Below are 127,614 nucleotides of genomic sequence, written 5' to 3'. Positions count from 1 at the left end.
GCCCAGCCAATAATTTTTTTTTTTTTTTAATGGTGTTGTGGGCCAGGTGCAGTGGCTCACACCTGTAATCCTAGCACTTTGGGAAGCTGAGGCAAGAGGATTACTTTAGCCTAGGAGTTTGAAACCAGCCCGGGCAATGTAGGGAGACCTGGTCTCTACAAAAAAAGTTTTAAAATTAGCTAGGCATGGTGGCATGTGCCTGTGGTCCCAGCTACTCAAAAGGCTGAGGTGGGAGGATCGCTTGAGCCTGGAAGGTTGAGGCTGCAGTGAGCTGTGATTATGCCACTGCACTCCAGCCTGGGCGACAAAGGAGACCCTGTCTCAAAAACAAAAAAAAAAAACAAAAAATGGTGTGGTAGATTAAACATGTACACTGATTCTTTCCTCCTCCTTCTATCAAGAGGTTGAGTCCATTTCCCTTCCCACATGGACTCTGGGCTGGTCTGTGACTTGCTTTGACCCATGCGATGCATCAAAAGTGACACTGCGCCAGCTCCTGGTCTGGGCTGCAAGAGGCCTCTGGGATCCGTGCACCATGTAGTGAAGCTCAAGGAGGATTATTGAATGATGAGCGACCATGTGGAGAAAGACCCCGCTGGCCCCCAGCCATGCTGGACATGTGAGTGGAACCATTCTTGGATATTCCAGTGCCAGCCTATCTCCCAGGTGAATGTAGTTGCATGAAGGACTCCAGCTGACACTACATGGACCCCTGCCCAAATTGCAAAATCATCTGCAAATATGTGGTTCTTGGTGTTTTAAGCTACTATGGTTTACAGTAGTATATTCTGCAGCAGTAGATAATACCCACATACCACAAATATCAGAAACAAACAGGCCGGGCGCAGCGACTCACGCCTATAATCCCAGCACTTTGGGAGGCCGAGGCGGGCGGATCACGAGGTCAGGAGATCCAGACCACAGTGAAACCCCGTCTTTACTAAAAATACAAAAAATTAGCCGGGTGTGGTGGCGGGCGCCTGTAGTCTCAGCTACTCCGAGAGGCTGAGGCAGGAGAATGGCGTGAACCTGGGAGGTGGAGCTTGCAGTGAGCTGAGACTGCGCCACTGCACTCCAGCCTGGGCGACAGAGCAAGACTCCGTCTCTAAAAAAAAAAAAAAAAAGAAAAAAAAAAAAGAAAAAGAAAAAACAGGCCCCCATGTGCCTCTCCTGGGACAACCAGACTCTGTGTAACTCACCGCCACCACCATACACACACAGAAAAACAGAAACAAAATCAAAACAGAGAAAGCAACAAACCCACCAAGAACAGAGTCTCAGGACAGAACCACTGAGCCTTTTGGAGGCTCCAAGCCTCAAAGTGCCTGCAGAGCCCACCTTGAGGGTTTTGCTAGTTGGTTTTGTTTTGCATTTTACAGCCATTGGGGGAAGCACATAATCCTGCCCCAGGGCCCACTAGCCTCCACTGATTGGACCTTATGGTCACCCAACTCAAGGACAGCCACCAAGAAGTGGTTGCCAAAGAGACTGGGCACAGTGGCTCATGCCCGTAATCCCAGCACTTTGGGAGATGGAGGAGGGAGAATCATTTGAGGCCAGAAGTTCAAGACCAGCCTGGACAACATAGCGAGATGCCACCTCTACCAAAAAATAAAAATTAAAAAACAAATTGGGCCTGGTGGTGTGTGGCTGTGGTCCTAACTACTCGAGAGGCTGAGGTGGGAGGACTGCTTGAGCCCAGGAGTTTGAGGCTGCAGTGAGCTATGATTGTGCCATGGCACTCCAGCCCAGGTAACAGAGCAAGACCCCGTTTCTATTAAAAGAAGGAAAAAAAACAAAAAACAAAAAAAAACAAGGCCAGGTGCTCCCACCTATAATCCCAGCACCTTGGGAGGCCAAGGTGGGCGGATCACCTGAGGTCAGGAGTTCAAGACTAGCCTGGCCAACGTGGTGAAACCCCGTCTCTACCCAAAATACAAAAATTAGCTAGGCGTGGTGGCACACAGCTGTAATCCCAGCACCTTGGAAGACTGAGATAGGAGAACCACTTGAACCTGGGAGGCAGAGGTTGCAGTGAGCCCAGATCATGCCACCGCACTCCAGCCTGGGTGATAGAGTGAGACTCCATCTCAGAAAAACAAAAATGAAAACAAAAAATGCCCAAGAGGTTGATTGTGACCTACTGTCTCAGCTTTAAAATGAACAAAACACTGAAAAAGGGTCACTGGGAGCCAGGCAGAATGAGGACACACTGCCCAGTTGGCACAGGCAGTGCCTACGTATACTTTCTTAAAAACGTCCCCTAAAGTTAAAGACTTGTACGTTATAAGGCAGGTTCCGTTTCCAGAGAATCAGAAAACATTATCATATCTCTAATCATACTTCGTTGCTAGATTTCATCTTCACTGATGGAATTACAACATTTCACACACATTCTTTCATTCTGTTTTTCTTTTTTTTCTGGCTCATATTCAGTGAGCATCCATTAAGGTAAAAAAGTGTCCTTTAAAAAAAAAAAAAAAAAACTCCAGTGGAGACACCTGGTAGACATCACCTTAATCAAATAATCCAGGTGAGTTCGGGCATGGTGGCTCACACCTGTAATCCCAGCACTTTGGGAGCCTGAGGCGGGTGAATCACTTGAGGCCAGGAGTTAAAGACCAGCCTGGCCAACATGGCAAAACCCCATCTCCACTAAAAGTACAAAAACTAGCCGGGCTTGGTAGCAGGCGCCTGTAATCCCAGCTATTTAGGAGGCTGCGGCAGGAGAATCGCTTGAACCCAGGAGGCAGAGGTTGCGGCGAGCCGAGATCGTGCTGCTGTATTCCAGCCTGAGTGACAGGGAGAGACTCTGTCTCAAAAAAAAAAAAAGAAAAAAGAAAAAAATATCCAGGTGAACTTGCTGATACCGTGTTGCTTTGCTCTAATGCTGTAAGAAGAGCACCTCTTCTCTGTGGCTTCTTCTAGAAACTCGTAACTACAGTCTAGTGATGAGAAAAATACAGACAAACCCAAACTGAGGGACATTCTACAAAATACCTGACCAGCACTCTCCAAATTTTAAAATTGCCTTTGCTTTTTTGGTGTAAAAACAAAATGCGTCCTTTACAATTCGCCTAATGATTTCCATCACTACTTCACATTGCAGGCATGAGTGCTTTTGTTTTTCAGTTTCACTGATTTTTATAAAACAATGTGGAGAAAAATGCAGTTTATATACTATAACTACATAAACACTACCATTGGAAGAAAACAGAACAGTTCCTCAGAAACGGCAGGGCTGACTGGCAAGTGGCATTTGACCCGCTCATTCCTCATTGAGAGTGAGTATACCAAAAGTGATTTAGAGATATATGTATCTGTCAAACTTCTTTCCATCAATTCCTGCTAACTTAAGCAATAAAGGCGTTAATGGAAAAGAAATGGAGTTCCTTGAGAAGTTAAAGAGCTGACTATGCTGGCCAGGTGCAGGGACTCACACCTGTGATCCCAGCACTTTGGAAGTCCAAGGCAGGAGGATTGTCTGAGCCCAGGAGTTCAAGACAGCTTGGGCAGTATAGTGAGACCCCATCTCTGCAAAAAAAATTAAAAAGTAGCAGAGCGTGGTGGCTCACGTCTACAGTCCCGGCTATTTGGGAGGCTGAGGTGGGAGGACTGCTTGATCCAGGGAGGCAGAGGTTGCATTGATCACACCACTGCATTCCAGTATTCCAGACTGGGAAACAAAGCGAGATCTTGCCTCAAAAAAAAAAAAAAAAAAAAGCCAGGCACAGTGGCCCACACCCATAATCCCAGCATTTTGGGAGGCTGAGGCCGGTGCATTACTTGAAGTCAGGAGTTCAAGACCAGCCTGACCAACATGGTGAAAGCCTGTCTCTACTAAACTACAAAAATTAGCCGGGCATAGTGGCAGGCGCCTGTAATCCCAGCTACTTGGGAGGCTGAGGCAGGAGAATCACTTGAACCCGGGAGGCAGAGGTTGCAGTGAGCCGAGATTGCACCACTGCACTCCAGCCTGGGCAACAAGAGCGAAACTCCATCTCAAAAAAAAAAAAAAGTTAATCATGCAGTTTCAGGAAAGAAACTGAAACCCAGGAAGCTCCAGGCATCTGGGGAATAAGGGACAAGAACTGATGGATGCTGTCCCCAGGCACTGCCATGGGAATAATGAAGCGCCTACCATTTTTCATCCTTGAGTTATTTGCCTCCATATTCAGTTCCATGAGAGAGGCTGTTTGACTTAACACGGAGCAGCAGAGACCACTGGTTCCTGGAGCGAGAGAGTTTACACTCCCCAATATCTCATGTACTTCCCAACATTTCCCAGCCTGCCTTTCAGTTAGGTTGAGGCCATGTGACTAATTCTGGCCAAAACACTAATTCTCAGAGGAGTGATGTGTGTCCTTTCCAAGATGGGACAGTTACAAGCTGGTGTGCCTCCTTCATCCTTCTATTGTCCCATTGCCTATCCCTCGGAGGCATTTCCAGCTGACCTAGCCATCCTGACCTCTATTGCTGGACTTCCAGTTCAGGAGGACAAGGTTTGCAACTGCCCATCACAGCGCTGGCACACTGCAGGTGCTTGGTAAGTACATGCTGAATGGAGGAATTAACGCACAAATAATTCCTAAAACCCTGTGGTGCCCATCACTTACCTGTGTGTCCCCAACCAGACCGTGAGCTTATTGAATGCAGGAGCTGGGTCTCACTCAACTTGCTAGGCCTCGTGCCCAGGGCTGCACTGACACAGAGTGATACTCAACAAATGTTTGTTTAATGTTGGATGAAGGGAAAGTGATTGGGTGGTTGCATGCGTGGATATACTGGTGAGTTGGAGGGCAGTTGCACCTCAGTCAATAAACTGGTGTTTGTTTCAGTATATATCTTTTGGGATCAACTATCATTTCCCAGAGAAACTGCAGCATCCAAGGCAGCTCAGCCGTGAAAATCCAAGCAGTCAGTCCCTAACCACCCTTGGAGAAGCCACCACTACCTCCTCTGCCCAGGGCCTGTGAGCTTGTGAGCCTGTGAGGTCCCCCCGCCACACACACCACACAACCCTAGCCCCAGGGCTCCTGCCCAGGGCCTGTGAGCTGGTGGGGCCTATGAGGTCCCCCCGCTACACACACCACACAACCCTAGCCCTAGAGCTCTCAGCTGCTGCCCCGCCTTGAGAAGAGAAGGTTGTTACAGAGAACATTCACCTCTAGGGATATCCAGTTAATGCTCCAGAATGGTGGTCTCCTTGGGCTATGATGGATAGTAATAGATAGAAGATAGATAGATGATAGATAGATAGATAGATAGATAGATAGATAGATAGATAGATAGTAGAAGATAGATAGTAGATAGAAGATAGATAGATGATAGTAGATAGATAGTAGACAGATAGTAGATAGTAGATAGAAGATAGATAGACAGTAGATAGAAGATAGATAGATAGATGATAGTAGATAGATAGTAGACAGTAGACAGTAGATAGAAGATAGATAGTAGATAGAAGATAGATAGATGATAGTAGATAGTAGACAGTAGATAGTAGATAGAAGATAGTAGATAGATAGAAGATAGATAGCTAGATGATAGTAGATAGACAGTAGACAGTAGATAGTTGATAGAAGATAGATGATAGTAGATAGATGGATAGATGACAGAAGATAGATAGAAGATAGTAGACAGAAGATAGTAGATAGTAGAAGATAGATGATAGTAGATAGATGGATAGACAGATGATAGTAGATAGAAGATAGATAGATAGATAGATAGATAGATAGATAGATAGATAGATAGAAGACAGTAGATAGAAGATAGTAGAAGATAGATGATAGTAGATAGATGATAGTAGATAGAAGATAGATAAATAGAAGATAGAAGATAGTAGATAGAAGATAGAAAGATAGATAGATAGATAGATAGATAGATAGATAGATAGATAGAAGATAGTAAATCAATAATAGACATATAGCCATGCATTACTTAACGATGGGGATATGTTCTGAGAAATGTGTTAGGTGATTTCATCATTGTGTGAACACCATGGAGTCTGCTAACACAATTTTAAATAGTAGCGCCTACCACACACCTAGGCTATACGGTCTAGCCTGTTGCTCCCAGGCTGCAAACCTGTGCAAATGTTACCATGCTGAATACTATAAGCAGTTGTAACACAATGATAAGTATCTGTGTGTATAAACATATCTACACATTGAAAAGGTACAATTAAAATATGGTGTTAAAGGTAAAAAGTGGTACACCTAAGTAAGGCATTTACTGAAGGCCTTGAAACCAGGGATGCCGATGGTGTAATGAATGGAGCCGCAGGACCGGAAGTTGCTGTGGGTGCATCAGTGAGTGCATGGTGAGTGAATGTGAGGGCCTAGGACATTACTGTACACTTTCATGTGACTGGCAGCACAAAATTTTACTTAGACCAGCATCACCACAAACAAAAAATGTGAGTAATGCATTGTGCTATGACATTATGACAGCTATGATGTCACTAGGCATTAGGAATTTTTCAGCTTCATTATAATTTTATGGGACCACTGTTGTACATGTGGTCCATCATTGATCAAAATGTCATTATGTGGTGCATGACTACAGACAGATATATAAGGAGAAATTAGGGGAATTGGCTCATGTGATTATGGAGGCTGAGAAGTCCCACTACAGGCCGTTCCCACTACAGGCCGTCTGCAAGCTGGAGACCCTGTGATGCCAGTAGCAGCATGGCTCAGTCCAAGTCTGAAGGCTTTGGAACCACGGATGCCAATGGTGTAATTCTCAGTCCAAGACCAAAGGCCTGAGAATACTTCCACTGGTCGGGGGGCCACTGGTATGGGTCCTGGAGTCCCAAAGCCAGAGAGCCAGGGTTCTGGTCACCAAGGGCAGGAGGAGGAGAGTGTCCCAGCTCCAGGAAAGAGAGAAAGGGAGGAAATCCTTTTCTCCCCTTTTTCATTCCACCAGGACCCACAATGATTGGATGATGCCTGCCCACATTGAGGGTGGATGTTTCCCACTCGGCCCACTGACTCACACCAATCTCCCCTGGAAACACCCTTACAGACACACCCAGAAATAATGCTTTACCAGTTCTCTTGGTATTCCTCAATGCAGTCAAGTTGGCACTTGACTGCATTAATGATGAAGTGTTATATAATATAGGTAGAAAACAAGTCACACCGTGAGAAGCACATGATCCCTTTTGTTTTTTGTTTTTTGAGACAGAGTCTCGCTCTGTCACCCAGGCTGGAGTGCAGTGGCAGGATCTCGGCTCACTGCAAGCTCCACCTCCCGGGTTCATGCCATTCTCCTGCCTCAGCCTCCTGAGTAGCTAGGACTACAGGCACCCGCCACCACGCCCGGCTAATTTTTTTGTATTTTTAGTAGAGACCGGGTTTCACCATGTTAGCCAGGATGGTCTCGATCTCCTGACCTCATGATCCACCCACCTCGGCCTCCCAAAGTGCTGGGATTACAGGCGTGAGCCACTGTGCCCAGCCCCCTTGTGTTTGTTTTTTTTTTTTTAAGTGAAGTATGTAAATCAATAGAAATGGAAAGGAAAGGTCTGGAAAGAAGGATGCACACCTAGCTGTTGCTTGAGAAGGGGAGAAGGAGAGTGGGATTGTACAGCAGGGCCACAGTGAGGAGCAAAGAAGTGGGAGCCTTTAAGTAAGAGAGAAAGAGAGAGAGAGAGAGAGAGAGAGGTGAAACCCTGAAAAGGAGATCTATTTGATTGCTTGATGTACTCACAGGGAACAGCCTTGTTAAGAAAAATCCAAAACTGATGAATAGAATCAAAAGGACAACTGCCTGTCCTTTTAAAGATGTTTTCTTTTCTTTAATTTTTGGTTTTCTGGTTTTTGAGACAAAGTCTCATTGTGTCACCCAGACTGGAGTGCAATGGTGCCATCTCAGCTCACTGCAACCTCCACCTCCCAGGTTCAAGCGATTCTCCTGCCCCAGCCTTCCAAATAGCTGGGATTACAGGCACCCGCCACCACACCCGGCTAATTTTTGTATTTTTAGTGGAGACGGGGTTTTGCCATGTTGACCAGGCTGGTCTCGAACTCCTGACCTCAAGTGATCCTCCCACCTCGGCCTCCCAAAGTGCTGGGAAGGATGTTTTATTTTCTAGCACAGCATACCATTGTTTGACTTTGCTGTCTATTATTAATAAAGGCCTCGGTTTCTGTGAAGTTCATGTAAATGATTTGTTCTTTTTTTTAAAAAAAAAGAAAAAGCAAATAAACCGGAGATTATAGTTCATTGTTCTGTAGGATGTTGGCTAGTTTCATATCTAACCCAACAATCATATCCTAACATTCCTTTATTAAATTGCCTATAAGTGCCCGGCTCCTCAATTGTTCTTGGAACCAGCATGACCATCTGGCTGATTCGAATAAAATATTCGACTTGTGAACATTCTAATTTGTATGAACCATGTTTTTAATTTGCTTGAAATCCCTCCCAGGCTGGAGGGAGAGCTGCGTGTGCCACCCCAGAACAGTGCCTAGAGCCCCAGTCCCTTCTTCTGTCTGCCAGGTCCTCTTCCAGCCTCCTCCTTATCTTCATGCCCGCCTTCCCCTCACGGCACCCCCCATCCATGTTGGACATCCCAGGGGTGCCTTTGCCCACTACCCCAGGGAATGAGAAACAGACTCTCCTGTCCCGACCCACATCCCCCACTGACCTAAGAAGGTGCTGAAGCCTGGGACGGAGACAAAAGTGGCAGAAATGGAGAGGGACGTGTGGGTCGAAATAGGTGGCTTGGGTGTGGGCCCAGGTGGTCGAGGACCAGCCTACACTGTGCCCATTTAAAGATTAATAGTATATGCTTTAGAATAGTGCTTTACTAATATAATTATGAATCAGAAGTGTAGCTTGTGCTTAGTCCAACAATAAGAGAATCAGGCAGTGAGCTTGCTCGACCGACCACAGGGTGGAACAAACAACCACAGGAAATCTGAGGAGCCTCTGAGCAAGAAAGCTGGCTTATTGCTCAACCTTCCACTTGAGTGCCTGAACAAAGGTCTCGTGGGAAGGGAAGCAACCCCTGCCCCATTACCCGGGAGGGTACTGCAGGAGGCTGCTGGTAAAAGAGGAGAAGTCCTCTGCAGTAGAGATAAGGAGGAAGTCTCCTGTCTCCCACGTGTTCCCAGAGGCAGAGCAGCTGCTCTGCTGACTGTGCTCAGGAGTTGACCACTCCTTTGATGTACAGGCCTGTGGGTTTGAAGGGCTGTCTGCTTTCACGTCCTGTTCTGTTCTGTTAACCGCTTAGTTGGACTCTGATGATTATCTCTAAGTTAAACATAGAGTATTAGCTTACGTAGTGGAACAGTAAATAGTATTAACTGGCTAATGACGGACGCAGCCCCCTCCGCCACCTCTCCCTATGCTCATTCACCATCAGCCCACCCTCAGCCTATAGGATCAAAGGAACTGTACTCAATAAATATCAGTGGAACCCAGAGCTCAGGGCCTTTGCAGTCTCCGCATTGCGATGGACCCTTGGACCCACTTCTGTTAACTCTTAAACTTCGTGTCTTTGTCTTTATTTCTGTTCTCATTCCCTCGTCTCCACCGGGAAGGGGAGAGCCTGCGGGTGGTGTAGCAGGCTGGTTCCCCTACATCTTTGGCACTCAACGTGGTCTCCTTGAACCCAGGTGAAGTTATGCCTGAGCATGGTCATTGCGAAGAACGGTCTGTCGAGGGACTCCTGAGAACGTGTGGTCGGCCTTGTGGTAAGCTTGTGCGCTCGGAGCATTCCAGGGACACCATGGGACAATCAAAAAGTAAACATTCTGCTTATTTACACTTTATTAAGCTCCTTTTAAAGAGGGCGGGAATTAAGGCTAGCACAGAAAATTTGATTACTCTGTTTCAAATAGTAGAGCAATATTGTCCTTGGTTTCCTGAGCCTGGTACCATGGACTTAAAAGATGGGAACAGGTGGGAATTGCCTTAAAACGAGTTTGTAAGGAAGGAAAACTTATCCCTTTAACAGCCTGGTCAAACTGGGCTATGGTTAAAGCAGCCTTGGAACCATTTCAATCGGAAAATGAAGCTTATCCTCCAGTAGAAAGAATTTCTGTGGAGGAAGGAGGTGATGCTGCTGAAGGAGGAGAGGATAGTGAAGAAGCTTTTGAGGAAAATACAGACAAACCTGGAGATGACTTAATTTCTTTTGAGGGGCACGTGGGACCTTCAGCTGCTCCTAAAATAGAGAAGCCATATATGCCAATATGTTTAAAACAAAGAAGGGCTTTGAGGAGCAGTCGGCTCCTTATTGGGATCATCTGGAGTGGCCGCCTCCAATAAAGCAATGTAGCTTGGAGCCTTGGAGGTTTGAATCTCAAATTTGCCCTGTTTCAGGAATTAATGAATTGTGGCCTCAGGAACCACGAGTGCGTATGTTGTAGCACCAGTACAACATAAGGCTGCACTGCCATCTAATGTGAATGAATCGCCATTACAGGTGACTATTCGGCAGGCTAGATTAGCCGGAGATCTTGATGCCTGGCAGTTTGCAGTTTTGCAACCCCTACGACAGCAAGGTGGAGCCCATCAGGCAGTACGGGAACCATTTTCTTTTAAGCTGCTCAAAGATCTTAAAGCAGCTGTTGGTCAGTATGGTCCCAATTCACCTTTCATCCGATCGCTATTGCAATCTGTTGCTCAGAATAAGCGATTGACTCCATGTGATTGGGAGATTTTAATGAAAGTTACACTTTCGCCCTCCCAATTTCTTCAGTTTAAGACTTGGTGGACCTATGAGGCTCAAAATCAAGATAGAAAAAACCATGCTGTTAATCCTGCTATTGCCATTACATTTGAACAACTTCTAGGAATAGGGGGTCAATGGGGAACCGTACAACAATTAGGACTTCGAGATGATGCCATTGAACAAATTCGCAATTGCTGTTTGAGGGCATGGGAAAAAATTCAGGATCTGGGAACTACTTATCCGTCTTTTAATTCTATTAGACAAGGCTGAAAGGAACCATATCCTGATTTCACTGCTCGCCTTCAAGACGCAGCTCAGAAGGCTCTCACTGATGAAAGTACCAGGAAGGTGATTGTAGAATCATTGGCCTATGAGAATGCTAACCCTGAATGCCAGTCAGCTATTCGCCCAGTGAAAGGAAAGATTCCGGTGGGAGTTGATGTGATTAATGAATATATCAGGACATGTAATGGAATTGGTGGAATCATGCATAAGGCTATGATAATGGCTCAAGCCATGACAGAGTTAAAAGTGGGAGGTCCAATTAAAAACTTTTCAGGCTATTGTTACAATTGTGGGCAATTTGGACACACAAAAAAGGAATGTAAGAACAAATCAAACAAACAAGCAAGATGTAATCAAACAAAAGAACCACCTGGCTTATGTCCCAGGTGCCAGAAGGGGTAAACATTGGGCTAATCAGTGTCACTCCAAATTTGATAAAAATGGCCAACCGTTACAACCGCAGTCGGGAAACAGGAAGAGGGGCCAGCCTCAGGCCAAGCTCCAAACGGGGGCATTCCCACTCCAGCAGTTTGTCCCTCAGTCAGTCATTGCCTCTAGTCCAACCACCAATATTGTCTCTTGCCCAATCACCACAGTAACACAATTGGCGCCAGCTACAGCAGGGAGTACAGCCTTAGATTTATGTTGCACAAAAGCTGTCTCTCTGCTTCCAGGGAAATCCCCTCAAAAAGTGCCCACTGGAGTATTTGGCCCTTTACCTGATGGGACAGTTGGACTTGTTTTAGGAACATCTAGTCTAAACTTAAAAGTAGTTCAGATTCATACTGGGCTGATCGATTCAGATTTTGTGGGAGAAATTCAACTGGTTATTCCAGTATTCCTTGGAGTGCAAACCCAGGAGATAGAGTTGCTCAGCTGTTGTTATTACCTTATGTAAAAGTAGAAAAAAGTACAGTAAAAAGATAAGGTGGTTTTGGCAGTACTGACAGTGAAGGAAAAGCAGCCTATTGAGTAAATCAAGTTTCTAAAAACAGACCTGTGTGCGCAATAATGATTCAGGGAAAACAGTTTGAAGGACTGGTAGACAGGTGCTAATATTTCAATTATAGCTCTAAATCAGTGGCCAAAAGCGTGGCCCCGACAAAAGGCTTCTACGGGCTTGATTGGAGTAGGCACAGCATCTGAAGTCTATCAAAGTGGTACAATTTTACATCGTTTAAGACCAGATGGGCAGGAAGGCACCATTCAACCTATAATTACTTTCATTCCCATTAATTTGTAGGGGAGAGATTTGTTACAGCAATGGGGTACAGAAATCACCATTCCCTCTGCAATTTACAGTCCTGAGAGCCAAAGAATAATGGCCAAAATGGGGTATATTCCTGGGAAAGGATTAGGAAAAAATGAGAACAGAATAACTCAGCCGATTGAGGTCTCAGTTAAATTTGACCGAAAAGGAATTGGATATCCTTCTTAGGTGCGGCCACTGTTGAGCCTCCAAAGCCCACTCCATTAAAATGGAAAATTCAAAAACCTGTTTAGGTTGATCAGTGGCCGCTTCCTCAACAAAAACTGGAGGCATTACATTCATTGGCAAAAGAACGATTAGACAAAGGACATATTGAACCATCTTTTTCACCATGGAACTCGCCAGTTTTTGTAATTCAGAAAAAATCCGGTAGATGGCGCATGTTGACCGACTTACGAGCGGTTAACGCAGCCATTCAACCGATGGGAGCTCTCCAACCAGGGTTGCCATCTCCGGCCATGATCCCAAAAGAATGGCTGGTGGTAATAATTGATCTAAAAGACTTTTTTTTTTTCACTATTCCTTTGGATCCTCAGGATTTTGAGAAATTTGCATTTACAATACCTGCCATAAATAACAAGGAACCAGCTACGAGATATCGATGGAAAGTTTTACCCCAAGGAATGTTAAATAGTCAAACTTTTGTTGGAAAGGTTATTCAGCTTGTCAGGGATCAGTTTCCTGACTGTATATTATTCATTATGTTGATGACATTTTATGTGCTGCTGCAAGAAGGGACAGATGGATCGAGTGTTTTGCTATGTTACAAGAAGTGGTGGGACTTACGGGTCTCGCTATAGCACCAGATAAAAATCCTATCATTACCTGGGAATGAGGGTAGAGGAGAAAACAGTAAAGCGTAAAATGGTGGAAATTTGTAAAGAGTCCTTAAAAACCTTAAATGATTTCCAAAAATTATTAGGGGACATTAATTGGATAAGACCTACTTTAGGAATTCCCACCTATGCAATGTCTAACCTGTTTGCTTTGCTGAGAGGGGATCCAAATTTACGTAGCAAAAGAACTCTGATGCCTGCTGCAGCTGAAGAGTTACAAATGACTGAGGAAGAAATTCAAAGTGCTCAAGTCAGTAGAAGAGATCCTAGTGTTTCATTACAGCTCTTGGTGTTCCCTACTCTCCATTCTCCTATAGGAGTGATTGTTCAAAATGTTGACTTAGTTAAATGGTCCTTTTTACCTCACAGTACAAGTAGAACTTTCTCAATTTATTTAGATCAAATAGCTATTCTTATAGGCCAAGTACAATTGAGAATAGTCAGACTCACTGGCACCGATCTAGATAAAAATGTATTTCCTTTAAACAAAGCACAGGTGTGACAAACCTTTATTAATTTGTCAGAATGGCAGTCAAATCTGGCTGATTTTGTTGGCAATATAGATAATCATTACCCTAAAACTAAAATGTTTCAGTTCCTAAAAATTGACTACCTGAATTTTACCCCAAATAACTAGTTCCATTCCTTTGGAGGCAGCTATAACTATCTTTACTGATGGCTTTCAGAATGGAAAAGCAGCTTACACAGGACCAGAAGAAAAGATTATTCAAACTCAGTTTCATTCTGCACAAACAGCTGAGCTACAAGCAGTTATATCTGTATTGGAAGATTTTAATCAACCTGTTAATATAATCTCTGACTCTGCTTACGTAGTCCAAGCTGCCAAAATGGTAAAAACAGCTTTAGTAAAACATATTTCTGATGATCAGTTAAATTCCTTGTTTAGTTCACTTCAACAAGCAGTTAGGGCTGAAAATGTTCCCTTTTATATTACACATATTCAGGCTCACACAAACTTACCAGGACCTTTAACCCAATTAAATCATCAAGCAAATTTATTAGTGACGTCTGTTCTAACAGTGTCCGGCCTCTGAGCCCAAGCTAAGCCATCATATCCCCTGTGACCTGCACGTATACACCCAGATGCCCTGAAGCAACTGAAGAATCACAAAAGAAGTGAAAATGGCTGGTTCCTGCCTTAACTGATGACACTACCTTGTGAAATTCCTTCTCCTGGTTCAGAAGCTCCCCCACTGAGCACCTTGTGACCCCACCCTCCCCCCCGCCCCTGCCCGCCAGAGAACAACCCCCTTTGACTGTAATTTTCCACTACCTACCCAAATCCTATAAAATGGCCCCACACCTGTCTCCCTTCACTGACTCTCTTTTGGGACTCAACCCGCCTGCACCCAGGTGAATTAAACAGCCTTGTTACTCACACAAAGCCTGTTTGGTGGTCTCTTCACACAGACGCGAACAGAAGCTCAAAACTTCCATTCCCTAACTCATGTAAATGCTGCTGGATTAAAAAATAAATATTAATTGACCTGGAAACAAGCTAAAAATATAGTGCAACATCCTCAGTGCCAGGTGCTACAGCTACCCACCCAAAAACCTGAAGTTAACCCTAGGGGGCTTCAACCAAATGCAGTGTGGCAAGTGGACATGATTCATGTCCCATCATTCAGAAAACTTTCTTTCGTACGTGTTACTGTTAATACTTTTTCTCGGTTTATCTGGGCTACATGCCAAACTGGAGAAAGCACAGCTCATGTAAAACGACATTTATTATCTTGTTTTGCAGTCATGGGTGTGACACAGAAAGGAAAAATGGTCTGGTGGAAGGATACCAGAACCAAAACTTGGGAATTAAGAAAAATTATTACTTGGGGGAGGGGTTTTGCTTGTGGAGACAATCAAACACTCATTTGGATACCCAATAGACATTTAAAATTCTACAATGAACCCTACACAGACCGGACAGAAGAAAGGAAAGAATCAAAAGAGAAAGAAGAACGGTCCCTTCGACCTGTCTTTTCGGGAGCTGAGGAAAATGGCGAAGCTGAGCGCCTTGGAGAAAAAACAGAAGACGGTGAAGACTCGCCAGGCTACACCACTGCCATGGGGACAGATAAAGAAGCTGACTCAATTGGCAGAGGACAGCCTAAAGGAGAAACAACTAGCGATTACACCGGGTAATATGATCTTGGCTGCCTTGATGGTAATCACCACGCGGTAAGTCTCTCTGCTGTTTCAGCCAAGCAAAATTTTACCTACTGAGCTTATGTTCCATTTCCTCCTTTGATTAGACCTGTCACTTGGATGGACTCCCCTATTGAAGTTTATACAAATGATAGTATCTGGATGCCTGACCGATGATCGCTGTCCTGCATATCCTGAGGAGGAGGGCATGTTAATGAATGTGACAATTAGGTATAAATACCCTCCAATTTGTTTAGGAATTGCTCTTGGATGTTTGCCATTCCAAATACAAAGTTGGATGGTCTAGTACCTCCTCATAATCGTTCTCAACCTAGTTATCATGTAGTGAGCGGAATGTCTTTTCAACCCATCAGGACTGTAAAAACTTATGGGGATAGTTATTATCAGTCAAATATAAAAGTCCAAAATTACAAGCCTAAGGGATTGGCTTGCCCTGAAAGGAATCCAGAATGGTCAGAAAAATGAGAAATTCTTACTTGGGAGGTTTGTGTGGCAGATAATGTGGTAGTTTTGCAAAATGATTCTCATGGGGTCATTATAGACTGGGCTCCTAAGGAATCTTTTGCTAGAAATTGCACCGGACAAAACGCTGGGTGCGCTGAGGACTCCTTTATGATTGAATATAGAAATGATCCATATAATCCCCCCACTTTAGTTAGAAGAATTGAATCAATGTACCCATTAAAGTGGGAAGATAAGGGTACTGCTCCCCCTCGACCAAAAATAATTAGTCCGGTCATGGGTCTGGAACATCCAGAATTGTGGAAGTTGCTTATGGCGACCTCCGGAATGAGAGTGTGGAAAGGCGAAGCGTCCTGGGGAACAAAAGGTAATAAGCCACTGTTTACTATGCCTTCTCCCTCTGCCCACTCCCCCGCACCCCCCCCCCCCCCCCCGCCCCGAGGAAGACCTCCAGGTGACGCTCCCTGAGGACTCGGGCCAGGTGCTGCTGCTGCGCTTGCACAAGGCGTCCCCTGCCCCCACCACGCCTCCCCTCCCCCAGCCTCCCCTCCCCTCCCCCTGCCTCCCCTCTCCGCCTCCCCTCCCCTCCCCTTCCCCTCCCCCCACCTCCCCTCCCCCTCCCGAGTGTGCCCCCCCTCCCCCTCCCGCCCCGCGGCGCTGCCTCACCCAGTAGGTCCAGCGCAGACTCCCAGGTGTGCCGCTGGGTCCAGCTGAGGCCGCTGGGGACCCCCTCCGCTCCCCCTGCTACCAGTGGCTGGAGGGGGCAGGGGAGGGTCAGGGCTGGGCCAGGGCTGCAGGAGGGGCATGGAGGGAGCCAGGGAGGCCAGGTGGTCATGGGTCAGGGGAGGGGGGCTGGTGTGGACACAGTGGGGAGGAGGAAGGCAGAAAAGGTGATATGAGGGGCACGGGAAGGAGGAGGTGGGATGGTTGGGAGGAACCATACTCAGGGAGGGGCGGGTGGAAGATAAGTGGGGGAGAGGGGATCACCGGCTCCGACAAGAGGATTACGTGGGGAAGTTGAGTGGTGGATCAGTGAGTGGAAGAGGGAGAAGCTGGTGGAAAGAGAACAGGCCTGTGAAGCAGAGAGGTTGGGGGCAGAACACCGTAGCCCAGTATTGGGGGGGTGCGTGTGGCTATGGCTTCTTTCCTCTTCCCACCGACTTTACTCTTTGGCCCCCTCTGGCCTGAGCTGTTGAGTTGGGGCTCAGTGAACGGATGGGGACGACCTCAGGTGATGAAGCAGGTACTGAAGCAGGGTCTGCCTTGGGGGTAAGGTGGAGTGGGCAGAGCTTCTCCATCCCTGGGGGAAGAGGCAAAGCAGACGCAGAGGCCAGGGGCTGGCCAACACTCTGGTTCAGAGATGCTCCCACCCCAGGTCTGGGGAGAGGAGGAGAGAGGCTGGGGGCTAAGATCTCCCTCTCTGCACCTGTATCCCCTCCGCAACCCGTGCCATTCTGTCTTTGTTTCTGCAGGAATATTGCCCTGAAGCTGCAGGACTGCTGGACAGCCAGGGCTCTGGAAAAGGGATCAGCATACCTTCATCTTCCCCACACCAAGGTGTCAGGTCTGCAGGGTGAGGGAGGAAGAGCAAGGTGGCTGTGGCAGGGCCAGAGGGTCCTCGGTGGCCACCTTGTGGGACTGAGAACAAGAAAGCCAAAATTAGAACATTCTGGAAATCACAGCACTTGTTCTGTGCTGCCACCAGTTCCCACCTGTCCTTTGAAGAAGCTCATTTCTGCCCTGAGAATGTACACGTCCCGCCATTGTGCTCGGCTCCCTGCAACCTCCGCCTCCTGGGTTCAAGTGATTCTCCTACCTCAGCCTCCTGAGTAGCTGGGACTACAGGCACCCACCACCACGCCTGGCTAATTTTTGTATTTTCAGGAGAGACAGGGTTTCACCTTGTTGGTCAGGCTGGTCTCGAACTGCTGACCTCCTGATCCGCCCACCTCAGCCTCCCAAAGTGTTGGGATTACAGGCGTGAGACACCGCGTCCGGCCCAGCGGTGACTTCTGTGTGGGAAGAAGGTCAGGGCTGAAGGACCCTGGGAGGATGCCCCACCCAACACGTCCTCTCTTATCATGGGGTGATTGCCCATGTTCACCCAGCCATTCTTACCTATCAGGGCTTTCAAAAGAATGGCCAAGTAAGTTCTAACAACTTTGCTTCTTTGCCAAGGCAAACACCAATGCTCCTTTTCTGCCCTCTCTGGATGCCCATGACTTCGGTCCCACAGGAAGCCAAGCTGCTGAGGCAGCTGAAATTCAGTCAGGGGACTGGGGTCTGTGTACTGATCTACACGCCCCTTCATACCTACTTCTTCAAACTGTCCCCAACACTGGGAACACCAGTCCCTTGAATATCCTCAGCAATTTAAGGGAAAAAAAGGCTGAAGCAGAAAGACTTTTTCCTTCTGAAATTGTGCCTACTTGCTTGGGGACCTAGGCATGCAGACTTGAAAATAAATCAAGCTTGGGTGGGGCGTAGTGGCTCCCGCCTGTAATCCAGCACTTTGGAAGGCCCAGACGGGCCAGGCAGGGCAAGGAGGATCACGAGGTCAGGAGATGGAGACCATCCTGGCTAACACAGCGAAACCCCATCTCTACTAAAAATACAAAAACAAAATTAGCCAGGGTTGTGGCGGGCACCTGTAGTCCCAGCTACTTGGGAGGCTGAGGCAGGAGAATGGTGTGAACCTGGGAGGCAGAGCTTGCAGTGAGCAGAGATCGCGCAACTGCATTCCAGCCTGGGCAACAGAGAGAAACTGTGTCTCAAAGAAAGAGAGACAGAAAGAGAAAGAGAGAAAAACCAAGCTTGGGAGGTCGAGGCAGGTGGATCACCTGAGGTCAGGAGTTCGAGACCAGCCTGACCAACATGGTGAAACCCCCATCTCTACTAAAAATACAAAAATTAGCCAGGCATGGTGGCAGGCACCTGTAATCTCAGCTATTTAGGAGGCTGAGGCAGGATAATCGCTTGAACCCTGGAGGCGGAGGTTGTAGTGAGCCAAAATTGTGCCACTGTACTCCAGCCTGGGTGAAAGAGCAAAACTCCATCTCAAATAAATAAATAAATAAATAAATAAATAAATAAATAATAAAAAACAAATAAACCAAGCCGGGAGATTCAGTTGTACTCACTCTCCAATTCCTTGTCCCCCCTGGGTGCATGATGCCTTTAAACTATACAGGTCAAACTCTTGGTTCAGAAACCCTAGCACCAGTGCCATGCCCCAAAGCAGTGCAACCTCTTATTAAATGATCACTCTGGTTTAACAAATCATCCACACTGCCTTGTGGCAAAGTAGCAGGAGAATGGGACTTGGGACTGGTGAGTTTTGGCAGGGAATCGAAAGGGCCTCTGTGGAGCGGAAGCCCGGAAGGGTGGGCCGTGCTGGGGCCCAGCATTCTTTAGTATTCCAGTTTTCTCAAATTCAACTCATCCTAGGTGAGGTCTTAGTGCACATCACAGAGCGTGTTAGGCTTCCCCCAAAACGGGTGGGGCCGAGGGAGTTCAGATGACTCCTCAGGCAGAAACCAAACCTGCAATCCTTTGTTTTCTAAGAAAACCACTTGGAAAAGTAAAGTCATCCAACCCGTTGTGGTAGGGAGGACGGAAGCCCAGCCCAGCCATCAGCATCAGGAAGTGGCTATGCTGGGAAGATGGAGATGGGTCTGACAGTGGTGGCCATGCTGCAGGCAGAGGACCAGGGTGACCCTCCCCACACCCACCCTCTGCAGAGTATGCATTTGAGACTAGAAGGAGGATGAGGACACCTTTTTCGCCTCCTTCACCTCCCAGTTTCTGAATGACCTCAACTCCATCCTGATCCACCACTGTCACTGCCTCCCAAAGAATTTCCTGGTCACCGATGCCATGATGGTCCCCGCGCTGGACCCTGGGACCAGTCTGCAGACTGAGCAGGCGCCAGTGGAGGGAGGGACATTGTTCTGAGATGGTGAGGGCTGAGGGGCAGGGCTGAGTGAGGAATGTGCTCTCTCCTGCTACTTTGCCAGGTGCCATGCATTGGCAGGCCCTCCCAGCACAGAAACCATAGTGATGCGTTGGTTGCCATGGTTTCCGAGGATGCTCTGCAGCTGATCTGAGTGCCCCCCAGAGCTGCTGCTCTCCCCTCTCTGGGCTACTGGGGTGGGGTGTGCTGCGACCCCAGGAGGGTGGATTTCTTGCTGACCTCTAGCGGGGCGCACTTCTCTCACTGTCTCTCGTTGATGCTTGGGCCTGGCCACAGCAGAGTCACCTTCAATACTTGGGTGGGGGAAGAGGGGAGGTGCTTCTTTCTTTGGAACCAGAAAGTGGCTCTGAGTTGGAACACCCCACTGGCTCCAGAGAATGAAGTTCCTTTAAGTGAAATACTTCCAGGTTCATAATAACTCCCCTTTCCTCACCCAAGCCTGCTCAGCCCTCCTCCTCCTCCTCCACTACTCCCCTAAAGGGGCTCTCTGTACCTGGTGGACCATGCCATCCTCTCAGGCCTCTACCTCAGCATCATTCATGGGATGCCCTAGTTCATGACTGCACCCCTGATCCTGCTGCACCAGCGTCCAAGCAATGGGCTCTTGCTACCGCTTGCCATTCTGGTCAGCCAGGCAGGGCCTTGGGGGACTGGTGGGTGGGGTGGGGGAAGTCTATTACATCCTCGGGATGACTGAAAGGTTGCCTCCTCCCAATGCCACTGTGCCTGGTGACATCACCTCTCCAATCCTCCTCAGCCCCTCTCAAGTTTGTCTTTCTGTTTTGTCCTCTTTGATTTCCATCTTGATAGAAAGGTTATGATACTCAAGAGAACAAATTGCCTCTTGACAGGGTGTCAGAATCGATTCTACTGAGTCACGCACCTTTGGCAGTTCAACCGTGTTCCTAATAGTTAAAAACATAACCCCTTCGGGAGGTGTCCACACCCTCCCTTCCCATCCTTCCAGTCTGCCCCACACAACTGGGGCTCTGGATGACTGGACTGGTACAGAGAAGTCAGCCAACATGGTGCCTTGGGTCACTTCACCTCTCAAGGAGATTATTCTCATCAACCTTGTCTTACTAATGAGGAACCTGAACCACAGAGAGGTTAATAAACTTTCCCAAGATCACACAGCTGGTCAAAAGTCATGTGATTTTGTAGCAGGACGAGCTGCAGACAAAACCCCTCAGACATCAAGTTAAAGAAGGAAGGGCTTTATTCAGCCAGGACCATCGGCAAGACTCACGTCTCAAAAACTGAGCTCCTCGAGTGAGCAATTCCTGTCCCTCTTAAGGGCTCACAACTCTAAGGGGGTCCGCTTGAGAGGGTCGTGATCAATTGAGCAAGCAGCAGGTACGTGACTGGGGGCTGCATGCACCAGCAAGTAGAACAGAACAGAACAGGACAGGGATTTTCACAGTGCTTTTCTATACAATGTCTAGAATCTATAGATAACATAACCGATTAGGTCAGGGGTTGATCTTTAACTACCAGGCCCAGGGTGTGGTGCCAGGCTGTCTGCCTGTGGATTTCATTTCTGCCTTAGTTTTTACTTCTTCTTTCTTTGGAGGCAGAAACTGGGCATAAGACAATATGAGGGGTGGTCTCCTCCCTTATTCTGGCCCCATGGACGTGGTGATGGGCTGCCCTTCCCCAGTTTCTGCCCAATGCTTGCCCTCTCCTGTGTCCCCACTCCAGCTCACTCAGACACCCAGCCTAGACAGCCCCATCTTCCTGCCCAGTAACCCAGCTGAAGACTGGTTCCTGGCCAAGACCTGGGTGTGACACTCAAAGTTCCTGGTGCACAAGACGGTCATTCATCTACTTCGAATCCATTTTGTGGTGGAGCTTTTGCTTTGTCCATGCTGCGGCAGCTGCCCACGAGCCACCCATTTTCAAGGCAGGGAGGAACCCTCCTCTCAGTGCCCACAGCTGTGGGAGACCCGGGGCTGCCTGATCTGACCTCTGACTCCGGCTTCCCCTTTCTTCTGTACCTTCCACATCAACATCCAGCCCGCACTGGGCTCTTTGTACCAGGAAAGCTCATCTAGCAGGTCAAGGCCCTGGAGGCCTGGGATCTTGGGGTGAGCACAGAGGGCCAGGGGAGGCCTGAGATGTGGTCCGGAGCCCCTGCTAGCGGCAGGAGTGAGCTCTCTGCTCATTGCAACCAACGTTGTTGGGACAGGTGGGCAGCCTGGAGCTGATCACCAAAGGGCTGGCAGCTGCCACCTACCACGCCCTCTACCTGTCCCTCCAGCTGGCTGACTTCAAGGTCCAGGACCTCGCCCACTACTACACTCCAGATCTGGGCAGCCATAGAGAGGTGACACTCCCCTGGGGCCTGAGGGCTGCAACCCTCTCACCCTCGGCTATACCCCTGTTGGTTTATTCAACCTTCCCCCAACCTCCTGCTCAAACACACTGCTGTCTCCAAGCCCTTCCTGCTTACCCTTGATCCTTCCCAGCTGTGTTGGGAAGTTATTTAACCTCTCTGTGCCTGTTTCCTCATCTGACAACGAGGGTAATAAGAGCACCTATGGTATAGCTTATTATTCTTATTCAATCCAAAACCCTAAGAACAAACCCCAGTGCACAGAAAGTGCTCTCTGAGATTAGCTATTAAGATTATTATGCTGGGTGCGGCGGCTCACGCCTGTAATCCTAGCACTTTGGGAGGCCGAGGTGGACGGATCACTTGAAGTCAGGAGTTTGAGACCAGCCTGGCCTACGTGGCAAAACCCCGCCTCTACTAAAAATACAAAAGTTAGCTGGGTGTAGTGGCAGGCGCCTATAAATCCCAGCTACTGGGGAGGCTGAAGCAGGAGAATCACTTGAACCCAGGAGGCGGAGGTTGCAGTGAGCAAGATCGTGCCGTTGCACTCCAGCCCGGCAACAAGAGCAAAACTCCGTCTCAAAAAAAAAAAAAAAAAGATTATTATTCACCCCATAGATAAAGTCACTGTGTCTCCAGGTTTTTCCATCGAAATCTTCCTCATAGGAGACTGCCTTGGGGTATAGCTGTGGCCTCCACCCCAATGGCCAGATCCTCTTAACATCTGTCTTCCTGCAAGTTCCCAGCTCCCGCCACCAGCCTGCATAATGGCCTCCCTCCAGCACTGAGATCGATGGCGGTGCCGCTGCCCATTAGCCTCGAGTGGTGCCCAGTGGCTTGCCACATGCAATGCTGCATTCCCTGCAGCTCAGCCCCTCTGAAATCTGCCCCTACTTCCATTCTTCCACCTCAGCACACACTGGGCCTAGGGAGACAAGACACCCTAATTTCTCCCTCTCTCCCAATTCAAATTCTGCCCCTGCTTCAAGCCCAACTCATGTCCCACCTCCCCCTTGGAGTCCTCAGGGACTCCCCCTATATGAACATCTGCAGCAGGAGCTCCTTCCTTAGCAGGGGGTCTGCACATCCTACTATGGCTGGGGATGGAGGGCCCTTTGGAAACCAGTGGATGAAATGAACCCAATCAGCCAGTCCTAACGCAGATGGACCTGGTGTCTCATCCTTCCCCGTGGTCTGGAATCCAAATGCCTGCAGGACCAGTGAGCAGAGAAAAGCTAAGGAAGAAGAGTGGGCAGGGACCATGGCTAGTGGGAAACTCATGTTTGTCTGATGGGGACAGTGGCGACCCAGCTATCACTGTGACCAGATCTTCTGATTTTTCAGCAGAAACCAGACATCTTCTAATATTTAAATGTTGGCAAGTGATTCAACTTGAAAAACAAACAGAAAAACCTTGCCAGCTGATCAAAACACATCTGCAGATCAGTCATGGCCCTCGGGCCTCTGTTTGCATGCCACGGTGAAGACCACAGCCTCCCGGTTTGATCTCGGCTCTGCAGTTCACTCTGTGGTTGGCCGTTTTCCTTCCCTGGCTTCAGTTTCCTCCTTTGTGGGCAGCAGGTCTCAGTGGCCCCTTCCAACCCACACCCCTGTGCAGTGTTGGCTCCCGAGTATTAGTCACCATGTATTCCCGACCCCCCAGCTTTGGGACCAATATTGTTAACATCTACTACCCAGACAACACGGCAGTGAGCAGGGACTTGGAGCTCCAGGCCTGGGTCAGGGAGATCTTCCAGGAGGGTTTTCCAAGCCAAGTGCTCTCAGAGGTGGTGTCCAGTGCCCCAGGGCAGCAGCCTCTTGGGTCTCAGCTCTGTTCTCTCTACCCTACTCCCATCTAGGGGTCCCTGCCACCCTGGGCCACTGTGCTGGGCTCATCTGGTGTTTCACAATGATCATCTTCACCTGCTCAGCCCAACATGCTGCCATCAACAGCGGCCAGGTGAGCCAATGCCAGACCTGGGGGACAAGCAGGGTCGCGGGAGGAGCAGCCCTAGCAGCACTGGAAGCTCTGTACTGAGTTTGCGGGGGTCGGTCTGAATTCAGTCCCTGGATCCCCAATATTCCTATCATCCTGTGGCTTGCCCTGCCCACCGCCAAGGGCCAGACAGAACTAGCAGCCTCACTCCCTGAGGTCAATGCCACACGCCACACCCTGGTTCTCCTGTGGGGGGTCAGCAATGAAACCAAGGACACCATAAGCAAGGCGGCTGGGGTTTCAGCTTCTAGAGAGTAGGAACATTGAGGAAGGGATCCTGGGGACAATAGCTACTAGGAGGGTGCACTTAGCAGGCTGGGCTCGTAGGTGGCAGGGCTTGCAGCCACTAGGTTGCTGGTGGGTGTGGTTTATGGTGTTGTGGATTCCTAGTAGGTGGAGCTTAGAGTGGTCTGGGCTTCAGAGTGAGCCGGGCTTGGGGTGGTCTGGGTTTCTTGTGGCCCGCAGTCTTTTGTCTAGGTGCGCGGGTGTTTTATGTTTCAAGTTGGATGGGTCTGGAGTGGTCCAGGACCCCTACGTGGGCTGGGCTTGGGTGGACTAAGTCCCCTGGTAGGGAGACTTTAGATGGAACAGAATCGTTGTGGGCTGAAAATGCAGCCGGCCAAGGTCCCAGCCTTTCCTTCTCCCCTCCTGGACACCTACCCAGAGGAGCACTTCACCGAGAAGGCCCCGCGGCGGAACATCGCCGCCTTCCAGAGCCACCTGGCCCAGATCTCGGCGGACGTCCTGGAATGGAGCCGGGGCCTGGCGCTGCCCTACTCCTACCTGGACCCCGCGGCCGCAGAGAACGGAATCGCGGTGAGAGCGCACGGCGCGCACAGCCTGCACCCGCACCCCGCGGCGCCAGCCTTGCCGCCAGCGCCCCAGTAACTTGCCGCGCACACTCACAGCCAGACCCAGGGAAAGGAAGGTTTTCTGTTTTTTTTGTTTGTTTGGTGTTTTGGTCTTTGAGGTTTTTGTGGTTTTTGTTTTGTTTTGTTTTTTTGAAAATAGGAGGGCACAGGATGGGGAGAGGAGAGACGGGAAGCGCGCTCCTAAATAGAAATGCTGTTCTCAATCAGCGCCGGGTCCAGGTAGTAGTAGGGGATGGGAAGGCACTTGTTGCGCTGGCGGATGTCGTGTGAGATCTGGTTCAGGCGCTGGCGGAACGCCTCTATGCTCCTCCGCGGGGCCTCCTCCACGAAGTGAATGTCCGGGAAGTGTCCCAAGGGCCGCTGCAGGCAGAGAGCTCGACAGCTGGGACCAGGGCCGGCCAGCACCCCCTCCTCCTGCCAGTGGCCCTGGCCCCTCCACCCTTTGGTTTCAGTGGCCTCTCACTCCCTGCTCCCCTCTTGACGCCGCCAGTTGTCCTCCCCCTCCCCGCCTCCTGGCCCCCTCCCTGTACTCAGAGTCCCCCACCCCATCTCGCACCCTGTCGTCAGGCTCGCGGCTGAGGGTCCAGAGCACCAGCAGCGTGATGCACGTGGTCTTCACATCTGGCAACGTGTCCATGAAGGTCTCCAGAGTGGTCAGCCCCTTAGCCTGAATGGGTGGATTCCGCATGGACGCTGGGAAGTTGGGCATCCAGGCGGTGAACTCCATCTGGAGGTGGGATAGAGGCGCGGGTCTGGGTGGAAGAGTACCCCAGGAGTTTCCTTCCGCCAGGCGCTGACCACCCGCCCTCCAGTCGCTGACTTCTACTCCCCGCCCTTGGCGCTGAGGCTGGGCTGGGTTGGTTAGACTAGGGGTGGGGGTGGGTGTGGGGCTGGGGCTGAGAATTGGGGCTGAGGCTCGGTTTCCGTTGGTACTGGAGTTGAAGCTGGAACAAGCTGAGGCTGGACCAGGGATTATGGCTGAGGCTGGATTTGAGGTTGGGGCACGGACGAAATTTAGAAGGTCTGAGCCTGGGGCTGGGCCTAGGCTGGTGAGAGCACCGGTACCTGGCCTGTGTTGACAGCAGCGTGCTTGGCAGAGCAGGTGTAGATGACTATGGTGACATATCGGATCAGCTCAGGCACGGTTCGCAAGCACCTGGGGAAGCCTGACCGGCAGGGGAAAAGCCCAGGCGGCGTCAGTCGTGCCCTAGTACTGGCTGCCCGGCAGAGGGCGCCCCCATGCCCCGCTCTCACCGTTTTGCAAAAGCTTCAAGCTGCCGCATCCGTACCCTCATCCTGCCTGCGTGACCCTCCTGTGGCAGCAACCCCATCTCCCCTAATCTAGATCATAAGGCTGGGGACGGAGGGCTGCAGGCCTTGGCCAGAAGTCCTCCAGGGCTGCTCCTGGCCCCTGCCTAACCTGTGGCCCTCAGATCTCTCTTCCAGTTTCCCTGGGGATGCCGCTCTGGTCCCAGGCCTGGGGATGTTGGGAGAGGCAGGAGGCTTTCCTGGGTTCCTTCGTTCCTTCGGAAGAGTCCTGCCCCGACTCAACCCAGCCCCCGCCCTCCACTCCCTCCATCACCTCCTTCCGGACTCTGTGCCCACTCCGGATGGATTTCTCAGTCCCACACCTCTTCCCTACCAAGCTGCTGGCTTCTCTTTCCTGTTGTCCCGTGTGAACCTCAGGTTGCTTCTCTTTCCTGTTGTCCCGTGTGTCCTGGTTACCATGGTGATCTCAGGTTCCAAAAGTCCCACATATTCAAACCAGACCCATCATCCTCCTCCCTAACCGCTCCTCCTTTTAGCCCCCAGCTCAATGGATGACATACATCATTTATCCAGTTGCAAAAGTCTGAAACGTGGAGTCGCCCTTGGCTCCTCCCTCCCCTCCCCCTCCCCTCACCACCAAACTCAAACTATCACCCAGTCCTGTCATTTCTAGCTCTGGAATTCTCTGTGGCATCGCCACAGCCCCCACCCTAGTCAGGTCCCCAGTCTTCCCTCCTGGACACACAACAGCTTCCCTAACTGTCTCCTGACTGCCAGTGCAGCCTGATATTCTAGCATACAAGTCTGATCTCCTTGCAAAACCCTCGATGGCTCCCTCTGGCCCTTAACCAGGCTGTGCAGCCTGGCCGCTGCTCACAGCCTCAGCCTCAGCCCGTTGGGAACCTCCCCACGTCCCACCCTAAGCTCCAGTTGCAGAGAACGTGATTACAGTAAGCAGCTCCTGGAACTCCCTATGCTCTCTCTGGCTTTCTCGACTTTCCACACGCTGCTCCCGTGCGGAACTCTCCATCCCCGTCCTGCGTCATCTCGAGGCTAACCTCTCCATCCTGCAGATCTTAGCTAGGTGTTAGCCAAGAAGTTCGATTTCAGCTAGATCTTAGCTTGCTGCTCCTGCCCTATCTTCCCTCCACTACCCCTTCCCAGGGTGGGTTAGGCGCCTTCCCTGGGCTTCCCCACAACTTACTTTAGGGAAATACCTGCCACCCCAGACTGTGAACTCCTTGAAGGCAGGCACCTTCACCACCTGTTTTTTTCCCTTTTGCCTCTTCAATAACCAGCACAGTGTTGCATTGTGGATGCTCACTGGATATTTGTTGAGTGTGTACCCAGGTGGCAGGACCTCAGGGCGCTTTCACCCCTCTCCTGGAGCTGCCAGCTCCCCCCTGCCAGCTCCCTGGCCTCCTGCCCTTTCCTGTTGGAGCTCATACCCCATTTCACAGTCCACAAAGATTTGTTTCTAGGGTGGGGCTGGGACCCCTCCAGGTCTCTGCAGAGATGACCCACAGCCCCTGATCTCAGACAGGGACCCATTGCCAGCCATGTTTTCTTCCCCAACCTCTCTGAGATGCCACTGCTCCAGGGGCCAGAGAAGAGCTTGTCAAAATCCTAGGGCAGCAATTTGTCTCCTTCAGTCTACAATAAAATATGTTCTGATCCAGCCCAGGAGGGCCCTAGCAGGCCTGCCTGGGGGCTGCCCTTCAGCTCCAGCTCCCCCGATTGCCCAGGTGTCCAGGCCCATACCTGAGCTCTCCCGCCCAAGGAGGCACTCTTTAAATATTTCCTGCACCCAGGACTGCAATTCCGGGTCACCCTCCACGGCGGCGTCACTCGGGTAATAGTAGGTGATGATCTCTGTCACATACCTGACCAGGGGACAGGGCCTCAGTTTGGATCCTCCTCCCCTCCCACTCCTCAGCCAGGCTTCTCCCACCTCCCCCAGGGTGCCCTGACCTCAGTTGGCCCCAGAGCTGCCCCAGGCCTGTGGGAGGGCAAGTCCTGTGGGGCAGAAGTGGAGAGGGTGGCTTGGCAAGGCCAGAATACACCCAGAGCACTCCCTTTTAAGGGATGGGCAAGGCCTACAGGCGTCTCAGATCCCAGAAGGGATCTGGCCAGCAGAGGTGGGCTGGGGACCCAAGCAAGGAAGGGGCCTGCTGGGCTGAGGGTGTAGGTGTGATGGACACACAGACCCCAGGCCCCTTCCCCAAGGCCAAGCCCCTGGATGACATCAGACCCACACTCAGTTATCTAGAAGCTCCCCACACCCTCTCCAACATCCCAGGGTGTCCACCCTGAGAGCCACCCACTGCTGTCCTGAGCTCACCTCTCCAGTGCATTCCACACCGCCAAGCTGTCGTCGCGGTAGTAATATCCAGGCAGGTCCTGGACCCCACGCTCCACAAAGTCATTGGGGATGTAGAGGCTTTCATAGGTGAGCTCCGACAGAGCCCGTACCATCACCTCAGCAAAGCCTTCCACGCCCAGGGACATGCCCTGTGAGAGAGGAGGCAGATCCTGGAGCCAGATGGGCATCCCTGGCACCCCTTCAGTTCCTCTAGGATCCCAGTAAGTGCCCCTGTAACCCCTGACCCAGCCCACCCCACCTCCAGGAACTCTCCTGCTCCGGACCAGCACACCAGCCCTGCCTCTGCTCCTTTCTAGACAGGAGAACCCACTTCATCGAGTTCCCTCCCTTCATGCCCCCTCATGATGACCCAAAGGCAAGTGGGAAGTCCTGCTCTTTGTCTAACTGCAAAGGCCAGAGGAAAGCAAATGTTTCATTGGGGTTGGGGGCAGAAGTCTTACCTTGGCAGAGAGCCCCCCCTCGTTGAGGAGAACAGCCCGGCCAATGCTGTTGATCTGGACGGTGTATCGGGTATGGGGGATGAGGAGCTGTGGGGAGAGCAAGGAGGATGAAGAGAGAGGGCTGAAGTGGCCCCCAAAGGAGCTCAGCTCCCCATTTCTGTAACATCAGATCTGCTCACTCTGGGAAGTCCCTATGCCAAGTCCTCTCTCGTGGTTCCCAGATGCCCCCCAGGCTGAATGGAGTCTCTCTGACTGCTCAGTTGGCCTGGGGACTTTCCGAGGCCAGGTGAGGGCCATGATGCCTGGGGGAGGCCCCTTCCCCCAAGCCCATACCTTGTAGAGGGGGTGGCACATGGGCAGATTCCTCAGCAAGGCCAGGCAGAAGGCCTCGGCAATGAGGTGGGTCTCCAGCAGGTGGGCGATGGCTTCGTGGCTGTAGAACTCCGCATAGCGTACCCACGTCTTGGCTAGCAGCCAGTCCCACTCAGAATCACTGGGCAGGAAGATGGGGCAATCCGGCCCAGGGGTCTGGCTGAGCTAGGGGTGGTGAAAGAGAAAGGGTTAGGTGAGGGCAGAGACCCACACACATAAAGTCCCCACCGCAGGAAGGAGGCAAAAGGGAGTATGAGAAGGTAAAAACACTCCCAAGCTCCGGTCCCACTGGTCCCCTGAGCACCCCTGGGCCTTTCCTCCCTCCCCACATTTGATCTTGCCGTTCCCTCTGCTCAACTGCAGTACCTTCCTCTCGCCCCTGTCTCTACCTGGCAGCTCCCACTTATTCTTCAAGAACCATCTCACAAACTGCCTCCTCTGGCAAGACTTCCTTACTTCAGCCACACCTCCACCACATTCAGATGCGCAGGTTGTGCACTGCACAAGGATTCCTAGCCCCTCAGGGGACAGGCAGATCACTGAAATCAGCCTACACTGTTCCACTAAGGAGCCAGGAGCATCAGGCTCTGGGGCTCTGGCCCATCCACCCAGAGGGAGCCTCTTTCTAACTTGCACATGACCCTTGGGGGGACCTCTGGGAAGGAAACACCTAGTTCCTTCCTCTGCCAGACCAGTCTAATTATCTCAGTATTTCCAGTAGGGACCTGACCCCCTTTGGGGATTGGTTTTCCAGGTGGATGGATGGATGAAGTCAAAGAAGCAAGCACACTCCACAGACACATATACATGCACACACTCACAGATGCACAGACATGGGGGCATACAGCCAGCCCTCCGTATCCATGAGTTCAACACTGGTGGATTCCACTAACAACAGAGGGAAAATATTCTGGGAAAAAAAGTGTCTCTACTGAACATGTACAGACTTTTTTTCCTTGTCATTCCCTAAACAATACAGTGTAACAACTATCTACATAGCATTTACACTGTATTGTATTGGGTACTATAATCCAGAAAGGATTTATTTTATTTATTTCTTTTTTTTTTTTTTTTTTTTTGAGATGGAGTCTTGCTCTGTCACCAGGCTGGAGTGCAGTGGCACGATCTCCGCTCACTGCAACCTCTGCCTCCTGGGTTCAAGAGATTCTCCTGCCTCAGCCTCCTGAATATCTGGGACTACAGGTGCCGCCCCCCACCATGACCAGCTGATTTTTGTAGTTTTAGTAAAGATGGGCTTTCCCCATGTTGGCCAGGCTGGTCTTGAACTCCTGACCTCAGGTAATCTGCCCACCTCGGCCTCCCAAAGTGCTGGGAGTACAGGCGTGAGTCACCACACCGGGCCTAGAGAGGATTTAAAATACACAAGAGGGCCGGGCGAGGTGGCTCACTACTCCCACTACTTTGGGAGGCTGAGGCGGGAGAATCGCTTGAGCCCAGGAGTGCAACATGGAAGAAAGCGTAGTGCTCCTTGTGTACACACAGCAGCAAGAGCTCACCCAGCTCCGCTGAGCAGCGCACCTTGTACTTCTGTACCTGAGGGGACCAAGACAGCAAGCAGGTGAGAGGCGGGGAACTACCAAGGTGGTCTTTGAGCCTTGCAAGGTGCATCTACACCTAAGCCTATTAGGGCATACAAACCTGAGCTGCTCCCAGCCCATACCGGGCTTTTGTATGAACTAGAAAAATGTGCCCAGGCCGGACGCGGTGGCTCACGCCTGTGATCCGAACACACAAGAAGATGTGTGTAAGTTATATGTAAATACTGGGACTTTTTTTTTTTTTTAGATGGACTCTCGCCCTGTCGCCCAGGCTGGAGTGCAGTGACATGATCTAGGCTCACTGCAAGCTCCGCCTCCTGGGTTCATGCCATTCTCCTGCCTCAGCCTCCCGAGTAGCTGGGACTACAGGCGCCCGCCACCACGCCCGGCTAATTTTTTGTATTTTTAGTAGAGACAGGGTTTCACCGTGTTAGCCAGGATGGTCTCGGTCTCCTGACCTCGTGATCCGCCCGCCTCGGCCTCCCAAAGTGCTGGGATTACAGGCGTGAGCCACCGCGTCCGGCAATACTGGGACATTTTATATAAGAAACTTGAGCATCTGCAGATTTTGGCATCCCGGGGAGGTCCTGGAACCAATCTCTCGAGGATACTGAGAAACGGCTGAATACACACAGGTCCACACGCTCACATAAGCGCGCGCACACTCGGAGGAACATTCGCGCACACAGAGTCTCAGCGGCAGCGCCGCCTGCAGCCCAGGCACCTGGATGGCGATAGGCAACATCTTGCCCTCGGGTCCGAAGTGCAGCAGGCAGAGGGGGGCGCAGTGGTGCTGCTTCCGGCCGCTGAGCTCCACGGTGGGGATGCCCTCCATGATGCGGTAGTCAGCCAGGTAAATGTTCCCCTTCTGGAGGGGAGCCGCGATGGGTGGCAAGTAGGCACCCACACGGGGCGCCCGTGACCCGCGCCGCAGGTGCACAGGGCGCTGGCGACCAGGGGCAGGGGTGGGACTGGGACAGGGACGGGGACGGGGGTTGCGGGCGTGGCTGGGACTGGCGCGGGCGCCGGAGCGGGGGAGAGACGGGGACGCCCGACAGGGAGGCCAGGAGGAGGGCCGGGGTCTCCGCCGGAGCGGGCCTCACCTCCAGCTCCGCTTGCAAGCACGTTCCCTCGCCCAGGAATGGAGACACCATGTCATCTGTGACGGGGAACTTGTCTGGGATCCGCGTGCAGCGACGGATCAGGCCGGGGTTGACGCCATTGAGGTACTGGTACCCAAAGAAGGTGTCCTCTGCCCAGTGCTCGGCCACGTACTCTGCGAGGACGGCGCAAGGGCGTCACAAGGCGGCCCGGCCCCCCTCGGGGACGGAGAGGCATGGGACAGAGGAAGACCATGGGCACCCAGAGGACTTGGGGAGGAAAACGAAGCCCCCAGCCTCGGGCGGCCGGAGGAGCCCGGGGCGACGTTTTCCAAGAAGCCGCCAGAGGGCGCGCGCGCGCCCCGCGGCCTCTCCTGCCCCACTGCCCCGATGTGGGGGGCCTGCCTAGCATGCGGGAGACCACCTGGCTCCCCCTGCTCGATCCGGGACGCCCCATTCCATACCGGAGACGACAGATTTCTTGCCAGGGAAAATTTTCCTAATGTCCTTCAGCCTCTTCCACGAATGTTTGCAGTCCAACAGGCCGCGGACTTTGAAAGCCAGTGCCCTAGGAGATGGGATTCCAGGGAGAGGCCGTCAGAGGGGCTGCCAGGCGCCGGCTGAGGCGGGTGGCGGGGCCGCCCCACCCACTTAGGTCTCTGGGTTTCAGGGTCTGTGCGTCGCAAAGTCTCTGGGTCCCATGTCTCAAGATCTTTGCATCTCTAGGTCTCTGGGATCATGTGTCAGGTTTTCTGGGTCTGCGTTTCAGCTCCCTCTGCCTTCCTGGCCATTCTAACCTCTGGGGCTGTCTTGGAGGCTGCCAAGGTTGGGGGAGAGGGACAGTCCTTGCAGGAGCCCTCGTTCTCCCGTCACTCACACGCACTCACATGGGCCCCAGGCGGACGAAGAAGGAGGCCGTCTTGAGGAAGGAGTAGCGGAGATTTAAGTTCAGGAACTTGGTGGCCTTAAAGTTGATGAGAATTGGGAATCCCGGAATATAGCCATTCCACCTGTGGGGAGAAGCGCAGGGCAACTGGGATCCAGGGGGAGGAGAGGAGGCAGGCGCCCAGAGGAAAACCATGGGAGGGGCCCAGCACAGCTTCGGGTCCTTACTCAGGCCGGTTGGGGTTGCGATGCCTCCGGACCGGAGGGCGGTAACTGGGAATGTGCACATAGCTGGGCAGGCCAGGAAGAAAGACTCGCCAACTGCAAGGGAAACCGAGATGTGACCCTCACGCCCGTGCACCACCCCAGGGCAAAGGGCCAGAGCCATCACTGTCCCCCACCTCCCTGGACGCCTGCTGGGCGCCCAGACTCTGCCACCCGCCCCCTCACTGGTAGAAGTCCTGCTTGGCTCTGATCTCCTCTCTTCGGTGCTCCAGGAGGACGGGGAGTGAGTCATCTGCTGTTGTCTTTCCTGTAGGGAGACCAAGGAGGGGACTCAAGGGCTGACCCTTGCCCCTGCCCACCCCTGCCCACTTCAGGAAGCAGGAGTTCAGCTTCTGTGCCCCAGGTCGGCTCTGGGGGGGCCCATGACCAAGGAGTGGGAAGGCTCACCTTGGGAGAGTGAAGGTGCGTCCTGTCCAGAAATATCAGATAAAAGAATCATGGACCCACCCTCTTTCCTCTTGCTCTACCCTCAAGCTGAGCTCTGCTCCTGCAAAAAGTCCCTCCTCTAGACCCACTGAAATATTTTTTATCTCTATAAATTCATGGAGTAGAAGAGCAATGTTGTTACATGCATAGATTGCATAGTGGCCAAGTTACGGCTTTAGGATACCCATCACCCAAATAACGTATATCGTACCCATTAAGTAATTTCTCATCATCCACCCCCTCCCATCCTCTCACCCTTGAGAGTCTCTATTGTCTATTGTTTTGCTATGTCCATGTGTACACATTTTTTTTTTTTTGAAATGGAGTCTTGCTCTTGTCACCCAGCCCGGAATGCAGTGGCACGGTCTCAGCTCACTGCAACCTCTGCCTCCTGGGTTCAAGCGATTCTGCTGCCTCAGTGTCCCGAGTAGCTGGGATTACAGGCGCCTGCCACCATGCCCGGCTACTTTTTGTATTTTTAGTAGACACACGGTTTCGCCATGTTGTCCAGGCTGGTCTCGAACTCCTGACTTCAGGTCATCGGCCCGCCTCTGCCTCCCAAAGTGCTGGGATTATAGGCGTGAGCCACCGCGCCTGGCCCATGTGTATGCATTTTTTAACACCCATTTATGGGTGAGAACATTCGGTATTTGACTTTCTGGTCTGGCTTGTTTCACTTAATGACTTCCAGTTCCATCCATGTTGCTGCAAATGACATGATTTCATTTTTTTCGTGACTGAATAGTATTCCACTGTGTATATATGCCACATTTTCTTTATCCAGTCATCCATTAGGGCACTTAGGGTGATTCCATATCTTTGCTAGTGTGAATAGTGCCACGATAAATAAGGCATCTTTTTGATATGTTGATTTCTTTTCCTTTGGGTATATACCACTGAAATATTAATAACTGCCAGTCGTTTAGCACTTACTAGGTCCTAGGTGTTGGGAAAAGGGCTTGTGGGGTGCCTGTATAAACTGGCCATAAAAATATGGGACAATACGTTGTGGAAAGTCACAAAAGGCCTCTGAGGAGGAAAGCGTTCTTATCGCCATTATGTTCCCATGCTCTGAGCGTAACCTGCTGTCTTATCTATAAACACTGTGTTCAAGGAGAAAGACACTCCTTTGAAATCTGGAATGTGGACAGACGTGCAGGCTCCTAGTTAAGCCCACTCCCACTAGCTGCTCTCCGATAAGTTAAAGATATGCTGTTTGAGCACAAAGGAGATTCATTTAAACCACTATTGCTATAGATTACGTCTATGATGTACTGCCTCCCTTTCACTGTTTCGCCCTGAACATCTGCTTCTTAGATCTAAGTGATTGTACTCAATAAGTAGTGTGGAGACCAGAACTCTGGGCCTTTTGCAGCCTCCATTTTGCAGCTGCCCCCCTGGCCCCCACTCTTTATGCACTTTTAACCTGTCTCTTCTCATTCCTTCGTCACCACTGGACTTTGGGTACCCTACAGGTGGTGTTGAGGCTGGTCCCCAACACCAGGCACTTTGTAGACACTTTACTTTTATTAATCCAAGCCTAAGAAGCACCCTATGAGGCAGGTGACTATTACTATAGGCTGGTGACCCCTTCTCCACAACCACAAAGTACAGAAAGCTATGGAAATCAAGTTTGTTTGTCTGTTTGTTCCACAACAAATTCATTGGTTGACAAAGCCTGCTGTGAATCTCCCTGAGGCTATATACAATCTTTATTTAACTCACTGGGTGTAACTGTCATAGTTTTTACTGGGAAGTGTTAGTATATTTGATTGGTGTGCCCTGTGGTAGATATAGCACATAATATATGGGGTATGTGTGTGATATAGATTTATAGATGAAGATACGTATGTACATATATACATATTTTATATAAACATACACACGTGTGTACAGATACATGTGTATGTAGCTTCTCAATAAAATCCAAATTTCAAAACACCGCTGGAGTCAGCAGTTTCAGCTAAAGGACTGTATCCCCATGCCCATTTCACAAGGAGAAACAGTCGCTATTACGTATTACGTGGGGACAAGGCTGGATTTGCCCCATAGCAGGCTGCTTCTGACCACCAACAGTTGTTAAGCCTTTTAAAATTCCGTTCAGGCCAGGTGCGGTGTTTCACGCCTGTAATCCCAGCACTTTGGGAGGCCAAGGCAGGCGGATCATGAGGTCAAGAATTCAAGACCAGCCTGACCAACATGGTGAAACCCCATCTCTACTAAAAATACAAAAATTAGCTGGGTGTGGTGTCGCGCACCTGTAATCCCAGCTACTCAGGAGGCTGAAGCAGGAAAATCGCTTGAACCCAGGAAGCAGAGGTTGCAATGAGCTGAGATCATGCCACTGCACTCCAGCCTGGGTGACAGAGCGAGACTCTGTCTCAAAAACAAACAAACAAACTCTGTTTAGATGTCATCTTATTGGATTCTCACATCCAAACTTTGAAGTAGGTTCTGTTGTTATCTCCATTTTACAGATGAGGGCACCAAGGTTTAGAAGAATTTGGAAATGTGGCCAGGTGCGGTGGCTCACACCTATAATCCCAGCACTTTGGGAGGCCGAGGCAGGCAGATCACAAGGTCAGGAGATCCAAACCATCCTGGCTACCACGGTGAAACCCCGTCTCTACTAAAAATACAAAAATTAGCCGGGCGTGGTGGCACACGCCTGTAGTCCCAGCTACTCAGGAGGCTGAGGCAGGAGAATCACTTGAACCTGGAAGGTGGAGGTTGCAGTGAGCCGAGATTGCACCACTGCACTCCAGGGCGACAGAGCGAGACTCCATCTCAAAAAAAAAAAAAAAAAAAAAGAATTTGGAAATGTGCCCAAACGTCCAGCTAGTCAGCGGAAGAACTGAGACCCAAGTCCAAGTCCATCTTCCTCCAGCACCCTGGCTGGTGGTCCCCAGGCTGGCCTACAGCCCATCATTTCCCCTCAAGGCCCTTACCTCGCCACGCTCTCCCTTCTCCACCTGCCTCAGCTCATGTTGTATTCAGGATGAACAGTGCTCCCTGGAGTTGTGCAACCCAGAGACCCAGCTCATTTTCATCCCCAGGGCGGGAGCCTCACTCCTTTGAGGGCCCTATGGGTGACTCAAGTCTCCCTGTCCTGTGGCGTGGCAGCGGCCCCACCCAACCCCATTCCTGCCTGGCCACCAGCGTCACCCTGCCTGTCCCCTGCTTCCATGTCACCCAGACCTGTCACTGCAGGAAGATGCTCTGTGTCCCCAGTGAGACCCTCCCCTTGGCATGCTCACCATCTCCCAGGCTTTCCTGGCCTCTCCTTTCCCCAGCTCAGGCCCTGTTCCCCACTCCTGGGGGAAGATTCCAGCACAGGGCGGTGAGAAACAGAAGAGAGGTCGTCAGCTGCAGGGAGGATGGGGCTTCGGGCCCTGGGTGTCCTCAGCTCAGCCTTTCCCTCCCATTCACCTCAAGGGAAGCCAACAGACACTCAGGTGGTGGAACTGGGGGATAAGAGAGGACAGGCCTCCAGTCCCCATGCAGCGCCACAAATTAGGAAGCTGAGCCCAGCTCACCACACAAGGGGCTCTGGCAGGGGTGGGTGCGAGGAGCTCAGCCACTCAGGTCCTGTGTCTCTCCCATGGGAGTAACCAAGCAACTGGAAAAACCACTGGGCAGCCTTAGCCAGCCTTAACCTTGGAGAAACCCTGACAGTCGATCTGAATAACAGAGCCTCTACCGGACAGATCCTTACTGGATTAAGGGGGGCCTTTTGGAGTAACAGTGCATCCTGTTAGAGAAATACGGTGTCCTGTTGGGAAAATAGGGAGTCCTTTGGAGCAATAGAACATCCCATCAGTCTAAAAATGCTCAGTTAGAAAACTGGGGCTCATGCCTGTAATGCCAGCACTTCGGGAGGCTGAGGCGGGCAGATCACCTGAGGTCAGGAGTTCGAGACCAGCCTGGCCAACATGGTGAAACCTCATCTCTACTAAAAATACAAAAATTAGCCTTGGCGTGGTGGCACGCGCCCGTAGTACCAGCCACTCAGGAGGCTGAGGCAGGAGAATCGCTTGAACCCGGGAGGTGGAGGTTGCAGTGAGCCGAGATCGTGCCATTGCACTCCAGCCTGGGCAACAAGAGTGAAACTCTGTCTGAAAAAAAGAAAGCCAGGGCGTCATAATTATAAGATCACAGTACCATGAAGACCTGTTGAACTCAAAGGGCTTCTAAATGGGATAGCAAGGTGCTGGTTGGAATAATGGGGCATCCTGTTATAGTAACAGAATCCTGCTGGAGTAACAGGGAGACTTGTTGGAGCGCATATGATTGGCATTATAAATAGGCCTCTTGTGAGAGTCCTGAGCCTGTACTTAGCATCACAAGGGGTCTTTTTAGAGTGGCTGGGCATCTTTTGGAGTCAGAGAGGGCTGGAGACGTAGCGGGGAGCGCACTCTGGGAATGCTGTCTGCTGCCAGATGGGAATGCTGAGGGTAGCCACCGGGCCTCAGGCACCTCTCTTCCTCCAGTGTGCAGCCCCAAGCTGAGCCCAGGGCAGCAGCACTGACTGAGGGAAATGTGTGACAGTGGCAGGAGAGCCCAGGAGTCCCTGGTGGGGCTGGGCCTCCCTCTGGCTTGATGGGAGCCTGGGTGCCATGCCAGGGTGGCAGGCAGGAGCGAGAGGCCTCACGGTCACAGGATGGAGCAGGGTGATGAGGGCTTACCTGTGGCCTCCCGGAGTGCCAGGGTCTCGTAGCCATCCATCCACTGGTAGGCGGGGAAGTGGTAGATATGGCCGTTGGGGGCACAGATCTGCACGTAGTTGCAGTACCAAGGGTCCTTGGGGAAGAAGGAGTACCGCTCTTTGTGCAGGCGGATGATGATGAGCTCACCCAGGTCCTGCGGGCACTGCACGGTGTACTGGTCCACCTAAGCAGGATGCAAGGCTGGCTGAGTGGGCAAGACTTCACCCTGGCTCCCAGGCCGCACACCCCTCTGGCCCCTCACCCTGGCCCTGCTCGTGCTGTGCAATGCTCACCTCCCTGGACTGACGGAGACACAGGATATTGACCTGATCGTTGAGCTTCCCTCTGACTTCTCCAGCTTGGGGGTCTCCTACTAGATCCCTCTACCCAGGGCTGCGTAGGACTCCAGCCCCTCCTTCTCTCCATCCCCAGCTCCTGTCTTCTCCCACTCCCCTCTCCAGGCACCTGAGGTTGCAGGAACCCTTCAGACCCCTGGGGACTTGGGTACCACTCTACAGTTTTCGAGTGGGGAGAGGTCCAGCCAGCTCCTTCTCCCATTCATCAATGAAGATGCAGATATTCAGAATGGCCACATAGATTGAGTGACCTATTAAGGTCGCATAGCAGCAGGTGGCTGGGTCTGACTCAAAATCAGGTCTGAGGGCCCGCAAAGCGTGCCTTCCACTAGACAGGCTGGTCTGATGCCATTTTAAGTCACAGAGAATCCAGTGCAAATGTGAGACAGTTAGGAGGCAGCTGAATTAGGAAGAGTGACTGAGAATGGAAGAGAACGGGATGCGGGAGAGGGGATAAGACAGAAAGGGGAGGAGAGCGAAGGGGAAGGAAAGCAGGTGGAAAGGATTGAGAAAAGAGAGATGCAGGATAGGCAGAGACAGGGAGAGAGGGCTGAGGAAGAAGGAGAGAGAAGAAAAGGATGGGGAGGGAGATGAGGAATGCCTGAAAGGGTTAGAGATGAAGGAGCAGGATGGAGAAGGATGGCCCAGAGATCTGGGACATGGGCGAGGGCTGGAAGCCAGCTCTGGACAAGGCGTCTAGAGCCACTGGGGAAGCCACTGCCTTCAGAGCTGTGCCTCGGCTCTCCAGCCTCTCCTGGCCAAGCTCGGCTCACCTGGCTCCCCCTGCGCACCTTCACCCCTCCTGGGGCCACAAAGACACACAGACACACACACACACACACACACACACTTACCGCCCCAGTTGCAAAGTCTCTCCCAAAGTGGTTCAGCAGCTGCTTATGGCTCTCTCCTTGCGTCCCCACAATAGTCAGTGAGACGGAGTCCCGTGTTCCCGACAAGAGGTCGGTGCCTGTGGCCACCCTGACTTTGTAGGTGGCCATGGCTGCTCTTCAGGAGGCAAGAGGGGCACTCAGTCCCAGACACCGTGGAGGGGCCACACGAAGGCCCAAGGCAGGCAAGAGAAGCCAGGCACAGAGTGGAGTGGACAGGGCTCGCCTCTGAGGTGGAGTGGTGAGGTAGCGAGGTGGGGTGACTGGGCCTGCCGGCCAAATCCTGGAAAAGCTGCTGCCCTTGGCAGCCGGGGTGCGTGCCGGGCAGGCCCGGGCGGGGCCCAGCTGGTGGTGGGTGAGCAGGTGTCTGGGCTCCAAGCCTTCTGGGAGCTGGCAGGGAGGAAGAGCAGGCAGGGCACTCGGCCTGCCTCTGAAAGGGCGGATGGAAGATGCCGTGGATGAAGGCGCCTTCAGGGTGGGGGAGCCAGTCCAGCCTGAGCCAGGGCCCTAGGGAAGTTGCGGGAGGGGGCAGGGTGGGGCCCCCAGATCTTTATCAGACTAATAAGCTCCTTCCTCCTGCCAGTCCCCATTGGCTGCAGTGCCGGGCACCCCTGCTAAGCAGGGCCATGGGCAGTGAGTGACCTGCATTGGTTCTGAGGCCACTGGTGGGCGGGGGAGGGGAGGGGGAGGGGCACTAAGTTGCTGCGCGCAGCTGGCCAGCCTCCAGGCCATTCCTCTCTGGGAAATGGGGCAGGTAGTGGCCACAGTGAGAAAGCTGTCCCATCCTTCTGCCCCAGGGCCCAGAGTCTGTGACAGGAAGGGTGGGAGGTGTTGAAGCTAGGGCTCGGGGACCACATGGGTGCAGAAAGGCCTGAAGATGCTTCGGGGAGGAACGATCAGGGTAGGAGAGGGGGATCTGTTGCTTCCTGTGGGGCCAGGATCCACTGGGGAGGGATTGGAGTTGGATATAAAATCAGAAGACCAAAAAAAAAAAAAAAAAAAAAACTAAATTAGAAGACAGAACGAAATCTGGGGTATAAGAATTAAGTTAAATAGCTGGGCGTGGTGGCTCACGCCTGTAATCCCAGCACTTTAGAAGGCCAAGGCAGGTGAGTCGCCTGAGCTCAGGAGTTCAAGACCAGCCTGGCCAACATGGTGAAACCTTGTCTCTACTAAAAATACAAAAATTAGCCAGGCGTGGTGGCGTGTGCCTGTAGTCCCAGCTACTTGGGAGGCTGAGGCAGGAGAATCACTTGAACTCAGGAGGCAGAAGTTGCAGTGAGTTGAGATCGTGCCACCGCACTCCAGCCTGGGCAACAAAGCAAGCCTCCATCTCCAAAAAAAAAAAAAAAAGAAAAAAGAATTAAGTTAAATAATGGATTAATATGATCAATATTTTGTGGTATAATCATAAAATAGAATTCTACCCAGGAATAGAAAGAATGAACTGCAATGCGGATGAGTCTCATAAAGATGATATTGAGCAAAAAGAGCCAGACATTAAAGGGGATACGTTCTGTTATCCATTGATAGGAACTTCCAGAACCAGCAAAACTGAGCAATTCTCAGACAACCCCTACTGGTGAGTATCTCTGGCAGAGGGAGGCCATATAGGCTGCTGGAGGTGTTCTTATCTTGATCTGAGGGGCGTCTAGGGTACTTCATTCATTTCATGATGTGTTATCCTTTAATTTCATAAAGTACATACCCTCACTTCCCTCCCAAAAAAGAATGAAGCTAGGAAGAGGGCTGGAGGCAGGGCTGGGCTCCAGTGGAACTGGGTTTGTTGGGAACCAGGTCATTCCTCCCTCCCTCCCTCCCTCAGATATGTAGTGAGCACAGTGCATGGCGTTCTAGGCACTGCAGACGCAGAGAAGAAATGAAACGTACGTGGAGCTTACGGAATAGCTGGGAAAGAAGTGAAAGAAACAGTAAACAAGGATTTGTTCACTATAATTTTGGATACTAAGTGCTCTGAAGAAAATAAGCCTGGGAGGTTGGGAATGGGAACTAGTTGCTGATAGAATCACAGAAGTCAGAGCCGCAGGATAGGGAGAAGGTGTTAGGAGTAAGGTGAGGAGCAATTATGAGAGAGTCAGAGATAGACTCTCCAAAGATAGGATTTGGGACCCAGGGAGAGTGAGGAGGCAGGCACGGCCCTATTTCCTTTTTCTGGACCTGTCCCCTTTCCTTTCGCCTCCCAGGCGCAGCTCCTGTCAACCAGGAAGCACAGCCCTGCTTTCCTCCCTGATGGCACACTTCTATCACCATCGAAGGAAGGTCATTCAGTGCCCAGGCCAAGTTAGGGTCAGAGGGGGCTGGGATTGTGAGATGAAGAGAAGGTTCCAGTAGGTTCCAGATTGGATGTGGAATGGGGTCGAAACTGCAATTCAGGTTTAGGTTAGGGACACAGATGTGGCTGGAGTTGAGGATTGAAATGATCTTTGATTGGCTTCACACCTCACATTCCCCTTTGCTCTCTTCTGTCTGGGACCACAGGCCTTTCATTCATCGCACCCATGGAGCTTGCCTTCGAGTGAGGGAAGCAGACAATATTACCTAGTAACCAAATACATTAAATAGTGTGTTAAATAGTGATAAGTGCTGAAGAGAAAGGAGAGAACAGGGAAGGATAATATAAAAGATAAAGGAGTGCCGGGCGCGGTGGCTCATGCCTATAATCCCAGCACTTTGGGAGGCTGAGGCAGGCGGATCACCTGAGGTCAGGAGTTCGGGACCAGCCTGACCAACATGGAGAAACCCCATCTCTACTAAAAATACAAAATTAGCCTGGTATGGCGGCGCATGCCTGTAATCCCAGCTACTCGGGAGGCTGAGGCAGGAGAATAGCTTGAACCCAGGAAGCGGAGGTTGCAGTGAGCCAAGGTTGTGCCATTGCAATCAAGTCTGGGCAACAAGAGCGAAAATCTGTCTCAGAAAAAAAGAAAAGGAGCAAATTTTAGATACAGAGTGGCCAGGGAGGGCTCCTTGGGAAGAAGACTTTCGAGTAAAGACCTGAAGGAAGTGAAGTCAGCTCGTCGCCACCCCAGAGCCTTGGCACATGCTGTTTCCTCTCTACCTCTCAAACTGAGGTCACCTTTCCTCTTCCTCCTGATCTTAGCTCAATAATTGCTTTTTCCAGGAAGGCCAAATTTCACTATACATGGCTCTCACAGCACTATAGCTAACATCTTTGATTGATGTCTGTTTTCTCTAATAAATTAGTCCATAATTTTTTTTGGTTTTGTCCCCATCTCCTGGTGTCATACTTGATACCTGGGAGACACTGAAAACATTGTTGAATGGGTTAATGACAAGGACAAGGTCAGGGCTGGGGATTGAATCGATGATGGCTTTGGAGTTATGGTGAAGATCCGAAGAGAGCTGACTTGGGCTCAGGGTGAGAGAAGGGGCAAGGCGTGGTGTAGGGGAGGGAAAGGGGTTGGGTGAGGAGGGAGGGAGGAGAGGGGAGAAGGCTGAGGATGAGGGTTGTGCCCCGCTCTGGGTGGCAGGGCTGGCTGTCCTGGGCTGCAGACAGAAGCTGTCCAGCTGGATCTCCCTCCTGGGATCTCCCTCCTCAACCACCTTGATGACTCTTGGAGGATGCTGGGAGCCTGAAGATGCAAATCTTAAGATGCAAATTCCATGCAAATTCTCTCAGCCTCCTCTTTCTAATCTCTCCCCTTTGCCCTGTGTCCCCAGGCGGCTGCTGAGGCTTGGTGAGAAGCAGGGCAGTGGACTGGGCAAACTGAGTCATAGCCTGCTACCAATAGGTCTCCTCCAACCCAAATCCCAGGATGGCCCTGGGTTTGCTCAGGGTTCCAGTCTGGAGTGGGAATTAGGTTCCTGAGGGAGACAGAGATGGTGGCAGGGATGCTGAGGATGTGAATGTGGCTGGGGCAGGGACAGGGACGGGATCAGGCATGAGGATGTAGATGGGGCACTCCCCAGCTATGACCAAAACGTAGACGCATGACTCTTGATAGGTGCTCATTGGGCTGAAGAACTGGTTCTCCTGGACCAGGGGCGGGACCCGGCAAGGAGGAGCGGTTCCTGGGAAGGATTCACACTCACTGGGGTTGCTAACTAGGGGCCACCCACACAGGAAGCTGAGTTCTCACTGCTGGGGTATCCCCCGTGCCTGACCCCAGCCCAAGCCCTGCAACGCAAGGAGCAACTAACTCCTGGGGACCCACTCTCCTAAGACACAGAGAAAGAAAAATCAGGCCACTCCCCTGCTTAAAGTTCACCAGAGCTTAAAATGGGGTTGTCCGTAGAAATGAATCCAAGGGCCAGGCGAGGTGGCACACGCCCGTAATCCCAGCACTTTGGGAGGCCAACGCAGGCAGATCATGAGGTCGGGAGTTCGAGACCAGCCTGACCACCATGGTAAAACCCCGTCTTTACTAAAAATACAAAAATTAGCCGGGCGCTGTGGCATGCGCCTGTAATCCCAGCTACTCAGGAGGCTGAGACGGGAGAATCGTTTGAACAGGGGAGGTGGAGATTGCAGTAAGCCGAGATAGCGCCACTGCACTCCAGCCTGGGCAATAGAGAGAGACTCCATCTCAAAAAAAAAAAAAAAAAAAGAAAGAAAGAAAGAAAAGAAACAAATTCAAGGACTTATCATGGCTATAAGACCATGCCTTCCTGACACCTTTTTCCAGCCACTCTGGCCTTCTTGCTGTACCCAGAACATGTGTCCTTCAGGACCCTTGCATTTGCCATTCCTGGGTTTCTAGTACCCTTCCCCTAAGCTGTTCAAGCTGTTTCAACCAAGCTGTTTCAAGAGTGGTTTTGTTTGTTTGTTTGTTCGTTTGTTTGTTTTGAGACAGTGTCTCACTCTGTCACCTAGGCTGGAGTGCAGTGGTGCAGTCTCAGCTCACTGCAACCTCCGCCTCTCAGGCTCGAGCGATCCTCCCACCTTGGTCTCCCGAGTAGCTGGGACCACAGGCGTAGTCTGCCTGGCTAATTTTTTGTATCTTTTGGTAGAGATGGGATTTTGCCACATTGCCGGGGCTGGTCTCAAACTCCTGAGCTCAAGCGATTCGCCTGTCTCAGCCTCCCAAAGTACTGGGATTACAGGCGTGAGCCACTGCACCCGACCCTAAGCATGTGTTCATGTCATCCCCAGGTCTCAACTCCAGTGTCACCTCCTCAGAGTCCCTCCCTGACCACCATCCCTCATGTTTCCCCTCCCTCTGCCCTCCATCATGCTACCCTGCCACCTGGTTGTATCTCCAACTGCACTTGCCACTGCCCAAAAGGATCTTTATCTGTTTATTGATGCGTTTATTGTCTGTCTCTCCAGCACCCATAAACTGTGAAAGAAAGGGTTGTGCCTGGGGAGCTCACAGCTGCTCCCCCAAAATCTAGAACGGCGTCTAGGCAGATAAGAGTCATGAAGCAAAGCGATGCTAGGATGTCAACGCTGGAAAGGGCTTTTCAAGTCTTCTCGTCCCACCCATATATCTGACAGGTTGGGACCACTGAGGCAGAGGGACTTGCTCAAGGTCAGCTGGGGAAGGAGGCTGGTGTGCTTCCCGTTATACCAATTGACCTTTTAGACTGACCAAAAAACAGTGGAGGGCAGACTGCAAGCTGTGGGGATCTCCTGACCTCACAGAGCTCCAGAAGCTTGAAGTGAGCCTCCTCCCCATGTCCTGTCCCCAGAGTCAGGGCAGGACATCCTAAGTATACCAGGTGTGTCTGCCCAATAAATCTCTTTCCAAGCTGCCTTTCTGGAAAACCAGATTCCAATGACGCGCCCTGGTCCCTCCCTGTCCGGCTCAGGGGCATTTTTCAGGATAGGCATGCCTTCTAACACTGCCTTTGTGGAGGCCCAAGGAGTGTTCATCCTCTTGGGGGACAGGGTGCCTGAGCATGCCCATGCCCTTTTCGCTGCTGCTTCCAACCCCAGGGTCAAAGGGGTCTGCACTGCACACCCAACAATAATACTAGCAGCTGTCACTTACTGAGGAGCTATCATGTCTCTGTCATTAAATCAGATCCTTTGTGTACACGATTTTAAAATATGAAACAGGCCAGGCGCGGTGGCTCACGCCTGTAATCCCAGCACTTTGGGAGGCCGAGGTGGGCGGATCACCTGAGGTCGGGAGTTCGAGACCAGCCTGACCAACATGGAGAAACCCCGTCTCTACTAAAAATACAAAATTAGCCGGGGTGGTGTGGTGGCGCATGCCTGTAATCCCAGCTACTCTGGAGGCTGAGGCAGGAGAATCGCTTGAACCCCCCAGGAGGCGGAGGTTGCAGTGAGCCAAGATCGCGCCATTGCACTCCAGTCTGGGCAACAAGAGCGAAACTCCGTCTCAAAGAAAAATAAATAAATAAATAAATAAATAAATAAATAAATAAATAAATAAAACAAATACATAGCTCTATTTAAAATGCTTGGCAGCCAGGCGCAAGGTCAAAGGGGCCTGCACTGCGCACCTAGCCTCAGCCTCACCCTCACCCCTGGTGGCCACAAGGGGATTCCCCTGAGTATTTCTTAGTCCTTTGATTTGTTCTACAGTGAACAAAACTGGTGATTTGGGATAAGTCCTTAGGTTGCAATCTGCATGTGAGATATCCCCAAACACACATCTTTATGCACAGTGGTGTGAGGATCCCCTTCTCCCAGGATCACAGATGCAGAAAGTAAAAATCCAACAGCCAAAGACAGCCTTCCCCACCTCACACACACACACAAACACACACACACACAAACACACACACAAACACACACACACACACACACACACACACGAGCAAAGGGAGAAGGGGTTTGGTTGAACACAGAGAAGATTCTTGGGCTGGGATGTAATGGGACAGTTGGCTGCCCCAGAATTTCAATATGCCAGGGCTTTGGGATGGCAATTTAGTTAGGGAGGAAATGTGGTTACGTGTGGAGCTCTTCGTGGAGCTGCGGTTGTACTGAAAACACATGTTGTATTTTCTTTTCTTTTTTTTTTTTTTTTTTTTTTGAGATGGAGTCTCCCTCTGTCACCAGGTTGGAGTGCAGTGGCACGATCTCGGCTCACTGCAACGTTCGCTTCCCAGGTTCAAGCAATTCTCCTGCTTCAGTGTCCAGAGTAGCTGGAACTACAAGTGCACACCACCAGCGCCCAGCTAATTTTTGTGTCTTTAGTAGAGACGGGGTTTCACCAAGTTGGCCAGGATGGTCTCGCTCTCTTGACCTCGTGATCCACCCGCCTCAGCCTCCCAAAGTGCTGGGATTACAGGCGTGCACCACCGCACCTGGCCGTATATTTCTTAGGTGATTTAAGATATTTCTTGGATTTTTAGATGATTTCTTTGTTTTCTTAGATGATGGCAGCCCCAGCCAAGGCAGCCTGTGGATCCCCACTGACTCCAGGAACGAACACTGACCATGGTCTGCACTGGGGCTGAGACACATCAGGCTGAGACACTGCAGCCTGCAAAGCCCCCAGCCACGTGAAGCTCTGGGTGGGTCGCTGGTTATGCTGACACTAAAACCAACTGATCCCCCTACCACGGGCACCACAGGGATGGGGGAGCAGTTACCCTGTCATTGTCCAAAGACACTGTGATCCCGCCAGAGAGAGGCCATGACCAGGGTTGGGTCAGGCACAGAATTTGACTCAGGTGGCAGAGGAAGGAAGGAAGTTGGGCTGGATCTGAGGTCTGGGGAAGCAGAAAACCAGGGTGTTGGGTGGCTGTGGATTGAGAAGACCGGGGAGACTGACTTAAGGGCTGCACAGATCTCTATGTTTAAGGGCTGTGGGGCTGGAAGGGAGAAAATCAGACTCCCCATATCACCAGCCATGTGGCCAGGATCAACTAGACTATACCACCCCCAAATTCCAGTGGCTTCACCCAACAAGTTTATTTCTCACTCAGTCCATGTCTGGCTCAGTCAGCGGGGGCCTCTTCTACAGTCCCTTGGACACACAAGCAAGTGCCATCTCAACATGTGCTTCCGGAAGGGAGAAGCAGAGAGAAAAATATCAGGGGTCTCCGTGCCGGCCTGGAGACAATCCACATCCCTTCTGCTCCCAACTCAGCCAAAACTCATCCTGTGACTCCATCCGTCCACAAGAGGGCCAGAGGCTGAGCCTTCTGTGTGTCCAGGAGGAGAACTGGATTTCAGTGGCAATGCTAACAATTACCCAGACTCTGAGGCTTTACAAAATACTATTTCACTTCTCAGTCCCCTGAATCCAGACATTCCTTCACCTCCTAATGACGTGATCTGGGAGGTGAGGGCAGGAATATACGGCTTGGCTGGATGGTGGGTTTAGCCAGGACACTTCTGTCTCCAGAACAGATGATCCACTGATCCACTGCTGCCCCCTCACTGCAATCCCCTGGCACCCCCACCCTCACCCACCCCTACAAACACACATCAAAGCAGCTAAACAAAATGAGGGGCAAATGTTTTGGTTTTTATTGAACTCACTGGGCTCAAGGACAAAAAGAAAAAAATGGGATGAAAGGGGAGTAGGATGAAAGCTTGAGAGAAAGACAGATCCCCACAAACACCCCAGGCCTGGGAACCTGTCCCTGAGAACAGCAGTTAGGGGTCCAGGCAAGCTGCGCTCCAATTCTTCCCCTCCCCTTAAAGGTGCTAGGGACAAAGGGGACCACATGTCAGACCCAGGCACACAGTCCTTCTGTGCCCAGTTTCCAGGCTTTTCCAGAGAAGGAAGCTGGGCTGGTGGCTCTAGGCTTGGAGGAAAGAGAAAGTAGAAAGGCATGGTAGGAGAAGGAGTTTGGGGATGGGGGAGGATGAGGGAGAAAAGCTCAGAAACCCAAGCTGGGCATTCCAAGAGGCTGCCCCAAGTAGGGCAAGAAGTGAAGCGGTTCCTTCCTTTCGGAGGGGCTATTGTGCATGGGACTTTGGTCAGTGGCTTTTAACCCTGGATGCTGCTGTACTGGTCTCTCACAGCTCAGGACCCAGTTTGTATGATGTCAGGGCCATCTTGGCTGCAACGGTCCCCACATGCAGAAGAGAAGGTTCAGGCGAACTGAGAACAGGGAGGATGGAAGGGTCTGGAGGACCCTGAGGAACTGGCCCTCCTCATGCTTGGACCTTTCTTTCTTCTTGGGTGGTATTTGGGGGTGGTTAGATGGAGACGCTGTTCTCAATGAGGGGAGGGTCCAGGTAGGTGTAGGGCAGCGCCAGACCCTGGTTCCGCTCCTGGATGTCCCTTGAGATCTGGGCCAGGCGGCTCTGGAAGGTGGCAATGCTCCGCCTCGGGGCCTCCTCTGTGAAGTGCTCATCTGGGTAGGTGCCCAGGGGCCTCTGGGAGGACATCAGGTAAGAGGTCAGGATGACATTCAGGATGGGATGGGGAATAACGAAGGACCACATGTAACAGCAAATCCAGTCAAGGTGGCTTCTAGTAGCACAACCCAGTTGCAGCCATTGTAAACACTTGCCCCAAACTGCGACCCCATGATCCTGACACAAGGCCCCCCAGCACCCAAACCCCAAACAGAGTAGGGGACAGAATGTGACGTAGGAGCCAGCCAACCCAAATTCAGTACTGCCTCTGCTGGCAAGCCTCTGCCTGTTACTTTCACTCTTTGAGACTCAATTCCTGCATCTGAAAATGGATGGGTTGAACTAGAAAAAAAAAATTTTGAGGCAGGGTCTCACTCTGTTGCCCAGGCTGGAGTACAGTGGTGTGATCATAGCCCACTGCAGCCTCAAACTCCTGGGCTCAAGTGATCCTCCCATCTTGGCCTCCCAAAGCACTAGAATTACAGGTGTGAGCCACCGTGCCTGGCCTAGAAAATCTTTAAAGGTCCCTTTCATAACTGATCCAACTGCTCTGTGAACTAAAAGAAAGAACCACATTTTTCATACAACCAAGATCAACATAAACACTGTCCAGGAAATATATCCAAGAATATAACTATTAATTCATAATTTCACAAAATTCAACTCCTGAAAACAACCAGCATCCTGGTTCTAAGGTATCTTCACAATCAACCATCGTGATGGAACTTTTGCCAACACAATCACCATCATCCTCCACTGCCACACTTTACAGCACAGCCAACCACTATCGAGAAATATCACAATGAGCTCCAGTCACTGCCATCCTGTGTACAGGACTGTCCCTCCCTCATGACCATATCACACAACCAGCTCATCACAACAACGCAGAGACCCAGCCTCCTAACCAGCACACACTTCCCGTTTACTAGAACCTTCATATAATTGTTGCCAATACTACTGATTTTTTTTTTTTTTTTTTTTTTTTGAGATGGAGTCTCGCACTGTCGCCCAGGCTGGAGTGCAGTGGCGCGATCTTGGCTCACCGCAAGCTCTGCCTCCTGGGTTCACACTATTCTCTTGCCTCAGCCTCCCGAGTAGCTGCGACTACAGGTGCCTGCCACCACGCCCGGCTAATTTTTTGTACTTTTAGTAGAGATGGGGTTTCACCGTGTTAGCCAGGATGGTCTCGATCTCCTGACCCCGTGATCCGCCCGCCTTGGCCTCCCAAAGTGCTAGGATTACAGATGGGAGCCACCGCGCCCAGCCAATACTACTGATCTTTAACAAATTCTTTTTCTTGTTTTGTTGCATTGGCGAAGCCCTCCAGATCATTGTTAAATAGCAGCAGTAATAGTGGGCATTGGGCATTATTTTCTTGTCTCTGACTTTAATGAATAGATATATATGGTCTCACCATAAATACAGTGTTTTCTGAAATATACTTTTTTTGTTTTTGGTTTTGTTTTGCTTTGTTTTGTTTTGTTTTTGAGATGGAGTCTCGCTCTGTCACACAGGCTGGAGTGCAGTGGTGCAATCTTGGCTTGCTGCAACCTCCGTCTCCCGGGACCAAGTGATTTTCCTGCCTCAGCCTCCCGAGTAGCTGGGATTACAGGTAGCCACCACCATGCCTGGCTAATTTTCTTATTTTTAGGAGAGATGAGGTTTCACCATGTTGGCCAGGCTCGTCTTGAACTCCCAACCTCAGATGATCCACCTGCCTCAGCCTCCCAAAGTGCTGAGATTACAGGCATGAGTCACTACACCCAGCCTGAAATATACTTCTGATCAAAACTCCTTAAGGGGGTTTCATTTTACACTGAGTTTTTATTAGTAATGGCTGTTCACATTTATCAAATGCTTTTTCGGCACATATTGAGATAATTATATGGTATGCATCTTTATTGACGTAATGAATTATATTGCTAGATTTCATAAGGTTGAACCAACCTTTCATTCCTTTCATTCCTAGAATAAATTAGACTTTATCATGGTGTATTATTGTTTTATTATTCACTATTGGCCTTCATTGGTTGATATATTTTTAAGATTGTTGTAGCTAAGTGGAATAAGTATATTTTTTTTTCTTTTTTTTTTGAAACAGGTTCTCTGTCACCCAGGCAGAAGTGCAGTGACAGGATCACAGCTCACCGCAGCCTTGAACTCCCAAATTTAAGCAATCTTCCCACCTCAGCCTCCCGAGTAGCTGGGATTACAGGCATACGCCATCATGCCTGGCTAGTTTTTTTGGTTTTTGTTTGTTTGTTTGTTTGGAGAGACAAGGTCTCACTATATTACTCAGGCTGCTCTTAAATCCTGGGCTTAAGCGGTCCTCTCGCCTCTGCTTCCCAAAGTGCCGGGATTACAGGCGTGAGCCACTGTACCCAGCCTTATAATTTCATTTTCATAATAACAGCTGACATGTAAGCACTTTACATGGACCATCACAACCATACATCAACCCTTAAGACAGGTATTCTTATTATTTTCACTTTAAAGATAAGGAAATAAGGCTTAGAGAGGCCATTACATAACTAAAGTCATATGGGTGGTAGGTGTGGATCTGGGACTAGAGCCTTCCAATGAGACCCACTGCCCTTCTTAAGAGTACTACCAGCCGGGCGCGGTGGCTCACGCCTGTAATCCCAGCACTTTGGGAGCCTGAGATGGGCGGATCACCTGAGGTCAGGAGTTCAAGACCAGCCTGACTAACATGGAGACCTCCCATCTCTACTAAAAATACAAAATAAGCCAGGTGTGATGGTGCATGCCTGTAATCCCAGCTACTCAGGAGGCTGAGGCAGGAGAATTGCTTGAACCCAGGAGGCAGGGGTTGAGGTAAGCTGAGATCGCACCATTGCACTCCAGCCTGGGCAACAAGAGCTAAATTCCATCTCAAAACAAACAAACAAACAAACAAACAAAAAAAAAAAGAGTACTACCTTTGCTAGGTGCTGACTCTATAATTCAACAAAATAATTGAGGAAGCTTCCACCTTTTGCTATGCTTTCAAGTAGTTTGAATGACTTAGGAATCATTTGTCCCTTGGAGGTTTAAAAGGATCAGATCTTTTAAAACCTTTTACAATTTGTATGGTTTTTCATCTCTTCTGGAGTTGTTTTAGGTGTTTTATTTTCCTAGAAAAGCACTCATTTCATCTAGATTTCCAAATCTGTTTGCATAAAACCGTAAGCAGTATTTTATTATAATTTTATTATAATTTTAAAAATCAGCTGGGCACAGTGGCTCACACCTATAATCCCAGCACTTTGGGAGGCCAAAATGGGTGAATCACGAGGTCAGGAGTTCCAAAACCAGCCTGGCCAACATAGTGAAACCCCATCTCTACCAAAAAAGAAAATACAAAAATTAGCTGGGCATGGTGGTGCGCACCTGTAATCCCAGCTACATAGGAAGCTGAGGCAGGAGAATCACTTGAACCCGGAGGGGGAGGTTGCACTGAGCCGAGACCACGCCACTGCACTCTAGCCTGGGTGATGGAGTGAGACTGTGTCTCAAAGAAAAAAAAGGTAAAAAATCTTCTCTGCATTTGTGGTTATATGCCTTTCCCATTCCTAATGCTGTGTATTTATGTTCCCTTTCTTTCTCTTTTTTTTACCTCCTTGATTAGAATTGTCTAGGCCAGATGCAGTGGCTCACACCTATAATCCCAGCACTTTGGGAGGCTAAGGCAGGAGGATCACTTGGGCCCAGGAGTTCAAGACCAGCCTTGGCAACATAACGAGACCCTGTCTCTACCAAAAATCAAAAAATTAGCCAGGCACGGTGGCACCTGTGGCCTCAGCCACATGAGAGGCTGGGGTGGGAGAATTTCTTGAGCCCAGGAGTTTGAGGATGCAGTGAGCCGTGATTACGTCACTGCACTCCAGCCTGGGCGACCCTGTCTGGAGTTGACCAGGCTTTTTTTGAGACAACCTGACCCTGTCGAAAGAGAGAAATAGAGAGAGAGAAAGAGAAGGAGGGAGGGAGGGAGGGGAGCAAAAAAAAATAGTGCTATAAGTGACAGTCTGCCACTTCTGGGCCTAGACTTGAAGAAATCTGAAAGCTTGTTTTCAATCTTGGAAGCCAGCCACCGTGCTATGAGGAAGTCCAGCTGTCTTGCTGGAGAGAGACCCCTTGGAGAGTCCTGAGGGATAAGACAGCATATGGAGAGAGAGAAAAACCACACAGGTGCACTGAGGCCCCAGACATGTGAGCAAAGCCTTCTGGGAGCTTCCAGCACAGCCCAGTCACCAGCTGATTGCATGCAAGTGTTTCACCCTAGCTAGTACCCTGTGGACTGCCCAGCCTAGCCCTGCCCAAATTTCTGATCCAGAGAATCTTAAGAAAAAATAAATATGTCTATAGTTTTTTATTTTATCGTGTTGTATTGTGTTTTTTTTTGAAATAACAAGTTTTACGTTTTTAAAATCAGATTGACATCTAATTTCTTTTTTTCTTTTCTTTCTTACTTAAAGATGGGGTCTTGTTTTGTGGCCCAGGCTGAAGTGCAGTGGCTACTCACAGGCATGGTCATGGCACACTGCAGCCTTGAACTCCTAGCCTCCAGGAATCCTCTCACTGCAGCCTCCTGAGTAGCTGGGACTACAGGCCTGTGCCACTGCACCGGGCTTAATACTTGATTTCTAAAACTGTAATATAGCCATCAAAAAAACAGAACACACACACACCAAAGAAAGAAAGAGAAAACAAAGCAGAAGACAGAAATATGACACTGGATTCAAAGCCTACTTACTAGCTCTGTGCTGTTGAACAAATTGCTGAATCTCCCTGAACCTCAGTTTTCTCCCCTGTGAAGTGGAACTACAATTTATTGAACATTTATATGCCAGCATAGTGCCAAGCTTTTTTTTTTTGAGATGGAACTTCACTCTTGTTTCCCAGGCTGGAGTTCAGTGGCACCATCTCGGCTCACTGCAACCTCCGCCTCCCGGGTTTAAGTGATTCTCTTACCTCAGCCTCCTGAGTAGCTGGGACTACAGGCATGCACCACCACACCCAGCTAAATTTTGTATTTTTAGTAGAGATGGGGGTTTCACCATGTTGGCCAGGCTGATCTCGAACTCCTGACCTCAGGTGATCCACCCACCTTGGCCTCCAAATGTGCTGGGATTACAGGCGTGAGCCACCATGCCTGGCTGCCAAGCATTTTAAATAGAGCTATGTATTTGTTTCATATTTTAAAATCATGTGCACAAAGGATCTGATTTAATAACTGAGACATGATAGCTCCTCAGTGACAGCTGCCATTATTATTGTTGTTACAAGTTTCCAAGTTAAACTTTCTATAGTTTATAGGAGAGAGCCCTCCACCCTCATCCTGTTGTCTACTTATCCGTCATCCCTCTGGGACCAGATAGGGACAGGAACCAGAGTCCTGCCATTCCCAGGGTATAAGGTAGCATGTTAAAACTTGCCAGGAAGATCAAATATGTGGGATCTTTCTTTTTGTTGTTGTTGTTTTTTATTTTTGTGTCACCCAGGCTGGCGTGCACTGATGTGAACATGGCTCACTGCATTTTTTACCTCCTGGGCTCAAGTGATCCTCCCACCTTAGCCCCCCCAAGTAGCTGGGACCACAGGCATATACTAACACGCCCGGCTAATTTTTGTGATTTGGGTAGAGACAGGGTTTCACCATGTTTCCTAGGCTGCTCTTGAATTCCTAGGCTCAAACAATCCACCGGCCTCAGCCTCCCAAAGTGCTGCGATTGCAGGCACGAGCCAACGTGTCCAGCAACATCTGGAATCTTTCTAGCACCAAAGGGAGTCAAGCGTGAGAAATAAGGATATTCACCTGTTAGAGAGCTTGTGTGCAAGACGGCTGGGTGGAAACGAAGATGATGGGAACCAGTGATAAAGGGCTACTTGCCTGGCCTAAACTCAGATATTGGCCCCTCTCTAGCCTCCTGCCTCCAAAGTTGACCTTTGCATCCATTCACACAGCCACAGGAGCATCCTAGCTAAAGCAGATTTAATCACTGGGCCTCAGGCTTAAAAGTCTTGATTGGTGGCCGGGCGCGGTGGCTCACACCTGTAGTCCCAGCACTTTGGGAGGCCAAGATGGGTGGATCACAAGGTCAGGAGTTCAAGACCAGCCTGGCCAATGTGGTGAAACCCCGTCTCTACTAAAAATACAAAAATTAGCTGGGCACAGTGGTGGGTGCCTGTAATCCCAGCTACTCGGGAGGCTGAGGCAGGAGAATCGCTTGAACCTGGGAGGCGGAGGTTGCAGTGAGCAGATACCGCACCATTGCACTCCAGCCTGGGTAACAGAGCAAGACTCCGTGTCGGGGGCGGTGGGGTGGGGAAGCCTTCATTGGCTCCCCTTTGTCTTCTAAATGAATACTGTGCAGACAAAGCCCTACCTTCCTCTCTGCTCTGCTATTTCCGCTTGTGATCCTACAAACACACCAGTGATTTCTCGCCTTTGCTCCTTGGTCCTGTCCTTCCCCTCCCTAAAAAGGAACCCTGCTTCTCCTCTCTGTCCAACTCCTACTTGTCCTGCAGATTTCAGCTTAGATGTCACTTTCTCCAAGAAGCCTTCCTGGGTTCCCCCAGACCCATTTAGGTTCCTCAGGGCCCTGTCCTTACCCTTGTCACCGGACTGTAAGCTCACAAGGACAAGGTTCATAGCTGCCCATAACAGTGTCTGGGTCACCACTGGTACTCAGGAAGTGTGTGTTGAATGGAGAAATTAACATATGAGTAACTCCTACAGCACCGTGGTGCCCTTTTGCATTGACCTGTATGTCTCCTCAACTAGACCACAGGCTTCTTGAAGGCAGGAAGGTCTCATCCAACGTTATAGGCCTGGTGCCCAGTGCTGTGTGAACACATAGGAAGTATCCAACAAATGTTTGTTGAATGTTTGCATTAACACATGAGTAGTTGATGGTTGAACAGTTGGATAAATGGATGGATGGACAGATTGGTAACTAAACTGGTATTTGCTTCAGTCTATGTCTTTTGGGATTATCATTTTCTGAAGAAATTGAAGAACCCAAGGTAGTTCTGCAGTGAACATAAATCCCGTCGGTCAGTCCTCAAGGCCCCAGACAAAGCCACCACCACCCCCACTGGTGGCCCTAAAGAACCTTACTCCCCTCAACACCCCATATACACACCTGGTCCTTGGGTTCTTGGCTAACCAACCAGAAGAGGAGGAGGTTGTTACAGCTGATGTTCACTTCAGGGAGAGTGTCTAGGTAAGTCTTCAGGGTGGTGGTCCCCTTGGTCTGGGGTGGGGGCTGCCTCATGGATGATGGAGCATTGGGCATCCAGGCCCCAAAGTCATGCTGTGGAGACCCCCATCCCAGTTGGGTCAGTTGGCCAGAAGGGGAGTATCACCTCCCTCTTCGTCATCCCTGATTCCACCTCTACCATCCTAGAGGTGACAGTTGGGAAATGAGGGGGTCATGGAAAGGCAAGAGAGGAAGGGGTAGGGAGTGGAAAGTCCCAGAAGTGGGACAGGAGGCCAGCTTACTCCTTGTCACTGCCCGCCCAGTGTTCCAGGACTGGGTGGGGTGAGTCACTAGGGAAGGAGGTGGCCCCAGAGTGGAGGTAATCCTAGAAAAGGGCCTTGGGTTGGCATGCCATACAGAGCAACCTGCTACTCCACCTGGCTGGGTTCTAACCATGAGAGGAGCCCCTAAGTTCTTCTCCCAAATTAACATCAACTTGAGTCACCATTACGACCTTGGACCCAGCTCCACCCAGTCATCACCCAATGCCAGCCCTTCACCCCACTCAGCTGCCACTCCAACCCCAAGTCTAATCATAAACCCACTCCAACCCTGACCCACCCAAGCTCTCAACGAATTCAGGCCTCCAGTCCATTGCTGAGACCTGATTTTCCCAGGCCTGCCCTTTGTAGCCTCACCTGCCCACTGTTGACAGCAGCGTGCTGGGCAGAGCAATTGAAGATGATTGCAGTGAGGAACTTCACCATCTCTCCTCGGGTGCACAGCCGGCTTGGGAAACCTGGGTGTGGGGAGGAAGGGTAGAGGGTGTGGATGGAAGGTACTGGATTCCTAGGGCCAGCTCAGGACTGGGGCTTACCACAGGGGGAAAGTGAGGAAGTAGGGAACACCGAGCCACGACTGTCTTGTTGGGCTGAAGTTAGGGATGGCCATCACCAAGGTATGTGGTCTCTGAAGTGGGTCAGGATAGGAGATGGGGGCTGGGATCTGGCCAGAAAATCCCTGGCAGGCAGGGCCAATGGCAGAGCCAGCTTCAAGCCCAAGTGCCCAGCTCCCTCTCCCTGACTTCCAAGGCACTTCGATCTGCAGCCCCTATTAGGATGTAATGATTTAATCCTACCCAGTTCACCAAGATTTGTTCAAGCACCCAGTATCCAACCATCCTCTGCTGGGCTTAGCAGCAGAGACCAATGCAGAGGGTGTGTTACTCAAAAGCTCACAGTAATGGAAGCAGAAGGAAGCTTCTAAGACCAGAGCTTGGCTCTTTGAGGAGAGGGCAGGCAGGGCAGAAAGGGGCACCAGGAGCAGAGTGGTTAGTGGAGGCCTCCTGGAGGACAAGAGGGGCCTTGCGAGTTGAAAGATGGATGAGCCTTAAATAGAAAAAAGACAACAGAAAAAAGCATTTCAGGGTTGGAGAGGGGAGAGCTCCAAGGCTCAGCCCTTGGTCCATTCATGCTGTGCCTCACTCATCTCATCCAAGTCCATGGCTCTAACCACCTCCCACTCGCCAACAACTCCCAAATTCCCATATCTGGCTGTGCCTGGCTCCTGAGCTCCAGACTCAGCCGTGGGCATTACCCTGCAGGCAGCTTACCTGACGTCCCCACCTAAGCACGTACACCACCTCACACAAATGTGGCAAGCACAAATGCCCATCAGATTACGTCACCCTTCACTAAAACCCTCGGAGGGCTTCCCATCTCACTCACCTTGTCATGGCCCTACTTGATCTGGCCCCAGCCCCTTCTCCCACTTCATTTCCTTCCTGGCTGTTCACTTATTTGACTCCAGCCATGCAGGCCTTCCTGATAGTTCTCAAATGCACCAGCACATTCAGAATTCAGGGCCTGCACACTTATTATACCTCTGCCGGCTACTCTTGCCCCAATTATCCTCAGAACTAGCACCTGTACTTCCTTCAGGCCTCTACTAATGCATCAGCTCCTGAGAGGCCTGCCCTGACCACCTCCCTGAAATGATCTCTTTACCTTGACACACTGTAGCCCCTGATGCTGTTTCAGTTTTCCTCTTAGCATTCATAACCACCTGACATATGTTTGTTGATTCTCTGTTTCTCTCTCCATAAGAATGTTAAGCTCCACTAAGGCCAGAATTTTTGTCTTTTTCACTACTAAACCTCAGCACCTAGAACAATACTTACTAAATACCAAAAGCCTGGTAATTATTGGTTGAATGAAGGAATGCATGAGAGGGTAAGAAGCCAGAGCATGGGAGGCAGAGGTGGGAGGATTGCTCAAGCCCAGGAGTTCGAGACCAGCCTGGGCAACATAGCAAGACCTTGTCTCTACAAAAACATTTTTTAAAAAGGTAACTGGATACAGTGATGTGGTGGTGCATGCCTGTAGTCCCAGCTACCAGGGAGGCTGAGGCATGAGGATCACTTGAGCCTGGGAGGTCAAGGCTGCAGTGAGCTGTGATCACGCCACTGCACTCCAGTCTGAGCAACAAAGTGAGACCCTGTCTCAAAAAAAAAAAAAAAAAAAAAAAAAGCCAGAGTGGGAAGGCACGGGGTATTAGCAGGGTGAAGGAACAGGGAGGGGACCTAATTGGAGGTGAGGCTGCAGCGGCATGCAGGGCCATGTGGTTCCTGGGCAGTATTTCAGAGGATTAGCAGGGTAGTGGCCCTGCAGGCTTGGCGGGCAAGCAGCGAGAGGCTGGGAGAGGTGGGACTGGTTGAGAAGCAGCTGCCACAATTCCAGAGCACTATGAGGAAGACTACAACTAGGGTGGTGACAATAGGGATCAGCCACCTAACTGGATTTAGGAAGACAGAGAGGGGAACATGAGTCAAAGAGAATTAAGGTTTGCAGTCAGGCTGACTGGACGGAGGCTGATGCAACAGAACAGAGAGGTTGGGAGGCAAGACTAGACATTTGCCTGGGAGTGTGTGGGAGTTTTCTGAAGGTTCTGTTCCTGGTTGAGTCTCTAAACTCAGAGGCTGAGAACAAAAAAGTAAACCAGGCAGACACACCTGTAGTGTCAGCTACTTGGAAGGCTGAGACGGGAGAATCGATTGAGCCCAGGAGTTTGAGACCAGCCTAAGCAACAGAGCAAGACCTTGTCTCAAAAAAATGAAAACAAAAGCAAAAACAAAAAATAAAAACAAAGAAGGGGACAGACCATCTATAGGAACTTCTCTGTAGTTCATATTGCCTATTTTCCCCCCGTTGGAATATGGAACCTGACCAAAATGGTGAAAGAAACCCCATCTCTACTAAAAATATAAAAATTATCCAGGCGTGGGAGTGTGCGAATGTAGTCCCAGCTACTCGGGAGGCTGAGACAGGAGAATCGCTTGAACCAGGAGGTGGAGGTTAATGAGTGTGTTTTTCTTTCTTAAATACTGTATGTGAATCTACAATAGGTTTGTACTCATTGAAAGAGCTGTTGTCAATCTGAAGAATGTTCTGATGCATTAAATCAGAGAAAAAATGTAATAAAGTAAGATAGGAGAGTTGAATTAACCTCAGACTGACTGAGGTTAATGAGTGTGTTTTGCCCTTAAATACTGTATATGAATCTACAATAGGTTTATACTCATTGGAAGAGCTGTTGTCAATCTGAAGAGTGTTCTGATGCATTAAATCAGAGACAAATGAAATAAAGTAAGATAGGAGAGTTAACAGTAATTAGATCCCCCTTTGGGTCTTAAGTAGGAAACAGACACCCCCAAATATGAAACAACTGCCCAAGGAGGGAGGAGCTGTCAGGATCGGCACTGATCATGATTAATAGCAGGTTTGCAAAACACAGGGAAGGGTCACCCTTTAAAAACTCCAAGGCTGGATGCGGTGGCTTACGCCTGTAATCCCAGTACTTTGGGAGGCTGATGTGGGCAGATCACCTGAGGTTAAGAGTTCAAGACCAGCCTGTCCAACATGGCAAAACTGCGTCTCTACTAAAAATACAAAAATTAGCCAGGTGTGGTGGTAGGCGTCTGTAATCCCAGCTACTCGGGAGACTGAGGCAGCAGAATCTCTTGAACCCAGGAGGCGGAGGTTGCAGTAAGCCGAGATCATGCCTCCACACTCCAGCCTAGGCAACAAAGTAAGACTCTGTCTCGTGCCAGGCACGGTGGCTCACGCCTGTAATCCCAGCACTTTAGGAGGCCAAGGCGAGTGGATCACAAGGTCAGGAGATCGAGACCATCCTGGCTAACATGGTGAAACCCTGTCTCTACTAAAAATACAAAAAATTAGCTGGGTGTGGTGGCGGGCGCCTGTAGTCCCAGCTACACAGGATGCTGAGGCAGGAGAATGGCATGAACCCGGGAGGCAGAGCTTGCAGTGAGCAGAGATCGTGCCACTGCACTCCAGCCTGGGCGACAGAGCGAGACTCTGTCTCAAAAAAAAAAAGAAAGAAAAGAAAGAAAGAAAGAAATGAAGAGAGGTTGGTGGCTGGAGGGGCCACGTGGCAGGACAGGAAAGGGGGTTTGAGAGAAAGTTCCCAGAATCCTCTGAAGTCAGAGATGGCTCCCACTGCACGTTGCAGAACATTGACAGAGCTCAGGAAGCTGAAATGAATGGGTGGGCTTGTGGAAAGGTTGAGGGACCAGAGGGGCACAGAGCAGTGGATGCAAGCAAGGGCTTTGGAGACAGTCGGAGCTGGCTCGGAACCCTCCTTGCGCAGCCTTCTTTGTGCCTCTTTCCATATCTGCTAATTGGGGATATTAATAGTATCTACTTCAAAGGCTGGTCAATAAATAACTGATGGGAGTAGGGGGTGGCCGAGCAAGTGCTAGCTCATCAGAGCTACACCAGAAGTGGGATAGAGAGGGGATACCTGAGCTTTCCCGGCCCAGGAACGCCTGAGCAAAAATCTCGCCAACCCAGGCCTGCAGCTCCGAATCCTGCTGCACAGATGCATCACTGGGATAATAGTAGCCCACGATTTCCGAGACAAAGCTGCAAGAAAGAGATGCTGATACCACTGGAGTAACCACCGGCTCAGGCCTGGCCAGAAAACCGAGGCCCACTGCTGCTCAGGCGGCAGAGAGACAGATAGCCATGGGGGTTCAGTGGGGACCCCCAGGCGCGGCTGGAATCTGAGTGGCCAGGCTTCCCTTAAGTCCCACTCACTCCTGATCCATGGGTGCTCCACACCTCCTTCCTGCAAAGGGGCCTGGGGGGTAGGCAGGAGAGTGCAGGAAGAGTGTGATTCATGCTGCCACCCCCCTCCCCACTCAGCACCCAGGAGGAAGGAAGACCTGCCTGCCCAAGGCCCCAGCCCATGCTTAGATGATGCACCAGCCCTGATACTCTGACTCCACTGGACACCCCCTCCTTCCTCTGCATCCACACGCCCCCAGCCCCTCTCTGGACCGCAGCTACCTGACATTTCAGAGGGGACCCCAAACTCGATTCATACCCTCAAGAATTCCCTATGCTAGGGTGTGAAAACACCTGAAATCTCCAGGCGCCATGAGCGCAGGGACCACAGTGCTCCAGGCCAGGATACCCTGGTGGGACTGCTGGTCCCGCCCCACACCTCGCACCTCTCAATGGCCGCCCAGATCTTCAGGCCGTCGTCTCGGTAGTGGTAGTTGGGGATAGCCAGGACGCCGCGGGCCCGCAGGCTGTCCGGAAGGCAGAAATTGGTGTAGGTGAAGTGGGCCAGGCCCGTGCGCATGAGGTAGATGAGGCCTTGCCTCCCGATGGACGTGACCTGAGGACACAGCAGAGCTCGGCTCCCAGGCCGGCCCAATCCCCACCCTAGTGTCTGGGCACGAGATGGGGCTGTGGACTCGGCCCAAGGAGGGCCTTCTTCGGTTCATCAAGCAATCCACGGATCAAATACCCACGAGGGTCTGCCCGACGCAGGCTGCGCAGCTTGACGCCCCGTTACGTGCGTGGGAGGAGATCCTTAGGTATTTGGTAACTAAAAGAATGAGCTGAAAGCCGGGGAGCCTGGCTGGGCTCAGAGTCAGCTGAGGGTAGTGCTGGGGCTCGGGATAGGCTGCCCTGCCTGTGGACCCGCGGGCCGGCGGGGCGGGGCGGGGGGCGGTAGTGGGGAGAGGTGGGACCTGTGTGTGGGGCTGCCGGGGCGGGGGGGTGGACAGTGTCTGTGAAGGGGGCGGGTAGGAGACCGGAGACCGGCAGAGTGGGCGGGGCTGGTGGAAGAGGCAGGGATTGTACAGGTGTTCTCACACCCCAGGTGTCCTCACAAGGGGCTTGGGCGCAGAACAGGGCTTGGGGGCGGGTAGCGGAGCAAAGCGTCTTCGGGGGCGGAGATCAGTGACCCGGCAGGGAGGCCGCACCTGGTCCACGAGGCCCTCGGGGTTGAGCAGCGTGGCCCTCGCGATGGTGTTCACCTGCAGCGTGTATCGAGTGTGGGGGAGCAGGAGCTGCGAGCCGAGCGGATCACATGAGCTGAAGGCCGGGCACAAGGCCGCCCGGCCCCTGCCCCGCTGGACCCCCGCCCGGGGTCGCGGACCTTGTAGATGGGGTGGCAGAGCGGCAGCTGGCGCAGCGTGGCCATGGCGAAGGCCTCGCACAGCAAATGCGTGCACAGAAAGTGAGTGTTGTTTTCGTGCACCAGGAACTCAGAGTTGCGCACCCACGTCTTGGCCAGCAGCCAGTCCCATTCGGAGTCAGTGGGCAGGAAGATGGGGCTGTCGGGCCCGGGGGTCTGGCTGAGCTGCGTCCGAAAGGAACGAGGGATGATGGGGCTCCGGGCTGGCAGTTCGCACCTGAGCCCCTACCCCGGGGCGGCGGCACCGGGCTCACCTGGATGGCCAAGGGCACCAGCGCCCCATGGGGGCTGAGCCACAGCAGGCACAGTGGGGCGGCCACGTACTGCGGGCGGCCGTTTAGGCAATGCGTGGGGGCCTCCGCCAGGATCCAGTAGTCCGCTAGGAAGATGTTCCCCCTCTGCAGAAGGCACACAGAGGCTGAGTGTCCCTCCCTACCCGCGCTCTACTTCCCTCCTGTTTCCCTGCCCACTTCCACCCCAGAGAGGAGCTGAGGTCCCCAGCTGAGGTCTCAGAAATTCTTGGTGCCTGAATTAATGGCCAGTGTGGGGTACCCCGCCCTTCCCAGAATGTCCGGAATGAGGTCCAGCTGAGTCCCTCCTTGTGCAACAGCTCGCCTGCTGGGACAAGCCAGCGTCCTCTCCTCCTCACCTCATACCTAGTCCTTCCCACTCTCAACTCAGATGGAGTCCCCTTCTGACATCTGAGCACTATGTATCCAGCAACAGCTAAACGAACACATGAGAACTGACCAACCATGTCTCTAGCTTTCTGGAGGAGAATGCCTGAGGGCTTGACTGCCCCACAAAGACTGGGTCAGCCTCTTCTCCGACAACCTCAGAGCTCCTAGTTCTCGGTGATTTTCCCTGATGCATCTGGCGGCCCTACCATTGGCCTGTCCTAAAACAGCCTTCCTTTAGGTCTCAGCATCTCTTCAGAAGGCCTCGAAACAAGGGCAAGGCTTCCTCCAAGATGTCCCTGCAGCCACCCTGCGCGTTCACACCATTTCACCAGGCCCCATCTTATGCCTCAAAGCCTCCCAACCCCAATCTGACCCTCATCCGTGTCTGCTGCTACTTAAAGTGTGCAGGACCATAGCTGTCCAGAAGATGAGGCCCAGAAGTGAGATGCAGCCGGGGCCATTTCCATACCCTCCTCACACATCCCTTGTCCATAATGGTGACACACCCACCTCCCACCTATCAGGCCCACTGCCCAGGTCCTTACCCACCTCTAGCTCTGTCTGCAGGCATGTGTCCTGTCCCAGCAAGGGGGCCACCATGTCATTGGTGACAGGCAGCTTGCTGGGCAAGCTGGAGATGCAGTGGAGCATGACGGGATTGACGCCATTCAGGTACTGGTACCCGAAGAAGTGATCTTCACACCAGTGCTCTGTGACATACTCTGGGGGGCAAGAGAGGGGACCAGTTGGTCTAGAAACTACTTCCCTAGATCCTGGTCCTGCCAAGTTCTTTGCTTATCATTGTGGTTTAGGTTTTCTTCCCAAAAACTCTATGAGGTAGGAATCATTATATCTTCAATTTAATACTAGACTGTAAGGGTCAGAGAGATGGAGTGACTTGCACAGCTGAGTGGCAGAGCAGGGATTTGAACCTAAGCCTTTCTGGACCCAAAGCCCGGAGCACTTGGTGGTTGGAGTAGGGGAAGAGAGTCGCGTGTCCCTGATCAGGATCAAGATTCCCTAAATGACTGTGACCCTCTGCCAGGCAAGCAGAGTGTCTCTCTCTCCTGACTCCCCTGTTTTTGTCCCCTCCTCAGAGAAGGTGCTTTGTTCTCTAGAGGAATCTGGAAGATGCCACCAGTGAAGCCAGGAGCCCCTCCCACTCAAATCCAGCAGTCTCCCTGGGAGGGCTGGGAGAGGGCCCTTTCCCAGGAAGGACAGGAAGGGGTCTGAGCACGAGATAAAGTGAGGGGTGGACATCTCCTGCCTGGCTCTGCTCACTTGTCGTGAAGGTCTTATGGCACCAGAAGATGTTCTGCATGTCATCCAGCTTCTTCCAGGAGCCCTTACGATCCAACAGCCCTCGAAGCTTCATTCCCAAGGACCTGATGGGAGACGAAAAGATGAGAGTGAGGTCTGGGGGCTAGAGTCTGCTGGGAACCACTGTGTCCCCCTCTGCCTGGAGGAACTGACAGAGTCCGTCCCCAGAGTAGAGATGTCTAACAATCCACGTGGGAGAAAAAGTATAGTGCCCAGTGGAGGCTCTGTGGCCTTGGAAGACCCTGGTTCATATGTAGCCATCCCTAAGACAGGTCACTGCACTTGCACATAAAGTTGGCACGCATGGCCCTATGGTGCAGACAAGCCACCCTCACTGGTGTTTTGGCCTGTATTCTCCAAGCTGCCCTCTTGTCACTGACCTCCACTGGCTCCCCTCTGCCTACAGGACAGAGCCCCAGCTGCCAAGCCTGACTAGCCCATGGAGATCCCCACCAGCCAGCTTCTACCAACCTTTCCAGTATTTTCTCCCACCCTGGGCATTAGACAGGGCCAACCAAGACCCGCTCTCCAAACATGATCAGAGAGACATGCTTTGTAGACTGGACGGTAGAAGAGGGGCTGGCACGTGGAGGGGTGCATACTCTTCACTTTGCGGATGTCTGTACTGTTTGAATTTTTACAGTGAGCACTATTTTTTTCCTTCTTTTTAAGATGGGATCTCCCTGTGTTACCGAGGCTGGAGTGCAGTGGCTGTTTATAGACACAATCATAGCTCACTGCAGCTTCAAACGCCTGGGCTCAAGCAATCCTCCTGCTTCAACTTCCCAAGTAGCAGGCACTACAGGTGTGCCCCACCATGTCCTGCAATGTTATTTTATAATATGGAGAAACATGCTTGAAATTAAATTCCCCCACTTCCAGGTCTTCATTTAAGCTGCACCTCTGGTAGAAAGCCATCTACTCCATCCCTATGATAAAAATCTATCTGTTCTAGGCACGGCTCAGAAGCAAAGTCCTTTATGGAGCATTGCCTGAACTCCTCCCTGGACACGTGAACTGCTCCACGAACACATGCCTTGGATCTTTCACACTCATCATTCCCCACATCGTATTGTAAGCCCAGTGGACATATATCATCCCCATTATACTATGAGCTCCTCAGGGCAAGGACTTGGCTGTGTCTGCCACACCATATCCAGTTCGTAATATGCACTCACTAAATGGGCCGATCAAACGAAAGGGAATGGAGGCCGGACACGGTGGCTCACACCTGTAATCCCAGCACTTTGGGAGGCCAAGGCGGTCAGGAGTTCGAGACCAGCCTGGCCAACATGGTGAAACCCCTATCTGTACTAAAAATGCAAAAATTAGCCAGGCGTAGTGGTGCAGCTCTGTAATCCCAGCTACTCGGGAGGCTGAGGTGGGAGAATTGCTTGAACCCAGGAAGTGGAGACTGCAGTGAGCCAAGATCGCGCCACTGCACTCCAGCCTGAGCGACAGAGTGAGACTCCATCTCAAAACAACAACAGCAACAACAACAACAAAAGGAATGGAACATGGAACAAGTAGGCCTGTGGCAATAGGTCAATAACATAGGATGTATAAAGATGTAACGTGGCCGGGCGTGGTGGCTCATGCCTGTAATCCCAGCACTTTGGGAGGCTGAGGTGGGCGGATCACGAGGTCAGGAGATCGAGACCATCCTGGCTAACACGGTGAAACCCTGTCTCTACTAAAAATACAAAAAATTAGCCGGGCGTGGTTGCAGGCGCCTGTAGTCCCACCTACTCGGGAGGCTGAGGCAGGAGAATGGCGTGAACCCGAGAGGCAGAGCTTGCAGTGAGCCGAGATTGTGCCACTGCACTCCAGCCTGGGCAACAGAGCGAGACTCCGTCTCAAAAAAAAAAAAAAAAAAAAAAAAAGATGTAACATGGACTGGGGGTGGTGGCTCACGCCTGTAATCCCAGCACTTTGGGAGGCGAAGGCAGATGGATCACTTGAGGTCGGGAGTTCGAGACCAGCCTGACCAACATGAAGAAACCCCATCTCTACTAAAAATACAAACTTAGCCCGCGTGGTGGCACATGCCTGTAGTCCCAGCTACTTGGGAGGCTGAGGCAGGAGAATCGCTTGAACCCGGGAGGCAGAGGTTGCGGTGAGCCGAGATCGCGCCACTGCACTCCAGCCTGGGCAACAGGAGTGAAATTCCGTCTCAAAAAAAAAAAAAAAAAAGATGTGATGTGCCCTGAAAAGTGTGGGCACCTGGGGAAGGGAGGGTGGCAAAGGGTAATGAATGATCTGAGAGGCCCAGGAACAGTGTCACCTGGGCTGCTAAGCACTCACTCACTCACTGCACAAACACTTGCTGGGGGCCTGCCCAATTAACACCCAGTGGGTGGGAAAACCACGAGGAGTTCAATCATGAAAGCAGAGGCTGAGAAGTCTGGGGGCAGGGAGAGGGGAACTGGGGAGCAGAAGGGGGAGACAAGGGCAGGAAGGGGGCAGGGGGCATGTAGAGAGGGAAGACTGTGGGGCAGAGAGAGGGGATGAGTCCAGAGAGGAGGGACTGGAGCAGGGGAGGGGATACTGGGGATAGGGAGAAGGGGCAGTCTGGGAGCAGGGGGAGGGGGATGGATGGGCAGAGATGTAAGATGTTCATTAGAGGGGCAATGGCCTCACGCAGGGATGGCATTGAAGAGCAGCGAGATCGTCTTGGTGGCTGAGTATCGAATATTGGGCTCCATGTACATCAGGGATGGGATGTCAATTTTCATGGGGAAGCCAGGCAGGTACCGATTCCCACTGCTGGTGGTTAGGGGAGTAGAAAGACAGAAACCAGTCAGTGGGCCCTGCGGCCCTGCATCCCAGCCTCTTAATTCCTTCCCTCTTTCCTGCCTTCCGAGTCCCCGGGTCTCTCTTACTCCTGGCTCCTCCCCTGCCCTCTCTGCTCCTGAGCTAAAATAACCTCCTCACTCTTGTGCCCTCTGCCAGACCCTTTGGGGCCATCTCCCATCCTGAGGCTTGAATGAAACTGCATTGTCATAGACCCCCTACCCCTCCTTCCTGGCTATCAGAACCCCATCCTTCCGACAGACCTTCCATTTGACTTCCTTTCCCCTCCTTCCCAAGCTTTAATCTTCACCTGTCACCCTGGTCTACACAAGTTGTCGTCTTTGTCAAGGCAAATTTCTTGTCTGACTCCATCTCCTGAAAGCTGTTGACGTCTACCATGCGGGGGAAGCCAGGGGCATAGATCTTCCAGCTTCCAAGGGAAAGAGGTCAGAGGTGGCAGGTCATGCTTGGGATAAACACAAGCCTTAGCTTTAAAGACACAACTTCAGATTAAAACTTCAAAAACCACTTACTTTCTGGATGGGTGACAAGGAATTGGACATTTCTCCATGAAAGCACTGGGCTTCACATAGGGTAGCATTTGAGGATGGCATTAATGCCCACACTGGGTTAGAGATGGGTTTGTGTTGAGATTAAAATCATGGCCAGTTTAGTGGGGGAGGATGAGAAAGAACTGAGATTGGTGGATACTTCAGGTCACTTCCGATATTGGGATCTGGGTTACATCAGGGACAGTTGAGGGCTGAGTATGGATTCATGGTGATATTGCGACAACTGTTACTATTGGTGTTCTCAGTTCAGACTCAGGGTCACGATTAAAGTGGGGTTAGGTCCAATTAAGAGTCCTGATCCAAGCTAGACACCCAAGGTTGAGAATGAGGTTAGAGTTAGGAACAATCTGATTAAGGCTGAGGTCAGAATAAAGATGGGGAAAGAAGTCAAATTAGGCCACCCTCACCGGTAGCATTCTTGTCGGGCCCGGAGCTCCCGTGTCCTGTGATCCAGGAGGAGGGGAAGGGAGTCCTGACAAATAGTTCTTGCTGTGGGGAATGAAAATTACTCTTGGTATAAGTCTCTTTTCAAACAACATCTTCCGCAAACCTTGCCTGAACCCCCGACCCTTGAACCCAATCCGACAGTCACATCCCTGTGAAACACGTGGTGGTGCCCCCATGTTCTTTGTGTATTCATCAGTAGGAGGGATTCAAGACAGCTTCACCCCCAAATTATAGCAACCTTCCTAATTGTTGACATGTTTATCTCCCCTCCAGACTATAAACTCCCTGAGGGCAGAAGTCGTCTTGTATTCTTTTTTTTTTTTCTTCTGTATTCCCGGCTTCTAGCACGGTGCCTGGCACCACGTGTATAAGACGCACTTTAAATGACTGATGAACAAATATATTTTGTGAAGCTATGGATGGATGGATGTGCTGTGGAGATGGATGAGAGTTTATAGTGAGGTCTACGGAAAACTTATTATGGACCATGGGGTAATATTCATTTGCCTCACTTCCACCTAGAATATCCCTCCTTTATCCTGAGCCTCCTCCCAACACCCAGAGCAGCCCTACTGTGGCCTCTCCAGATCAGATAGCTCTGGAAACTGAAGATGCTCAAGCCCAGCATCCGCGGAAGGCCCCAGAAATTCAACAAAGGAATCCTAGCAGCACCTCTCAGGGACTTCATCCACACTAGAAAAGCTAGTAGTAGGGGAGGGAATGGGGCCTCTCCAGCTAAAATCTCTAAGCAGTCAGGGTTTCTCCACCTGTTAAAATCTAATGACTCGGCGTGCTGGTTAGTTCCTCTCTGAGGTCCAGAGGAATTCACTCTGGAGAAGTGCAGAGGAAGGCTTGGAAAGCAAAGTGCTTCCTATGTGTATGAGAGAAGGGCGCGTGCCCGTATGACTGTATGTGTCTATGTGAGTCTCCAGAAGAGTCAATACCGTCTGGAAAACCTTCACATTTCAGGACTTGAGAGGCTCCTTTTTTCAGGAAACATCTACTTGGGAGCCCAGAGTTTCTGACCTCAATCTTATTCCCTACACTCTGGGGCTCTGTGAGACCCCACTCCTAATCCCAAAAGACACCTTCTGCAGTACAGTGTAGTCCTCGTCCCTGGCCCACCTGTTCCCGGCCTCAGCTCCACGGTGCAGTAGCCTTCAATCCACTGATAGCAGGGGAAGTGGGATACAGTACCATCCGGTTCGGTGACACAGATGCGGCTGCAGTACCAAGAGTCCTTGCGGAAGAAAGCGTAGCGCTCCTTGTGTACACGCAGCAGCAAGAGCTCACCCAGCTCCGCTGAGCAGCGCACCTTGTACTTCTGTACCTGAGGGGACCAAGACAGCAAGCAGGTGAGAGGCAGAGAACTGCCAAGGCGGTCCTTGTGCCTTGCAAGATGCATCTACACCTAAGCCTATTAGGGCATACAAACCTGAGCTGCTGCTAACCCATACCGGGCTTTTGTATGAATTAGAAAAATGTTCGCTGGGCCGGGAGCCGTGGCTCACGCCTGTAATCCCAACACTTTGGGAGGCCAAGGCGGGTGGATCACCTGAGGTCAGGAGTTTGAGACCAGCCTGTCCGATGAAACCCCTTCTCTACTAAAAATACAAAAAATTAGTCGGGCGTGGTGGCAGGCGCCTGTAATCCCAGCTACTCGGAGGGCTGAGGCAGGAGAATCGCTTAAACCAGGGAGGTGGAGGTTGCAGTGAGCTGAGATCGCGCCACTGCACTCCAGCCTGGGCAACAAGAGCAAAACTCCATCTCAAAAAGAAAAGAAAAGAAAAAGGTGCCCGAGCACAGTGGGCACTGCATTTCACTAGCTTCCTAGGCCGGCTGGGAACCCTTGTGGAGGCCACCTGGGGCTGGCAGAGGCAGGCAGATCCTCTCCAGATAAGAGGAAATCCAGGCTCAGAGAGGGGAAGCGACTTGCCCAAAGACCACTGCCAATTATGGGAGGAGTTTAGGAGCCAGGGGAAGTCCCTCGACTCCCTGTGCAACGCTCCTTCCTCTCCACAGTCCTGCCTGGATGGAGTTCATCATCTCCAGAAAAGACAGAGACCTCAATAGGGAAGGTGAGGAGGTCAGGGCCGGTGTCCTGAGTTCAGCAGGATCTCAAGAGTCCAGGAGGAATACTCCTCCCGCCTGCGGCCCCTGCCCCTCAGAGGTCGCGCTTCCCTGTCTCCTTTGTACTCACCGATCCAGGGGCGAAGTCCCTGCCCACTCGATCTAGCCGCTGCTTGGGGCTTTCACCACACGTGCCCACCAGTGTGACAGAGATGTTGTCCAGTGTGCCGGCCCTCAGGTAGGGACCAGTGGTCACACACAGGCGGTACACTGCCATGATGGGAAGGAGGAAGTGATGCCCCCGGCAACGCTGGCCGCAGCAGCACCCGGCCTGGAGGAGGAGAGCGGCAGGCCGGACAGGGCTGGGTTTCTGGGTGGAGGGCTAGGGGCTGCGGGGCAGGGCAGGGCTGAGGAATGGCCCAGCTCTCTCCGGGATGTTCCTGGGCTCTCTCTCTCCGAAGCTCCCTGCTGGCGGCTCGGGCTCCCGCTCCCCGCCCACCGTCTTGCACTCTAATACTTGTTTGCTTGCCTCTGACACAGCCGGTCCCTCTGGCTGGCTCACCCAGATGGATATCAGGAGCCTGGGTTCCGCTGCGGAGGGAGGGACCAGATGCTGAGATGGAGAGAAGGAGGAGGTGACGCCTGTATAATTGGGACACTGCCTTCCGCCTGGTCAGCGGACCGGACTGATGCCCTGGAGTGCTTGTCCGCCCACTCCCCAATGTCCCCCAAGATCTGTTCCTCCCCATTCCCAGGCAGAGATGAACACAGGGCACCTGCATTCCTACGTGTGAATCATCCGTGTGAATCACTAAACAGTGGAGAGTTGCACTTGGTCATAAATCACACGTGACTGCAGCCACACGCAGGTGAGTCGCACACGCATTCCAGCACATGTCAAATGGTAAGGAACAGCTCCCCTATCACCCCATACACCGATCCCCCCACGCCTGGCCCTCTTTGTCCCCAGCCTTTGGCACGCCCGACCTCATTCTCTGCTCTGGAGTAGGGCAGGTCAGGAAAGCGAAATACAGCGCCGGCAAACAGCGTCCGAAGGCCCCGCGTGGCATTCTTTCCGCTCCAGGACCGCCCTGGGCCTGCGGGATCCTGGGCGGGAGCCCGGGTGTCCGGGATCTGGGCCACTTGGGGCTGGGGAGGAACCTCTCAGAGAAGCCCATAGCCCGCAGCGGCCCCGCGCGGCCAGTTCCGGCGCCGCACCGTTCCAGCCTCTACTATGCTCCACTCCCTGCGTCCCAGCCTCGGCTGGGGCTCTAAGAACGGGAGGCATAGAAAGCTCAATCAGCAGCAGGCGGGCTTCACCTGCCGCTTCCGAATCTGTGCCAAAATATTCTGCGCAGGTAAAATCCTCTGTCGGTTCTACAAGCCTGGATTTTCCTATAGAGAACTCTCTTATAAGCAAAGAGTGAAAGGCGACAGAGGAGCCCGGATAGCTCAGTCGGTAGAGCATCAGACTTTTAATCTGAGGGTCCAGGGTTCAAGTCCCTGTTCGGGCGGCTTACTTTTGCTTTCGGTACCGCACTTGGCATAAAATGGTGACAAAAATACTCACTAGCCTTTAAAGCTAAGTGGGACAGAAACTTGGTTTCCACAAAATACCGCAAATGACGGTGGAGGATAATAAACATACTTTAAAAACAGTACTTACGCGAGCCGTATTATCGAATTTAAATTTTCTGGTAGCCACATTACAAAGAATAAAAAGAAGCAACCGAAATTAATTTGACGGATCTATTTTACTTACCCTAATATACCAAAATCTTATTTTAACATATAATTAACATTTTAAAAATATTAATGAAATTTTAAGTCTTTTTGTTTGTACAAAGCCTTCAAAAGAAGGTGTGTATTTAGAAGCTGGCAATACATCTGAATTCATATATTTCAAGTGCTCGATAACGGTATCTACCATATCCAACAGCAGATTTTGTTTTGTTTTCGTTTTAAGTGACGGGTGTGGAAGACACGCAAAATAGAATGTCCAGTAATGTATATAATCTTGACATGGAAAAAGAAGAAGGTTCCATGGTGTAATGGTTAGCACTCTGGACTCTGAATCCAGCGATCCGAGTTCAAATCTCGGTGGAACCTTAAATATTTTTCAATATCAGGATGTTAAATACTATTAATTGATTTTCACAGAGGGGATACTCCTATGACCCAAGATAATCCGACAAAAAAAAAAAAAAAACGTAAACTAGGACACTACCAATTATTTGTGCTTTTCCTACCTGGTAATTGAGTCCTATAACACAGTGTTAAGAGAACATACAATAAATTATTTAAATACGTTGGAAGTTGAGCTAACATTTGAAAACATGTTAAAGTAGAGATGTTATGAAGAAACAAAATTTTGCTTCAGCAGTTACCACCAGGTCTTGGCTTGGGGGATGGATGCAGGCCTATGATGTGTCTGGAAGACCAAACACGGAAGGTGATGGTGAAACCATTACTAGGGGAATTCGTAAAATTACTGTCTGCATGTAAATAGGTGTAGCCTAACGGAATTGTATCAGGTGCTTAATCCACGAGAAAAACTCCGGCCTGGCAGCGGTGGGATTCGAACCCACGCCTCCGAAGAGACTGGAGCCTAAATCCAGCGCCTTAGACCGCTCGGCCACGCTACCTGCGCGAAAACTTAGCGTCCCCGTTGTCCTCCTAAGAGACTAGAAGTAAGGAATGGGGCAAAGCTTAGAGTGCCAAATTGATCCATCTCCTTTTCCACACCTTTTAGACTGGAAATGAAGAACCATCGAGACTCTGGACCGCATAGCAGCAGATGGCAGAACAGATAAACGAGAAGAGACAAAAACACACAGAAATTTACAACAAAACTAGTTTATTTGGGTGGGACTATATCTGGGAGTGGGGAGCGCCTGAGGCGGAAACACCCCCCAAGCGGGCAGCCGGAGCTCTGCACTCGCTCGCTCACCCATTTTCGGTTGCTCTCCCTCCCTGTTTTTTCGACCTATGTGCGCCCTCTCTCTCACCTGGCTAACATGCTTTGCGCCCGCTACCTCTACCTGGCTTGGCCTCTGAGATCCAAACCGCGCGCTCCTGGCATGTCCCGCCCAAGTCCCTTAGCCCCACTCCCCAACCCTGCCCCGTTCCCACTCTAGTACCCGTAAGCTACAAGACACCGCTGCTTGCCATGTGGCTCTGTGGCGCAATGGATAGCGCATTGGACTTCTAGCGACGAATAGAGCAATTCAAAGGTTGTGGGTTCGAATCCCACCAGAGTCGATTTTATTTCAATTTTTCCTTTTTATCCGTTTTTTTCTTAAGGCCCCCATCCCTTCTCCCCCTACCCTATCTCTCTCTCTTTCCACCTGGTTTCAATTTCGATCTCAGTTCCCGCTCTGCTCTCTTCTTTACTTACCTGTCTGCCCCGGGGCTTGGGCCATGGAGAGCAGGACTGAGGGTGGGAGACAGAAGTGAAGGGAAAGTGGGCGTGGACGTCGAGATAAAGGCAGGCCCCTGGCTCGGGGACACACGGGGATTTAATAACCACTTTATTCCATGCACTAGGGACTCGGGAAGGGACTGGGACTGGGCTGAGGGGCAGAGAGAGTACAATCCTAGACGCAAGGGAGAAGTTGGGGCAGGGAAAAGGGACAGGAACCAGGGGAATATATATTTATATAGATACTCTAAAATAGACCACATCTCACCCGCGCGCTGAGCCCGCGCGCCCCGCCGCCCTCCCCAACGCCTGCTCGCCCGGACGCCCGGGTCCCTCTGCTGCCCTCGGGCTGGAGTCTGTACCCCACCTCTAGACCCCGCCCCCACCACCCCCCAAGGCTCAGGGCCAAGGTCTCCAGAAAGCGGGCGGCGGGGGCGGCGGGGCCTTGGGCGCCCCGTCCTGTCTGTGAGGCGGCGGTGGCGGCGGCAGCAGTCCGGTGAGGGGCGCCGGCGCGCCAGAATCCCCGGCGCGCGGGGAGCAGAGGGATGGGGACCATGCACAGCACGGGCTAGGGGGGCCCTGGTGCACTGGGGGGCGCTGGTGCAGCGCGGGGCCAAGGGCCGGTGCAGCGGGGTCCAGGGATGGGCGCGGCGCTGGAGGCCTCGGATCTACCGGCTTGGGCCGGGGCGGTTTGGGGCGCAGGTAGCCGTGCAGCGCGGAGAAGAGCTGGGCGCGGGCGGCCGGGCTGGCGTCGTGCGCGAAGGCCGCCAAGCGAAGCAGGCACTCGCGGAAACCGGACAAGTAGCAGCTGGCGAGCGCCTCGGCGTCCTGGACTGGGGACCGGGGAACCCCTGGAGCCGCGGCGGCGGGTGCGGCCGGCGGGAGCACAGGTGGGCAGGGCAGGGGCCCAGCAGGGGTGAGGGAAGGGGCGGGGCGCAGAGATACCAAGGCCCGACAGGCGCACAGAGACAGGAAGCCAGATGGACGGAGAGAGGGAGAAAATGAGGGAGACACAGAGACAGACACGCGCGGGTGTTATTAACCTCGCCTCGGAACAGAACCGGCCACTCCCCAAGCCCACCATCCACCGCAGGGTCCGCCCGCTCTGCCCTGGCCGGAGCCTCCTGGCGTCCCCCCTCCCTCCCTCCGCTGCCCCACCCCCGCGCTGTACCCGGGGGCTCCACCCGGCTTCGCTCCCTCAAGTAGCCCACGGCGAACTCCAGTATCTCCGCTTTCTCCAGCTTCGGGTTCCGGAGGTTCTACAGACGGAAGGGGAGGGCGCAGAGACAGAAAGGGGTGGGGAGAAAGGGGGAAAGTGGCAGGGGGAAAAAGGGAGGGGCGGATGCGGGAGCTGGGAGTGCCCCCGATCGCATTTGCGCACTGCCCACAGAACGCGCGACCAAATGCGGAGTGGAGATGACCAAGGAAAGTCCTGGCCCACCCTGAGACGAAACTGTCCAGTCCGAGGGGTTGGAACCAATGCCCAACGCGTGAGGAGGAGATTTGAAACCGCAACCCAGGGAATGAAAGTAACCACCCGACAGAACAGAAGCTGGCTGATCGGAAGCTGGCTGTGGGGGAGGGGGAAGAGGACACTTAGAGACCTAAAGGGTGAAACTGACCGACCCCGGGAGCGAAATTTACAGAACCAGGCTTGAAACTTACAGACCCGAGGGGTGACGAAGAAGATCGAGTTCTGAGAGCGAGTGGGGGTCTGGGATGGAATTCCAAAGGCGGGACTCGGGTGAGGATGCCTTGGGGCCGGGGTTGCCAACCAAGCTTGTGTCCCCACCCCAGTGGGAAGCCCTGGGACGCGGAAACGGGAAGCTTGGGGACCCGGGGCTGGCGGAGGGACTGACCTGGTCCCGGGTCCGCTCCAGCAGCAGCAGCCTCAGCTCTTCCAGGCTGCGGTTGATGCGGTCCCGGCGCCGCTTCTCCACAAGCGGCTTCAGCATCTGCGACCAGCGGGAAAAGGAGAGCGGGCCGACCGGACCCAGACTCAGTGCGGCCGCGCCGGCATCGGATCCCGCCGCTGGGAGAGCCCGGCTTCCACCCCGGCCCCAAGACCCCAGATTGCCTAGGGCCGGCCCCATTCGATCCCTCTCCGCTCCCCCTCCCAATGCCCCTAGATCAGTTTCTGTAGCTCGCCTCCCCGGATCTTCGCATTCTCCTCTCTCAGTCTCGTCCTCCCTCCTCCCCTCTCTGTGTCTCTCCTCCTCTTTTCTCTCTACGTCTCCGTCTCGTGCAGTTTCTCTTTGTCTCAGTGGAGAACTTTGGGGACTCTCTGCGCGCAGGCACGTGCGCCGCACGGTGCCGGGCTCAGAGCTGGCGGCCCTGAGTATAGAAAGGGAGATACCTAGCGCCACCGCGCCGCCTTCTCTCCCTCAAAACCCTCCAGGCCTTCACCTTCCCCACTGTTCTCCTAAAATCTTCCACCAGTCTGGGACCTCTGGAACCAACGCGCCCCGGGACCTTCTCTACAAGACCGCCTTGGGCCAGCCCCGCCCGGCTCACAGCCAGAGTGGAGCAAGTGCCTATCCTCTTCTCTTTTCGTTCCCACCCTCCTCCCTTGGCTCTGCCCTCTACTTGCTTATTTTACTCCAACACCGGCCCCCTCCCCAGGCCACAAGGTGCCGACACCCATTACCGAGGCCCCTAGTCCTATGTTTCCGCCGCCCACTCAGGTCTGGCTCTGACCCCTGTCTCCTTCTTCATATTTTGCAGCTTCCTCTCCAGCTCCTGGCTCCTGGAGTTCTGGAGCACCGCTCCCCTCCACCCCTGAGTCCCCAGCCTCTCTCCAGACCGACGGCGTCAGGGGCCCGGTCCCCTGGCCAAACCAGGGACCTCTGCTCCCACCCCTCCCGCCTCTCACCTTGGGGCCGTCCCTATTCTCAGCTCGATCCCGGGTGACCATTGCTCCTCCGGACCCTGTGTGGACCGGGTCCCTGCTCGCCTGGAACCTTATATTCCGCGGCCCCAGGGTAGGAGGGATAGGACCCGACCCCGCCCCCTTCGGCACCCGGATTCTGCCCCTCTAGGACCCGGCACGAGGCTCCCGGAAAGAGGAGGAGTGAAGGGGGGAGGGGAGGGGAGGAGAGAAACTGGCCTGGGAGTGTGGGGAGTGAGGGGTGAATGGGGACACTGGCTGGTTTACGGACCATAAGGCTGTATAAGGAGGCGGGACCCAGCTGAAGGGAGGAGGCCATTAGGGGCAGAGCTCGCTTGGGGATGAAATTCAGAGTTCCTCCAGAATTGCAGCTTTCTCGGAGGCTTACTGTACCCTCACTAACCCTCAAATAGAAGTTAGCACCTCTCAGCCCCCAGGCTGAATTTTATACATCATCTCCGAAGTTCGCTTCCTAGTCGAGACAGGGAGCAACCCGACTGTGCTGGGTGAATCTGTCCGACTCAACCGAAGCTCTGCCGGGAGGTTGGAGAGGCGCTCTCTTCTATCTAAGCCAGTTACATTCAAGTCCCCGAACATCTGCGCGCCCACTATGCGGACAGGGCACTGGTCTAGGCTCGGGCGAGTCATAGTGAGATACGCAGGAGAGACCCAGCTTATCCCTGCAGGATCTGATGGAAAAGACCATGTGACACCAAGTAGCTATTACAGAAGCCCAGTGAAGTAGGTGCTCCGGGAAAAGGTCTCCTTGAGGATGGCTGGACTGAGGAGGAACTTCAAGGCAGAGGGAGCAAGTCTTTGAAACATAGGTAGGAGTGTAGAGGTCTTTCCACTTACAGTACAAGTATTTGATTCAAAACTAGTCATAGGAGATTCAGGAGTGTGGCTGATAGGACACCTCACGCAAGTGTGCCCGCATTGCTTGCTTCTGGAGGCCCCTGGTGACTGTAGGGTAGCAGGGAGCAGGCAGTTTTACCAAGGGGAAAGCAAGGGATACAAAAAAGGGATCAACACCCACCTCAAACCAAGAGCATGACCCTCCGCAGAACGATGCCTGACCACTCGGGGGCTTCAGGACAAAGTGCTGGGAAGATAAATCAGAAACTGAACGGGACAGCCAGGTTGCCAGGGATAAAGACACGGAAAGACAGGGTTGCAGACCGAGACGGAAGAAAGCTGTGAAGTCAGAGACCAGTGGGGTTTCCTTCAAGCCCTCCCAACGGCCCTCCGCACCTTGGCTTTGTCACGGAGCCTTTCTTGCCATAGCCCGAGCCGGGAGAGGCACAGACCTTGAGGAGGGGGCTCCCATTTGGGATCAGGGCCCCCAGCACATCCCACCTCTCCGTCCTTCAGCCAAATGGAAACGCAAATTTGTGTCCCCAACAGCCCTCGCCGCCCCCCTCCTTGGGAACCTGGGCTCGGGCTGAATTTTTCTCACCTGCACGCGAGGCTGGGGGCCCCCGGCTGTTCGCACCCGGGTGTGGGGCCGCCCCTGGCCATATGGGGCGGCTTTATGGCCCGGTGGCCGGATCCGGACGAGAGGAAGGATGACTTGGCGCTCCACCCACGTCAACCATTCGGGACCACTTCCCTGGCCTACGCCGTTGCGTGTCCCAGTCCGCCGCAACCTCTTACAATCTCAGATAGGATGCCGGTAAAACTAGTAAGCCGCGCATTGGTGGTTCAGTGGTAGAATTCTCGCCTGCCACGCGGGAGGCCCGGGTTCGATTCCCGGCCAATGCACAAGTATGGTTTTCTTCCCTCCAAAAAGAGGATAATATATTTGGTAGCATTTCTAAGAAACATCTTCACTTAAATATTGCTACCAAATATTAATCTTAGCCTTTTGACTATAGCAGAGTTTGCAGCCCCAGGCCTAAACTCCGATTCCGCACGCCCTCACACTCCCCTCCTCCCAGCCTGGGGGCCCTGCAGCCTCCACACCCCCCTCCCTCCGCCCCCGGCCCGCACCTCCGCAGGCGTGACCCTGAGAAACGACACCGTGCTCGGATCCCTGCCCCGGGGGTCCTCTCGGCACCCCGCGGGGGAGGGGCCAGGTCTCCCCGCCCCCCACTCTAAATCCCTTGTTCTTTCCACCTCTCTTCTTCTGTTATTTTCCGTTCTCTCTGAAGCACGCTTCCTTTTCTTAAGCCTATGGGTCTATGCCTTTTTTTGTCTCGCCTCCTTTCCGGGTCTCTGAGTGCCTCTTAGCTTCTCCATCTCTGTATCTCTCACGTTTTTTCCAGATCTTCAGCGACTTCTGCCCTGGGTCTCTCTGGGTGTCGGTGGTCTCGTCCCTCCGCATCTGATTCCGCCGACTCTCCGCGTCTTGGCATCTGCATCTCCGCCTCTGGCTCTCTCGGGTCTCTGGTATCTCGTCGTCTCTCCGAGTCTCTGTCGGCTCCCGGGACTCTGCGCTCCCACGCTCCTGCCATTCCCTGGGAAGCTCGCTAACACCTCCAGGTTCCTGCCACCTACCCTCCCCGCCCCTTCCCGGCCACTTTGATCCCGCACGCGTCGGGCCCGAGGGCGGGCGGGCGGGCGCACAGCCACCTGCGGCGACCACTTGAGAGCGGGGCGGGGCGGGGAGGCTGGGTGGGGCGGCGGGGCGCCCCGCGGTTCGCTCCCTTCCGGCGCGCTCCTCCTCCCTCCGCTTTCCACCTCCTGGCTCTGTCCGCGATCGCTGCCGGGGCCTGCGGGCTCGGGGCTCAGGTTCGCTGAGTGAATCTCGGTCTCGGCCTTAGTCTATCTGGGTCTCTCTCTCTGGAACTCACCCTGGAGCTGTCTCTCCCGTTTCCTTCAGCCTATTTTATTTGCGCCGGGGTCTGGGTCTCTGTCTCGTCCTCGGATTGTATCTGTGACTGCCAATGCTCTCTTCTTAGCGCTAACCGTGGCCTCCAGAAGGAAACTGTTAAAAAACAAAACAACAACAACAAAAAACGTGCATCTATCTATATGCCTGTGTGCGCAGCTGCTGGATTTATTCGGTCAGCCCATATTTATGGGGTGCCTCCTGTGTGCCGAGTACTGTAAGGAGTACATTGGGTCTGGGACTTCCTGAAGCTTATATTACAGTGGGAAAGACAGACAATAACTACGAAAGCAAAAAATAACATAAGATAGCTTCAGATGGTTATAAGTCTGTGGGAAGAAAACAACAACAACAAAAAGGTCATGGCGATGACTTGAAAGTGAAGGGCTGCTTTACTCTGGGTGGTCAGAGACAGCCTCTATGAAGAGGTGATATTTGATGCCAGCGTAGTCAGCAGCCTTGAGTCCAGGTAAAAGTAACTGCAAGTACGGGCTCTGAGGCAGGGGAGCTATTTGCTGGTGGGAGCTGGAGAAAGGTCCAGCGAACCCGGGTTGGAGAATTTGCAGAGTGGCAGAGATCAGATTGGAGAGTCAGGCGTAGCCCATCCCGCAGGATCTTGGAGAGTATTGAAGGAGTTTGGATTATAACGGCAATTGGAAGCCAGTGGAGGATTTTCATCAGGAAAGTTATATTCTCTGACTGATGTTTTAAAAGATCACTTTGGGGCCAGGCGCGGTGGCTCACGCCTGTAATCCCCGCACTTTGGGAGGCCGAGGCAGGTGGATCACCTGAGGTCAGGAGTTTGAGACCAGCCTGCCAACATGGGAAATTATAGCCCCATTATAATCTTGCCCAGGATGGAGTGCAATGGTGGGATCTCGGCTCACTGCAACCTCTGCCTCCCGGGTTCAAGCGATTCTCCTGCCTCAACCTCTCGAATAGCTGGGATTACAGGCGTTAGCCACCACGTCTGGCTAATTTTTGTATTTTTAGTAGAAACAGGGTTTCACCATGGTGGCCAGGCTGGTATCGAACTCCTGACCTCAAGTGATCTGCCCGCCTCGGCCTCCCAAAGTGCTGGGATTACAGGCGTGAACCATTGCGTCCGTCAATCCCCATTATAATCATATATATATATATATATATATATATATATATATATATATATATGCAGTCCATCATTGACCAAAACATTGTTACGCAGCGCATGACTGTAACTGGGTAGATGGTGCTGGTGGCTTTTAACTGAGATAGGAAAACCTGTGGGGTCGGGGAGAGGTTTAGGAAGAGAAATCAAGAATTATATTTTAGGCATATTAGTTAAGACATCTTGGCCAGGCGTGGTGGCTCACGACTATAATCCCAGCACTTTGGGAGGCCGAGGCGGGTGGATCACGAGGTCAGGGGTTTGAGATCAACCTGGCCAACATGGTGAAACCCCGTCTCTACTAAAAACACAAAAACTAGCCGGGTATGGTGGCATGAGCCTGTGGTCTCAGCTACTCCTGAGGCTGAGGCAGGAGAATCTCTTGAACCCGGGAGGCAGAGGTTGCAGTGAGCCTAGACTGCGCCATTGCACTCCAGCCTGGGCAACAGAGCAAGACTCTGTCTCAAAAAAAAATTGTGCATACCTTCGGCATTTAACTGCAACTGATAAAGGCCAGTCTCTACTCTGGCTGCTCCTGCTGCCCGTCCATCACATCACCACTCATCCCCAGTGTTAGAGTGGCTGGCTGTGAGCATTTTGGGGGATCTAGTTGTGGAGGTGAGTTGGATTTGTGGGATATATTTAGATGATTTGTAGTCACTTCCATATATAGTTTTTTTTTGTTTGGGGGTTTTGGTGTTTTTGTTTGTTTGTTTTGCTTTGTTTTTGAGACAGGGTGTCTTGATCTGTCTGTCCCCCAGGCTGAAGTGCAGTGGTGAGACTGCAGCCTCAACCTCCAGGGCTCAAGGAATCCCCCCACATCAGCCTCTGGAGTAGCTGGAACAACAGGTATGCACCACCACACCCAGATATTTTTGTTTTAATTTTTGTTTTTTGTAGAGACTGGAGTCTCACTATGTTGCCCAGACTGTTCTCAAGTGATCCTCCCATCTTGGCCTCCTAAAGTGCTAGGATTACAGGCATGAGCCATGGTTCTCAGCCAATATAGAGTTAAGTTAGCCTTCTCATCTAGGGTAGGAATGGCTTCCAGGGATACTCCTATTTCCTTTGCCCAGTCACTAGTCTTCATGGTGGAAGTGTGCAGGGCCAGAGGACACATGTGATATGAATGTCTGATGGCTCTTCACATTATCAGTCATGGGTGGTAGAGGAGAAACAAGATTTGAAATGCAGAGTTAGCAGCTAGTCTACGGAAAGTGTTATAGAGGTGTGTGGGCAGTAACTACTACAAATAGCTGGCTTGGCACAGTGGCTCACGTCTGAATCCCATCACTTTGGGAGGTCAAGGCAGGTGGATTGCTTGAGTCCAGGAGTTTGAGACCAGCCTAGGCAACATGGTGAAACCCATCTCTGCTAAAAATACAAAAAAAAAAAAAAAAAATAGCCAGGTATGGTGGCCTGCTCCTGTTTCAGCTACTTGGAAGGCTGATGTGAGAGAATCACCCGAGCTGGGGAAGTCGAGGCTGCAGTGAGCTGTAATTGTGCCACTGCACTCCAGCCTGGGCAACAGGAGTGAGACCTTGGCTCAAAGAAAAAATTTAAAACTGTTAAGTTATTTTTCTGGACAGTGTGGCATTTGTCGCCTTTTATTTTATTTTTACTTATTTATTTATTTTTGAGACGGAGTCTTGCTCTGTCGCCCAGGCTGGAGAGCAATGCGCCATCTTGGTTCACTGCAACCTCCGCCTCCTGGGTTCAAGCAATTCTCCTGCCTCAGCCTCCTGAGTAGCTGGGATTATAGGCGCCCGCCACCACGCCCAGCTAATTTTGTATTTGTAGTAGAGATGGAGTTTCACCATGTTGGTCAGGCTGGTCTCGAACTCCTGACCTCATGGTCCGCCCGCCTCAGCCTCCCAAAGTGCTGGGATTACAGGCATGAGCCACCGTGCCCGGCCATTTGTCACCTTTTAAAATTTGTAAGTTGTTGCAACCTCTCATTTCACTCTAAATATTACTTTTTGTACCTAATTTTGTACATTGTCCCTTTTTTTTTTTCTTTTTTCAGATGAGGGTCTCAATATGTTGCCCAGAGTGGTCTCAAACTCCTGGCCTCAAGCGATCCTCTGGCCTTGGCTTCCCAAAGCGCTGGGATTCTAGGCCTGTGCCACAACACCTGGCCATATTTTTCCTTAAACACTTAAACAGTTGTTTCCCTCCCCACCTCCTCCTTCTAAATTATTTAAGCTTCAGACTCCCGGACCTAGGGCTGGGTAATTTTCTGGAGCTCGTTGGTCCAGTGCAGATGTGGCCTATGAAGATGTTCTCCCACTCCTATCCCCAGCGTGTCTGTGTCACAGAGTGTCAGCGGGGGTCTCCGTGTGGTTGCACTCCTCTGTCAGCGTGGGCCTGACACAGTTTGTGGCTGTGTCCATTTATACCGTGGCCTAATGGCGTGTGTGTGGACGTCTGAGCCTCCAGCCTCTTCCTGGCTGCCCTTTCAACAGTGGGCCACACTGGGGCTTGGGGGAGGGGAGCTTGTGTCACACACGCGCTGGGCTTAAGGAATGCAGGGGGTGGGGAAGGAACGGAATAGCCAGCAGAGCGTCCCAGCCTCCCCTCCCCCATTGTGAAGGCTCCCCAATCCTGGTTTCCAAGACTTAGCTCCTCCCTCTTCAGTTCTTCAAAAGGAAGGCTGGTTTCCTGGGAGCCCCCGGGCCCTGGGTAGAGGGAGTTCCTGGAGGGTTGGGTCCTGGGGGATTGGGGGTTGGGAAGTAAGAGGACCAGGACCCTGGGCCAAGGAAAGACCAGGATAGACGCTCTCCAGGCCCACAAGGCAAACTTAAGGTCTTGCCCCGCTCAGCTTGCCTTGGGTGGCAAAATCAAAGAAAAGAGAAGGGGCAGCACAGACCCAGGCAGAGAAAACAGGCCAGTGAAACCACTTAAGGAACTTAAAGCCCCACAAACACAAAAGGTCTAGATCCCTGAACCTCCTTTATTTTTCGGCACATATTTATAGGGTGCATACTGTGGGCCTCCATCTGTCCTAGGCCCTGGGGATATAGCCCCAAAAGAAACAGACAATGATCACTGCCCTTATGAGTCATACATTCTTTTAGGGGAAACAGTCAATGTACATTATACAAAGCATATCATTTGTTAGATGGTGCTATAGAAATAAATTAAGCTTGGGTGGGGCGCAGTGGCTCACGCCTGTAATCCCAGCACTTTGGGAGGCCGAGGCGGGCGGATCACCCGAGGGCAGGAGTTCGAGACCAGCCTGGCCAACATAGTGAAACCCCATCTCTACTAAAAATACAAAAAGTAGCCGGGCGTGGTGGTGCATGCCTGTAGTCCCAGCTACTTGGGAGGCTGAGGCATGAGAATCGCTTGAACTCAGGAGGCTGCAGTGAGCCCAGATCATGCCACTGCACTCCAGTCTTGGAGGCAGAGCAAGACCCTGTCTCAAAAAAAAAAAAAAAAAAAAAAAAAAAAAAAAAGATAGTCATGGAACTAGCCAGGAAATAACTTAGGGGGTATTGCAATAATCTAGGTGAAAGATGAGGGTGGCTTGGACCATGGCGTAATGGCAAATAGTCAAATGTTACTTTTTTCTTTTTTTGTTTGAGACAGGGTCTCATTCTATCACCCAGGCTAGAGTTCAGTGGTATAATCACTGCTCACTGCAGCCTCAACCTCCTGGGCTCAAGTGATACTCCCTCTTCAGCCTCCCAAGAAGCTAGGCCAACAAGCATGCTCAGCTTTTTTTTTTTTTTTTTTTTTAATTTTCGGAGACTGGGATACTGTTATGTTGCTCAGGCTGGTCCCGGCCTCCTGGACTCAAGGGATCCTCCTGCCGAGGCCATCCAAAATGCTGAGATTACAGGTGTGAGCCACCACACCTGGCCCTAACATATTTTAAATAGAAATTGCTCATTTGATGTAGAGGGGTAGAGAAAGAGAACAATCAGGGACGATGCTAAGGTTTTTAGTCTAAATAACTGAAAGAATGGGATTTTCATTTACTGAGATGAAAGTGTGTCTGGAATTGGTGGGTTCTTGGTCTCACTGACTTCAAGAATGAAGCCGCGGACCCTCGCGGTGAGTGTTACAGCTCTTAAGGTGGCGCGTCGGGAGTTGTTTGTTCCTTCTGATGTTCGGATGTGTTCGGAGTTTCTTCCTTCTGGTGGGTTCATTGTCTCGCTGGCTCAGGAGTGAAACTGCAGACCTTCGTGGTGAGTGTCACAGCTCTTAAGGCAGAGCGTCTGGAGTTGTTTGTTCCTCCAGGTGGGCTCATCATCTAGCTGACTTCAGGAGTGAAGCTGCAGACCTTCACGATGAGTGTTACAGCTCATAAAAGCAGTATGGACCCAAAGCCTGAGCAGTAGCAAGATCTACTGCAAAGAGCAAAAGAACAAAGCTTCCACAGTGTGGAAAGGGACCCGAATCGGTTTGCCACTGCTGGCTCCGGCAGCCTGCGTTTTTCCTCTTATCTGGCCCCATCCACATCCTGCTGATTGGTAGAGCTGAGTGGTCTGTTTTGACAGGGCGCTGATTGGTGCGTTTACAATCCCTGAGCTAGACGCAAAAGTTCTCCACGTCCCCACCAGAGTGGCTAGATACAGAGTGTCGATTGGTGCATTCACAAACCCTGAGCTAGACACAGGGTGCTGATTGGTGATTTACAATCTCTGAGCTAGACATAAAAGTTCTCCACATCCCCACCAAACTCAGGAGCCCAGCTGGCTTCACTCAGTGGATCCTGCACCGGGGCTGCAGGTGGAGCTGCCTGCCAGTCCCGGTGCCGTGCGCCTGTACTCGTCAGCCATTGGGTGGTCGATGGGACTGGGTGGAGCAAGGGGTGGTGGTCGTCAGGGAGGCTTGGGCCACACAGGAGCCCGTGGACGGGGTGGGAGGCTCAGGCATGGTGGGCTGCAGGTCCTGAGCCCTGCCCCGCGGGAAGGCAGCTAAGGCCCGGTGAGAAATCAAGCGCAGCGCCGCTGGGCTGGCATTGCTGGGGGACCCAGTACACCCTCCGCAGCCGCTGGCCCGGGTGCTAAGCCCCTCATTGCCCGGGGCCGACAGGGCCGGCTGGCTGCTCCGAGTGCGGGGCCCGCTAAGCCCACGCCCACCCGGAACTCCAGCTGGCCGGCAAGCGCCGCGCGCAGCCCGGGTTTCCGCTCGCGCCTCTCCCTCCACACTTCCCTGCAAGCTGAGGGAGCCGGCTCTGGCCTTGGCCAGCCCGGAAAGGGGCTCCCACAGGGCAGCGGTGGGCTGAAGGGCTCCTCAAATGCCCCCGAAGTGGGAGCCCAGGCAGAGGAAGCACCGAGAGCAAGCGAGGGCTGTGAGGACTGCCAGCACGCTGTCACCTCTCAAAAGGACCACAGGTGAAGGAGGTTTGGGGAAGAAGCCTAGGAGTTTGGTTTGCACTTGTGTGTGTGTGTGACGGAGTTTCACTCTTTTTGCCTAGGCTGGAGTGCAATGGCCCGATCTCGGCTCACTGCAACCTCCGCCTCCCGGGTTCAAGCGATTTTCCTGCCTCAGCCTCCCGAGTAGCTGGGATTACAGGCATGGGCCACCACGCCCAGCTAAGTTTCTGTTTTTAGTAGAGATGGGGTTTCTCCATGTTGGTCAGGCTAGTCTCGAACTCCCGACCTCAGGTGATCCGCCCGCCTGGGCCTGCCAAAGTGCTGGGATTACAGGCACGAGCCACCGCACCTGGCCTTGCTGTGCACATTTTAAGTTTGTGATCTGTATTAGTGCTGATTGGTGATTTACAATCTCTGAGCTAGACATAAAAGTTCTCCACATCCCCACCAAACTCAGGAGCCCAGCTGGCTTCACTCAGTGGATCCTGCACCGGGGCTGCAGGTGGAGCTGCCTGCCAGTCCCGGTGCCGTGTGCCTGTACTCGTCAGCCATTGGGTGGTCGATGGGACTGGGTGGAGCAGGGGGTGGTGCTCGTCAGGGAGGCTCGGGCCACACAGGAGCCCGTGGACGGGGTGGGAGGCAATATGTGGGCAATAATATATAAGCATCTGTAATTCAGGGAGGAGTTCTGGAGCTGGAGATGAAAATCTGGGATGTATTAATGTATTACCTGATATTTAAAGCCACGAAACTGGAAATGACCAAGGTAGTGGGTACAGATAGAGAATAGGTTGGAAAATTGAGCCTTGGGAACAGCCCAACATTTAGAGATCCAGAAGGTGAGGAACAGCAAAGAAGTCTGAGAATAAGCTGCTGATGAAGTAGAAGGAATATCAGAAGGGCGTAGTGTCCTAGAAGGCAAGCGAAGAGTGTTTCTAATGGAAGAGTGAGTATCGGTATCAACTGCCGCTAAGTAATGGTCAATAGATTTAGCAATGTGATGATCGATCATTCGGCAACCTTAACAAGGGCAGCTTTGATGGGGGCTGTGGACACCTGATTAGAAAGGGTCCAAAGGAGAGTGGGAAGATAGAATTGGATAACTTGCTCTGTTTGCTGTAGAAGGGAGTAGAGAAATTGAGTGGTAGCTGGACGGGCGTGTGGGGTCAAGATAGCTTTTGTTGTCTTGCTTCTAAATTGGGAGAAATTAGTGTCTGTAGGCTGGTGAGAAAAATCAAGTAGAGAGGGATTTTTTTTTTTTTTTTTTTTTTTTTGAGATGGAGTTTTGCTATTGTTGCCCAGGCTGGAGTGCAATGGAGCGACCTTCGCCTCCCGGATTCAAGAGCTTTTCCTGCCTCAGCCTCCCGAGTAGCTGGGATTACAGGCGTGCGTCAGCCACCACGCCCGGCTAATTTGTATTTTTAGTAGAGATGGGGGTTTCACTGGTCTCGGACTTCTGACCTCAAGTGATCCACCCGTCAAGCCTCCCAAAGTGCTGAGATTACAGGCGTGAGCCACTGCGCCCGGCTGAGAGGGAAAATTTGATGGTATAGGAAAAAGAGCAGTGTCCTTGAGTGGGCCGGGGGGATGGGAAATCTAGTAAAAGTAGGGATTGGCTTTAGGTGGAAGCATTCTTCTACAATAATGAGGGAACAGAAGAGTATGTGGTCACTGACTCATTTAGGTAGGTAGGTAGGTAGGTGCGATGTGAATGTTGATGGGAAACTCCGAAATGCTTTATTTTCTCAGTGAATCAGGAAGTAAAAAGCTGAGGGACGATGAAGAAGAGATTCGTAGTTTGAGGTGAGGGTAGGAATGAAACAGTCGCATGGGGCAGTATGAGAGTGAATGAATTGGAGGAAAGTAACGATTGCTGAGTAGCACTAAGGAGCCACCTGAGTGTGGTGGCGTTAGGAATTGAAATTGGCAGTGAAAAGGTTTTTGCAGGTCGATAGGCGTATGAGAGTCGCAAGAGGGCGCTCGCGGGCTGGCCCCTGACGGCCGAGTCTGAGATTCTCAGAATAATGCGGGAGAGTCTCCAAGGAAAGAACTAGAAAACAAACTGCTTTTACCTTCTCCCGAGACCGAGATACCTAATACCAAAACTACTGACGCTGTGAGCAGGATTCGAACCTGCGCGGGGAGACCCCATTGGATTTCGAGTCCAACGCCTTAACCACTCGGCCATCACAGCCGCGTGCGGCCTGGGCCGTGCGCAACTATAGCTGCCTATCAACACTCCCGCCTCCAGCCGGCTCCACCCCCGCTGCCTCGAGACGCCTGCGCTCGTGCGCTCGGCTAGGTGGCGCAGACCACGCCTTCCCTCTAGGAGCCGTCAGCGGCCCCATTGGAGCGGCAGCTTTCCTATTCTCCCTCTCCTCCCCGAGCATAGAATGGAAACAAAACGGGTCCAAATCCGAGCCCTGTCTTCCATACCACCCTTGAGGACAGACCCTGAGATGCCTACTTCATGCTACTTCATGAAAGCGAAGTGAGAATCTGTAGTTTCCAATACCTACTAAAAGTGCAGGGGAACGGAGGCCCAAAGACGGATTGGCATGTAAGAAGAATCTCAGGAAGATTCTAGAAGAAATGTTTCTCAGGCCCTTTGAAAGTGGAGAAGTGTACTTGCAGCAATAATGTATCACTCCCCACTAACTTAGGCACCGCTGGGATTCGAACCCAGGATCTCCTGTTTACTAGACAGGCGCTTTAACCAGCTAAGCCACGGCGCCGGCATGAAGGAGGTGTGCCTCAAGGTAAATCAACTCTTAATGGGTGACAGTAAGTGAAAATCAGCAAACTGCAGTGGTTCCTCGGTGACTCATCCCTTCCTAAGCTACCTCTTCCTTTTCAGGTTCTGAGCCAAAAGGTTAATGCTTTGCTCCTCCATTCTTCCACACCTTTGGGGCCAACTCAACCATAAGTGAGCACATGTCTCCATGTGTCCCTTAGCTACCTAGACTGACCTGCTGAAGGGCCCTCTCTGTGTGGTGACCAAGAAGCCAAGGAAGGCCGGGCACGGTGGCTCACACCTGTAATCCCAGCACTTTGGGAGGCCAAGGCGGGCAGATCGCCTAAGGTCAGGAGTTCGCGATCAGCCTGACCAAAAATGGTGAAACCCTGTCTCTACTAGAAATACAAAATTAGCCAGGCGTGGTGGCGGGCACCTATAATCCCAGCTACTCGGGAGGCTGAGGCAGGAGAATCGCTTGAACCCGGGAGGCAGACGTTGCAGTGAGCTGAGATTGTACCACTGCACTCCAGCTGGGTGACAGAGCGAAATTCCGTCTCAAAAAAAGGAAGACAAACACCCTCGAATACCTCAGGGCACCACGGGGTTAAGCGGGGCTCCTCTGCCTTGGCCACCTGTGACCCGGGCTGGAGCTCACCCAAGCCCTTGGCCACACACACCTCTCATCTCTCCTTCCCAGGGCAAACCCAGCTGAGGCCATGCTAGAGGGGACAGCAGAGTCTGAGCTAGGCGTGGATGTAGCAGGCTCAGCAGGGCCCTCACTTGGACAGGATGAAGGAAAAGAGGAATGGGGATCGTCAGGAGATGGTCCTGTACACCCTCACTACAACCTTCCCGGAAGCAGGGCCACATGTCCCCTCGACACGCTCCCCTCACCCCAACCCCAAACTTCACAAAGTCCTGGGCGATTTTATCTTTTTGTATTAAAAAAGTGGTAACAGACACAAATATCAAAAACACAAATGCCATTGGCAGAGGGTACAGCTGAGAAGGCCTGGGTCCCACCTGAGGGGCAGCACCAGGGACTCCACGGTCCACCAACCTCCCCCACCCGAGAGCAGCTAGGGGCTGGAACCCCCGGGTCCTGCTTGGGCCTCAGGCTCTCCTCCCGTCTGGGGAGGAGGTGGGAGAGCGAGCTGTCTCCCCCAATAAATAAGTGTAGCCCCAACCCTCAGGAGTCGGATTCAGGCTCAGCTGGAATATGGAGAGGCCACTTCAGCAGCTTGTCAGCAACTTTGTCCAGGGGAGGGAAGGATTCCTCTCCAAAGGTGGGAGGTGACGCTCCTCTGGGCTGGGCTGTGGAGTTCTGCTCTCTGCTCCCTAAGAGGCCAGAGGCAGCCCCTGGATCCTAGGCTGGTGATGGGGGTCCGGCCCCCTATGCTGGGAGAAGCTGGGGCAGTTCCCACTGGTTGGTCTAGCCACATCTGAGTTCTGAGAATTGGGACATAGGAGAAGAAAGCCTCGCGTGGACTCCTGGAGATGGCCCAGAACAGAGTCTAGCTGGCGCAGTTTCCTGCTGTAGATAAGGCTGGACAGGATGAGCTCCTGTCTTCCTCCTCCTCCATGGCCAAGTCCGGAGAACCTGAAGCCTTGGCCCCGCCTTGGGCCTCCGCGCAGCCCTCACCCTCACCACTGCCGCCACCGCTGCTGCCCTGCTCGCCTCCACCCTCTTCCATGGGCTCCAGCCCCAGTCCATCCAGCTCTGAGAAGAGTGGGTCATCAGGGTGAGCAGGATCTTGGGTGCTGCTCCCACAGTCCACACAGGCCTTGGTGAGAGAAATGGACATGAGAGAGTAGACAGGGTTCTCACTGCTAACCTGCCAGCCCAGCTTCCCACCCCTAGCCCACTGTGCTGCCCGAAATGTACTCCCAAGAAGCACCAGTGCACACAGATGCATCTGCGGTCCAACAAGGTTGGAAAATGCTTTGTGCCCTCTACCCAGATGCCGTTACAGAACAGTCACAATGCATATTAGCATAGGATAGGCTGAGAAAAGTTCTGCAAAGACTCATGCGGCTTAATATTCTATAATCCACAGCAAATTTAGTGGAATCAACATTCTTCAGAATTAATGATCCAAGGACATCAAGGAGATCAGCTCTTGGCCTCGATCCCTTGAACTTGAGCTCAATTCTTTTTTCTCCCCCTGTCCCAGGCTTCTCCTCTCACCATCACATCAAGAGCCCGAGGCAGTTGGCCCTTCCGGACCCAGGAGTGCACAGCGCCCAGTTCCCGCCGCTGGTCCTCAGAAAACCGAGGCTGCTGCTTCTGCATGGCTCGGAGCCGCTCCCGATCCTGCTTCAGCACAGAGGTCATGTCCCTGCCCGAGAAGGGGTTCAGAAGGCAGAGGCTGGGATCCAGGACCCCGACCAGGACCCATGAAGCTGGCATCCTTCCTTCCTTCCTCTACCACAACTCCCCACCTCATGCTCCTCCCCTAAACTAGGGCTATGGGAGGTCAAGGCTTCCAAGACCAGGAAACCTGCTCTCCTCCTGGGAGGAACTAGTAACAGGGCTCCAAGTGGCAGAAAGAAAGATAGGAACCTTCTATCCTATCCAGGGCAGAGCCAGCCCCAGAAAAGAAAACTGCCCCCCCTACTACCTCTGAAAGGAAGGCCAAGAAGGCCTCTGAAAGGCCTTACCTGGAGGGTACCTGGTAGGTCATCATGACGCGCTGGTCAGCATTGGCCATGAGCAGCCAAATGGGATCCTGGAGCACGTACTTAATCACCTGGTCCCCGGGCTCAGCCCCGCCCCGAGCAGCCCCAGCCTCAGCCTCAGAAGAGTCGATGCTGCCAAAGTATTTGCTTGTGTGGCTGCTCTGGCTGCTGCCTGTGAAGTGGGGTGCAAACCAATGGGAGTCAGGCTGGCTGCATGCCCACTCCCGGGGCCTCGCAAGGCCTCCCTCAAAGGCCACATGTCCATCCCAGTGGCCTTATGAAGCTCCGCCAAGACGGGGCCTGGGCTCCTGGCTCCCGAATCACTGCCCTACCCTGGGAGATGTTGGAGGCGGGGTACTCACGAGTGATGCTGGCTGAGGTGCTGCCCCCCTCCTGGGAGCCTGAACCAGACCCAGAGCCCAAGCCAGAGCCCAAGGAGCCCGAGGCTGCAGAGCCTGTGCCGGAGCGCGAGTCCTCTTGCAGCAGAAGTTCCAGCAGGTCACTGGAGCCGGAAAGTGCGTCCTGATTGGAGGACTCAGTGACCTCCACCTGGAGGAGGGGAGGAGGGCAAGGAGGGATGGAGGGGTCAGCACCTAGGCCTCCCTTCAACTGCTCTCACTGGTTGTGGGGAGAGGCACATCCAACCCCAGTGGTCTCTGCTCCCCACTTCGTGACAGCAGGACCAGGCTGAGAGAAGAAAGCTGGCGCAGAGTGGGGATGTGAGGCCAGACCCTTTCCAAGTGACAGATGCTCTCTCAGAAGTTACTGAGATGTCCTCACCACCTGTCAGACAGACAGGACTGTCCCTTCAGAGAGGAGGTAACCAATTTCTGCCTCATTCAGAAATTCAGCTGGGGTCTCCCTCCACCTCCTGGAGGCCGAGACGCCGGCCTGGCAGAGACAGCAGGCAGCACAGGGTGCCAGAGGGGCGGGGCTGGGGTGGGGGCTGGCAGGCAGACGCAGGGGTCAGTGCTCACCAGTCTGGCCTCTGGCTCAGCAGCTTCCTCACTGGGAGGTGGGGGCCCGGCACTGCTCCCAGGGCCCCCTGCAACTGCAGCCCCCTCAGCACGGGGGAGCTCCTCGAGCTGCAGCAGATTGAGCTGGAGTGGAGAGCTGCATCTCGAGTTGAACAGTGGAGAGTCCGGGCGGTGAGGAGGGCTGGGGGGGAGGGCGGGCAAGGATGGAGAAGGGGAGTGCGAGGCAGGAGTGGGAGGCCCTTCAGCAGGGGTCTGGAGTGCCCCATAAGGATAGCTGGATGGGGTTGGGAACAGATAGTTAGGGAGCACCAAGGCCACCATTGGGGTCACCAAAGGGGCAGGGAAAGCAGCCGGGGGCACAGATGTGGGAGCAGGGGGAAGAGGCTGGGGGCCTCCTCGAGGAGAGAACACTGGGAGAGGGTAGGGCTGGACAACCGCTGGGAAGGGGGTAGTGGCTGGTGGGGTGGGCCAGGGGGTGGAGGGTGGCACGGGTGAGGGGTGTGAGACATAGCAGGGCGCTTCAGCCCGAGGGTTCTGGTGGTGGCGTGAGCGCTTGGCTTTGGATCGGCAGTGGTGTCGGCGGCTTGGGGGTGCGGGGCCGTGGTGGCAGCCTGTGGGGAGAGACTAGGGTTAGCAAGGGCCTGAACCTGGGGTTAGTGCCCCTGCCCCCCATACTGCCCTGACACTCTGACCAGGGAGAGGACAGGCCAAGGTCCCAGAGAGAGCTTCTCAACCCACACAGAACGAGTGACTCAGGAGGCGGGGCACCTTCAGGGAAGAATCACAGGAGCCAGGGACAAGGGGATTTATTGAGAAAGGAACAAGGCCAGGGAGAGGTTACATGAGGGGTCGAGCTGGGGGCGTGCGGAAGATGGAGGCACGCTGGCATATAGAGGAAGCAGGGTGAGTCCATGGACACATGGACAGGTGGCTCTGGTCCATCCGCCAAACTCCTGTGGGCACTGCCAGCTTAGGCGTTCCTCCTGCCCATCGAGGCCATATTCTGCCTAGCTTGCAATGGAGTGAAGAGTGGGGCTGGAAAGCCCAGTCCTGAGTCTGCCTGCAGGGGGCCTCCCTCAGGCACCTGGAGGGGCTGCCTTCTGCCTGCCCTTGAAGCCCAGACCCCACCCAGAGTTGGCCCAGAATCTCTGCATGTCTCTTCATCAGTGACAACTGACTCCTAAGTGGGAATACTTCCTGCCCCTGCCCCCAGGCTAGGCCTGAAGTCACTTACCTGGAGCACAGCACCTCTGCCTGCCCGTCCCAGTGCCATCCCCCCAAGCTGCCCTCCTCTGGCTGCAGCCCGGAACCCCGGCCTAGTGGGGAGAAGCTAGCGAGGGGCCTGTCCCTAGGCAGGGCCTGGTGGTGGAAGCAGCACCAGTCTGGGTCCCTGGAGCAGAAACACCTCCCTTAAGACCCACCCCGCAACAATCCAGTCCTAGACTGGGCAGAGAGCAGGCTCCAGGAGGCCCCAGGTGGCTACCTCGCTCGCCAAGGGCTGAGGGAGCTGTGGAAGAGCTGTCGAGTCCACGCAGCCTGCCCAGGTCTCGGAAGCGGCTGAGGAAGGCTTGCTCTTCCTTCTGTGTGTGCAGGGACAGCACGGCCTTGGTCAGCCCCACTGGACGGTAGGCATCTGGGGCTGGGTCAGGGGCTACTGTGGGGCTAGGGGCTGGGCCTGGGGCTAGGCCAGGCGGGTCCTCCATCATGATGATGTCTGAGGAAAGTGAGATAGGGAAAGGATATCAGAATCACCTCAGGGGTCAACACATCCATACCACACCCTCCCTGTCCGATAGCCTAGCCAACCCCTGGCAGCTCTGCCCCACAGCCAAGCCTGGTCCCCATGTACATTTCTTGGTCACCTCTCTGCCAACGGCTGGCCCTGGGTCCTCCGAAGAAGAGACAACAGATACTCAGGCCCCTCCAGTGGCCACTCTCTGCCAGGAACTCTACTGGGATGACCCCTTCACAACTCTTGTTGGAAGAGAAGCCCACCCCTTGGCCTTCCCTCACACATTTTCTTTTTTTTTTTTTTTTTTTTTTTTTGAGATGGAGTCTCACTCTTTCTCCCAAGCTGGAGTGCAGTGGTGTGATCTCGGCTCACTGCAACCACCACCTCCTGGGTTCAAGCGATTCTCCTGTCTCAGCCTCCCGAGTAGCTGGGACTACAGGCGCGTGCCACCACGCCTGATTAATTTTTGCATTTTTAGTAGATACAGGGTTTCACCATGTTTCCCAGGCTGATCTCGAGCTCCTGATCTCAGGTGATCCTCCTACCTCAGCCTCCCAAAGTGCTAGGATTACAGGTCTGAGCCACCATGCCCAGCCCCTCATAATTTTCAAGGTCAATATCCAAAGACCCTTCAGGGATCTTCAATTTTCCTCACCTTCAGACCCTCTGTGGTTAGCACCTCAGGGCAAACCCCCTACCCCAGACTTTGTGTTTCAACTGACAGTAACAATACAAGAAGCAGAACAGGGGAAGGGCAAAGCCGAGAAGCCTGGCAGGGAGGGGAGAGCAAGAAGCAGTAGCCCCAAGCCCCAGGTCAGGGGAGGCCTCCTCCTCTCCATCAGGGCCTAGAGGGGAGACGAAAGGCAGGAGGGAGCTCTAGCTGGGAGACTGGTGGAGCCCAAGCACTGCCCCCCAACTCCACACCCATACCCGACTCCGGGGGCTTCTTGTCTCCCACATGGACGATGGTGGAGCTGAAGCTACACTGACTGGTGACGGACACCACGCTCTCCGCCTTATTGGCCAGGGCGAGCGGGCTCAGGGTGCCTCCCACCACTGGCTCCTTCCGTGGGGTGGCCCCCTCCCCAGACAGCACTGCTGACGGCGGATCTGTGCAGAGAGATGGTGCCAGTTACCATCCCCACCCCCACCAGGAAGTCAGGAGAGAGGATCCCAGGGAAAAGGGGAAGGGGATGGTGGTAGGGAACAGTCTGGAGACCAGGAGGCTGGGGAGGAGGGCAGGGCAGAGCAAGAGGGCCCAGAAGCAGAAGGGAAAAGACACAGGGCCACCAGGCCATGACGGGGCAGTGGGAGCGGGGTGCATTGGATCTTTACCTTTCTTGGTCCCCACAGAAACTGGACCTGTCCTCTGCTTGTCATCGTCAGAGGCTGAGGAGGTGGTACAGGAGGAGGAGGAGGCACATTTACGCTTAGTGGTGCTGGGGAGGTTGCAGCTCTCCAGGTACCTGGTGATGGACACAGCAGAGGGCATCAGAGTAGGGCTTGGGGCGGGCAGGGTTAGAGCCCGAGGTGGAGAAGATGCCTGGCAGGCCTTACCTGAGGATGCTGTCCAGGCAGTTGATCTGTTGGTAGGAGCAGCTAGAGGCTTCTTTCCTCTCAGCCTCCTCAGGGGCCAAGGCTAGTGGGGCCTGGATGGGAGCAGAACCCGTCTCCAGCTCTGGGTCTGGGGATTGGCAGGGAAGGACCTTGGCCTTGAACGTGCCTGTAGCTGGAGCAAAGAGAGAAAGAAGAAAATAGTCTTCCCAAGCTCACATGGAAAAAAACAGCAAATGGGTTGGGGGTGAAAGTCAGGGGACCCCCCAGGTCTGTCTCTTCACCCACACATCGTCATCAACTCACCAGGGAGGCGGGGCCGGGGCTGAGGCCGGGCCCGAGACTCAATAAAAAGCTGCTGGCCCTGGTGCTTCACCAGATGCACATCCTTACAGATCTGCTGGAAAGTCACCTGTGGGGGACAGCACCACAGTGAGCAGAACCAGGGGGGGTGGCCAGTGTCAGGGGCCAAGGGCACAATAAAACAAGAAGGTACCAGTGGGGAGGCACAGACGCCTTGACGGCAGCAGGACAAGAAGGAAAAGGCAGGAAGAAGAGGGCAAAGGAGGATCGGGCAAGACTCTGGGACTGGCAGTGCTGGTTCCAAGAAGGAGAAGGGAAAGGGCGATTAGAGGGTGAGGTGGGAGCAGGTCACTCACTGGCGCAGGAGGCCCAGGCCCCTCTGCATCACCCCCGTTGCTATCACTGGAGGACCCAGGGCTGTGGAGAGGGCCTGGGGATGTCACGGGGCCGACTCCACAGAGTCCTGTGGGGCTGGGGCTGTGCACGGGCTGCAGCGGGTAGAAGGCAGGTTAGATGGCTTGATCCCGCTTCCCACCCCTTTTCTCACCTCCCACCCTCCCTCTCCGTGACTCTCACCTGCAGCAGCAGCCGGTGGATCTGCTCTGACAGCTCCTGGATATCAGTGTCCAGGGATGGAACTGGGCTGGGGGCCGGGGGAGTGAATACGTCCTCATTCAAGGGGGCCCTGTAGGGTGGGGAAGAGTGAGTCCGGCCCTAGCCCAGTCCTGTCCCCCACCGCACTGCCCTATCCCCAACGCCAGCTCGGGGGCATGGCCCACTTACGTGCGTACTTTGTGGCGGCCCAACACGAAGGCTACCTTGCGGCTCCACGGGTGCACAAAGCCAGCCCAGCTGGTGTCCATGGTGACATACTCCCCGTTGCGGGCACAGAAGCGGATAGGGGAGTGGTCAAAGGGCTGGCCCGCCAACTGCAGGACTGATGGAAGTGGGAAAGGAGGAGGAGTCAAAGGGAGGGAGAGCTGAGTAAGAGGCAGGCGATGCCACTGGACATCCAGGAGACCAAGGCACCGAGAGACACAACCACAAGGGCAGCCATTCCAAAGCCCGGGAGAGTGGGAAGGGCGAGCAGCGAGAGAGGAACTCACTTTTCTTGTGGATAGCCAGCATGAGGGGTCGGTCCTCAGGATGCAGGAACAGGAGCACTGGGGCTCCCAGGAGGTCCTGGGGCAGGTAGCCCAGCAGGGGGGCAGCCCTGAACGGGAAGGAGGCATCAGAGTGGCCGTGGCCTCAGCCCTGGCTGCCCTCATCTCTTCTAGGTCCTATCCTCACCTTTCATCCACATCCTGGAAGAGGCAGCTGGGTGTGTGCCGTGTAGTGAAAATCCTCTTGTCGGGGGGTATCCGGGGAGCTGAGGCACAGAAAGTGTGGTCACTGGGTTTTGTTCAGAATGCCCCACTCCTCAGCCCTCCACTCTGCCTGGGCCCAGGCTGGCTGACGATCTGCCACACAGCTCTGCCCTGGGCACTATGGGCCCAAAGATGGTCTGGGCCAATCCTATGCCCTGTATCAGTAACACGACTGAGAGCAAGCAAGGCATTCTTCTCTGCCCTCCTCTAGCTCGGGCACCTTATTCAACTCTACCTCTAAAAGGAGCTCAAATTCTCATCTTTATAATAGCTTTTCTTGTTCCAAAAGTCAAAGGGTCTGGTTCATGCCTCCCAAATTCATGTCTGGCCATGAGGAAATGTCCTTCCTCCCAGCCCCCACCAGGCCACGGCCCTGACCTGCCCACCTTCGTAACCCGAATGGATGCGCTCTGCAATCAGCAGGCAGCACGGCTGTGCAGGGGCCCCATCTGAGACCCGGATCTTGGTCACATACGGGGTTAGGCGGAATGGCTGGTACCGAGGCCCTGGATCCCGGTCAGGACCTCCTCTAGCAAAGGAGAGAGGAGCATTAGGGACTTTCAACAGAGAGCCACCCACTTCTCCAACCACAAGGTCACAGCAGACAACAGCAAAGACCCTGGGGAGGGGGCAGAAGGAGGCAGAGGTAGGCCGGGCGCGGTGGCTCGCGCCTTTAATCCCAGCACTTTGGGAGGCCAAGGCAGGTGGATCACCTGAGGTCAGGAGTTCGAGACCAGCCCGGCCAACATGGTGAAACCCCGTCTCTACTAAAAATACAAAAATTAGCTGGGTGTGGTGGTGCATGCCTATAATCCCAGCTACTTGGGAGGCTGAGGCAGGAGAATCGCTTGAACCTGGGAGGTGGAGGTTGCAGTGAGCCGAGATCGTGCCACTGCAGTCCAGCCTGGGCGACAGAGTGAGACTCCCTTTCAAAAAACAAAAACAAACAAAAAAAAGGAGGCAGAAGTCTTCTCCAGCTCCCCTCACCTACCTGATACGGCAGAAGACGGACTTCTCCTGGGTAAAGTCCCTGAGGCCTGAACCTGGGACAGACAGGAGAGGAGTGAGCACAGCCTCCTGCCCCTTCCCTAGGCTGCGAAGAACCCACTAAGGGAAAGTCTGGGTCCCCTGGCCCCTCACAGCAAGAATTTCCTGGGACTGCTCATGCCTCCCCACAGTGCTTGGGCACCTCACCTGCTGAGGCCCCTGTGCCCCAGGTGGGCAGACGAGATGGAGCAGTGGAACCATAGAAGACTCCCACATCCTGGGGAGCCAGGAGCTCAGAGAAGCGGGTACCCCGGAACACGTCCCGCTTGCAACGCAGCAGGACAGCTGCCTGCTCCGAAATGTAGACGATTCGGCCCGTCAGGAAGGAGACAGCCACTGAGAAGGTATCCTGGCAGGAGGGAGAGAGCAAGAGCAGATTCAAGAGCTGTGAGAGAAGGGGTAGGGGTGCGTCGGGATGCAGAGGCCAGGCCGCCGCTGACCTGGTTCCGAAGCGTGTACTCAGACGTGATGTGCTCCAGCTCCTCCAGGGTATAGGTGGACATGTCCATGGAGCAAGGCTCGCCCTCCTCCAGGCTCCACTGCTGGTAGTATTCCTGGTTGGCTGCAGGGTGGAGACAGTGAGGCATTCAGTAAGGAGGCTGCCTCAACACAGGAGCCCAGGCCCAGGCCATTCCCTCTTGGGACACGCCACTTACCCTGCACCTGCTTGACACAGGCCAGTGCGTACTGCAGCGTGGCCAGGGTCCCAGAGCGGCCCTTGCCCCGGCGCTCTGGCGGCAGTCGAAGCTTGAGCTCTCGAAGTGCTGTCATGAGTTCCTTCTGGGTCCTCGCCCGGGCTGACTGTTCACTGCTGCGGGGCCCACAGGGAAGAAAGAGATAAAGATATTTTTCCCAGAGTGTGGCCTGGGCCCCTAGACCTCTCCTCCAGCCTCACTCGACGTACCTGCAGCCACTGGTGGATGGGTTGTCCTGCTCTGAGCTGGCACTCAGGAGGCTGTAGGCAATGGAACTGCTGGGTGGGGATGGGCTCTGAGAGTTTGTGCTAGGAGACAGCAACAGGCCCAGTTACAGGTAGGGCCAGCAGTGCAACGCCTGTCACCCAGCTCTGCCTCCTCACAAGACCATTCCTAGACCCAACATACACATCCATACACACCTCTTGCTGCTCTCAGTGGTCTCCAGAAGGGCTGAGTCCTTGCCGTTGCCCGAGGAGGAGCTGTGTGAGCTCCGCTGAGATGCGCCTCTAGACTCATGCCCGTTGGACTCATTGCCGCTTGAACCATTGCTGTTGGCATCGGTGTCATCGGCCAGGCTGGGGCCTGGGCAAGGCCGGTGCTGTGGGGGCCCAGGGGATGGGACGCCCCCAGGACAAAATGATTCCCCAGGCCTGGGGTCCCCTCCCCCATCAGCCCCTTCTAGGGGGCCACTCATGTCTGGGCCATGGGGAGAACAGAACAGAGAAGGCGGAGAGGCCACCACGGATGCACAAGGGGGCCTGGAGGCCTGGCTGAGGGAGTGAGATGGAAGATCTAAGTCTCTGAGGGTTGAGAAGTTCGATCACAGCCAGTACCTGGAGAGGGAGACCAGGAAGCAGGGCTTGCAAAAAGCTGGTTTGTTAACTCCACAGCACCTGCTGGCTTCACTCAGACCTTCCCCTGCCTGGCCTCATGCAGGACTGATGGGAGTGGAACCCAGGCCTGGGGCTTCCAGTGGGGAGTCAGGATGTTTCCTGTACCCTTAGTGGGGCTGCAAGTGGGACAAGGTTCTCCCGAGCCTTCCTTCACATCCCCTGCCACCATGGCCTGAGCAGTCAATGAGAACTACAGCTGTGGGCAAAAGCCTGGACACTTCCCATTCCCAAGTTCCCATTAGGTGTCCACTCTGCATGGGCCTCCAAGGCCTCGGGGCAGGGGGTGAGCTGGTCGCCTCCTATATTTAGGCCTCCAGGCTAATTTTATCCGGGGGCGGTGCCACCCCCGCTGCACATGCGCGCCGACGTGCGCGGCCCCACCACGCGCTTCCGCCGCCGCCACTGTCGCCAGGGAAACCGACGTCAGCTGCTGAGCTCAGCGGTTGCTGGAGGGACCACAGGAGGGCGGGAGGAGCGACCCCTCCCCCATTTCCCGGCGGAAGTGGGGGAACTGCCCACTCTCCCACTGGTGGGCGCGGCCGGGGGTCACGCATCCTTTACATATCCCCAGTCCCAGGATGGCTTGGTGGCCGTACGAAGTGGGATGGCCTGTTAGGATTCCAGGGTTGGTCCTGGCTTCCCCAGGACGAAGCACAACGGCCACCGCCCTCGGCGCAAAAGCCCCTCAACCTGACTCTCGCCTGGATCCCAGTCATTCTGGTCAAGACAACACAGCCTTTCCTTTTTTAGCCCCTGCGCTGCTTCCCCACCACGACGACCGAAGCCGGCAACCTGCCATCGTCAAGGACCCGAGGATCCTCTCCTCAGTCCCCTACTTTTCTGGCCAGACCAGCCCCCCAACCCCAAGCCTTGGGCAGAAGACGCGCAACAGCCAACAGATCGTTCTTCCCCTACTCCCCGTCCAACCACACCCCCACTACTGAGCATTTTCTGAGCGCCAGGGAAAAAGGGAAGGTTGTGGCCAACAGCAGGAACTAGCGCTGGGAACGGGATGTTCTAGTCCGAAGTGGGCTGACATCACAGGCGGCGCAGGGCCAGGGACTGGAGAGCAGAGACACGGGGAGCGCTGAAAGCCTAATAGGGTCCTGGTACCGGGGCAAACCTGGGGCCCCTCGAGTAACGAGCAAGAAGACCGGGGCATGCCCGCTGAGAGTCGGCTGTGGGGCCGGGAAAGCTGGGACGGGGAGGTGGGAACAAGCTGGAGGTAAGGTGAGTGGGTCAGGAGTGCAGACTCCCGGTGCAAGATTTCGAGGAGGACTTCGGTCCTTGGGGGCAGGGAGAGGGTGGGTAGCGGTAAGGACGACAGTGTGCCCTCTGCCTGGGCCGAAAAGTAGCCCATCAGATTGGAAGTGGCAGCGGTCCGGCTCAGGGACGGAGATCGGCCCCAGGATGGCCGCAGAGATGCCTACCTGGTCGCAGGAGCGTCCTCCGCCCGCCTGCCCGCCGCCGCTCCAGCCTGCAGCCGAGTGGAAGCTCCACCGGGCGGGGAGGCGGGTTGCATAATGCCGGGCACTGCCCCCTCATTGGCCTCTTGCCGACGGAGCCGCAGGCCCCGCCCCCGATTGGCTGGGGATCTCTTCCCGGCGCCTGATTGGCTAGTGGCCTCCACTGAGGTCAGGGCTGTGTCACACACACGAGCGCACGTGGACCTGGGTGCTGGTGCTGGGCTGAAGAGCCCCAGACACCGCCCAGCCAATGGGCGCGGGACGCTTGCACAGTGAATAATGGAAGGGAGGAGAGAGGGAGGTACGCTGCGCCTCTTTAGGGAAAAAACCCCGGCCAGAATAGGTGCTCAAGACTTGTCTACTTCCTGAACGCACTAGCCTTGCAGAACACATCATCTTGGCATCTTCGCCTTTCCAAGGGTGAGGAAAAGGAATGGCGCTGCAAGTTAGGCCACGCTGGATAAGATGGGTGGTCCTTGAGAGGAGGGGAGAGACACAAACCTGCCTGGGCCTCTCCTGGGTTCCTGTACCAACCTTGTTCCCTCCCAACCTTCGTTCTACATAATGAAGCCCTTTAACCGAAGCACTTCCTCTGACACTTCAAATCCTGGGAGAGGACAGTTAAGGGTCCACGTGTGATTGGTGGGTGAGTGGGTGGAGGAAGGATGCGGACAATGGAAGGGGCGACCAGAGCCAATAGTGGCTGTGAAGGGAAACAATGGCAGGTGCTTCTACGGCCACTCAGAGACAAGGTCTCCCGGCAGCCTACGTGGTGTCTAGTACTTCCCTCCAGAGTACGCAGCCACCCACAGTTAGGGCTGCCCCAAAAGTGGGGGCCAGGAAGCCAGGACTACAGAGGGACCAAAGGGGATGGCACAGAGAAGAAGCCAGCTGGGGCCCTAGACAGAGAAAGGTGGGGTGGCAAGGGCCTCATATTTCCACTGCTTGGAAAAGAAAGCCAAACTCCAGGGGCCCAGACGAAACGTCATCTGTCTCCTTCACTGCAGTCTCCAGAGCCCAGGACAGGACCTGACACTTGGCAAGTGATCGATAAACATGATTTTTTTTTTTTTTAAACAAGGATAGGTTGGGGAGGTGGGAAAAGAGTGTCAACAGGAGAAAGGGGGCTGGGAATTCTGATTCTCTAAAAGAGGGTAGTAGCCTAGAAAGAGAACAGGGGCACGATTTGCAGGCAATAAAATGTTAGTCTGGGCTCAGGAGAGCTGCAGTTACACAGCCCCCTCCATCCAGGACCGTGATGAGTAGTTCCTCGCAGGGCTCCCTGGAAACGTGGGTTGTAGATGAACAGGACTCCAAGCAGCTGCTGACATAATCATTGTGGGGGCACTCCCCTCACTGTCACGTGGCCCAAGCTTTCCTGAACAATGAGGGAAGGGTGAAGGGGAGGGCTCTGTGGAAAAGCTGGGACAAGAGTGTGTTATAAATTAACCCAGAAAAATCGAAACAGGAAAACAAAAAAAAGATTCAGGAGCCTGGAGGCCGGGCGCGGTGGCTCACGCCTGTAATCCCAGCACTTTGGGAGGCCGAGGCGGGCGGATCACCTGAGGTCCGGAGTTCGAGACCAGCCTGACCAACATGGAGAAACCCCCGTCTCTATTAAAAAAAAAAAAAAAAAGATTCAGGAGCCTGGATTCTCAGTCTCCTCTCCCTGAAAATGATCCTCCCCACCCCAACTCATACTGTGGCCTTGGCCTTGTCTCATTTGCAGACACCTCTTCCCTGGAAACATGGTTTTTCTCCCCCTTCAGGGATTTAGATGTGATCTCCCCGAACCCAGGCAGTCCTTGGTCTCCCGCCTCCATCTCCCTGTCTTTTGCATAGACAAAAGGCTCCAGCCCTCCAGCAGCCCCCGCTTGCTCCCAAGACTCTTGTTGTCCTGCTTCACCGTCCCCACAGTAACCAGGCCCTGCTGCCGTCAATGGAGGCGAGGGGGCGGGAGACAGCGGTGACGTCAAAGCGGAAGAAGGGGGCGGGGCGAAGCTGCCGGGGAATGTGGGGCAGGGAGGCTGGAGGGACTGGAGAGGCAGCGGTTTGGGAGGCGGCCAGCCCGAGAGGGCGGCGGCCAGCGCACTTGGGAACATCATGTTCTCTTGGCTGGTGGCCCAGGACATGCACCCAGCCTGGGCGCCTCCCCCAACCAAACGACAGCCGTCCTGTCCCAAAGCCAGGGATTCCTGGAGAGAGGATTAGGAGGAAGGGGGCCCCCTCCCCACACCTCCCCGCCACCACGCCTGGCTCTCTTTTCAGGACTCCCATCTGCCCGCTCCTCAGCTTGTTCCTGCAGCTCTGGCTTTTCCTCTCTCCCAAACTGTACACATCTGCTGGCCTGGTACCAAACACCCAGGGCGGAGAAGTTGGAGGTCCAGTCTCTGGGAGAGAACACGCACCTTTGCTCCCTTCCAGAAGCCCCCTCAGAGCCTGAATCTCTTGTTATTATGGCAGCGGGCGAGGGGAGAGGGAGTGAGGCGCGGACAGGGAGGAGAAGGGACCTAGGATGAAAAAATCAAACTGGGACAGAGCAAGTGGCCCAGTCTGGGGCCTGGATCCTGGGAGAGGGCTAGAAGGGAGGAATGAGGGAATTTGGACTGCTGCCTGAAGACCAGAAGAGCCAGGAAGAGAGAAATGGGACGCCATCAAAACTTGCAGAAAAACTTGAGAACGTGAGACTAGTTCCCAGCCACAGCATTCACATAAATCTCTCACCATAACCCAGGCATTACGCTAAGCACTTTATATTATCTTATTTCATCCCCAGAACAACCCCGTGAGATAGGTGTTATTATCCCCATTCCACGGGGGATAACTAAGGCACAGAAGTTACTAAACTTGTCCAGTGCCTCATAACATGGTCTCAAGCTCTTAACAAATGGAGCCCAGGATTCAAAAATCTGAACTCTAATAATGGCTTGTCATTCCGGTTTCTTACCCTTCAGGAACCTGTGAGGTGTTAACCAACCTGTAAGCTGCATTCCAGCACTGGCAAACCTGGCCTCTCAAATATCCAGCCAATTCTGTTTGGTGCCAGGAACACGGACTCCATCCAACCCCTTTCTCTGCCTTAGGCCTGATCCCAAGACACTGTTTGCACTCCCCACACACTTAACATCATAGCCCGTTTTCCCAGGCTCACAAAGTGCTTCAGATCACCCTAACAGCCACCAGCCCCAATGATTTCCTACGAAGCCCACTTCTTCACTTTTCTACTTTACCTCAGGCCAACTTTACCAGAAGCCTGGCCTGGTTGTTTGCACAGACGGATACCAAAACACCCTGTTGGTGCCTCCCCACCTCCAGGGGCTCAGGAAGACGTGCACAGCCCATCTGCACAAACCCCAACCCTATCCTCTCAGGACTCAATAGTTGCTACCCCACGTCTATTCTCAAAGACGACTCTGAGGCCTAAACCCTTCCCTTTAACACGAGACAGACACCCGGAGCCGTAATGTGACTGGCAAATTAAAACACCATCCTTTCTCATATCAGCATGCCAACCCTTTGGTACCCTCCGACTTGCCCTACCAGGGCCTCCCTCCCGCCTCCAAACCTCTGCCTCTTTCAAGTGTTTAAGGGGACCACCCAAACAGCAGCCACTGAAACATCCTCCATCAGCTCTCAAGGGTCCCGTTCCGCTATCTCCCTGGGAGCAGGGGCTCCTTCAGTCCCGACCTGAGAGGGAGCTCCCTCAGGTCGCCGAGGGCTTCCGAGCCCCTCCCCCCGGGCAGTCAAGTGTCCAGGGACTCCAGGGGGGCGAGGGATCTGAAGTCACTAACTCCCACCCCGTCCCTCTAGACCTGAATTCACGGTCCCTATTCTCCACAACCATCAGAGCTCCCACCGCAGCTATCACGTATTTGCACGATCCCACACACACTCTAACACCTTCCTAACCGACCACACCACCCCGGAAAAGTCCACATCGACTGCCCCGCATCTCTCCCCCATCCCCGAGCACTCACCGCTCGGCGCGCGCGCACGCACACTCCGAATTTCTTCTAGGACTTCAAGCATTACACTGGCTCCTCCAAACCCGCCCACGGGCCGGGCTGCCACGCCCCCCACGCTTATTGGCTTAGGGGCGCCGACCCATGCCCCGTGCCGCGTGCAGCCGCCGGCCCCCGCACAGCCTCCATTGGCGCCTCCGGCCGCCATCGTCTTCTCATTGGTCAGCAGACCAACGGGGGCGGGAGAGATACACGTGCGAGAGGGGCCGCCCCAACGCGGCGATTGGAAGCCTGACGGAGGTCACGCCCCCGACACTTCTGAGGTTCTTATTGGCTGGGGAAATAACCCCCGACCTGCCAAGATTGGTGACGTAATTGCCAGTCCCGCTCTCCAAGCTTTCTGATAGGCTGAGAGGTCTTGGAGCTGTAGGGTACACGTGCCGGCGGTCTCACGCGGCAACTTGTTTACCCAGAAGCTGGGGATTTTCCTTGACGACACTCTTAACCACGGCTGCTAAATCTGCGCAGGCGCAGCGAGCGTGACCTGCACGCAGGCGCAGACTTGAGCGGTGGCAGCGTAGAAGGCGCACTTTGTACAGAGACCCGGGCGTGACAAGGGCGCCTCTGGCGCTGGGGTTCTGGCCCTGGGTCCCCGAGGCTCCCTGAAGCTGGAAGGTGAGAGCATTAGGGTGAAGCGGTTTTCAGATCTCAGCACGGTGTCTTGGTGACGATGAAAATGAGAGAGCCTCTTCCTGATTGTTTTCTGCGGGCCAGGCCAGGCGCTTCTCACAAACTCTTGAGGAGGCCAGCTCACATACTCCCCCCGCCTCACAAATAAGACCGAGATCCAGGGGGGTTACATAATCTGTTCGCCTGTAACACGCTAGTCAGTAACAAGGCGAAAACTTGAACCCAAGTCCCTGACACCATAAAGCAGGCGGGTCCTAGGGCCCATGTGAACTCTTAAACCTGGAAGGGATTTGAGTTGGAAGTGCGAAATCCTGAGCAATGCCTAGCATATAGTAGGACTTCAATCAAGTTGGACGTTCTGGTAATGACTGTGTACCTAATTGTAAGAATCACGGTGGCTCACGCCTGTAACCCCAGCACTTTGGCAGGCTGAGGTGGGTGGATCACTTGAGGCCAGGAGTTTGAGACCAGCCTGGCCAACATGGTAAAACCGTCTCTACTGAAAAAAAAAACCCACGGCTGGGCGCGGTGGCTAACGCCTGTATTCCCAGCACTTTGGGAGGCCGAGGCAGGCGGATCACGAGGTCAGGAGATCAAGACCATCCTTGGCTAACACAGTGAAACCCCGTCTCTACTAAAAATACAAAAAATTAGCCGGGCGAGGTGGTGGGCGCCTGTAGTCCCAGCTACTCGGGAGGCTGAGGCAGGAGAATGGCGTGAACCCGGGAGGCGGAGCTTGCAGTGAACCGAGATCGCGCCATTGCACTCCAGCCTGGGCGACAGAGCAAGACTCGTCTCAAAAAAAAAAAAAACACCCACAAAAATTAGCCGGGCATGGTAGTGGGTACCTGTAATCCCAGCTACTCAGGAGGCTGAGGCACGAGGATTGCTTAAACCCAGAAAGCGGAGGTTGCGTGAGCCGAAATTGCACCACTGCACTCCAGCCTGGGTGACAGAGCGAGACTGTCTCAAAGCAAACAAAAAAAGGCCGGGCGCGGTGGCGATTCTCCTGCCTCAGCCTCCCAAGTAGCTGGGATTACAGGCACATGCCACCACGCCTAATTTTTTGTATTTTTAGTAGAGATGAGGTTTCACCATGTTTGCAAGGCTGGTCTCAAACTCCTGACCTCAAGTCATCTGCCTGCCTCAGCCTCCCAAAGTGCTCACGCTCTACCTAAAATATACTCTCATTTGATCAACATCGTGTTAAGTGGATTTTTTTTTGAGACAGTCTCGTTCTGTCACCCAGGCTGGAGTGCAGTGATCTCGGCTCACTGCAACCTCCACCTCCCAGGTTCAAGCAATTCTCTGCCTCAGCCTCCCGAGTAGCTGGGATTACAGGTGCCCGCCACCATCCCCGGCTAATTTTTTGCGTGTATTTTCAGTAGAGACGTGCTTTCACTATGTTGGCCAGGCTGGTCTTGAACTCCTGACCTCGTGATCCGCCCACCTCGGCCTCCCAAAGGGCTGGGATTACTGGCGTGAGCCACCGCGCCGGCCACTCACTGTTGAAGCACCTGGGAACAGGGATACTAAGATGCCACGTGGGGGCCTCCTGAACCTACAGTTCAGTGTGGGGTCTAAAGTCACAAGTCATACAACAGAGTACAGGGGTAGTGGAGCTCCACAACATACTCAGCTGTGTCTCTGTGAGTCTATTTAAACCACTATTTACTAACCCCGTCTGGGCACTGGCACTGGGTTAGGCACAGAGGGGAAGACATGCTTCACAGAAATGGCCAACTACTTCATCTACTGCTGCACGGGAGCCACTGCAGAGCATCTAGAAGTTAAATCGAGAGTAGAAAGGAGTCCAACAGCAGGAACATGCCCCAGGAAAGGAAAACGAAAGCTGGGAACCCTAGACCATAGGGCGCACCGGGCTTAGAGACACAGGGGCTGGCTATGACACTTCCCATTACCAACTCCTAGTGCCCCCCTGTGGCCACTTTGAGAATCACACTTTGCCCTGCCCAAGGTCAGGGCCTCTTGCAAAGTCCAGTCCATTACCAATGTATCTTCTCGACCTTCCTGGTATACCTTCCGATCCAATATTCTTCCCATTGGTTAAGAAAAGATCTTATTCTCCCCCAACCAAAAAAAAGACAGAAAAAATAAAAAAGATTTTAGACAACACCTGGTTACTCATTACACATTTATTGTACATTTTCACAATCTGGATGCGCCACAGAATTGGGGGCATGGGGTGGGGGAAGAGGGGGGCAGGGGACACTGGGATAATATGGGGGGTCTAGAACACAGCACCCCCACCCCCAGCATCTCTCCTACCCTTTCACACCACAGCTTAGATATCCCTGCTCCCCCTCCACACAGAAAACCTCAAGTGTGGGGGGAAGAAAGTTTGGGGGCCCCCTCCCATGGCAGGTTAAGGGACTGTACCCTCAAACCCTTAAAATTGTGCCATTTAAAAAGACAACAGACCCTTCCTCAATCACTTCACCCAATGAGAGGACAGCTCTCTCTGGGCTCAATAGCCCTGGAGAGGGGCGAGCATCCCCGTTTTCCAGCAAGTCCCATACACACATTGGCAGTGACTAGTACCCCCACCCTAAATTCAGGAGGGGGGCAGTCAGAGGAGCTGGGCAGTGATGGGGGCAACACCCCCCAAATTGGGGAGGCAGGTTTTCAGTCCAACCCCCAGCAGGGGTGAGGCCAGAGATTTCAGGCAGGAATTGGGGGGATTCTCTGCCCTGCCCCACTCCTCCCCAAGGCAGTGATGACCCCACCACACACACTGGTAGCCACCCCTCTCAAAAGAGATCAATTGTGGCCAACCCCCAACTCTCCTGGTGGGAGGAGGAGATGGATCAGGCAGATGGGAGGGAAACCCCCTGGGAATGTCAGTTGAGTACCCCACATGAAAACTGGGGAGCAGGAATGTGGGGAGAAACCCCGAGTGGCAGAATTATTGGTCCATCATAACATACTGAACTCCAAGACACTTACATACCAGCTGGGGGAGGGAGAGGAGGGTACAAGAGGTTTGGAAAATGAGGGTAAGGGAGGCAAACTGGACTAGAGGGGCTAGGAGGAGGCAATGCTGGGGGCCAGAGCAGCCTGGTTCCCCAAAAGCCCAGGCTCCCCACCACCTACAAGTAATGTCGTGCAAATGAAAATGTGATACAAGAACTAATGGGGACTAACTCCTCAGTAAAAAAAGAAACACAGGTTGAGAGAAGAGTCATGGAACAAAAAGAAATGGAAAGGGATGGTAGTATGTAGTGATACGCTAATTAACATGCTGGACGCTCCCAAAGACCTTGGGATTCTTAGGACCAAGTGGGGCCAGTCTCAGAGCCTCCCAATGGATGCAAAGATGATGCATCTAAGGAAGCCTGGACAGGTGCTTTTTGTTTTTTGTTTTGAGGGCGGGGCAGAGGGAGCATGACAGGGAGAGGGAGGAGGAAAGGAGGGCCAGGGTGGGAGGAAGGATCAGCTAAATCTGAGGGAAGAAGAAGGAAAGGAAAGGGACTATTGCATAGCAGATGCAAACGAAGGGACTTGGGGCTAGTCAGGAAGAAAGGGAAAGGGAAGGAAGGCAAGAGAGAGGAGGTGAAGGGAACCTCAGGAAGGGGTGTTAAGGACAACCGGAAAAATCTTCTAGTAATAAAACTACAAACAGACCAAATATATATAATATTATATATGTATAAATAACAGCTGGCTATTTACAGGGGGACACACACACGGACACACACACGCACGGATCCAGGGGAGGGGGGGCTGAAAGATATGGCTGAGAGGTGGAGGAACGGCTGAGGGTGGGGGGAGAGGCCCTTCTCTAGGCAGGGCAGACTCCTCGGGGATTTAAGTGCTGAAGTAAACTGTGGAGAGAGGGGAAGAAGATGAGGAAGAGGGAGAGGGGAGAAAGAGAGAAAGAGAAAGCAGTGTGTCAGGCCTGGCCCTGCTCCAATCCTCCCCACTCCCCAGCTGGCTGATACCCCTACCCCTCTCTTGGACTCAGTTTTTCCATCTACAAAGCAAGGGGCTAGGCAGGTAGGTTCTGAGGTCCCTTCCGCTCCATAATATGGCCTTGAAGCCACAGACCCTAATCCTCTGAGCCTCTGAGACCACAAGCTCTCAAATAATGGGGTGGTTGGCTTCCTGGTCATGTCTCAAGCCCCTGGTCCTTTCCTTTCTCCCACTCCTCAATTCCAGGGTTCTCAGACTGGGCTCTTAGGCCCAAAGGGTCCTCAATGGATACACCAGCTTTCCTATTTCCAAATGTTAACAAAACTGCCAAGAACCAGGCAAAATGCAGGCTAAATAACATCCAAGTTTTTGGCTCTAGATGAATCAGAATTGCCATTAGCAGCTATATGTGTTTTTGGCTGAAGAGTAAAAACTAGGTTAATGACCTTCAAAACCCAGAATCCATTGGGGAAACCTCTCCAGGGAAAGGGCCCCGGCCATTCCCACCCTACTCACCTATGATGATGATGAGGATGATGGCGCAAATCACTCCCAAGATGATCATCATCTAGGGGTGAGAGAGGAGAGGATCAGTAAGACAAACTATGATACCCCATTCACCCGCCAGTTCTCCTTCCTGTCCCCACCCTTACCTTGAGGTTTTTCCACCAGTATTTGCGCTTGAGCTTGGCTGCACTTGTTTCAAACTGGGAGGCCCCCGCCTGCAGTGCATCTGCACGGTCGTCCAGCTCCGACAGCTTCTGGTCCCGCTCCAGGACCTTGTCCACGTTCACCCTCATGATGTCCACCACCTGGGAGAAGGGCCCACGAGGCAGGGGGTGTGCGAAGGCCCACCTCAGTGAGGGCAATCCTCAAGCATGTGCCCACCATGCCACACATGGAACATGCACCCTGATGCTGCCAGGTTAACATGCCAAGGACACACAGAACATGCCTAGCACACCTGGGGACATGCAAGGAGCACACATCAGGGGCATGCTGGTGACATCTCAGATGTCATAGCAACACCCTCCCTCTATGGAGCCTCAGGCACTCTGTCCATCACCAGAGCACACCTGCCCAGGCTGGCACACCCCAGGCTAGCAAAGCTGATTAACACCCCCAGCGCCCTTCCAAGTGCGTGCTGACAGGGAGACAGGGATGGGGCATGGTATCTTTGTCCGCAAACCCACAGGCGTGAACTATCATCACTCCCAAACCAACATGGGCCCCTACACCTATACGCCAACCCCCAGGGTCCTTCCTACTGCTTTTAACTCCCCCCACACTCACCTCATCCACCTGGGCCTGGGTCTGCTGCAGTCTCCTGTTACTGGTGAGGTTTGGAGGGGGTGCAGGGGGGCCACCCTCCCCAGCCGGGGCGGCAGGGGGGGCCGTGGCAGCGGTAGCAGACCTGCGGAGCAGGGACGGATTAAGACCCTGGGCCTGCAGCCTTCCGGCCCCGCAGCCAGGGCTCCGCCCATCCACCTGTCCATCCTCGTCCCTCCAGTCCTCCTTTTCGGGAGGAAGGCCACCCGATGGAAGCCCTGGTCTCGGTCCAGCCCCGCCGCCGATAAGCTGCGTGACCTTGAGTGAGGCCCCCTCCCCCACCGGCCTCAGTTTCCCCGCCTGTCAAATGAGGGCGACCTCACAGATGCGATCCGGGTCGACCCGAAAAGACAGGCGGCCGCGGTTGACAGGGGCGGGGCGGGCCAGGAGGACACTGGGACCGCTCCTTCCCGTGGCCATCGCCCGAGCCGGCCAGCCCGGGACGCGGGGCTCCTCGGCCGCCCGCGCGCAGTCACCGGCTTGGGCCTGGCCCCGGGGCGCGGGGAACGCGGGAGAGACCCCGGGCACTCCCCACGGCTGGCTGCCAAGGGCGGCGGCCGGCGCAGGGAAGCGCGGTGAGGGTGGCGGGCGGCCGACTCACATGGCGGGGGCAGCGGGCGGAGGACTTGGCAGCGGCAGTGATGGCGGCGGCGGCTCGCGCTGGCTCCGACTGGCGCTGGCTGCTCGGGACGGAAAGATGGCGGCCGCGCGTCACCCGCATCCGGGCATTGCGGGCGGGGGCGGGGCGCCGCGGGCGACGCGTCGGGAGCGGGGCCGCGGGGGCGGGGCGCTGCGGGGCCGGGGTCTTGCCCGGCAGGGCCAGGGGCCCGGCGCCACCATGCCCCGGCAGCTCCCTCGGCACTCGCGGGACCCCAAAGCGGGCTGCTGCGGCTTCCCCAAACCCACTGCCACCCCACCCTGTCTGACCACAGCCGCCCCCAAACCGCCTGCCACCTGCCCCTTAGGGCACACCGCAGCCTGGCCCCACACCTAACCCCCAGACCACTCCCTCAATCGTGAACCCAGTAAACCAGCCTGCACCCCACACAGCCCAAGGTCTTGCCCCGCGCCCAGGTCCCAGCACCTAGCGACCCGCCTTCAGCACTTGGAATGGGCTGGAGTTGGGAAATCAGAGAGGGCCAGTACAGGTGCTGGGGCAATATCGAGAGCGGGGACCCTGCTGCTAGGGTGGAGAGGAGTGGGGGAGGTTGGTCCCAACCCATCACCGCTGGTGGATGTCTCAGAGGAAGCCTAGGGTCCCTGGCCACTGGGTAGGAGGGTAGGAAGACAAGATGAGGCAGGCTCTTCCCGCCCAAACAAGTCCAGGGGGCGAAGGACGGGGGAGTGTCTACAGGGTGTGGGGAGGGGGCTGCCCCGTTTCACGATTAAGATTCAGGGGTACTTAACAGCTGGAGCAGGCCCGACTGAGGTGGGGTGAGCTGAGGACCCCGAAGAGGAGGGCACAAGGCTGCCGGGGGTGATGGGGGCAGGGGCTGCTTCACGTGGTGGCTGCTTACTGGCCAAGACCTAGCTTTGCCCCAGGCTTGGGTCAGCGACCCCGACTGCAGGAAAGGGCTGAGGCTTTGGTCCAAGGCACAAGGCCTGGGCCAAAAAAAAAAAAAAAAAAAAAGCCTTTTTTTCTTTTTCTCTCATTTTTTTTTCTTTAGTAGTAGGCACAGTGGGCACAGGTTACAAGGTACTGCTTTACCTGCGTATTCGCCTCACAGGTGTGACCTTGGACAGTTGCCATCCTCTCTCTGGACCCCAAATATATTGCATATGTAGGTACTAAATCCATATTTGTTAAATGGCTTGATGTGGATAACATAGAAGGAGATTATCCCTGGCTGGTCTCCATTAGGCCCTCTAAGCACACCCAGTAGCTGTATACACTCCCACCTAGCTTGTCAGAGAAGATGGGACCAGGGGAGCTGTCGCTCTGGTGGAGTGCAGGGGGCATTTTAGGCGAGGCCCTTTGGCCCTGGGGTGGGGGTGCTTACTACATCCCTGGAAGGTGCAGGGAGGCTGATGGCCTTGATCTCTAAGACAAACAGGAACCAGCTTCATCCCTCCCCCACCCTGGCTTCCCAGGGCCTCTGGGTGTGAGATCCTCCCCCACTGCAGTGCCCCACCCCCTCCCCACAGAAGCCCGGAGACTGGCTCTGTCACCAGAGGTGTCATTTCCCAGCTGTCTGGGGGAGGTGAGTGAGCAGGGAATGTGTGTGCTGGGTGTGGGAACTCAGCCCAATCTAAGAGAAGATACTCTTGGCTTCCTCCCCCTCAGAGGAGCAGCCGCGTCCCTGGTCCTTATGCACTGACAGTCCCGGGTGGCTCAGCCTATGTGATGAGAAAGAAAAGAGCAGCTTTCATGGGGGTCTCAGATCATGGTATGAGATGCTGGCTCCTGCTTTTTGGTCTTGAGATGATTCTGCTTTCTAGTCAGAGAACAAAGATGCCAAATTCCAGCCTTTTAAGTTCAAAACCCTCAGTGTCTATCAGGGTATGAATAAGACAGGGAGGATTGGAAGAGGCAGGCACAGGAAGCCCTTCCGCCCCCAGTTGGACACCCTGCACTAACTGGGGAGAGCCTAGTGCAGAGCCAGGCAAGACATTTGATGCTGGTTTGAGGGTGATGTGGAAGGGACAGAGCCCCAGATACACTGTCAAGGCCAGGGGTCGTGCTATTGCTATTGGATCGTGGGGGCGGCAGCAGCAGAGTAGAAATGAGGGCATGTGTGACCCACGGAGATGAAGGGCCCAGGAGGATTCATCTCAGAAAGAGGACTCTCATCCAGCAGCCCCTTCCCACCCCACCCCACCCAGGCTGTGGCTCAGAGGAACTCCCCAAATTTAGATCAATGGTGGAGGTGGGAGAAGGAGTGGGATGACAGAGTTCACCTGGAAGTGACTGAGACAATGTTTTCTGCAGGCAGGTAGAATGGAGACCCAAATAGAGGTAAGTTGAACGATAGAAAAATAATGTATTTGCATAACTCACATTTGGCTTCTACATGTACCGGCTGCGGGAATTGGCCGATGAATTTCTAGGGCACACCCCCAAGACTCATTCAAAGGATGTAGGGGCTCAAGGTGATTGTGATGTAGGCAACAGAGACCACACTTTCTTTTTTTTTTTTTTTTTTCTTTTTTTGAGATGGAGACTTTCTCTATCGCCCAGGCTGGGAATGCAGTGGCTCAATCTCAGCTCACCGCAAGCTCCGTCTCCCAGGTTCACGCCATTCTCCTGCCTCAGCCTCCCAAGTAGCTGGGACTACAGGTGCCCACCACCACGCCCAGCTAATTTTTTGTATTTTTAGTAGAGACGGGGTTTCACCGTGTTAGCGAGGATGGTCTCGATCTCCTGACCTCGTGATCCGCCCGCTTCGGCCTCCCAAAGTGCTGAGATTACAGGCGTGAGCCACCACACCTGGCTGAGACCACACTTTCTTATTTTTTTTTTTTTGAGACGGAGTCTCGCTCTGTCACCCAGGCTGGAGTGCAGTGGCGCGATCTCGGCTCACTGCAAGCTCCGCCTCCTGGGTTCACGCCATTCTCCTGCCTCAGCCTCTCCGAGTAGCTGGGACTACAGGCGCCCGCCACCATGCCCGGCTAATTTTTTGTATTTTTAGTAGAGACGGGGTTTCACCGTGGTCTCGATCTCCTGACCTTGTGATCCGCCCGCCTCGGCCTCCCAAAGTGCTGGGATTACAAGCGTGAGCCACCGCGCCCGGCCTGAGACCACACTTTCATAAATGCTTTCTTTTATTTTTGTTTATTATTTATTTATTTATTTATATTTGAGACGGAGTTTCGCTCTTGTTGCCCAGGCTGGAGTGCAATGACGCGATCTCGGCTCACTGCAACCTCCACCTCCTGGGTTCAAGTGATTCTCCTGCCTCAGACTCCCAAGTAGCTGGGATTACAGGAGTGCACCACCATGCCCTGCTAATTGTTTCCTACTTTTAGTAGAGATGGGATTTCACCATGTTGGCCAGGCTGGTCTTGAACTCCTGACCTTAGGTGATCCAGCCACCTTGGCCTCCCAAAGTGCTGAGATTACAGGCGTGAGCTACCACGCCCGGCCTTATTTTGTAATTTTTTTTTTTTTTCTCTTCAGACAATTACTGGTTTAGAAGTTGGGATGAAAGGAGGCTGGGTCGGCCGGGCACAGTGGCTCATGCCTGTAATCCCAGCACTTTGGGAGGCCAAGGCGGGCGGATCACGAGGTCAGGAGATCGAGACCATCCTGGCTAACACGGTGAAACCCCGTCTCTACTAAAAATACAAAAAAATTAGCCGGGCGTGGTGGCGGGCGCCTGTAGTCCCAGCTATTCCGGAAGCTGAGGCAGGAGAATGCCGTGAACCCGGGAGGCGGAGCTTGCAGTGAGCCGAAATCACGCCACTGCACTCCAGCCTGGGCGACAGAGCGAGACTCCGTCTCAAAAAGAAAAAAAAAAAAAAAAATTAGCCGGGCGTGGTGGCGGGCGCCTGCAGTCCCAGCTACTCGGGAGGCTGAGGCAGGAGAATGGCGTGAACCCAGGAGGTGGAGCTTGCAGTGAGCCGAGATCGTGCCACTGCACTACGGCCTGGGCTACAGAGAGACTCCGTCTCAAAAAAAAAAAAAAAAAAAGAAAAGAAAGAAAGGAGCTGCCGGGCGCGGTGGCTCACGCTTGTAATCCCAGCACTTTGGGAGGCCGAGGCGGGCGGATCACGAGGTCAGGAGATCGAGACCACGGTGAAACCCCGTCTCTACTAAAAATACAAAAAAATTAGCCGGGCGCGGTGGCGGGCGCCTGTAGTCCCAGCTACTCGGAGAGGCTGAGGCAGGAGAATGGCGTGAACCCGGGAGGCGGAGCTTGCAGTGAGCCGAGATTGCGCCATTGCACTCTAGCCTGGGCGACAGAGCGAGACTCCGTCTCAAAAAAAAAAAAAAAAAAAAAAAGAAAGGAGCTGGGTCATTCCCACACTGACTCATGAACTTGCTTCATCCACATGAATCAAACCTGACTGAACTTACAATTAATTTCAGAGGCCTGTGTGTCCCTCAGTGCAGCTTGTGAAGTAAAGGCCTTCTAATGAGTAATAGAAAGGTCAGCCCTCCACCATTGCAATGAGCTGTGATGTCTGGTGAACCCCCAGGCCAGAAGGTTCTCAGAGCTGCCTGTCCAGCTCTGGGCTCCTGGAAGGAGGGGACACTCCAGGGACCCACTGTGTGCCAGACAGTTGGCATGGATTGCCACATATGCTCAATTTGTTTTTATTTTTACTTATTTTTGAGACGAAGTCTCACTCCTTCGCCAGGCTGCAGTGCAGTGGCGCGATCTCAGCTCACTGCAACCTCTGCCTCGTGGGTTCAAAAGATTCTCCTGCCTCAGCCTCCCGAGTCCCTGGGATTACAGGCGTCTGCCACCATGCCTGGCTAATTTTTCTATTTTTAGTAGAGACAGGGTTGTGCCATGTTGGCCAGGCTGGTCTCAAACTCCTGACTTCAAGTGATCTTCCCACCTTGGCCTCCCGAAGTTCTGGGATTACAGGTGTGAGCCACCGCACCTGGCCTTTTTAATTATTTTTTTTGAGGCAGTCTCCCTCTGTCACCCAAGCTGGAGTGCAGTGGCACAAGCTTGGCTCACTGCAACCTCTGCTAATTTTTCTGTTTTTAGTAGAGACAGGGTTACGCCATGTTGGCCAGGCTGGTCTCAAACCCCTGACTTCAGGTGATCTGCCGACCTTGGCCTCCCGAAGTGTTGGGATTACAGGCGTGAGCCAATGCACCCGGTCAAGAATGTGTCTCTTTTTGTATTAAAGCATAATGTAAACACATAAAGTGGTATCTTTTTAATATGTGAAGTTCTCTCTGAACAAGTACTAAGCACAGTGCCAGGAACAAGGCAGGCAAATGAATAATAAACTATGGTGAGTGCATAGCAGGCAGATAGACTGCTAATGGGAAGGATGGGTTTGGGCAGGACCTACATGCTCAGTATTCTCTAAGGACAGTCCTAGTTGGACTGGTGAAGCACTGATCACTTGTTACTGGTTTGACCAGGGAACCAGCCAGCAGAGCAGGCCCAGGCCCCTGGTCACTGGGAAGCAGGGCAGTGTGGGTGGTGGGGGTGCCACATGCCAGAGCCCTATATGGGTGGGAGAAGACATAGGCAGATCAGAGTCTCCTGGGATTGGGTGCCTGAAAGGACTCCTGGTTCCAGTCCCTCACTCTCCAACCCTCCATTCATTAGAGATTCACGGGGTTTAACAAGCTCCTCTTGCTTTGAAAGGGGGAGGAATTCTCCTCCAAATAGAGAGGTTGTCAAGAACCCACATCTTCCTTTTTATTTATTTATTTTTGAGACGGAGTCTCACTCTGTCCCCCAGGCTGGAGTGCAGTGGTGCCATCTTCCACCTCCCGGGTTCAAACAATTCTCCTGCCTCAGCCTCCTGAGTAGCTGGGATTACAGGCGCCTGCCATTAAGCCTGGCTGATTTTTGTATTTTTAGTAGAGACAGGGTTTCACCATGTTGGGCAGGCTGGTCTCGAACTCCTGACCTCAGGTGATCCACCTGCCTCGGTCTCCCAAAGTGCCAGGATTACAGACGTGAGCCACTGCGCCTGGATGACATCTTATACCTTCCGTATTACATGCCAAACCCAGAGCCTGGCAGGTAGTAGGTGTTCAATAAACATTTGTTGAACTGAGTCAACTGATTTGGCCTAACAGCCAGGAGACTTGGGTTCTAGTCCCAGCTTTCCCACTCTGCATGGTGTCCTGGAGCAAATGCCTTTCTCCTGGGGCCTCATTTTTCTCATTTGTTAAGTGAGGGCTCTTTCATTCTACAATGCCAGGCATTGTGCTGGTATCAGAAATCTACAATAATAAACACAAAAAGAGATTGTTAAAACAGCATGATCTTTGCTGTGATGGACTTAAGGACCAAGACACTTGCCAACCCTCCTCAAACAGATTAAACCAAAAAAGAAGAATCTTATAACTAGAACACAGCTAGAAACGGCAGGATCCAGGTCCTCAAAAGATGCCATTGGGGATCTGTCTCTCTGTTCTTCAGCTATGCTTGCCTCTGGCATAGCTTCATTTCCACACAGGCAACATAAGCAGCTGCAGGCTCACATTTGTTTAAAATGTTACGGTTTTATATATATTTATATCTATTTTATAGAGATGGGGGTCTCACCATGTTTTCCAGGCGGGTCTCAAACTTCTGGCCTCAAGTGATCCTCCGGCCTTGGCCCCCCAAAGTGCTGGGATTACAAGTGTGAGCTACCATGCCCGGCCCCAAAAATGTTATAGTTTTTTAATTTTTATTTGTTTTTTCAGAGACATGGTCTCACTCTGTCACCCAGGAGGGAGTACAGTGGCACAATCAAAGCTCACTGCAGCCTCGAACTCCTGGGCTCAAGTGATCCTCCCACCTTAGCCTCCCAAGTAGCTGGGACCACAGGCGGAGACCACCACATCCACATCCAGCTAATTTTTAAAATTTTTTGTAGAGATGGGGGTCTCATTATTTTGCCTAGGCTGGTCTCACACTCCTGGGCTCAAACAGTCCTCCTGCCTTGGCTTCCCAAAGTTCTGGGATTACAAGTGTGAGCCACTGCACTCAACCTTGTATATTAAACACACACACATGCACACACACACACACACACACACACACACACAATTTATGTTCAAAATTTCAAAAGTTCAAAAGAGCATATGGAGAAAGTTTCTCCCCCACCCTGTATCCCAGCCACTCAATCTGCTTTCTCACAACAGCCAATACTCCCAGTTGCCTGCACCTCCTTTCAGAGATGGTCCATGCATATGTAAGCAATCATGTTTGTAGTTTTCCCCTTTTTTACACCAATGGAAGCAAACTACATGCATTTTTCTGCACTTTGCTTTTGTCACTTAATGTATCTTGTACACTGTACCATTATACTGCATAAAATTCACTTTTTTCTGGTGGCATAGTATTCTACAGTATGGATGTATCAGAATGTAACCAATCCCCTACTGACAGACATTTAGGTTGTTTCTAGCCTTTTGCCAATACAAGCAAAGCTGCAAAAAACATCCTACACATTCCCCTTTCACCTGTGTGCAAACATGTAGGGCTAATTCTTAGACATGAAAATACTAGTCAGGTGTGGTGGCTCACACCTGTATTCCCAGCTGCTTGGGAGGCTGCGGTGGGAGGCTCACTTTAGCCTAGGATTTCCAAGGCTTCAGTGAGCCATGATCATGTCACTGTACTCCAACCTGGGCAACAGAGTGAGACCCTGTCTCAAAAACAATAAAAATAACAAAAATAAATCCTAGGTCAAAGGAATAGGTGTTTGTGATTTTGATTTTCATGGGAATTGCTAAATTGCTCTCTGTAGATGTGTTACCAGCTTTTACTCTCACCAACGAATAGGCAAGGCCTGTTTGCCCACACCCCCTCCAACACTCTATGAAACTTTTTGGTGATTACAAATATGCTAAGTTGAAACATGATCTGCATTTCTCATTGATGAATGAGGTTAGGTATCTTTTCATATAGTTGAGAGTTTTTTGTATTTCCTTACCAGTGAAATTTCTGTAGAAATGTTTTGTAGTTTTATTGGGTTGTTGGTATTTATCTTGTAAATTTGTAGATTTATATATGTCAAAATTAGTCCTTTCTCTGCAATATGAATTGAAAATATTCCCCCTAGATTATCATCTATTCTTTAACTTTTGCTTATGATTTTTTTTACTATGCATAGTTTTAACATTCTAATATATATTTAAGTGTGTGAGTGTTTTCATTTATGCCTTCAGTGTTTTATTACCATATTTTGAGACTTCGAGACCAGCCTGGGCAACAAAGCGAGAACCCGTCACTACAAAAAAGTTAAAAAATTAGCTGGGTGTGTTTTTACCGGCTTGTGGTCGCAGCTACTCTGGAGGCAGAGGTGGGAGGATTGTTTGAGCCCAGAAGGTCAAGGCTGCAGTGAGCTGTGAAGGCAACACTGCACTCCAACCTGGGTGACAGAGTAAGAGTCTGCCTCAAAGCAAAACAAAACAAAAAAAGCCATCAAAATTAGCCGGTAGTGGCAGTGGGTGCTTGTAATCCCAGCTACTAGGGAGGCTGAGGTGGGAGGATCGCTTGAGCCTGGGGCAGTTGAGGCTGCAGTGAGCTATGATCATGCCACTGCACTCCAGCCTGAGCCACAGGGCAAGACCCTGTCTCAAAAATAATAATAATAGGGCTAAGCACGGTGGCTCACTTCTGTAATCCCAGCACTTTGGGAGACTGAGGTGGGCAGATCACCTGAGGTCAGGAGTTCGAGACCAGCCTGGCCAACATGGTGAACCTCCCTCCCCCACCCGTCTCTTCTACAAATACAAAAATTAGCCAGGTGTGGTGGCACGCACCTGTAATCCCAGCTACTTGGGAGGCTGAGGCAGGATAATCACTTGAATCTGGGACGCGGAAGTTGCAGCGAGCTGAGATCGCGCCATTGCACTCCAGCCAGGGCCAAAGAGGGAGACTCCTTCTCAAAAAAAAAAGAGGGGAGGGGAGGGGAGGGCAGGGGAGGGGAGATGAGCCAGGCGTGGCAGCATATGTCTGTAGTCCCAGCTACTTGGGAGGCTAAGGCAGGGGAATCGCTTGAACACGGGAGGCGGAGGTTGCAGTGAGTCGAGATCGCACCACTGCGCTCCAGCCTGGCGACAGAGCGAGACTCCGTCTCCAAAAAAAAAAAGAAAATAGTGGTGCTATTACCAGAAAGAAAGGATGGATACTGAACTGGCAAAAACAGATGTCCACTATGATGGGAGAATCCCAAGACCCAAATCAACTCAGGGAAAAGGCACTGAGCAGTTCCACAGCCCTGACACTCTGCTACCCTTCTCCCCTGTCAGATAGCAGTGGCCAGCACCTGTAATCCCAGCTACTCGGGAGGCTGAGGCAGGAGAACCGCTTGAACCAGGGAGGCGGAGGTTGCAGATCGCGCCACTGCACTCTAGCCTGGGCGACAGAGCAAGACTCCATTTCAAAAACAAACAAAAAAAAAGTGTGAGTGTGGATGAGGGAACTGCGGCAGAGGGAAAGTGACCTCCTGCCCATCACACGGCCAAAAAGAGAAAAAAACGCACTGGGACCTCGGCAGGCAGTCTGGCTGCAGAGCTTGTTCCTGTAGTCCTGGCCCTGGGCTAGGGCTCACATAAGTGAGCTGAGATCTGGAAACCAGCAGCATCTAGTTGATGTTTGAAAACAAGAGATAGATGAAGTCACCCGAGGAGTAGTGATCACCAGCACTTATGGGGCAAGCAGAAGACACAACCCAGTTATTATGTCCCCAGTAACTGACACACTGCAGGTACTCAGTAAGTATTTATTGAATGAATGTAAGAAGGAACAACCAGAACAGTATAATAGGCAAACTAGGTGAACCATTGTTTCAAAACTAAGGGAGAAAAAAGTGCAAGAGAGGGGAGTGGGCCAAACGCGGTGGTTCATGCCTGTAATCCTAGCACTTTAGGAGGCCTAGTGGGGAGGACCGCTTGAGCCCAGGAGTTTGGGACCAGGCTGGGCAACACGTGAGACCCTGTCTCTATAGAAAAATTTAAAACTTAACCAGGTGTGGTGGTGCTCACCTGTAGTCCCAGCTACTTGGGAGGCTGATGCAGGAGGATCATCTGAGCCTGGGAGTTCGAGGCTGCAGCCAGCCATGATCCCACCACTGCACACTGCACTTTAGCCTGGGCAACAGAGTGAGATTGTCTCAAAAAAAAAAAAAAAAAAAAAAAAAAGAGAGGGGTAGTCAACATACTATATGCTGAAGAGAGGTCAAGCTCAAGTCTGAAAAATGACTCTGGATTTGGGAAAAAGTCATTGGTGATGATCAGTTTCTTGGGCGTGTACTGGTAGGTTTTTAACAACCAACTCTCCAAAAACAAATGTATCCATGTATATACATCTGCGCCGTGCACTCTAGCCTTGGCGACAAACCAAGACCGTGCCTCAAATAAAAAAAAAGAAATACAGTTCCTATTGAATGGGTATCATGCTGAGAACACCCATCCGTGTACACAAGACTACAGATATTTACCGATGTGCAGTGTTTCCAGAGAAGTGAACATTAAAATTATTAAAAGACAAAAAATAACGAGTCCACTTGGATCATCTCACCCCCTAAACTCCAGAAAACGCCAAATGATACTATCAAAGGACAGATAAACTTTGAAAGACTGCAAAACAAATACCAAGACCATTACCCACAGAACACAAACAAGTACGTTAGCGAAATACTAACAGTCATCATGACACAAACCACATTGATCGTCAGGAAGAATCAGACAAGAGCAATCAGGGTGTTGCAAGTCCTGATTACGCAGAGACGTTAATCACGTTTCATGCAGCTCCAATCATCATATTCTTAATCTGCCCTCCGAAAGGAGGAACAGGTAAGGATTATCCTACCTGACGATATAAATGAACTGCCGACATTCCGCACTCCGTGAAAAAGATTCCGTTATAAGCTAGGGTGAGTTCATAACGCGTTGCTATGAGCAATGCTATTACTTAGCGTCCTTCCACTTGTTTTGCCATATTTGCTTACACATTTTTAAAAATATTTCTTTTCATTCGGCTGCCGAAAACGAATAAATTACTCCTTCCCAGAATGCTCCGATCATTTACGTGCTGGACATTCTAACTGTACGCACTTTATATTTACATATCTCCGCCCACTCCCTTCCGCCAGGCACCTACCGTAATAACCAAAATAGAAGCGATACCAAGTATCTTACGGTCTGCAGGACTAGAAAACAGCGTTGCTTTTTTTTCTTCAGTAGTTTAGCCATCTCAATTGTCCCCTAAAACTGTATACAAGTCTTAATCTTACTACAAAACATATTTTATTACAAAACACTAAATACAATGCGGATAATCCCAGATTCAAGACGTAATCATTCCAACACATATCCTCCAGCAGAAGCAGTTTCCGAGGGGAGAACCAAAGCCTATGCCTTCCTTCTTCCAGGAATACGAAGCGGCCCTCGCCCCTGTAGCCTTCGTCCTTAGGTTCCCGTCATGAAGGTGATCAGAAGGGTTTCCTTTTCAGCCCAAAGACAGTGACGAATAAAGCCATTTCAGTGACAGCTGGAAGGGCACTACCAAGGCAAGTGGTAGATTCAGAAACCCTTTCAATATAAATACCCAAATCTCCAAACCAGAGACCCCACCTGTGAAAGTGTAGGGCAGGTGGCATGGGGGGTAGGGGATGAAACTTCAAAAGACTACAGGATGTTGAGTGGATCTGGTATCTCACACATGGAGGAAAGGGCTGGGTAGGGGAAAAACCTTCAGGTTTAGGGTCAACCTTCCTCCCTCATCCCCAAATATTGGATGCCACCACACCTGCAGAAGACAAAAATGTACCAATACGTAGTGCACTCCCAACGCTCGAACATGAAGAAGGACAGGGCCACGGATGCACTACAGTGAGCCCCAATGGCTTGGGAAGGCACCACAGTTAAGGAAAGTCTTTGGATCGACAGACAGTGATGGGGCAGAAAAGGCCAGTGGTGGGGTTGGCATCTGCATTCAGGTTCATCCCTTGCTCCCTCACCATGTTGCAAGGGCTAGAGTCAGCAGCCCTGACTTCTGAATTTTAGGACAGTCATGTGAGGAGAGACCAGAAGTGACTACAGATGGGACCTCAGGCTACCCTACCCCATGTCTATGGGCCAGCCTGGATCCTTCAGATGAGAGGTAAGAGTAGGCTCTCCTTCTGCTATGCCACACAGGAGTGCTGACAGCGACTTGATATGCGCTGGAATCAGCCTCCAGTGTCCTGGTCCTCCTGGTCCACAATACTCTGACCCATGTGCCTCGCTTCTGTTGCCTCTTCTGAATTCCCACTGTGCTTTATATCTTTTGTTTGTTTTTTGACGGAGTCTTCCTCTGTCGCCCAGGCTGGAGTGCAGTGGCACGATCTCAGCTCACTGCAACCTCTGCCTCCTGGGTTCAAGCAATTCTCCTTCCTCAGCCTCCTGAGTAGCTGGGATTACAGGAGTGCGCCGCCATGCCAGGCTAATTTTTGTATTTTTAGTAGAGACGGGGGTTTCACCATGTTGGTCAGGCTGGTCTCGAACTCCTGACCTCAGGTGATCCACCTGCCTTGGCCTCCCAAAGTGCTGAGATTACAGGCGTGAGCCATCGCGCCCTTGCCCGTGCTTTCTATCTTCACACACTTCTATAGCACAGTGCTTATCACACTGAATTACAGATTTGTATCTACCTCCTCCTCATGGTAAAAAGAAACGGTGGGGTTTTTATTATTACTATTATTTTTGTAGACATGGGGCCTCACTATGTTGCCTCCTGCCTGCGCCTCCCACAGTACTGGGATTACAGACGTGAACCAACGTGCCTGGCCAAAAACTGTATTTTACTCTCATTTGGGGATTTTAAGTGCCTAGTAAACAGCAGGATTTAGCTCATGGTTGAAGATCTTTGAACTGGAGGGACTGGCTACAGCAGACACTATTGTGTCAGGTGGCTGAAGGGAGTCCTGATAGAAATGGGTCGTGTGGGAAAGGCGGGCAGGCAGAAAGGATACAGATGAGGCTCTGGGTGCTGTTGAACATGGAGACTCCTGAGAGGAAACCGGCCAGCTCCACTGCAAAGAGACCCAGGGTGACAGAGAGCGCAGCTACCAGCCTGCAGAGAGGAAGTGGACTGGCCCAGGCCTTTGGAGTTCTTCTAAGACCCCTCCACTCCCACCACCTCTTCGTTCTGGCCACCCCGTCCCAAGAGCTCACTGAACGTCCTGCTTGTCATACTCCTCGGGGGTGAACCTGAGAGGCAGGCAGGCCTGTATGTTGCTGTCCTGGAAGCAGGGCAGAGAGGAAGAGAAGTGAAAAAGGGGCGGGCTGCAAGGCAGGCCTGGGGACGGCGGGAAACAAGAAAACCCAAGTGGGTAAGACACTGGCAGGGGGCAGGGTGGGACTAGGACCACTCCGAGATGGGAATGGGGGCGGACAGAGTGCAGCCGTGGGTCTTACCCGGGACCAGAATAAGGTGATGACGACCACCAGATGCGCCAGGAGCGTCAGGAAGCGAGAGGGCACGAGCCCTGAAACCCGGCCCATGGCCCTCGGGGACAACGGCGGTGGTCTCTGAGGCTGGAAGTTCAGAGACAGCGACTCCTGAAGTCTCCACGCAAGCAGACAAATCTAGACGGACGCCACCTTCCCGCCCGCTCAGGCTCCGCCCAGTTGCCTTGGTAACCGCGTACGCGGGCGCGGCGCCGCGTTCTCGGAAACCTCGCGAGAGCAGTACATTCTCCAGCTGCTGCGGGTCTCTCAGGGTCAGCGCAGGTCAGGGGCACCCCAAGGCGCTTCTAACCTAACGACTGGGTACCGGCGCGCAGCCAGGCCCTTTGTTCCTCAGAGGGTGCGGGGTGGCACAGCCCCGCAGCGCCCGATGTGCCCACGCAGGGCCGACGAACGGAAATCCGCCCTGGCCTAGCTTGGGGACACCGCTGCTTCCGCGGTTGCCCACGCCGGGAGCGGCCCCCAGCCCCAGCTACACTGCCCAGTTGTAGATCACTTGACACCGCTGCCACTGCCACGCCGGGCTGAGTTCCCCGCCATGCCGAAGACTCAGACCCGCTCCCCTTCCCCTCCTCCGCATGCCTTTAGCTTCCCACCAAGCTGGGCCTGAGAAACAAGGGACCCGAACCTGGAGAGGCCTGTGTTGCCGGACTGCTCGGCAGTCACAGATTGTCACGGAGCCCCTGGTTGTCTGAGGACCCCAGGCCTGAACCTTCCTTGAGGAAGACTGATTTCTCTCAGACTACTTTGCTCAGTTTGGTGAGGGATTTGCAGAGTGCAAAAAATGGCCAGCGTCCTTAAACTAGCATGGGGATAAGAGCAGAGCAAGGTGGCTGGAAAGAGTGGGAGTGAACGAAGGGAATGGGACAGTCCCTGCGTCTCTGGGAGGCTTGGAGCCGGCTGGAAGGGAAACTCAACTCGGATTTCTTTATCTCTTGGAGATGCTGGGCCTCCGATATTGCCCAGCTACAGTCCAAGAAGCTCTTATCATCGGCGACCTCATGACCTTTGGGCCTCAGCGCAGGTCCCTGCAGATCTGAAAGTTATTTAATTGCTCAGTCAAGTCCCCTCCTCAAGGAACCTCCCGGCCCATCTCCCAGGAGAACAATCTCTTCCTACTCGCCACTTCCCATCTCAGTGCCTTTAGCCAGTCTAAACTAGAAGCCCAAGAGGCATTTCTCATTCCTTCAACAAATATTTTTATATATTTACTGATTACCTAGTAAGGGTATTCTAGTCAGGGAGATCAACAACAGACATGCAAACAAATAAATCCATAAGATAATAAGTGCTACAAACAGGGAAACGCGGGCTGCGCACTGTGGCTCACACCTGTAATCGCAGCGCTTTGGGAGGCCTAGGAGGGCGGATCACCTGAGGTCAGGAGTTCGAGACCAGACTGACCTGACCAACATGCTGAAACCCTGTCTCCACTAAAAATACAAAATTAGCCGGGCGTGGTGGCACGTGCCTGTAATCCCAGCTACTCGGGAAGCTGAGGCAGGGGAATCGCTTGAACCCAGGAGGTGGAGGTTTCAGTGAGCCGAGATCGCACCATTGCACTCCAGCCTCTGCAACAAGAGCGCAACTCCGTCTCAAAAAAAAAAAAAAAAAGAAAAGAAACGCTAGAATTATAGTTCTATAAAAATAGGGCACTTATTTATTTTGTTTTATTTTATTTATTTACTTTTTTTGAGACAGAGTCTCGCTCTGTCGCCCAGGCTGGAGTGCAGCAGCGCGATTTCGGCTCACTGCAAGCTCAGCCTCCCGGGTTCACGCCATTCTCCTGTCTCAGCCTCCTGAGTAGCTGGGACTATAGGCGCTCGCCACCACGCCCGGCTAATTTTTTGTGTTTTTAGTAGAGACGGAGTTTCACTGTGTTAGCCAGGATGGTCTCGATCTCCTGCCCTCGTGATCCGCCAGCCTCGGCCTCACAAAGTGCTGGGGTTACAGGCATGAGCCACCGCGCCCAGCCGGGCATTTATTCTTAAACTTCATTTTAGAAACTTTGGCCAAAAATTGGCTGGGAGCGGCGGCTCACGCATGTAATCCCAGCACTTTGGGAGACCGAGGCAGGGAGATCACCTGAGGTCAGGAGTTTCAGACCAGCCTG

General features: G+C 52.8%; 6 protein-coding genes and 8 non-coding genes across 33 annotated transcripts; 4 read left to right on the top strand and 10 right to left on the bottom strand.

Annotated features, from left to right (window-relative positions):
• Nucleotides 1-24,850: 24,850 nt before the first annotated feature.
• LOC129470120 (arachidonate 12-lipoxygenase, 12R-type) lies at nt 24,851-40,022 on the bottom strand. Its single transcript, XM_055257556.2, has 15 exons — nt 39,536-40,022; nt 38,305-38,509; nt 33,359-33,440; nt 33,137-33,229; nt 32,911-33,033; nt 32,488-32,591; nt 32,027-32,199; nt 31,648-31,791; nt 29,326-29,529; nt 28,993-29,079; nt 28,511-28,680; nt 27,931-28,052; nt 25,966-26,066; nt 25,457-25,627; nt 24,851-25,260 (listed from the first exon to the last, which is right to left on the bottom strand). The coding sequence occupies exons 1-15, from the start codon at nt 39,680-39,682 to the stop codon at nt 25,081-25,083; spliced, it is 2,106 nt and encodes a 701-aa protein (XP_055113531.2). The 5' UTR covers nt 39,683-40,022; the 3' UTR covers nt 24,851-25,080.
• Nucleotides 40,023-47,979: 7,957 nt separating this feature from the next.
• Nucleotides 47,980-71,798, bottom strand: ALOXE3 (arachidonate lipoxygenase 3). Its single transcript, XM_055257009.2, is given in 17 exon segments — nt 47,980-48,860; nt 55,988-56,158; nt 56,743-56,843; nt 60,866-60,987; nt 61,578-61,747; nt 62,340-62,426; nt 62,516-62,719; nt 62,809-62,952; nt 63,784-63,956; nt 64,516-64,619; nt 67,195-67,320; nt 67,658-67,777; nt 68,327-68,408; nt 69,492-69,696; nt 70,567-70,737; nt 70,739-71,027; nt 71,424-71,798. Coding segments are annotated over 17 exon segments (2,640 nt in total). The 5' UTR covers nt 71,615-71,798; the 3' UTR covers nt 47,980-48,680.
• Nucleotides 71,799-71,877: 79 nt separating this feature from the next.
• On the top strand, nt 71,878-71,950 carry TRNAK-UUU (transfer RNA lysine (anticodon UUU)). Its single transcript has one exon. It is a non-coding gene; the product is annotated as a tRNA-Lys (tRNA).
• A 523-nt stretch (nt 71,951-72,473) lies between these two features.
• TRNAQ-CUG (transfer RNA glutamine (anticodon CUG)) lies at nt 72,474-72,545 on the top strand. The gene has a single exon. It is a non-coding gene; the product is annotated as a tRNA-Gln (tRNA).
• Nucleotides 72,546-72,999: 454 nt separating this feature from the next.
• On the bottom strand, nt 73,000-73,081 carry TRNAL-UAG (transfer RNA leucine (anticodon UAG)). Its single transcript has one exon. It is a non-coding gene; the product is annotated as a tRNA-Leu (tRNA).
• A 528-nt stretch (nt 73,082-73,609) lies between these two features.
• TRNAR-UCU (transfer RNA arginine (anticodon UCU)) lies at nt 73,610-73,697 on the top strand. The gene is given in 2 exon segments: nt 73,610-73,646; nt 73,662-73,697. It is a non-coding gene; the product is annotated as a tRNA-Arg (tRNA).
• A 252-nt stretch (nt 73,698-73,949) lies between these two features.
• Nucleotides 73,950-79,529, bottom strand: HES7 (hes family bHLH transcription factor 7). Of its 11 annotated transcripts, none has more exons than XM_063628347.1 (6): nt 78,201-79,529; nt 77,781-77,846; nt 75,717-75,812; nt 75,527-75,571; nt 75,029-75,116; nt 73,950-74,708 (listed from the first exon to the last, which is right to left on the bottom strand). In XM_063628347.1, exons 3-6 carry the CDS (start codon nt 75,810-75,812, stop codon nt 74,257-74,259), a joined length of 681 nt encoding a protein of 226 aa, XP_063484417.1. In that variant the 5' UTR covers nt 77,781-77,846; nt 78,201-79,529; the 3' UTR covers nt 73,950-74,256. The 11 variants fall into 11 exon arrangements, with proteins under 11 accessions (XP_063484417.1, XP_063484416.1, XP_063484421.1 ...); XM_063628346.1 differs by lacking the exons at nt 77,781-77,846; nt 78,201-79,529 and adding exons at nt 76,006-76,191; nt 76,730-77,759; XM_063628351.1 differs by lacking the exon at nt 75,527-75,571 and having other exon boundaries at nt 78,201-79,339.
• On the top strand, nt 78,435-78,505 carry TRNAG-GCC (transfer RNA glycine (anticodon GCC)). Its single transcript has one exon. It is a non-coding gene; the product is annotated as a tRNA-Gly (tRNA).
• An 8,631-nt stretch (nt 79,530-88,160) lies between the features above and the next one.
• On the bottom strand, nt 88,161-88,242 carry TRNAS-CGA (transfer RNA serine (anticodon CGA)). Its single transcript has one exon. It is a non-coding gene; the product is annotated as a tRNA-Ser (tRNA).
• A 467-nt stretch (nt 88,243-88,709) lies between these two features.
• On the bottom strand, nt 88,710-88,783 carry TRNAT-AGU (transfer RNA threonine (anticodon AGU)). The gene has a single exon. It is a non-coding gene; the product is annotated as a tRNA-Thr (tRNA).
• Nucleotides 88,784-89,708: 925 nt separating this feature from the next.
• Nucleotides 89,709-105,554, bottom strand: PER1 (period circadian regulator 1). Of its 4 annotated transcripts, XM_055256979.2 has the most exons (24): nt 103,203-103,634; nt 101,466-102,923; nt 99,562-99,975; nt 99,349-99,447; nt 99,101-99,255; nt 98,885-99,006; nt 98,592-98,793; nt 98,389-98,440; nt 97,784-97,926; nt 97,321-97,399; nt 97,137-97,243; nt 96,814-96,967; nt 96,607-96,715; nt 96,387-96,518; nt 96,034-96,139; nt 95,731-95,902; nt 95,509-95,639; nt 95,104-95,283; nt 93,925-94,155; nt 92,442-93,052; nt 91,827-92,013; nt 91,447-91,636; nt 90,974-91,124; nt 89,709-90,569 (listed from the first exon to the last, which is right to left on the bottom strand). In XM_055256979.2, exons 3-24 carry the CDS (start codon nt 99,834-99,836, stop codon nt 90,300-90,302), a joined length of 3,858 nt encoding a protein of 1,285 aa, XP_055112954.1. In that variant the 5' UTR covers nt 99,837-99,975; nt 101,466-102,923; nt 103,203-103,634; the 3' UTR covers nt 89,709-90,299. The 4 variants fall into 4 exon arrangements, with proteins under 4 accessions (XP_055112954.1, XP_055112957.1, XP_063484413.1 ...); XM_055256982.2 differs by lacking the exons at nt 101,466-102,923; nt 103,203-103,634 and adding an exon at nt 105,479-105,553; XM_063628343.1 differs by lacking the exons at nt 95,104-95,283; nt 101,466-102,923; nt 103,203-103,634 and adding an exon at nt 105,479-105,554.
• A 2,740-nt stretch (nt 105,555-108,294) lies between these two features.
• VAMP2 (vesicle associated membrane protein 2) lies at nt 108,295-112,152 on the bottom strand. The gene is made up of 5 exons (XM_055256000.2): nt 112,017-112,152; nt 111,380-111,500; nt 110,740-110,898; nt 110,603-110,654; nt 108,295-109,998 (listed from the first exon to the last, which is right to left on the bottom strand). Coding segments are annotated over exons 1-5 (351 nt in total). The 5' UTR covers nt 112,019-112,152; the 3' UTR covers nt 108,295-109,981.
• A 10,556-nt stretch (nt 112,153-122,708) lies between these two features.
• TMEM107 (transmembrane protein 107) lies at nt 122,709-125,673 on the bottom strand. 7 transcript variants are annotated; one of them, XM_055255993.2, is made up of 5 exons: nt 125,451-125,673; nt 125,208-125,275; nt 125,006-125,124; nt 123,802-123,898; nt 122,709-123,554 (listed from the first exon to the last, which is right to left on the bottom strand). In XM_055255993.2, exons 1-5 carry the CDS (start codon nt 125,535-125,537, stop codon nt 123,485-123,487), a joined length of 441 nt encoding a protein of 146 aa, XP_055111968.1. In that variant the 5' UTR covers nt 125,538-125,673; the 3' UTR covers nt 122,709-123,484. The 7 variants fall into 7 exon arrangements, with proteins under 7 accessions (XP_055111968.1, XP_055111969.1, XP_055111972.1 ...); XM_055255994.2 differs by having other exon boundaries at nt 125,006-125,106; nt 125,451-125,669; XM_055255997.2 differs by having other exon boundaries at nt 122,709-123,497; nt 125,451-125,647.
• On the bottom strand, nt 122,734-122,869 carry LOC129470830 (U8 small nucleolar RNA). The gene has a single exon (XR_008653352.2). It is a non-coding gene; the product is annotated as a U8 small nucleolar RNA (small nucleolar RNA).
• Nucleotides 125,674-127,614: the final 1,941 nt, after the last annotated feature.

The sequence above is a fragment of the Symphalangus syndactylus genome, chromosome 20, assembly GCF_028878055.3.
Source record: "Symphalangus syndactylus isolate Jambi chromosome 20, NHGRI_mSymSyn1-v2.1_pri, whole genome shotgun sequence".
Lineage (NCBI taxonomy): Eukaryota > Metazoa > Chordata > Mammalia > Primates > Hylobatidae > Symphalangus > Symphalangus syndactylus.
Note: the sequence above shows the minus strand (reverse complement) of the source record. Positions and strands in the feature narration are given on the sequence as shown.

Excerpts from the sequence above, each read along its gene's own strand:
- LOC129470120 (XM_055257556.2), bottom strand. The coding sequence starts at position 39,682 with ATGGCCACCTACAAAGTCAGGGTGGCCACAGGCACCGACCTCTTGTCG. Across the intron at positions 33,441-38,304 it reads GGCACTCCGGGAGGCCACAG|GAAAGACAACAGCAGATGAC; the intron begins GTAAGCCCTCAT and ends GTCTCCCTACAG. Across the intron at positions 25,261-25,456 it reads GCCGCGAGCCTGACGACAGG|CGGCCCTTGGGACACTTCCC; the intron begins GTGCGAGATGGG and ends CTCTGCCTGCAG.
- HES7 (XM_063628344.1), bottom strand. The coding sequence starts at position 75,950 with ATGGGGCCGGCCCTAGGCAATCTGGGGTCTTGGGGCCGGGGTGGAAGC. Across the intron at positions 75,117-75,526 it reads TCTTCTTCGTCACCCCTCGG|AACCTCCGGAACCCGAAGCT; the intron begins GTCTGTAAGTTT and ends TTCCGTCTGTAG. Across the intron at positions 74,709-75,028 it reads AAGCCGGGTGGAGCCCCCGG|GGGTTCCCCGGTCCCCAGTC; the intron begins GTACAGCGCGGG and ends CCGCGGCTCCAG.
- PER1 (XM_055256982.2), bottom strand. The coding sequence starts at position 99,836 with ATGAGTGGCCCCCTAGAAGGGGCTGATGGGGGAGGGGACCCCAGGCCT. Across the intron at positions 95,903-96,033 it reads GCCCCGGCCCCGCCTCCCTG|CTACAGGCACGTTCAAGGCC; the intron begins GTGAGTTGATGA and ends TCTTTGCTCCAG. Across the intron at positions 94,156-95,103 it reads CAAGAAGCCCCCGGAGTCGG|ACATCATCATGATGGAGGAC; the intron begins GTATGGGTGTGG and ends CACTTTCCTCAG.
- VAMP2 (XM_055256000.2), bottom strand. Across the intron at positions 110,899-111,379 it reads CCCAGGCCCAGGTGGATGAG|GTGGTGGACATCATGAGGGT; the intron begins GTGAGTGTGGGG and ends CCCTTCTCCCAG. Across the intron at positions 110,655-110,739 it reads ACTGGTGGAAAAACCTCAAG|ATGATGATCATCTTGGGAGT; the intron begins GTAAGGGTGGGG and ends TCTCACCCCTAG.
- TMEM107 (XM_055255993.2), bottom strand. The coding sequence starts at position 125,537 with ATGGGCCGGGTTTCAGGGCTCGTGCCCTCTCGCTTCCTGACGCTCCTG. Across the intron at positions 125,276-125,450 it reads TCACCTTATTCTGGTCCCGG|GACAGCAACATACAGGCCTG; the intron begins GTAAGACCCACG and ends CCCTGCTTCCAG. Across the intron at positions 125,125-125,207 it reads TATGACAAGCAGGACGTTCA|TCCACTTCCTCTCTGCAGGC; the intron begins GTGAGCTCTTGG and ends GGCCTGGGCCAG.